The sequence below is a fragment of the Rhinolophus ferrumequinum genome, chromosome 4, assembly GCF_004115265.2.
Source record: "Rhinolophus ferrumequinum isolate MPI-CBG mRhiFer1 chromosome 4, mRhiFer1_v1.p, whole genome shotgun sequence".
NCBI lineage: Eukaryota > Metazoa > Chordata > Mammalia > Chiroptera > Rhinolophidae > Rhinolophus > Rhinolophus ferrumequinum.
In genome coordinates, this window is record NC_046287.1 from 90,160,445 (window position 1) to 90,285,262 (window position 124,818).

At 37.6% G+C, this 124,818-nt stretch overlaps 2 protein-coding genes across 3 annotated transcripts; both read left to right on the top strand.

Annotated features, from left to right (window-relative positions):
• The first annotated feature begins 18,315 nt into the window (after positions 1–18,315).
• Positions 18,316–85,662, top strand: HTR2A (5-hydroxytryptamine receptor 2A). Of its 2 annotated transcripts, XM_033103761.1 has the most exons (4): positions 18,316–18,714; positions 19,155–19,891; positions 22,850–23,050; positions 81,668–85,662. In XM_033103761.1, exons 2-4 carry the CDS (start codon positions 19,480–19,482, stop codon positions 82,465–82,467), a joined length of 1,413 nt encoding a protein of 470 aa, XP_032959652.1. In that variant the 5' UTR covers positions 18,316–18,714; positions 19,155–19,479; the 3' UTR covers positions 82,468–85,662. The 2 variants fall into 2 exon arrangements, with proteins under 2 accessions (XP_032959652.1, XP_032959653.1); XM_033103762.1 differs by having other exon boundaries at positions 18,316–19,891.
• A 16,611-nt stretch (positions 85,663–102,273) lies between these two features.
• On the top strand, positions 102,274–121,347 carry ESD (esterase D). Its single transcript, XM_033104801.1, has 9 exons — positions 102,274–102,417; positions 102,843–102,961; positions 103,530–103,618; positions 107,438–107,536; positions 109,020–109,144; positions 110,206–110,325; positions 111,805–111,903; positions 113,862–114,029; positions 121,105–121,347. The coding sequence occupies exons 1-9, from the start codon at positions 102,370–102,372 to the stop codon at positions 121,183–121,185; spliced, it is 948 nt and encodes a 315-aa protein (XP_032960692.1). The 5' UTR covers positions 102,274–102,369; the 3' UTR covers positions 121,186–121,347.
• The last annotated feature ends 3,471 nt before the right edge of the window (positions 121,348–124,818 follow it).

Below are 124,818 nucleotides of genomic sequence, written 5' to 3' on the forward strand. Positions count from 1 at the left end.
TGATAGTCAGGACTAGCATGTTTCCATTCAGAGCTTTATGAGATGTGGAGGGAACTGGCATATTGTTAGTTGTAGCACACTGACTGAACATCTACTGTGTATGGACCCTCTGGCTTCACTGCCCAGTTCTCATCTGGGTTCCAGACAGATGGCATTTACAGAAGATTGAGAGGAACAAAGGTTGAAAACGAAGACAAGTACGCAAAACTTAAAATCAGCCAGCATTAGTTACACAAAGAAGAGAAAAATGGGGACAATTTTTAAATTGTGTTTGAATCAAAATATCAAGGATTTAAGGGGGCAATAACAGAAGTACACTGTCAATAAATTCAAACCCAATAATCGACCTAATTGCTTGCTTATTTGTTTGATAACTGCTTTCTGAGGTAAAAATGATGTCTCCTTCACTGGCTTTATTTTGTTTTTAGAACAGGAATACAGTCAGGAAATAATCACTGTAACTTCTGATTACAATAATGAAAAATATGCCTGGAAATGAAAGCAAAAAGGTAGCATGGAAGAGGAAGGAGTGGTTTGGTGAATAAAGTTGTTTTTTATTCTAATCTTCCATTATGTTCCTTGGCCACTAGGGTCAATTGCAAATGGCTCTGAAAGTTATGAATCACGACTACCCCCAAAATAGATACTAACAAAATTCGAGGGCAGTTATACAACCATGAAAGATCAATATATTACATGACAGACTTCTGAATACCAAAATGGATGACTAAAGACAACAGTAAAATATAACTTTGCTCTTCACCTTTAAATCTTTAAAAATTTAATTTTCTGGCATCTTCTAAAAAGTGAACTGATGGCTTACAAAGATGGGATCAGGTCTGTGGCTAAGATATAATTTAAAAGGTCTGTTTACATGCCAAACATTTATATGCTATCAACTGGGGTAACAGAATTGGGAAATGAAAGTTTCTGATTTATTCTTAGAATTACTATAATGAAAACAATAGAAATAGAGGATTGTAAATGGTAGAAAAATTAGTTCTAATGCAGGGCTCAGCAGATTTTTTTTTTTTTATGTGAAGAGCCAGATAAATACTTTAGAATATATAGGCCAAATGATTTTTAGTCACAACTACTCAACTCTACCATTGTAGCATAAAAGAAGCCTTGAACAATACATACCGTGTTTCCCTGAAAATAAGACCTAGCCAGACAATCAGGTCTAATGCATCTTTTGGAGCAAAAATTAATATAAAACCTGGTATTATATTATTATATCATATCATATCATATCATATCATATCATATCATATCATATTATATTATACCAGGTCTTATATTAATTTTTGCTCCAAAAGACGCATTAGAGCTGATTGTCTGGTTAGGTCTTGTTTTCGGTGGAAACACAGTAAGTGAATGAGCATGGCTGTGTTCTAATAAAACTTTATTGAAAAAACAGGCAGCAAGCAGCATGTAGCTTAAGGGCCATGGTTTGATGACCCCAGCTCTAGAGAGTACCACTAAGACCAGATTCCTTTTGAGTGGAATACATCAAACAACCTTTTTGCTGAATTGGTCCATGAGAAAACATCAGTTCTCAATGCCCTGCCAAAAGCTTGAGCATTCATACCTCAGAAGAGACTGAGTTCTTCTTCAAGTTTCCTTACATTTAGAAAAGCCAGAAACCTTTTCTTCTTGATGTTTCAACATACACTTCTCTTGTTTTTGTAAGCTTGAAAGCATACTATCAAAGCCTTAAAATAAATGAAAGATAAAGCAAATAGAACTGGTAGGGGAAGAAAATTCCATCTATGTGACTGATACACAACAAAAAGATGTCCAATTCTAAAACTTGTAGTTAAGACAGTTTTGCCCCTTTGTCCTTTCAATGGCACAATAAAAATCTGTAAGAGTTAGAAACAAATGCAGGCTCCATCTTCAACAAAACTAGTAGCCAATGGCAACCTTGAACTACCATATATGGAAAGAGACTGCCAAATTCAGGGAAGGTGAAAGAGTGGTATGGAAAAATGCAAAGAAAGGATGCATGTGGTGACAGATCTCAGACTAAGCTAGCAGCATCCATTTTTCCAAGGGATGGAAAACTATGAGAAGAAAGACCAACAATCCCTGTTTTGTAACAAACAGAATGAAGTAGGCATACTGATGGCAGGAGCTTCCCTAATCCCATTTGGCATAGGGAAGGCAGGGATATGAGAAATCAGAAGCAGCCTATCAGTGAAGCAGGGTGACCAAAGAATACTTGCATCAATCACTGTCATGCAGTATCAACCTCTGCTGTCTAGGGAGAAGTAAAGATCAAAATTACACACACACACACACACACACACACACACACACACACACAAAATGTGGTCAGGAACTTGACCAAACCAGATGTAAATCACACTAGATCTATGGAGAAATTCTATAAGAAAAAAAAGTAATAAGAGAACAGAAAAAAGGACAAGTAGCCGACCAAAAATATTTCCCCCTGCCAAAAAATTTCCATGGAGAATATTAAAATTTTAACCAAACATATGGCATAAATGTAAAAGGTCTTAATAAAGCAAGCTCCTATATAAACAAGAGTTTGAAGCAGTGATTCTAAATCTCCAGTAGGATTAGCAGGGAAATCAGAAGGAAAAATAGCAGAAACTAACTTGTGGGGAAAAAAAAAGTAGTCAGAAATGTAGACCATATTGGGAAAAGAATAGACACTGCTGAAAAAACAGTAAGAGACAAGACAGACATTGAAAAAAGTGAATGAAATACAAACAAACCAGCATTAGAAAGCAAATGATAGCCATATAGAGAAATTTAGGCAATGACATTCATTGGGACACCAATTATGAGTAAGACAATCAAAATAATACAAAGGAATATTTAAAAGGATTCTTCCCAAGAGCCTTTGAAGAGAGCATAGCCTTGTTGACACCATGGTTTTGGATATCTGGCCTCCAGAACTGTGAGAGAATAAATTTGTTGTTTTAAATCACACGCACATACACATATACACACAAATGCACATACACACAATTTAAAGATACAATTCAAGAAAATTTTAAAGACAAGATGAATTTAATTACACCTTAAATGGGCACACCATATTCCAGGGAAACTGACTGGACAACCAACAGTAATATATATCCTGATAAATTTAGTAGACATCAAAAACTTATAACTAATGAGTAATAAAAAAGAGTCTTTTGAGCATCCACATGCTTAAAAAGGGGAAGAAATCTCACTGATCTCATACTTCATCTACAAAGCCATATTCAACCCCAAAAGATGGTAAGACAACATGTACAGTGTCCTCTTATTCACAGCAGCCAAGACTTGGACATGGAAGCAACCTAAATGTCCATTGGTAAATGAGTGGATAAAGAAAATGTGATGTATACATACAGTGGAATATTATTCAGCCTTAAAAACTAAGGAAATCCTGACATTTGCGACAATATGAATAGACCTAGAGGACATTGTGCTCAATGAAATAAGCCAGATACAGAAGGACAAATACAAGATGGTATCATTTATACAAGGAACCTAAAATAGTCAAACATAGAATCAGAGAGTAGAATGGTGGTATTCAGGAGCTCAGGGAGGGTGAAATGGGAGATATTAGTCAGATGGTACAAAGTTTCATTTATGCAAAATGAGTAAGTCCTAGAGATTGACTATATAGCATAGAGCCTATAGTTAAAAATACTGCATTGTATACTTTAAAATTTGTAGATCTTCTGTTTACTGTTCTTATCACACACAAAAAGAAATAATAAGGAGTGTAGGAGGCAACTTTTGAAGGTGATAAATGTGTTTATAACGTAGACTGTCATGATGGTTTCACAGATGTGTACTTATCTTCAAACTCATACATTAAATATGTACAGCTTTTTGTGTGTCAGTCATACCTGAATAAAGTGGTTAAAAACATACATGTACAGTATTCTCAGGAAAGAAAATGTGACACAAGAATCTTAAACTAAATGTTGTTCAAATATAAAGATAGAGAAATGTTTATGAACTTTTAAGTATTTGGGGAATACAGTTCCGTGAGACCTGTTTAAAGAAATCCCTAGAGAACAATGTTCAATCAACCAGGAGATAACTAGACAACTATGAAAAATAGATGTTGGTAAGCATTCATCCCAGAAACGTGTAGGACTAAACCTAGAACAGATGTGGGGATTAAGATCACAAAATAGGATTTAATGTTGTAAGACCCAAAAATGTTCAGAAATGATAGAATGAACAAAACTGGAAGGAAAAATAGGAAAGAAGTAAGGTGAGTATGCTGATTTTCTCTTTCTTTATAGATATTATTTAAAGCTGGTAAATTAAGTAGCAAATGTGTACATACTCTTAAGTCAGAGAAGCTGTAAAGACCTCGGTTACAAGCACAGCTCTGCACAAGTTGTGTGTGTGAAATTTTCACAGTGCATTAGTAGGTGAAGTCTTTTCTCCCAACACATTATAGCCTTTGACTTTTCTTTATGGCAAATGATCTAGAGAAAGGCACTTGATCTTTGTAGAGAAATTATATGGAAACAAGTTACTAAAACACAATTAAAATCAATACTGATGGAAATAGGAAAAGCAAAGAATCTCAAACTAAGGGATGAAAATATTCAAAGTGGAAGTCCAGGTTTTTAGTAACTACTAAGATTGTGGCTTCCAAAAATTGCTATATTTTTAGGTTATAAAAAATGAATAGAAAAATTTTATAAGCATCATAAATATTTATGTCCACAATATTTTCATTAGTAAAAATAAGAATTTTATTTGTTTTATAGTGAGACAAGTTTTTTTTAGAGTAACCAGCTGGTGGTTTGTAAGATATAAAAGTGTTAGAGCTGCCAATTTAAAGAACCCTGGGCTGGGTATGAGGAAAATATTAATAACTTGTTGGTGGGCATATAAATTAGCATAGTATTTTGGATAAATATTTGGTGATATCTTTGAAATTTAACACTCTCAATCCTAATACTGTTTATCCTGTTTGTTAAAAGAAGACTTGTTAAATGAATTATGGATATCCAGCAGTACAATTCTATTGCCTATATATTTTAAAATTATTTATATATACTTATAGTTTTAAAATATATACATTATATAAAGTACTGTCATCTATATATCATATGTATGCATATAAATATATATGCAAACACATTTGCATATGCAAAGAACATATCCAGGAGGATATGGGAAGTATGACTGGAAGGGACATCCTTTTCTATGCGATTTGATTTTTTCTATGCGATTTTTTTTTTTTTACAATATGCTTTTATCTTATGGCTAAAAATGAAATTAAAAACTAACAAGACATAGTGTCAACTTTTTATTTTATTTTATTAGACTCACAGAATCAAGCAATATCAGCATTGGAAGGGACCTAGAAGAACATCAAAACTAACTCATTGTATGAATGTGTCCCCTCTAAAAATCCCTGAAATGCAGTTTTCCAGTCTTTCCTTTGATCCCTCTATTCTGAGAATTCACAACCTCCTGAGTGCTTGTGGTTCTGGCAGAAAGATCCCTGGAACCAAGTCACCTAACATAGTCAGAGGAATGACTTGAAGGGCAGTGGCCACCACAGGAGGAAGAAGGAAGTATGAATGGAGAACTGTACCAACTACTGCAGAACACCAACGAAAAAGGGCACTTCCATGACAGATGGGAAACTTCTTGAGAAGGGCACGAATAGGCTTCAACACAGAGACTGTGTGGCAACAAGAAGCAACAGCAGTATTGGCTTAATCAGCTTCAATTCTCTCTCCACATTAGGTTAAAAACAGGACTGATCTGTGTGGTCTAAGACTCCAGAGTTCTTTGGAAATTTGAAGGGATGTGGGAATAGTAATGGGTTTCAAAGGGGAGATATTGGCCTTCGTGGTTTGAGGGCATAGAGGAGCTCAAACAATTTTTACAAATAAAATGTGGCCATCTTTTTTATTCCAAAAATATGGAGGGCTTAATGGGTATAATGGTATACGATATATCATGTTATCCAGGGCAACACGGTTGAGCATAATTTGAGATGGAATTTGGAACATAAACAGTAATTTTATCTCAATGCATAGTGTGGCCCCAAGAGAAACTAAATTGAATTAATGTTCTTATTCATTTCAGTAGTTTCTGGGACTCCACCTGAGATATTTTAAAAGGCCCTGAGGGACTTAACTACATGAATCATCAATATTAGGGACAATAATTTGGATTTTAAAAGTGGCCTTATGAAGGTGAAAACTGGACTTTTTTGATATACTGTTATACTCCTAAGGAAATCAATACTTCATATTCATATTGACTGATCTATAACTATTGAACGCATTGGAATACAGAGAAACCAAGTATTCTATCCTGTCAAAATTCAAGACTTCCTTTCTGTCTCAAAGCCCACTCCACAAAGGAGGGAGAGTTTCAATATGGGTCAAGACCAAAGACACAATTAGGCCACAGTGCTAAAAGATACAGCTTTCACTGAAAGGATAAAGAGGTTACATAATAGTCTGTCATATGAGTAGTGAGCTCTCTCATGTTTTGCTTTTTAGATGTGTGTATTTCCTCCTGTAGGCTGCTTTGCTCACAGTGCTAGTTTGGTAAAATTGGGCCAAAGGGTTTCTCTTTCTTAGAAAGTAACTCGACTGTCAGTCTCCCCAGTTCCCACTGCCCCACAGTGTTAAGTGGGAACCAGAGTGGGACACAGAGGAGAGGTCCAGTAGGCTGTTAGGCATAGATCTGATCAGGCTAACAGAACCCTCACAACCCGCATAACCCAGTCTGGTTCACTACATGTACTACTTAGGAATAAGAAGTAAATTTGCCTGGAATATTCCTTCAGTACATACCACTGACACCTAATAAGGTGACTGTGCCCACAGTTGGTGCTAGAACAAAATTTGGGATCCTGCCCCAATATCTTTCAGATCCAACCAACAAGCATCTGCAAAATTTTATCAGGGTAATTATGTGGGACTAGCAAAAGTATTTTGCCTCAAACAGTTCTGTGTTTTTCTTATAAGAACAAGGTTATCATCTTTCTTTATAATGAGGAGCTAAGTGATAACATATTCATTTCTCCCAAACCTAGGTCATGCCTGGTAGTAAATTAGATATGTCAGGAAACACACTTACACTTTTAGGTCACTGAACAACTGGAGTGCTATTTACCTCCAGAATAAGAATGTACCAAGTGGCCTACTCATGACATGAAATAGATGCCATGTCTGTTGAAGTACCTAAGTATAACTCAGGTGCCAGAACCAATCTGACTGAAAGAAAAAACATGAAAAATAGATAAGCTAAGTACTACCTTTCGTGGATAGTCATCATTTTACTAGTTTGGGCTAAACTCTTTATTAAGGAAAAGGGTCCCTTCCATATAATCCTAATGAAGCGATCGATCATGTTGCCCTAACCTCTCCCCACAGGGATGGGAAGGTGGCAGGAAGCAGATTGGCCAATTCAAGTACATTCCCCTAGCCACCATGATTGGTTCATGGATGGTCATGTGACGCACCTAGGTCCAATCAGGGTCTTACCTGCATGTGATAAAGGAATATCACAAAGGTAAATCTTGTTTCACAAACTGCAGTTATGGGAAATTGAAACTGCTAACAGCCGTCTTTCCCAGCTACATGAAGGAAGCTCTCTGCAGTAGAGAATCAGGTCAACCAAGAAGAAAGTTTTCAGAGACAGAAATAAAGTCTGCATCTTTTTAGCCACTAGATCCAGCCATGCCTGAAATACCAGGTCCATTCCTGGATTTGCCGATTACATGAGGATTTCCTTTGCTCCTTCTTTGACTTGGATTTCTGCCATTTGCCAATAATAATCCTGAACAATACAACTGCTTTTCCTAAAGAAAACAAGGTATTTTTAAAATCTCACCTTGAATTCAGTATATCCTGTTCATGGTTAGAACATAAGATCATTGCTGGCTCTCTGCCTATGACCTTTAATTATTTTAAATATTTTTAGACAATAATGTTTTATGTTTATAAACATAATGCTTACATGCTTCAGAAAATTTATAAAATCCAAAACAAACGTAAGTAAAAAATCACCACAGGCTCCTTGGTGCAGATGATTGCTTTGAATGTTTTAATGCATTTCCTTTTAGTTTAGGAACATATATACGTGCTTTTAAAATTTGAGTCATACTCTATTAGTGATCTTTTTATCCTGCTCTTCTTAACAACTTGAGTAATTTTCCACATAATGAAACACAAGTGTATGATTCATAAAAGTTTCATGGTATTTCATTTGCTCTCTCTCTTCCTTGAAATACTTTCCTCCTTTGGCTTCCAGGACACCACACTCTCTGCTTTTTTTTCTTCCTCACCACCCCTGCCCAAGTCTCCTTTGCTGGTTCTTCCGCATCTACCTTGCCTCTAAATGGTAAGGTACTTCCTGGATCCAGTCCTTGGACTGCTTCTTTCTCTTCTCAGATACTTGGGAAATCTCATCCTATCTCATGGCTTTCAATACCATCTATACACTGACAATATCCTAATTTGTACCTATAGCCTGGACCTCTCCATTCTACTCCAGACCCTTATACTCAGCTGCCTTATAGACACAGTTATTCATTTGTCATAAGAAAACTCAAGTTCAACAGCCCAAAATTGATATGATATTCATCCAAAACTTGCTCCTTCTGAAGCCCTCCCCTCTTGAGTTAAGGGTAACTCCATCTTTCCAGTTGCTCAGATCTAAAGTCTCAGAGTCATCCATGTCACCTCTCTTTCTCACAAGGCACATCCTGTTCTTATCCATCAGCAAGTTCTGTTGGTTCTACTTTCAAAAAGCACACAGAATCTGACCACTTCTCACAAACCCATTGCCACTGCCCTCGTCCAAGTCACCATCATCTATCACCTGAAACTTATGCTCTGCTTCCATACTGCCCCCTACCCACTCCTTACCCCATCTGTTCTCAATAAAGCAGCCAGCGTGAGCTATTTAATACATGTCAGAGCATGACATATTAATACTTCTACTCAAATCATCAGATGGCTTCCCATGCGACTTAGAGTAAATGCCATATCCTTCCTCTGGTCTGTGTGATGTCATCCACAGTCTGGACTCCCCGACCCCCACTCATGCTGCTCCAGCCACACTGACTTCCTTGTTGTTTCTCAAATACCCCAGTTAGGCCCACACCTCAAGGCCTTTGCATATGGAGAGAAACTTGCTGTCTTTTGTATCTAGAACAGCCTTTACTCATCCCACTATATCTAGATGGATCATTACACCTCTCCTACCTCAAGTCATTGATCAAACACTACCTTCCCACGCAGCCTTCCCTGACCACCTAATCTTACAGATCCTTTCCCCACGCTTTATTTTTCTCCGCAACCTGTGTCACTTGTATACCCTATAATTTATGTCCTTCCACCTCACACTTTCATAACTCTTCCCATCATCACCATCATGTTACTCTTATACATTTTAACACTTTCAGTGAAACTGCCTCTATTCAAAGTCAACAGCAAACTCATGTTGCCAAATCCAAAGGACTTTTTTGTACCTTCATCTTAATAGCCATTTCATTATTAGTAGACTTTTTCAGTTAGCCTCTTTCTTGAAACGCTTTCTTCTTTTGGATTCTATGACACCAGACTCTTCTAGTTGTCTTGCTACTTCTCAAAAGGATTTTTTTTTTTTTTACTGAGCGCTGCACCTCTTTCAAACCTTTTAAATTTAGAGTATAAATGTTGGCATGTTTGGCCCAGGTCCTCTGTTCTTGTCTATTATATCCTTTGCTTTTTAAAGTACTATGAATTGGTAGAATAATGTCTCCCAAAAAATGCCCAAGCCTGAATCCTCCAAAACTGCTTACAGTTTTAGAGGATTAAGTATGACTTTGCAGATGTGATTAAAGTTAAGGGTCTGACATGGAGATTGGCCTGGATTTTCTAGGTAGGCCGAATCTATTCTCATGAGTTCTTAAAAGTGGAGAAATTTTCCCACAGAGAGATGACAGCAGAAGAAGGACTCCACTTGTACTTTCTGGATTTGAAAATGGAGAAAGAGCCCACAAGCCAAGGAATACAGATGGCCTCCTAGGAGCTGGGAAGTAAAATTAGGTCTAAGCCCCCTAGACCCTCCAAGAACATAGTTCTGCCAACACTTTGGTCTTAGCCTAGTGTGAGCCATGTTAGATTTCTAACACAGAAATCTGTAAGATAATAAATTTGTGTTGTTCTAAGCCACTAAATTTATGGTAACTTGTTATGGCTGGAATAGAAAACTAACACATACAACTTTAAATACTACCTATATACGAGGTCTGCCACTAACTTTTTGCAATGATGTTGCTAAACTTTTTTGATATCAGAGGGATTATTCATTATGAATTTGTACCAAATGGACAGTTAACCAAGTTTACTATTTGGAAATGCTGAAAAGGCTGTGTGAAAAAGTTAGATGACCTGAACTTTTTGCCAAAAACTCATGGATCTTGCATCACAACAATGCACCAGCTTACACGGTACTGTCCATGAAGGAGTTTTTAGCCAGTCAATAAATAACTGTTTTGGAACACTCTCCCTACTCACCTGATCTGGCCCCCAATGACTTCTTTCTTTACCCGAAGATAAAGGAAATACTGAAAGGAAGACATTTTGATGATATTCAGGACATCAAGGGTAATACAATGAGAGCTCTGATGGCTATTCCAGAGAAAAAGTTCCAAAATTGCTTTGAAGAGTATACCAGGCGCTGGCGTCGGTGCATAGCGTCCCAGTGGGGAGTACTTCAAAGGTGACTGTAGTGATATTCAGCAATGAGGTATGTAACACTTTTTCTGGGATGAGTTCATGAACTTAATTGTCAGATCTTGTAGGCTTATGACTGCAAAATGTGTATGAGTTGCATTTAGAATAAAATCCAGACTATTTGTTGTGGCCCAGAAAACCTTACATGATGTGTGAGCACCTCTCAGTCCTCATTATCCATCTCACTGCCACTAACCCCACCCCTGTCAGGTAGTGCTCAGAATCTAGCCCTCCACCCTTGGTGGTCCAGCCTCAGGGCCTCCCCACATGCTACTGCTGCTATGAGAGATGACCCTCTAATCTCATCCTTCTGAGCTCAGCTCTAATGCTACCTCCACAAAAGACCCTCCCTAACTACACTATATAAAGCTGTCTTCAACCTCAATCCTCTCTATCACAATAAAACTTCCTTTATAGAACTTAAATGACATGTAAAAATATTTATTTTCTCTCCAAACTAAAATGCAAACCTCACAAAGGATTCTGAACATCGCCTGACAGCAACACATCTACCAGCTGCCTGCTTCTGAACCCAATGCAAAGGGTGCCAAAAATGTACACACATTTTAAGAAAGGAAAACTGTATTAAAATTGTTAATACTCAATATATACCAATAACAAAAGATAAATACAAGTTATGTTTGACTTCTGCAATTACAAGAGGTGCTCAAAGTGGTTACCATCCGTGTCCAGACACTTCTGATTACGGTGAACTGCTGCTTGAGCAACGTTGACCAAAGTGTCCACCTGTATACACCATGTTTCCCCGAAAATGAGACCTACCCCGCAAATAAGCCCCAGTGAATATAGCCAACCAGATGGACACATTTAGTATGTTATGACAAAGTTCCAGAAGAAGATGACATGACTGTATTTGAATAAATGTAGATTGTTGTACATGAAAAAAATAAGACATCCCCTGAAAATATGCCCTAATGTGTCATTTAGAGCAAAAATGAATATAAGACCCGGTCTTATTTTCGGAGAAATACAGTATAAGTCCCAGTCTTATTTTTGAGGAAACGTAGCATTACTTGGCACCCCCAGTATATTCTGTCTTGTCTCTTGATATAATGGAGGAACACCTCTACTTGTACCCTTGATCACTGCCTTCTCACCAAATCAATGACATCATTCCAGCAATTATCTCCCTGTTTTTTGCATTGTCAATTTCCCCCTTTCTACTGGATCATTCCTAGCAGCAAAAAAACATGTTATAGTTTATCTTATCTTGAAAAAACAGAACAAAACACTCTTTGCTTCTTATCATCCTTCAATTACCACTCCATTTCTCTCCTGTGTTATCTTCCCCCAAAATCTTCAAAGTAGTTCTCTATACTCATTGTCACTTCTTTCTCTCATCCCATTTTTTCTTGTACCTGCTTACTTGGGCTTTTACTTCGACAACTCCACTGGAACAGTTCCAATCAAGACTACTAAAGACTTTCATTTTGACAAATTTGATGGTCATTTGTTAGTTCTCATTATACTCAGCCGATCAGGAGTATTTGACCCAGTTGAGCACTCTCTCTCTTCCTTTTACTGTCTTTCTTCACCCAACTTCCATTGTCTGTACTCTTCCTTACTCACTGGGTGTTCCTTCTCAATCTGGTTGCCTGATTCCTCCACACCGTCCCGACCTCAAAATACTGGAGTAACGCAGGGCTCAGACCTCTTCCCTTCTCTGTCTCTAAATACCTTCAGCATGCCATTGACCACTAAGTTTATACCTCTTTCCTAAACCCTACACACATGCTTCCTATTCCAACTATTTCTTAAGCAAGTTAATTAAGTCAGGAACCTTGTCTATCTTCACAGTTATACCCAGCAATTAAAAAGAGTGCTTGGCATAGCACTCAATACTTATCTTTTAAATTTATGAATATTGTCAAACTAAACACCACTGTGAGATAACTGAAAAGATAGATGACAGTCATTAGCTCATTTCAAGTAGTTGTTTCTTTTGATACAAGCCAATGGGATAACAGAAGGCACTTCAAGACATTATTTTCCAAGCATGCAGTGGTCAGGTGGTCTCAGTCAGACCTGAGAATTGGAAGATCCAAAGACAGTGATGGATTACATATCATTCAGGAAATCTTCTCTGAAAATGTTCTCATAAAATTTAGATAGCAGAAATCTCAGCGACAGAGTCTTCAGAAAAAACTTGGTGTAAAAGAATTATATCTTGCCAATTAAGAGCAAAACCAGATACAATTAATTGAGTTGAGGTTAAGTTGGCACTGTCCTGAAAAGTTAAGAAGTCTAAAAGGACAGACAAAATAAGAATCTAGTCTATATTTCTTTGAACAAGAAATCAGTCAATCAATCAATAACTGATACCCCAAAAGCCCAGGGCATTTCATAGTTTCTGAGACTGTAAACCATATAAAAACAGTTTACTCACAGCAGCATGAATGAATCTCACAGAGAACAAAAGCAGCCAGACAAAAAATGAGTATATACTAGTGTTTCCATTTAAGTGAAAGTCAACTTTCAGAAGTGATGGAAATGGTAGCTATCTTTTGCATCGCTTGGATTCAGATCTTTTTTTTTTTTGGTTTCAGGTGTACAAAACAATGTAATAATTAAATGTTTATCATTTATATCCCCCACAAAGTGCTAACCCCCTCCCCCAATCTACTACCCCTCTGACATCACATACAGCCATTACATTTCCACTGTCTCTATTCCTAATGCTGTATTCCACTTCTTGTAACAATATATACATAGAGTGCAGCGATGAGGCATCTACATCATCCCTGAGGTGGTCTCTCTAATAAGACAAGTGTCCATCAGATACGCTAAAAAATATTTACAACATTATTGATTACATTCCCCAAATTGACTTCCGTATTCCCGTGGCAATCCTGTGGTTACCGATTGTGCTTTCTAATCCCTCACCTTCCCCTTTATTCCCACTCCCCCCATCTAGCAACCCTCAGTTTTTCCTCTCTGTCTCTGAGACTGTTTCTGATTAGTTTGTTCATTTATTCTTTTCTTTAGATTCCACAAATTAGTGAGATCATATGGTATTTGTCTTTCTCTGTCTGACTTATTTTACTTAGCGTAATGTTCTCTAGGTCCAACCATATTGTTGCAAATGGTAAGATTTCATTATTTATGGCTGTGTAATACTCCATTGTATAAATGTACCACAGTTTCTTAATCCAGTCATCTACCGATGGGCATTTCGGTTGTTTCCATGTCTTGGCTATTGTCTATAGTGCTGCAATAAGCATAGGGATGCATAAATTTTTTTGAATTAGAGTTTTGGATTTCTCCGGATAGATACCTAGGAGTGGAATTGCTGGATCATAAGGTAGTTCCATTTTCAGATGTTTGAGATACCTCTATACTGTTTTCCATAGTGGCTGCACCAATCTGCAATCCCACCAACAGTGCACAAATGTTCCCTTTTCTCCACTTCCTCACCAGTACTTGACGTTTGTTGATTTATTGATGATGGCCATTTTGACTGGGGTGAGGTGGTATCTCATTGTGGTTTTTATTTGCATTTCTCTAATGATTAGTGAAGTTGAGCATTAATGGTGGCTATCTTGATTTGGGTGATGGTTATACAGGTGTATATTTTTCAAAACTCAAACTATATACTAACAATCTTTATATTTTCAATTGAGTTATATTTTATTAAACAAATAAGTGTCCTGCAATGAGTATTCTGGGGGAGGCAAGAGAGTGGGAAAGATAAATATAAACAAATTTCTTCACTGCAGGATCTCTCCCAGCCTTTAATACCCTAACGTGCACAATAGATAGCTCTAAGAGAAGGCTGCAGGATGCAGTATGTTCCAGTTTTAGTTGTTCAAGAAACTTTTTTTTCCGTCACAGATAGTAACATCCATAAGGTACCAATTGTGCAGAAACCAATAACTTTAGCCTGGAAAAATTTCAAGCAAAAGCTATGAATACCACTGAAGCCATTAAAAAAAAAAAAAAAAAGTCAATGTCTAATTTTAAGCAATTGTTTTCTAGTTAATCACTCAGAATAAACTAGTTGCAGAATATACCCCTATAGAAGGTCCATTAAGTACTAGAGCAATTCTGCCCAAAATAATAAATTTCATTTTGGAGTTGCTGACTTAAAATTCCTCTGGCAGTAATTAGATACTAAAGCCAGTTGTCTTCTGAAGAGCTACGAGTTTAGGACAGGCCGCATTCATCAACATAGACATTACCTATCTTTCTGTTCTTTGTAAGATATGCAACTCATCCAGAGGTGGCATCAAGGCATTAAAACACAAGTTTAAAAATATAGGTCTTAGGATGCATTCCCCAGGAAGCTGACTCAGGGTCATGTTTGGGAGATTTATTGGGGAGAGCTCCAGATCAGTACCGTAGAGAACTCGGGAAGCAGGACTAGGCAGAACAAGCAGTTTAACTGGGATGATGTCACAACAAAGGCCGCAGCAGATCCCATGGGGCATTCTGGAACCCGGGTGGCCCTCCAGCCCTAAGGCAAGGGGGCCAGGCTCTTATATCCTCACAACAGACCCATTGTTCTATGCTGGCTGGCCTAGGGAAGAGGTGACCCCTATGTGCAAGGTGACCTCCTTAGCTGAAGATAATTTTCACAGGAAGAATCAGCTGAGAGCCATCAGCCACCAACACTTGCAGCTAAGGCGAGAATGGGTGCTTCAGTTCTGATGGAGATGCTGAGCTGCACACCACCACGTCTACTGCTGCAGCCAACATGTACCCCTTTCAGCAATCTCAAAAGGGATGCCTGACTTGCAAGAAACCATTCTTACCAAATCTAAATCGCATGCTATTGATAGACAAGCTCTGGTTCAGTATCAGTAGCCAAGAGCCTAGATTTTGCCCATATTGCTTTGACCATAACAAGTATTCATAAAACTGTAATAAAAATGGAAAATAATATTAGATGTTTACTGACAAAGTTATTTCACGATATAAACCATATACTAAGCAACTCATTGACTAGCTTTGTCGTGACTAGAAACCTAGCTGTTCCTCATGGAGAATAATGACCTGAGAATATCAGATTTCTCTAAGAACTATAACACAGCAATCTGTAAAAAAATATAACATCAAAAAGCTCTGGAGTAACTTTCCAAGACTGGAGTTTTTTTTTTTTTAATCACATTTCCTCTTGCTTTCTTTAATAAAATTAAATTAGTATCCCACTGGACAAAGTAATGAAAGAGGAGCTTGAGGTTCAAGATTTCTCACTGATTCTCCTTTTTAAAACTATGCTAACAATCAATGCATTTATTCCTTTAAAACACATCTACTGAGGACTTCTCATTAGGAGATGCCATGCTTGGTTTTGAAAGTATAGAGATGAATAAGAAGTTCATCATCTAACAAAGACAGATATGTACGGAGGTAATTATAAATCATCCATTCACTCATTCATTCAACAAATATATCAAAACACCAAGTATGTGCCCAACTATGAACAAGATAAACATAGTCTTTGTCTTTATGGGGCTTACATGCAATGTGAGGAGTGTTAAAATAGAAGATTGCAGAAGGTGCTATAGTGTTTGTCCACGCAGCGAAGGAGAGCTGCAGAAAGCTTAGTAACAATAAGCTTGACAGCAATAATAATAATAACAATTAATCTTTACTGAGTGCTTAAACTGTGCCAGTCACATATGTACATTTATTTAACTCTCAAATCAATCCTGAGGTAGGTATTATTGTTATTCCTTATTTGCAAATGAGGAAACTAAAGCACAGAGAGATTAGCTTCATCAAGGTCACACAGGTGGTTAGGTGGCAGGAGTGGGACTCACAGAGGACATAACTTTGGAACTGAGCCTTGAAAACTGAGTAGGCGTTTGCCAGATGGACAGAAAATGGGAGGTGGTGCGAGCATTCCATACACAGGGAACTGCAAGTACAGATCCTTAAAAATCATTAGAAACTTGCAAGTTCATCTGTATGTAGGCTGCTTGTGGGACTATAACAAGTGTCCAGGACAAAGAAGTGGGAGCAGTGGGGGATGGGCAAAGATCGGCATCATGTGCCCCACACGGGAGAGCCTCGGGAATGAAGGCACAAACTGATGGGAGTGCCTTTTGGTCTCTAATAATGTCAGCTAGAATATTAATAAGACTAAAAATGGCTAAGAGTAAGAGCATCCTACAAGCCTGACATTGGCTAATATTTACACGCATTATCTCATTTTAGCTTCGCCACAGTCTTATGAGGGAGGTACTCCGATTGTCCCGTTTTACAAGAAAGACTACTTGAGCCTTAAAGGAGGCAACTAGATTGTCCAGGATTCTACTGCGGATGAGTTTACAGAGCTGGGATTCAAAACTAAGGAATTATGACCCTGAAATCTGTGCTTCCAGCTTCCTTCTCTAAGGTACATGGTGATCGCCACCACCCTTCTCCTAGGAGGGGGGATGCAGAGGGGCAGGAGGATGGCAGAATGGCAGTGAAGGGGACGCTCACGCTCCAGCCCAGGCAACACAGGATGTAGCCTTTAACCAAAGAAGGGTGAGCTGTGGGCTGGAGGAGAGGCTACTTGAGAAACATGTATGCAGAGGTGACACTGGAGGCTAAGTAAGATCTGGCACTGAGAATGAAGGAAGAGACGTAGGTAGGCCACTTGTCTGAAGAGATGGTGATCCCGTTAACTAAGAGATTGGTTGGAGAGAAGCACTGAGAGGAGGGCAGGGCAATGGGTACATGAAAGAAGATGCTGAGGTCAAGATTGCCTGAGCTGCTGAAGGAAGGCCCAGTGGACAGCTGGATATCTCGGTCTGAAGCTGGGGGAAATAATCTGCTAAGAAGGTACAGATTTGGCCCCAAACATGTTGAAGGCATGAGAATAGCTGATTTTGTCTAGGGAGTATGTAAAGGGTAAGAAGAGAAGATAATGATGGACAGAAATTTAGAAAAACCCAACTATTCAGGAAAAAATCTACTTTCTCATCTATAAAAATAAGGAGCTACGGGTGTGTGTGTATACACATCCATCCACACACATATCTGCCTTGTTTAGAAACTGAGAAGGGGCTTTCTTACAAGGAAAGCAGGCTCTCCAGTGTCATCTCTAAACAACCAACTTACTCTCTTCTACATGTGAGGTTTTGAATTACTTCTCCATGGCATATTTCTGTTGAAGAAAATAAGCTATTTGAACAGTAGATGTATGTCATAATAAATTAAAATGGTACTAATAGTTTCAGAGTTATTGGCCAAGATCTGCTTGACCACACAGAGCTCAAGCCGCCAAGGTCAGTAATCCCACTTCAGGCATAAGAATGTGGGCTTTGGATGGAAGCGCCTCGTTTATAGAGGGCACTCTCCCAGGATATACCATTCTCTAGCCTTATTTTCGTGTTCTATCTTCACCCTAATAAATATCACCAGTGCAGCTTACCTGCCTTAGGAATTGTACAAAATGTGAATTCTCCAGTTTCTCTCTTTTAAAAACAAAGAGAAACTTCCCAGCGTTAACGTGTAGCAAAAAGGAAAAAAAAAAAAAAAACAGCCTATTCGATCCACCCTGCTGGCTGTTGCTACCTTGCAGTTTATGACACACAGATAGAGGGAGGTCTGACGACGTGAATGAGACAGCCTGAGAGCTAGCTAGTTCATTCCCGTGGAAACCACGCGACCCTCGGTGCAGGCTGCTCTTCCTACTTTGCTGTGAGATTTCTTTTGTGTGACTTTGAGAGGGGCTTGTGAATGATTCTAAATGTGTGCCTCGCTGAGGCAAGCCGCCCAGGGAGGGAGTGACCCAGCTGAGCGGGGGCAGAGAACGCCAAGGCGGGCTTCGCAGCACTGGAACTGGCTTGACCCTTACATGCAGTTTTTGAAGTCAGCAAAACAGAAATCAAATTACTATCATATTATGCTGGTGGAGGCTCAAGGAGAAGGGACTCTATACCAGCTTATTTATTATGAGAGATGCAACGAGTTACAGAACAGCAGTGTGTCTGATGTGAGGACCCTGAAGACAAATGTAAGTTCTCATCTTCTCATGCTATATTTTATTGCTGTGTAATTTTCTTTCTGGCTTGAAATCATGCTTGGCCAAAATGTAATCATTTCACAATGAGAATTTCTAGTGTGGAAAGTTGTTAATCTTTGCTTAAGACTTTTTTTTGTCCCCTTTTATTAACTAAGCAACATAATACAAGCTGAAATTCCCGGCAGCAGCTGTGGCAGTTCTGCCTAAGACTGAGAATTATAACCCAAAGTACATCCAATTACTCTGGGATTAACACTGAATGTATTTTTAATTGACTTTCTTAATGTAGAAGGCATACAGCCCTGCTGTTTTGGATTGCATGTTGTTTTAAGACGGCTGTGGCTAACCTAGTGTGATCCGCATAACCAACAGAATGAGACAGAGCTAAACGAGATTCCTGGTAGTTACAAAACTTTTCTGTTTTTGGCCAGGATCACATTTTTCTCCCCAAATGCTCAAAACTCTGAAACCTCTATGCTAAAAGTTCATTCTGCCTTTTTGACCTTGCTTTGGAACAAAAAAATGAAACCAAGCAGAAGACTCTACTAAAATTGTGAAGGAAGGAAATATAAAGAGCCACTGCAGTCCTTCAACTACTGTTGTAATAATGGGAGGAAAAAAAGCCAACCAAAGGAGCCCAGCAGGTACACCAGCTTCAGTGTGACGGAGTGTGGGGACATAAAGATGGATGGTGAGCAGAGCCTATTAACTTGTTAGTTTTTCTACACTTCATCTGTTATAAGTTCTGGCTGAGAAATGGATATTCTGTGTGAAGAAAATACTTCTTTGAGCTCAAGTACGAACTCCTTAATGCAACTAAATGATAACACAAGGCTCTACAATAACGATTTTAACTCTGGAGAAGCTAACACTTCCGATGCATTTAACTGGACAGTCGACTCAGAAAATCGAACCAACCTTTCCTGTGAGGGCTGCCTCTCACCACCATGCTTCTCCTTACTTCATCTCCAGGAAAAAAACTGGTCTGCTTTGTTGACAGCTGTAGTGATTATCCTAACCATTGCTGGAAATATACTCGTCATCATGGCAGTGTCCCTAGAGAAAAAGCTGCAGAACGCCACCAACTATTTCCTGATGTCACTTGCCATAGCCGATATGCTGCTGGGTTTCCTTGTCATGCCCGTGTCCATGTTAACCATCCTATATGGTGAGTGGCATTAGTTTCCCAACTATACCCACTGATGATACAGAGCATGTGCATGTCATTAGCAGATGAGCCAGGGCTCACGGGACCAAGTAAACACAAGGCTTTGCTGATAGACAAGGGTCTACCATGTAACTCTAGTTACTTCAACTTTACTCTTAAAATGAGGTTTCACATATATGAAAACAGGCAACCTATTATCTGTGATCACTGGAGAGTTTTGTGCTTTGAAACATGTACATTTTATGTAGAAATGATTATAAATGTCCCAATACAGTCATAAAGCAATAACTTATCTGTCATTCTGAATCCAGTTTATTTTCACTCCTTTATATTCACAAATATTACAGCCTTCAGGACAGAACACTTTTATCTCTGTCACACAGTTTTCAGCACTTCTAATGGAGTAGTAAAACCTTCCCAATTATCTTGGAGCATTTGCAGAGAGAACACTAATGGTGCAAGTGGGTTTAATGTTAAAATATGCAGAGTCCCCATTAGAATAAATGAATTACTCCAGTTTTAATTGTTCCCTGCCCAGAGAAGCAAATTTGGAAGTGGGCCTTTGAATTATACCCTCAACTCTTTAAAGATTCATATGCATAAAATCCTCCAGACTGGTGTGGAGGAGGGTGGAAAACAAATGGGAAGAAATTAATCTTGCTTTCTTCTCAACAGAGTTTGAAAGAGTCAATCCTCTCAGCAAGTCAGCAAACACTGGGGCGGTTTCAGCTGGGAGCAGAATGTGATATTCTTTCCAAATTATGAGTAATACGGCCAGATTTCTCCAGAGAGAGAGAGAGAGAGAGAGAGAGAGAGAGAGAGAGAGAGAGAATATGACTATTGAGACTGCTGACACAGACACATCAGCAATCACCCAGAGCTAGAAACAGGTTAGGAGGAGCACGGTCATTAAAAAGGGATTTTCTGGCCAAGACTTAGGGGCTAAAACAATAATCAATCCCGCCCTGAGGAGTGGGAAGGAGGGAGTGAGCAATGGAGAACAGGTGCCAGTTCACACAGAGTCCATAATGCTCATTGCAAAACCAGCCCGTCCCCACACCCCCACACTTGACCACTCAAATGTCACACCCAGATGATTTCATTAAATTGGCCTGTCATTTCCCAGACATTCTGGAGAGGTCCTCGCTTCCTATATCCCTACCCTGCTCAAATGCAAACTCCAGAGGTGGGGGATGACTTTCACAGTGCGGGTCTGGAAACTAAAACCGCGGAGAGAGGCTAGGGAAGACTCCGAGCGGCAGGTGGCCGGGCAGGCATCCGCCAGTTGGGTTAGGAAGCTCGGACTGCCCGGGCGCCTCAGGCTCCGGGTACAAACGCACCCCCTGGCGGCGGCTGGCCGCTCGCGCGCAGCCGGTTCCTGACCCGAGTGAGCCCCTCCCTGGACTGGTCCTCCCAGACTCCGCAGGGTGAGGAAATGCCCCCTCCTTATCCCCACTGCGGAAACCCAGACTAAGGCCTGCGGCTGCCTCCTTCCAAAAAAAAACGCCTCTAAGAGCCAACATCAGTTCCGACCAGGCAGAGCATGGCTTCCGCCCAGGCGCTGCTAAGGAAAAGGCTCTAGTTTTAGCACAAGCTCTTTGCAAACAATAAGAGTGAAAGGCACTAAGTTAGGCTTGTATCCTGCAACCTTTTTATTTTCTTAAATATCAATGGTGGCATTTTGGTAGCGTATATTTGCAAATGGAGAGTTTGTTCAGCTTTATGGGTCTGGAATATTGTGAAGAAAAGGTGGTCTTTATAATTTTCCTTCTCACACGCACACAGATCTAACACCATTGCTTCTACTGCTATCAAAACTAATTAAAGTTTATATAACCATTTGATCCCCTCAAAAGAAAAACAAAAACAGGACACTTTGCTTTTGTCCATAAGGCATGTCCCACCTTCCTAATATAGCAAGTGACCTCTTTCAGGGGTTCTCCCAGTGGAATCACCTGGAGAGCTTCAAAACACTCACTGTGGGAGACCCACTTCCGCCCACCCTCCTGGCCATCAGGACTTCTGCAAAGCTCTCCACATGATTCTAATGTGGAAGCCAGGAAGTGAGAACCACTACCCTAAACAGCAGTTGCCAAAGTGGGGTCCCAGCAGCATTAGCACCGCCTGGGAACTTGTTAGAAATGCAAATTCTCCTGCCCCACTGCAGATTGACAGAATCAGAACCCCAGAGGTGCAGTCCAGCAGCCCCATTTTAAGAAGCATCCAGGAAGATTCTGCTGCTCACTAAAGTATGAGAACCCCCGCCCCGAAATAATTCTCAGAACAAGAGCACCATGCTTTTCCTCACCATTGTCTTCACTTTTCCCCCACATACACCCCAAATTTGAGTTTAACCCCTAAAGCATTATTAGGTAATTATTTTTCACTTTTACAGGTAAAGACATATTTCCAATCTGGATTTTTAATCATTTATACATTCACACCAATCGCATTAATTGAGAGACTACTAAATGCCATCGCAGGGTAAGACTGAGCAGTTACAGTAATGACTAAGGGATGGGCCTAATAACTCAGGGAACCTACAATGTGTGAGTTATGTGAATAAGTAATGACAGCACACTGTGAGGTGCTTCAGTGAGGAGCCCAAAATACATCAGACCTTATGATCTAAGTAATTAAAAAAAAAAAGAAAAGAAAAAGTAGGTTTTATTAGGCAGAACAGAGTGAGAGAAACCCTAAAGAGAACCTGAGTTTAGGCCAACACACTGACATAAGCCCAGCCAAAAGAAAATTTCAAACCTGTGTTCATCAGCCAGTGAAATCTTATTGGACTAAACCACAGTTGCTATCAGACTTTTGAATTATTGAAAAATATCGTATATTGCCCTGTGCCACCACTGTACCTTTCCCCAGGGTGGAAACTGTTGCATCAGGGTATAATCCACACGCCAGAGGCAACACAAGGCCATGTACTAACACTAAACTTCTGCATCGTAGGTTACCGGTGGCCTCTGCCTAGCAAGCTCTGCGCAGTCTGGATTTACTTGGACGTGCTCTTCTCCACGGCCTCCATCATGCACCTCTGTGCCATCTCACTGGACCGCTATGTCGCCATCCAGAACCCCATCCATCACAGCCGCTTCAACTCCAGAACAAAGGCATTTCTGAAAATAATTGCTGTTTGGACCATATCAGTAGGTAAGTGGGAACAATATTTCAGGGTCCCATTTGAAATGACAGTTCATGCCTTCCAAGGAGAGTTGCTCTCTTTTGTTGCACTGAAACCTGAAATCCTAAATCTATTGTTTAGCTTATTGCAAGATATGTTACAATATAGTAATTATCAGATTTGCTTTAGGGGAAAAAAATCCATTCATGTCACTGGCTGACAACATAAATTTGTAGTGCTTTGCACGGGCAAGAGTGCATACACCAATAGAGTCAAAATCAACAATAACTGTACCATAGGCACCTCCAAAAACTTTTCCCCCGTTTACACTTTCAAATTCACTACTCTGAATATTGAGTTTCCCAGAGATGTCAATGTTTACAATCACTGGACTTGTGGTCGATATAAGAATACAGAGCCCTGTACTGGAGAATACAAAACTTCTGGGAGCTAGAAAAGGTACCAGGCCCTATCACTCAGAGGGAGAAAGTGAGGACAGAGGAAGGTGTCAGGACTTGCTCATGGAGCAAGGCATTGTAGGCCACCCAGCGCCTCTGCAGCTCCTCTGCAGCTCTTGCTCCATTCACGACACCACACACCAGAGGATTTCAAGCTGCTTTGCTTAAGTTGATTACATACATTCACCTGTAGCCTGTATTGATCTTCTGTCACACACCTAAGAGTCAGGAAAGCCCAGGTAATAGAAGCGAAAGGGACAGCTTCCAGGCAGCTAAGTCAATTGCGCTTGTCACCTCAGAAGGTTTAGTCTGTAACCAAAAATTCCCTGGGATTTGTTTTAAAGATGCACAGCTTTGTAGGCAGAAACACTGCACCTGCTTATGGCCACAGGGGTGTCAGTATCTACTACTCTGAGAGATTACGGGATTTGATGACAGGCTTGACATCGAGTGAGTCTACCCACAGCTTTGTAATAAAAATGCAAATTAGTAATAGCAAATACAATATAATATTTTGGGTTTCAGTTCCTATTGTTTGCCTTGCTGCTTAAGATGTAATCTGCAGAATAGGTAGCTCCATTCTATAGGTAAGGAAATTGGGGTTCAGAAAGGGCAATGACCTGTGCAAGACCCACCTTAGTACAGCAAAAGACTTTGATTATGATGGGAACACTCACAAATTACATTTGTGTGATTTTCAACATTTTGAAAAATCTTATCTGTTTTCCATTTTAAACTTCACATTACAGTCTGAGAGAGACAAAAGATCTTGTTGTACTTATCTGTTGGGTGAAGGAAGCAGACAAAGGATTTGTGCCTTGTTGGGTCGACTCCAATTAGCAGAGCTAGAATTCTAAGCTTCCAGCACCAAGCCCTGCTCTTACTTACTTCTGAATGCACCTTCTTTCTTAGGAAATAGTTTTTGCTCCCCCAAATGCTTGTGGTTTCTGGGCCTGTGCAATCTTGGACTCATTCTACTAGGAGCAAGAGAATAAAGGAATAATGATTCTCAATCCCGGCTGCATATAAGAACCCCTGCAGAGCGTAACAGGTCCACAGTAGTGCTTGGTGTTCCTAAGGTACAGCGAGGGTTGAGGACCACGGAGATAGACTGGCAAAGAGGGAGCTGCAATTGGTTTCAGAATTCCCATTTGATTCTTTTTATAGATTCCAGTTTTCTGAAATAATTTTCCATGTTTTCATCTATTATATATATGGATATATGAGTTACCCGGGGATTGCTATTTTCTGGAGTCTTTTTCCTCTTGGTTCTGTCAGTTAGTATGCCTGGTCATTTTTTCTTTTTGCAATTGAATACTGAACACTGTAAAAAAAATTGTGGGTACTGTGTTGGTGTTCTCTTTCTTTAGAGAAAGTCCTTTCACTTTAGCAGGTAGTTAGAATAGGTCTCCTTAATCTGGTCAGGGACTGAGTTTATTTTAGGCTGATTTTGTAAACACTGATCTGTTTTTTAGGTTATTCTTATGCCCAAGGTATATTCCCTTCACGACCTAAGGTGAAAGCCTGGGGTACTCCCCATTTTGAAGAGTTCAGAACTCCAATTTTTGTCTCCCCAGCACTGTAAGTCTGCTGCTAACTCTTTACTCAGCCTCTCAGTCTGTCCATCTAAAAAAATGGTGAATGCCTTGAAGTGAAAGGCAGCTCACACTATCACCATACTTATTTGTTCTTCCCTTCACTCCAGAAACTTAATTCCTGGAATCCTGACTGCTTTGTTAGCCCTAATCCCCTGAGACAAAGTTTTGGGCCTTGAATCTGCTTTATTTGACACTGATATTACCATATCTCCTCCTCTTGGTTTGAATCTCTCCAGTGGATCTTTCCTAGTCTCTTCATTTTTAAATACCTTTGTTCCTTTGTTTTTATGTACATTTTCACCAGTAACTTACAGATGGATTTTTTTAAAGCAAAATCTGGCAGTCTTTGCCTTTGATCATGAAATTCGGCCTGTCTGCGTTACTGTGACAATGGATATAAACTGTTTTATTCCTCTCATCTTATTTTAGGTTCACCATATATTTCTCTTTTTCCCTCCATTTCATATGTGCTGACTTATACAGTGCCTTCTTCACTGCCTTCACCACATCCCAATTAGTTTGAATTTTTACTTGGCTTTTCCATTCCTTTCATGATTATAGTCCTATCCTGAATAGCCATCATTACATTGATGTCTATTAATATATCTAAAATAAATAATAAATAATAATATATCTAAAATAAATAAAATTATTTATTTATTGTTTGATTTCCCCCTTCACCATGAGTCCCAATTCATAGGTTTTAGGTTTTTCCATAATTTGAAAATAATCTGGTGGTGCAATTAATCTTTTTAAATTAAAAAAAATGCAGAACTCATAAAGAAACATATAGACATAGCTGACTATCTGAGAAATTGTAAGTTTTATATGGATAAAATCAATATAAGCAAAGTCAAAAGAAAAATATTTCAGTGTATATGAATAACAAGCCGATGACTTATCTCCTTAACATTCAAAGAACACCTACATTTTGATAAAAAAATGAAAAGACAACAATGCAATAGGGAAATAAAAAAACTATATGAACTGGCAATTCACAGAAACATAACTTGAAAACAGACAATAAAGATTATGAAAAAACATTCAGCCTCTTTAAGTCATGGAAATATAATTTAAAACAATAATGCAATATCATTTCTTACCCATTGGATTGGCAAAATTAAAATGAGTGAAAAAACCCAGTGTGGTTTGGGATGTAAGTTGTTTGTTCTTGGACAATCTGGCAAAACTTATTAAAATTTAATCTACCAGTCCCACTTGAGAAAACCTGTTCTACAGAAAAATAAAATTACATGTAAGAATCTCTAATACAGCAATTTTGGGGAATATCAGAAAAGTGGAAAGGTTGAGTTATGGTTGGATATATTGTTTTTATCTAAATTACCAAATATTTTGCAGCTCTTAAAAATATTGCCTTGGGGGTATTTGATATTCAACTGGAAGAATGTACATGACGCTAAGTGCAAAAATCAAGTTTTGGGGTGGTATGCATGGTCTGAGCCCATTCTGGTAAAATAATAATACTAATAATATATGGAGATAAATATGTATTAGCACTGATAAACTGTTGAAAGACTTCACAGTTGTCAAGAAAGTGAAATTCGGAAGAATGGCAGGATGATTTTATTTCCCCTTACATACTTCTGTATAGTTTTGTCACAAACATGATGACGATGATGATGATAAAGTATATTGGATGATCAAGAATGAAACAGTTACACCTACATGGTAGGAAAGAAGGCTTCATGGAGGAGGTGGCTGACCTTCAAAGTTTGCTAGAACACAACAAGTGGCCTACCTTGGTAACCACATCATAGAATACTCAAGTTTCCTTGCACTAGTTATTTCTGAAATTTGCTCCTACTAATACTGCTACTAGCTTGGTCACTTTACTTTTGTCAAGGCTTCCATCTAATTCTGAGGAAAATGAATATAATTACAAATCAGTTGCATTTTCTATTTGTGAGCTTTTCTGAGTAAAGAGGTAATGACAGAAAAGACTGAAACATTAAATTAAGAATGATCCCAAGATTCTCTGTGGATTTCATTTTCCCTTCATCAACCCAATTCCTATGATCAGAGGTAACCGTGACTTTATTACAATACATAAAGTGAGCAAACGCTTCCTCACGATGATTGCCTTGTTAAGGCCATATGAGAAAAGAACATAGAAGCTACTGATTCCCCAACCATCTTTAGCAGGTGAAGATATAGATCAGATTAAAAAAGTGAAGATGACTGTTTTCACATTGTCATAGTTTGACAGGCAAGCAAAGACACCAATTTAAATTTTCTTGCACTTATTTCATTTCAGAAATATATTTGCAGCTCATGGGGTAATTTTGAAGTATCATGGGTCTAAATAGAAAGATTTTTTTCCCCTCAAGGATAAGCATGACCACATATTTTCATATAATACCGTGTTTCCCCAAAAATAAGATCTAGCTGGACCATCAGCTCTAATGCTGATGGCCCGGCTACGTAAGATCCGGTATTTATTATATTATATTATATTATATTATATTATATTATATTATATTATATTATATTATATTGTATTGTATTATATTATACCTGGTCTTATATTATATTAAAATAAGACCCAGTCTTATATTAATTTTTGCTCCAAAAAACTCATTAGAGCTGATGGTCCGGCTAGGTCTTATTTTGGGGGAAACACGGTAAAAGAAAAGAAAGGCAAGCTGTGTCACATTTATTTGGGGTCTTTGCCTTCCCACACTGTGACAACGGAGCATAAATCCTAAACTAAATGCTTAAGTCACTGGGTCCAACCTCTGGCCTTCAGTGAAGTCAAAACTCACCTTCTTACTTAGACAAGGTAGATATATAAAGCTTTGGGGAACAGTGAAAATGATGTATCTCACTGTCGTTTTAGTTTGTAGTTTTTTATATAGAACTTTGAGTATCTTTTCATGCTTATAAGCAAATTTATATTCTGTTTTCTGTTGCTGTTGCTCAGAGTTTTTGCTGTAGAATTTGATGGTTATAAGCAAAATGTCTGGAGTTCCTAGTCCTTTCCCTTGCAAGCTGTGTGACCTTGGACAAGTTACTTAACCTCTCTGCACCTTAGGATCCTGATGAATAAATGATGATAGTAATAGTAACTACTACATGAGGTTGTTTTAGTGATTAATTGACTAAATATAGTGTTAGTGTCATAAGTGTTATAAGTTTACATTATTTGAACTCTTTTTCTGTAAAGTTCTTGGTTTTTTTCCTAACATAAATTAAGGGGATTAGCTTTTTTTCTGTGTTTTCACACTTTGTCTATGCATTCCCAATGTGTTACTTGTCACTTGATATTGCTCATGGTGGCTTTTTCCACATAGAGTTTCATTTTTATAATATCTTTATAAATATCCTTTCTCCTATACTGCTTCTGAATTTTGAATCATTACTAAAATTGCCTTTCCCACTGCAAAGTTATAAAGGAATTCTACCACATTTTCTTCCATGACTTTTATGGTTTTGTTTTATATGTTTAAGTCTTTAAACCAGTTGGAATTTAATCTGTGATTTAATTTATTTTTTTCTACACAGCTCCTTATACCAATACTATTTATTTCTCCATTTTGTTTGATATGCCACCTTTATTATATACTGAGTTCCCATATATACCCAGGCTTATTTTTGCACTTTTTCTATTCTATTGATCAGTCTAGTCATTCACCTATAGCATACTTTCAATTAAGGATATATAATTATGGCTTTTATTATCTCAGATCTATCTCTTAGTATTCCCTCATTGTTCTTTATTTTCACAATTTGACTATTTTCATTTGCTTCTTTTTGAATTTTAGAAACTCAGCTTCTATCTAGTTCCAGGAAAAAAAATAATTACTTTTTTTAATTGGAATTGCATGTAATTTTCTAAATCAACTTTTTAGACTTTTTGGCTGGTATACCCGTGTACTTGTTTTGACCCGTTTTCCCCTTTTGTAAGTAGCCTCAAATTCAGTATGGAATGAAGTGAATATATATAAACAAATATAACTACTGAAAATTTTAACACTTAAGGTAAAAAAATCTCATGCGCAGTTAGGTCCATGAGGAATGATAGTTAAATATATATGTTTAATTTTTCTATCCTCCCGTATCGTCTAAAAAAAAAATTGCTTTGAAAAATACAAAATAGATGAGCTGAATAAAATGGGCTCAGAACCAGATGATGTTGAAATGGCCCTTCTGCTGAGGCACAGTCCCAGTTCCACTGCCTGAAACAAAGATCCAAGGAGGCTACTTGGGACTCTCTCCTCTGGAACCGCACAGTTTATGGCCACCTCCCTTACAGCCTAAGAAGTGGGTTTCAGAGACTCATTAAGCAACCAGGAGAGGAAGGAACTGGGTTACGCGTTCTCTGTCCCACTGCCTGGAGGTCACATTGCAGTTAAGCACCGAGAGGACACAGAAGGAACCTTATGAAGATTGAGTCCAACTCGCCATTCCCTCAGTTTCTCTATCTTCGTGTTTTCTATCCTGGGTGAAATGAAATGTCCTCCCCTCTCTTATCATTCTTTTTGCCCTGCCACACTGTGTTGTCATACCCAGAGGTCCAGGAGGTAGCGTCCCCGCCTGCAGGGAAGTAGGAGGTTGTTCAGCAGGGAGGCTCACAGCCACATGGAGAGAGTCTTCTGTCCTTCTCGAGGGTATTGCAGCACCAGAGAGCTGCCAGGTGGCCAGCCATGCTGTCACTGCCCTGAAACAAAGGCTCTGCAGGGCCACTACTCACTCCGCCCACCTCCTTCTCTCATCCTTTGACTAAGCAATCCTTTTCCTTTCTGCTCACAGGTGCAGGAGAATAATTTAGGGACATCTCCCCTCCCTGACCAGCTTTTCTTATACTTAGGAACATAACAACACAGAAAGGCTATGCTCTTAGAGGACATGTCCTTGGTTGTTCTTCAGGATGCTCGCCAATGGGTATGAGGCTGTTTAATGGCCCCAGAAGCTCAGAGCCTGCCAGAGTGACAGCTGACTTCTCTCTGCATGGCAGACTCTAGCCATAGCTATGGGACAACATGCTCAATAAAACAGCAGTTAGGAACATACACTCTCCATGGCCACTGGACACTGGTTGGGAAAAATTAAGAAATGATCCAGTCATAAAGAAGAAATGCTCTGTCCTTTGTCAGTCTGTTGATCTGGCCTGCCTCATGGACTGTTTCCTTGCTCTTTGGCTCATCATTCTTTTAAGCAGGAGAAGGGAGTGGAAGAGGGATAGGACTCGAACACTTGTTTGCTTCTGGCCATTTAAAGCAGAGGACTAGCATCCATATACTTCCCCCTCCTGCCCACCTCCTGCCCTTGGGCTGTGCCAGGAAACTGCATGCTGTGGAGGCTTCCCTTTTCTCCAAATCTATCTATCCATTCCAGGCCAGGAGATAGGAAATTTCACTAAGTCAGGAGCTGTGGCAGATCATCTGATCAATTTGTTATCGCCAGCACCCCTAATGTCTTTGTACCTGCTCCTTCCTTGGCTTATCAAAAGCCCAACCCTGGGTCATTCTGACCACGAGCCTTTACTATCATCGCACTCATGTCACCAAGAGCTGCTGGAGGAAGTCGCACACAGTGTGTATTGGACGGCACCGCATATCTGGTTTCCAGCCTCTCCTGGTCTGTCCTCTTTGCTGTCAATCCTTTCGTTTGTCATTAGTGGATTTTTTCAAATCTTTTTCCTCCGTGAGTCTCCTCTTCAACCTCAGATTGCCATTCTCTAAGAAGATGACCTTATCCCCTTCTCTAACAAAAGGGCATCAAGCGCGATCCCCCTTTTTTTTTTTCTACTTCTACTTTCCATTTCCACTTTCAATGTCCAATTTCCAAGAATACCCATGTTCTTCTCTACTTCCCCACTTTTTCCTAAACAATCTTCCTTGACTCCTCCCCATCCATCTCTTTCCAGTTTATGTTAATTCCCCCTAAATTGTCTAAGTTTGTTTGCTCCATTTTATTACTTCTCGTTCAGGCCTCAGAGCACCACCTGGCTCTGACCTCCCTCCATTTTACTGTTCTTCTCAAGGTCACCAAAACCTCCCTGATTTCCAGTCAAATCCAAAAGACTTAATTTCTATTTTAATAATACATTCAGGTAATACATGAATACATTCTCCATGTGAGAGAGTCAAACAGCTCAGATAATAGAAATACAAAGTGAAGTTGCCCTTCATCCATCCCTCCCTCTCCAGACCAGCACCCCATCACTGTGCTAACCTTGAACCTCCCTGTTACTGGTCAACGTAGAGCATAAGCACAAGAGGAAGAAGTATTGCCAAGCAAAGCTCCCTCAGATTTCGTCCCTTTGAGAATGCCCCTCAATCCTCCTCTGTTTGTATATCCTTTGACTCTGTGTTTGCATTTCAAGCTGTTCCCTCCAAACCCTACTGACGTATGCTGCAGTTTCTTTCTTACATTTGTTTTGGCCTTTTCTTCAAGTTCTGTTTCTCTCTAAACCAGGTCCCATCTCTTGTCTGTCTTCCAAAGATTCCTCCATCATTTGTGATATACTACTGAGATGAAACCCTTTTTCTTTTCATGGATTGTTAATTTATTCTGACCAATGTGTTTTATCTTTTTTAATCATTAAATAGAATTTTAGGAGTAAGGTAGTACAGATACATGTGCTTGGATACTATCTTGATCCACTAAAGAAATTATATGTATATATGTGTGTGTATATATATTTCTCGCGCCTTATTATCCTTTTATGCATTTATGTTTAATTCTGTAGCTTGATCTCTCCTCTTAAAACTTGTCACCACGCTTGGCTCCTTCCCTCCCTCTCTGATTCTTTCTCTGTTGCTTTTGCAGTCTCCTTTTCCTTCAAATGGTAGTATTTTATTCTTTAAACGGTGGTATTCATCGGAGATCTAGTCTCCATCTTCTCACTTTTTGTTCTCCCTGTTTTGGCTGAGTTATTTCCGTTTCCATGGATTCAGCTATTAGGAGAACATGGTGAACTGACCAGTCTATAGTCTGGCCCACAGTGTTTCCCCAGCGCTTCAGACGCCTACATCGTACTAGCTGATGGACACTTCTAGCCAGAAGTCCCCCAGGAAACTCAGTCTTATCAGATCAGAAACTGTCCTCATTGTCTGCCGTTTCTCCTCCTGAAATCTCTAGCTTAGAGTACGGCATTAATATCTACTCAGTCACTAGACACCCAGGATTGAGTCCTCCGTTTCCTCACCTCCACATCAAAGCACTTGACTAGTCCTCTGGTTTTCACTTGCTCGCTATTTCATAAATCACTCTTTCCTTTCCATCCCACCCTCACCGTCTCTCTCCTGTGCTACTGTAAACATTGCCCTGTCTGCAGGCCTTTTGTTGTCATTCTCCACCTTGTCACTGAAGTCACCCATATCGCATACAGGTTTAACTAAATCACTGTTCTGTGGGAAACCCTTACATCACTTTGCTGCCAGTACATTACAGATCCCTAAAGGAGAGCTAAGGCCCCTATAAATATGATCCCTGCCCACACCTCTATTTCATCTCCTACCATACTTTGCCTCACATTTTATTCTTCAGCTACAATAAGTTGCCTATAATTCTTGTCATTTCACCTTTGTTTTTGCATCTTCTGCTTCAAATGCCTTCTTATCTCTTTACCAGGCTAATTTCTACTTTTTAAAATGATTTTTTTTAAATTTTCAATTATAGTTGACATTCAATATTATCTTAAGTTCAGGTGTACAACATAGTGATTATACATTTATACAACTTAAGACGTGATCTCTCCGATAAAACTAGTCCCATCTGACACCATATACAGTTATTACAATATTATTGACTATATTCCTTACAGTATACTTTACATCCCTGTGACTATTTTGTAACTACCAATTTATACTTCTTAATCCCTTCTACTTTTTCACCCTGCTCCTAAGCCCTCTCCCATCTGACAACTATCAAAATGTTCTCTGTATGTATGAGTTTGTTTTTGTTTTGTTTATGTGTTTATTTTGTTCTTTAGATTCTACATATAAGTGAAATCATATGGCATTTGCCTTTCTCTGTCCGACTCACTTCACTCAGCACAATACCCTTTAAGTCCATCTATGCTGTTGCAAATGGCAAGATTTCATTCTTTTTTTATAGCTGAGTAATATTTTTTTGTATATGTCTACTACCTCTGCTTTATCCATTCTGGGACACCCAGGTTGCCTTCATACCTTGACCATTGTAAATAATGCCGCAATGAACATATGGATGCAAACATCCTCTCGAAATAACATTTTAGGTTTCTTTGGATAAATATCCAGATGTGGGATTGGTAGGTCCTTCTTTGTCTCTTGTTATAGATTTTGTTTTAAAGTTAGTTTGTCTTATATAAGTATTGCTCCCCCAGCTTTTTTTATTTTCCGTTTCCATTTTCATGAAATATCTTTTTCCATCCCTTTACTTTCAGTCTGTATGTATCTTTTGATCTGAAGTAAGTCTCTTGTAGGCAGCATACGTAAGAGTATCTTTTTCTTATCCATTCAGCCAAATTATGTTTTTTGATTGGAGTATTTAGTCCATTTACTCTTAAAGTAATTGGTGATAGATATGTAGAAATTGTCATTTTATTATTCGTATGTATATCTTTTCTTTCTTTTTTTTTTTTCATCTTAAAGAAGTCCCTCTAGCATTCCTTGGAATACTGGTTTGGTGATGATAAACTGCTTTAGCTTTTTCCTGTCTGGGAAGCTCTTTATCATTTAGAATCAAAGGATAGATAATTTCTGCTTTTCTTTTGGCATCACCTCCTCCAGGTAGCCTTCTTTACTTCTCCCTTCTCTCCAAGAATTTGGTACTTGCCCTCCTTTGGTTCTTCCATAACCCTTCCATATATTATCTTTTCACATATTGTGTCATCTGTTTATTCCTCCACTAGATCATGAGTTCCCAGAGAACAAGAAATGAAAAGCAAAACGAAAAAGTTATAGTTCATCTTGAGCCCAAATCATTTAATAGATAATGCCTATCCAGGAATGCATGCATACAAAAATTAATTCTAGAGTTTGACACTGAAAACACCTTTAAGAAATTTTTATTTTCTTGTGTACTTGGTTTCAAAAACCTACTTTTAGATAGTCTTTCATATAAGTGTGGGGAAAACAAACATTTATATAAAAATAAACTAGTTTTATTTTTCTACTTTAGACCAAAATGTTATAGCTATGATAAATGCCTAATTCATAGCATCTATAAGAAGGAGATGTTGGTGCATTTTCCCCCCACCAGCTGGTGAGCTTTGGTTTGGAATTTTAAGACTTATTTGTAAAATATATGAGAATTGTCTTCCTCTAAGACAGGTTCTTTCGTGTCAGAATCTACATAGCATCTCAGGGTAGTTTCCAACTAAATTGGCTTTTTAAAAATAGTTATAAGAAGGGGTGTAATGTATCTCCTGGATTGTTCATGGATCACATGGGCAGGATCCTACCATTGCAGCTAGTTGTCAATGGGGTCACCACATTCTACAGTCCAGGCATCAACTTTGCAAGTTCAGATTTCTATTTTTCCCCCTTATCCAGGGATGATCATACTGTGAGAAGTTGACTTACAGGAGTCAAATTCCAATAAACTGACTTATTTGATATGTAGGTAATATATACCCATTTCCCTGCATCCATTCACCTACAAGAGATATTCCTTCCTGATAAAGCAATCCTCTCAGGAGGCCATAGAAATAGCAACATGAAGCTAGTTCTGTGAGGGACACAGGGAGGCACACAGTGAGGATTGAATGAAGGTACAAGCAATTTAGCAGAGGATTTGATGCACACATTTTCAAATTTTTCTTAACATAAATTAAAATATAAGTGTACAGCAAAAAGCTCCCAGTCTAATGGAGAAAGACTAGCTATAACAGAAAACAGTATCTGCCATTATAATAACAATGCAAAGAACTTAGCAGAGTTGGGGATGAGGGAAGGTTTTATGAAGAGGGAGATGTTTGAGTTGAGCTTTGAAAGATGAGCAGAAGTTGGGAAAATAGAGATTGGGAGAGAATTTTCCTAGAAGAGAGAATAATAGGGGATAAAGACATTATGATATAGCTTGATAAACAAATGATTTATCAAGTACTTTAAAGGATATTTTCATAACTGATGAATGACCCTTTTCCAGTCTAAGGATTTTTGTCTCTCAATAAGCAAGACCAGTTGTCTAGAATAAGAACATCTTTCCCTGGACAGTATTGAAATGATGCTGAAGATTTCTCAGCTCTCAGACTCTTTTTCAACATTTCGTCTCAGTTATCAAAATAGCCTCTTACACATAATATTGCAGTTCTAAGATTAGTACTCACTTACATTGGTCATGTTATAGATGCTGCTGACTTAGCGAGGCACCCTGAAATCTTGGATGAACAGAGATACATTTTTATCAGAAACGTTTTCAAACCTTTCTTCTAGAGAAGTCAATTCTATACGATTACTGCAGATGAACAATTTCATCCATTTTATGATAATCCTTCTTGGTTTTAACTCCAGAAGGTGGTATTTTCTGACCTTGCCCTGAATTCTGGACCCTTGTTTGGTTGAGGGTGACAACGTTTTGTTTTAGCAACAAGGAGTCAAGAAACATGAAGTATACCAGCACTTTCAAATACCTTCCTAAATTTAGTTTCTAATCTGTCCTCCTAGTTCTCATTTTTTAAATTAAGACTTGATTTCTGGTGTTGGGATTGTTGGAGTGTGAAAGTAGATAGAACCTTCTTGCTCAATTCCTATTAGAATGTGTCCATAAGAAGCTTATGTTAACAGTTATTAATGCTTGCCATTTAAAACATCACCAAAAATGTGAATTAATTTGTCTCCTACATTTCCCAACTTTCCACAGAATGGATTGATCATGACTCCTTTTCATGTTCCTATTCAACTCCCAAATGAACCATTGTAAAGATTTATATAAGTGACCACATTTACAGGCTACACTCAAAGGGTTAAACTTGACTGAGTTAATTCCCACTGTTCATTTTATTCAAGGAAACCACCCAGTTTATATATTTGCTATCAGAACTTCAGAAGCCACCCAGTTGATATAGAAACCAAAGGCCTGTCCAATCAAGGGTGCTCTTTACTTCTCTAATATAGCAGTTAACCCATCTGTTAGGTAAGGGCTGTTACTTATTAAAATGTTGTTCAAGCCTGTCTGGAAGAAAGTTGATCCTCATTTATTGTGTTTGGCACACTGGTTATTGTTTCTATTTCCATTTTAGTCACTAGCTCCTGATGTACTACAAACCACATACCTGTGTTTTCTCTACTTAAAGGACAAGAATAGTTTCCTTTTATGTTTCCCAGCTACCCGAACTCCCCAGCACCTTTCTGTACACATCCACCAGCATTTTATCTTGGCTCCAACCATTCTATTCAGGCATAATAATTCTTCTTAGATGTATGTTGAGCCATTATGTGCTGGATGCTCATGATGCGAAGACACCACCCTTTCTATCATTCTATCTGTTTTAATAGACATGCTCCCTAGATATATTTGAAGACAGTATCCCTGTTGATTAACTTGTCTCCTTTGACCATCAATTAAAGAGTCTGACCCATATTGGAGAAAAAAACTGTATGTGTGTTTAACCATATATGGGAGCTCAATTATGCTAGTTGATTGATTGAATGAATAAAATGAACGGATGAGAAAAGAAAGGGGACAGGAAGAAAAAGAGGGATAAAGAAATAAAGGGAGGGAGAGAAACAGAGTTTTCTGAGAGGCTCTAGTAGTTTCCTCATCCCCTCTACCCCATGGCAAGTCATCTTTAAAGTAATACATCTACCTGTGCTCACTTTTTTGCATATGGGACCTCACTTGGCAAAGTACAGCAAATGAAAGTTTAGATAAACATCTCTATAGTAGCTTTTCCAGTATTTTCACAGATTTAATGTCTGTTTCCATAGAAACATGTATGATAAGGTTAGTCATAGACAGAAGCTAAGAATAAGAGACATATACCATGAAAAATTCACATTCTAACTTCAGGCAAAAGCTAAAAGTCACACTTCTGCCTTTTTCATAACTTGGTGCTTTCAACTCACCAGGAGAGAGTCTTATTAATTCAGGCAAGAAATATTTTCATTATATTAATGAGGTTTCATTTTTGACTGTTTACATTTCTCATAAAAGTGAAAGCAATTACAGGAACGGTGTTATCAGAACGTTCCTCAGGGGATGGAGAACTTAGTTCTGGCTGCGGCCTCCAGAACTCCCACGACCAGCCCTTCCTTCAGGGAACTGTCTTAGCCAGCCCTGGCTCAGCTGCCTGCTTTAAGGTATTTCCTTCATGTTTGGCTAAACCATTTGTAATAGTGTTAAAGACAAGTAAATGAAAGACTCAGAGAATGAGACTGAACTGTGAAAGTGAAATATTTCTCTAATCACCCATAATAACAACTATGCTCAGACCAGTTTCTGAAACAATGTGAAACAGACATAAAAATAATGACCTATAACTGAAGACCATTTCACCATTGGACAAGAACCTACTTTGTTTCTGTAAAGGATGACTTTTCTATAAGGAAACAGTGGAAGTGCATTAGAATTACTGGGAAATGTATATTCCTAGGGACCATTCCCAGAGAATCTGGTTGAGTAGGAATTGGGGGGAATCCCAGGAAATGGTATGCTCCAAGAATCACTGCCTGAACTATCACTTTAGAATTCCGATAGATTTTTAATGTATATTCTCATGGATGCTTTTTTAAAATTTCAGATTTGTACATTGCACACACACTTACTATGTTCCCCCGAAAATGAGACCTAGCCAGACCATCAGGTCTAATGTGTCTTTTGGAGCAAAAATTAATATAAGACCCGGTCTTATTTTACTATAATATAAGACCGGGTCTGATATGATATGATATGATATGACATGATATATGACATGACATAACATAACATAATATAATATAATACCAGGGATAATAAAATAAAATATTATAATATAATGTAATATAATATAATATAATATACCAGGTGCTACATTAATTTTTGCTCCAAAAGACGCATTAGAGCTGATGGTCCGGCTAGGTCTTATTTTCGGGGAAACACGGTATTTGCAAGGAACCACGTAAACACTTCCCCGGGCAGTACACAGAGCTGTCAAACCATGCGATAGGGCATACCAGATATTTCACCTCTTGAGGGCAGGGTGGGACCTTGTCTTATTTGTCTCTCAGTTCCTCCCCACTAGCACAGAAGGCACCCAATAAACGCTTGCAAAATTGACCAGTAATGAGCCCAAACTGATTTCTTCAAGCAGGTGCAATGGTCTTGATTCTTCGTAATTTCTTCTCACATTATCTTTGATGTAAAATCAAAATTTAAGAGTAATTTTCATTCCAAATTTGTCAAGGTACTAACTCACCTTCCCACATCTCAAAGAGCACCATGATATTTTAAAGATAATCATTAACACATTACCAAATTTACAAGGAAAAATAAAACATACCACTAACGTCATTTCCCTGGACTCTTTTGAAGTAGTTTAGAAAAATCATAAGTCTTAGGTGAGATTTATCTAGAATTAAATTACATTTTAATAATCCTTTACAGCTCTCTGTGATTCCATTTTCTACTGTTAGGTCTCAGTACCCAAAATTTTCAGCAAACCTCTGAACAAAGATGCTTTTGTTCTGGTAGCAAGGGATTCCATTTCTATGTCTCCGTTTGACCTTCAATATCAGGCTCAAAACAAGTTGGGTGTCGAAATACAAAAAAGGGTACTGAAACCTCTTACTGACCTGACCAAAACACGTGGAGGGTTTCCTAACACTTTGCAATTATTTTGAAATAGGGTTAGGTCTTGTGTGAAGAAAGTAAATCACAGACCCTATAGAAAAAGCAATGCTAAATAGTCTATTTTCAGAATGATTTGCTTGTTTCTGTTTCTATAATGATTGAATGCAGGGCAGATAACTGATTATTTAGCAACCCAATCAATGACTCAGCAGCCTGAAATAACACAACAATAGAATTAAACTGGGGAGACCCAATGGACCAGGAGTCCTCTTTTAATCCAGATCCGCTCCAAGAAAAATTGAGTAGATAGAAATCAAAAAGAAGGCAGGCATTTTTTGATTGATTTCTTCTGTTGTTCTTTTCGTTTGTTTGTTTGAGGTCAAAATTGACCTGTTTAGTTTATGGGCTTGTCACAGATTTTTCACTAAAGCAAGAATAAGAAATCTGAGTCAGGTTGCGTTCATAGTTCTTTTGGAAGCTTTTTCCACATTAAGCTTCTTTCATGTACTAAAGTCCTATTACTGATAAGTTGAAATAATTCTCACAATGTAAAATATCCTAAAAGTTGAGAGGGAGAAGAGAAGGGATGATGGGTTTAGTTCATTTAGTATAAATTAACGCAATACATTTACAACATTTTGAATTATGTCTTTGCCCCGGAAGATGAGCAGGATATTAAGACCTAGGCAACGTGGGCTGTCTGGCTTTTCACAGCATGTGAGCTGTGTAGTCAGTTTCTTTACTTGTAAAACGAGGCGATTGGACTACCAAATTCCTAAGCTAATTGCCAACTGCATGGTCCTGTAGATATTTAACTTGAACCGTGATGTCTTGGTATTAAATGAGGATATTTAGAGAGGTGACAAGCAAAACACAATTGGAATTTAATTTATCTTTAAACAACTGCTTTAGTTCTACTGTCGTTAATTTTAGCCTAATTTAGACATAAGTCTCCAGAATAAAGTTGAATTGATACAGCTCCAGGATAAAGGGACTCTACCTCAAATCTCCAAAGTTACTTTGCACAATAGGTAATTACTAATAGAGATGCAAGGTATTGAGCCAACCAATATTTTTCATTTTTCCTTTTTTAAAAAAATTGAATAAAACAACAGCATTAGAAATATTTTGATCCTAAAGCTGTTTCCTTTTTTATGTTTTGTCCACCACATACAATGTATTTCAGCAGAGATAATATCATTCCTGCTCTTGTATATTTCGATACTTTCATATAACCTTGTAGTAACATGAGGAGCTTGGACTACCTAATTCCTAAACTAATTGTCAGTTTCCATTTTTCCATATGGGCTTCATAATTACGATTTAATGGCTGCAAGTTATTCCCTTGTGTTGGTATAATGCAATAATCTATTAGTCATTCTCCCAATTCTGTTTCTAGTTTTGATCAATAAAGTAGTATATTCAAAACAGTAATTTGGAATTTGATATGATTCATTCTATTCTATTCCTACAGCAGTCTATTTTTGTCCTTTTAGTTTCTTTTGCCTATAACTATCTCAGATATATTTACTTTGGTCCCAATAATATCTTCACTTTTCTCTGTTTAAAAATACTTTTATTTGACCAATTTAGAAGTTGCATTTTTTTAAAAATCACAAATAAAGACATATGCTTTTAAAATTTTTTGTTGTGGTAAAACAACAAAGTTTCCATTTTAACTATTTTTAAGTATATAATTCAGTGGTATTACATTTACAGTCTTGTGCAACCATCACCATTATCTATTTCTAAACTTATCACTCCAAACAGAAATTCTAACCATTAAGGAATGACTCAGTTTCCTCGAACCCCAGCCTTGTTAACCTCTAATTTACTCTGTCTATGAATTTGTCCATTCTAGATGTTTTATGTAAATGGAATTATATGTGTCCTTTTGTGTCTGGCTTACTTCACTTAGCGTGTTTTCAAAGTTCATCTATAGTATAGCATGTACCAAAACTGCATTTCTTTTCATAACTAAATAATAGACTGTTGTATGTACATTTTGTTTATTGATTTGTCTGCTGATTGACACTTGGGTCGTTTCCATCTTTTGACTGCTGTGAATAAGGCTTCAATGAACATTGGCTTACAAAGATTTGTTCCAGTCCCATTTTCAGTTCTTTTATTTACCTAGGAGTGGAATCGCTAGGTCAGGTGGCAATTCTATGTTTAGCTTTTTGAGGAACTGCCAAACTGTTTTTCACAGGGACTGTACCACTTTACATTCCCATCAGCAATGTATGAGGGTTCCATTTCTCATCAGCAAAGCTTGCTAGTTTCTGGTTTTTATTACAGCCATCCTAGCCGGTGTGAAGTAGTATCTCACTGTGGCTTTGATTTGCATTTCCCTAATAAGTAAAGATGTTTCCTGTGTTAATTGGCCTTCATATATCTTTTTTGAAAAAATATCTATTCAAATCCTTTGCCCATTATTTAATTGGGATTTTTGCTGTTGTTGTTGCATTTTAGGAGTTCTTTATATATTCTGGATATTAAAACTTTCAGATATGAAAAAACTTTGCAAATATTTTCTCCCATTGTACAGGTTGTAATTTTACTTTTCTTGAAAATGTCCTTTGATGCACAAAAGTTTAATTTTGGTGAAGTCCAATTTATCTGTTTTTTGTTGCTGTTGTCGTTGCTGGTGCTTTTGGTATCATATCTACTGCAATCCCTTTTTATTCCTTTAATCCAGTTTTCTTTTTTACTTCCTTTGGATTCCTTAAAGTTACTTTATCATGACGACATATTATTGAACAATCTGGGAATAAAAAGTAAAGATTTGCAAAAAGTTGTTTTCCTAAATTTCTTACTTAAAAATATTTAATAAGTATTGATTTTTTTTCCATGTGGCAATGTTAACATAGCCATGAATGACTTTTTTCCATCTTTATAAATGGTACTATTTTAGTAGCTAGTCGATGTAGGTACAGTTTAAAAAGCACTTGGATGATGTAAGGATGAGTAGCCACTCTAGACTTGCTTGGGGAAGTGCCTGAAAATAATGAAAATGTTGTATAAAGGATAAGATAGGAACTCAATTAAATATAGGGAATTTAAGATCTCCCTATGAGTAGGTTCTCTCAAATAATTAGGTATAATAATTATACATCTTTAAGGGTGCTAATTCTCTCATTGAGGTAGCCAGTTGAGTTGGGGTTTGCTTTTGGTCACACATTTGATTCCTCCAAATACATGAATAGTTTTTTGTTCTCGGCAATGTTTTCCCCCTCAAAAAGACCTGGTACAAATGTTAAATCTCAACACCAACGTGTCAAAGCTTTGTCTCCATTTCATCCACCAGCCTTCAGTAATTTCATTCAGCTTGATTCTCTGACCCAGCTCTGACAGCTTCACACATATAAGAGTGCTAAACTTTCAGATTATTCAAATGTTCTGTGCTTCCTGAAGTCTGATCTCTCTAGGGAAAAGACATCCCCATAGCTTGAGAGAGATGAAAAGAAACAGTGTTTGAAAACAGAAACAGAATTTCCATTGATAGTCTGTAATTGATAGTCACAAATTTGTGATCTAGATTTCCAATTGCCTAAGGAGACCAGCTACTTACGGACTGACCATCCCTTTGCAGCAGTGTTGGGACAATTGATGAAATATCCTTTTCATTTTCTACTTTATAATCTAGGTATTTTGTACCTCAATCATGACCAAAAAAAAAGTTGAAGTTTAGATTTCAGAAAAATCTTCAATAACTTGTTCATAAGGTTTATCACCATTTAAAAAATTTCTTTATTCTCCTGTTCTAACAAAATCTGTAATTCATTCAAATACCAGATGCGAAGACTGAAGGGTGGGTCTTAGATTTGACTTCACTTGCAAAGCTTACAAGTGAGCCGGCCCCTGTTTCATGGACACTGGCAGATGACATGGGCATCTCGCATCAGACACTCCCTCCAATAACGATAGTCAGAATATCATCATTTTCCTGCATTGGTTGCCTGAGCCCTAATTCCCACAAGGTGATGCCACAGGGCCCTGTAACAACTACACACACAGTGGACTGCATTACAGGAAAGGAATCTGAGTTCGACAAACCCGAATCCTTTAGGATGAGCAGTAAGCAACCTGCCCTCTGCCCCTGATGGAGGCACTCTATCTACCATCCAAGGCTGTTCAATCTTCAAACATCCTTGAAGAAATACTCTGGAGGAACAACAACTCAGAGTTCCATGGAGAATGGTCTCCTCCCAGTTTTATATTATAGTACACTGCACACTCACATATGTACAATGCTCTGTTATGATGTTGATATAAATTCATAAATGGTAAGTCATGGGACAAGACAGGTTCAAATGAAAATGGCCCCTTCCCTGAGACTAAGCATTTCTCAGGTTGTTGGGGTTAGCCTTCACTTTCCAGGATAAAGGTCTGTTGGAACCAGCTTGGAGATATGAAGTAGGCAGAAAGTATTTTAGATACAACAAATGTAATACGTGCCAGATACTTTATGCCGACTCTATGCCTGGCATTGAGTAAGCATTTTAAGAGTAGCTGTTGCCATTGTTCTCAGTTCCGGGCCAGGGTCAGCTAGTTTTCATGTTCCTGTGTCTCTTTCTGTGTTTCTGGACTCCAACCTATGCTACTTGGAAAACTTTTCTCCAGACGGCACATGCTCTATTGCTTCGTTTCCTTCCAGCCTTTGCTCAAATGTTTCTTTCTTAGTGAGACCTACCCCCACCCCTCAGAAGTTATCACTTGCTCTTCCATCTACTCCCCATCAATTTCACCCAACTTTTTCTCCTTAGCTTATTTTATTTATTACCTTTTATTATGTAAAGTATTCACTTATGTTTGATCTTCAGCTTCCCCCACTGAAATGTAAGTTCCATGAGGATAGTGGTTTGTAGTCTAGTGCACTGATGAATCTCCAGCCCCAAACATAAGGCCGAGCCCATAGTTGGTGCTCAGTAAATCTGTTAAATGAGAGAACTAAGACTCAAAGAGACGAAGTGTCTAGTCAGGATTCCATAACTAACAAGGCAGGATTGGGATTCTAACTTGGGTCTTCTGGCTTCAAGTCCATTACTAACGGTGGCAACATTCCCTTTTCTCCACCTTTCCCTCTCCTAAGGTCTCAAAGCAGGTCTAGGCTAGCTCTGCCTAGGAGTTGAGAGGCCTCGGGAAGAGGAAGGAGGCAGAAAAGGGAGGAACTGTGAGACCAAGATGAGGCCGAAGGATGGGTCAGCTTTTTAGGTAAGCAGGTCAGGGAGCATATCACCTGATCCAAGCATATCTGTTTGAGCCAGACTCACAGAGATGCATTTCTCTGAACCCTATAAATGTGAATTATCAGAAGTCTAATCTCTCCAAGTCAGGGCTGCCCATAATAATAAATACTTTATAGAGAATATTAATCTATAAAACAATTTAGAAAACTCTCACAAATAAATCCTCTTAGGATTCCTAGGATGTGGGCAAGATAATGTTAGTAGAACTTGAAAATAATGAAGTGTGTGAGAGAAAGACAGGAAAAAGTCCTCATGAGATGGCTGAAGAGAGCCCAAAAAAGCTCACTTGGTTCTAAACATCCAAATGTTACTGCTAATAACTTTCAGGCGCACTTCAAGTCCCGTGTCTGTATGTCTTCCATTCAGTGATAAATGCGATTAGCATCCCACACATCAGATGTGTGTGTGTGTGTGTGTGTGTGTGTGTGTGTGTGTACATATAGACACTCTAAGTAAATGATCCTAAAATCTTTCTCCCTTGAATCAAATAGTCCTGAGCCATCCATAAAGTAGCCACTAGACGTGTATATTGCTATTTAAAGTTTAAACCAATTAAAATAAAAATTAAATGCAATGCCTCGGTCACACTACCATATTTTCAGTGCTCAATAGATGCATTTGACTGGCGGCTCCCACAGAGGACAGCACAAATACAGGACACTTCCATCATCAAAGAAAGTTCCATGGGACAGCACCACTCTAGGTGTGCCCCATGTGATACAGGACTGGTTTCAGCCTGCATCTCAGCCGGGTGGAGCCAGAATTATATTGGATGGCAGTCGATCGGCAGTCCTGGTGCTAAAACTTAAACCTAATATTTCTTCTCCACTTCTTTTCTCTTAGTAAATTTTGTGCCATTGCTTCATCTTGTCCTATTTTTGAAGGCCATGCGGTGTTTTATTTTTTTTCATGTCATACACTCACTGACCTTGAGTCCCCAACAGCTGAGCCTTTCCTTTCCCTATTTCCCCACTGGCAGTCCTTTTACTCAGCTAGCTGACAGTTCCTGGCCACATGAAATTTAGGACAATCCATCTTTCTGTTATATCACTCTTTGAGCTATCGTAAAATTAATCGTCTATATCTAATCAAAGTTACAAATCATTATTAACTATAATTAGAAAAGGATGAGGAAGGGTGACAAAATATGTTCTAGAAGAAACTGGCTGTATTTGGAGGTAGGAGAACTAGGGTTTGACACTGACGGCTTACCCACAGGCGTCGCCTAATTCTCAAAATGTCTCCTTTATTGTGTTTGTAAAAGTATTCACATCTGCTGCAGTTTTGGGGGAATATTTTAAGAGCATGAAATATACCTATATAATCAATTTGGGATCTTGTTGGAAAATTAGTTCAAAAGAAATTCTCCCAACCCAGAAAACCTTCCCATAAAGGTAGTGGAGAAAGAAAAGTTTTATTACCGAATAAGCACCAAATCAGAATGGGCTGCACATCACAGACAATTTGCTAAGAGACTGCAAAGACAGAAGGAAACCCCACACTTTTATGTAACCAAGCAGATAGAACTGTTGCCTACATAGTCTCAAGATAAATAAGAACTAATCTTTATGTCACAGGGTTTAACAGCACCATGTGTCACATAGTTCATCCTAGATTCACCTGGTAATTGGGATGACCATCGGTGTTAGCTAATGGGGTTTACACACAAAAAAAATAAACTTCTCTCATCTTTATCACAGGAGGTAGTTTTGCAACATGGAGACACCCGTCAAAGTTAGGCTCCTGCCCTCCCAGAGAACCTGGGAAATGAGGGTGCTATCTCCCTGAATGATTACATTTCAAAGACATTCCTAATTGTAAGACTAGCAAGAGGCTCTTAAAAATCTTTGCTTACTTTTTGTGTTACTGAAAATGGTGCATGTAACAATGATATTCACTTACCAATGTCTATCATAATTTAAGAAAAGTAAGCTCCCCATACCATTTCATTAAAAATTTGATTCTGCTACTTGATAAAATTCACATTCAAGAAATAGTCATACAAGGAGCAGTCAGCTGTGGTCCACGTAATCTGTATATTTCATTCTCATAAAATGCCTTAATGTTAATCAAGTGGTCCAAACAGGGCCAAGGTTTTTAATACTCATTAAATATAGATAGCTATTAACCCAGTTAATTTGTAGTCAAATACTTAAATGTTTAAACCACCACAGGTTTGACTTTAGTATTCAGTAGAATTCAGAGACATGAGATCTGTAAGTAAAGATCTTTTAAAAACATTTCAATGGCCTCTGATTGCCCCTGAGATGACTTTAGAAAGCTACCCTTATTCCACTTGCTCCTTAGCTCCCTTAAGGCCTATCTAAACTTTCCCCAGTTACCAGGCTTTCATTTGCTTCAGGGTTTAAATACTGTATCATTTCCTACTCCATTCACCCTTCACTTCATTTCCTACTCTTCCTTCAGGCTTTGGCTCCAAGTTTTGTAAGGTGGTGTATTTTACCACTGGAGCTATTACCAATTAGAGGACACTCTTAGAGTTAAATGATCCAACATATGTTGTAAGTTGTCTGAGGAAGAGTTCGTTTAATAGAAGTCACTAACAAACTGTATCTCCTAATCAAGGGTCAGCCAATTTATATTTTCCCATTTCTCTTTCCTATTTCTGGGGTTTCTCATTTTGGAGCCCTGTGTTTCTGAAAGCCATCTTTGATCTATCCCAGAAGTATTGTGAATTCTACAATACTTCTTTCCCAGCAAATTTTCCTTATTCAGTTTATATTTTATTAAACTTGATGGTAAAATAGTTTGTCTTCCCTAATAGTACATAAATTTGCATAGAACGTATCTGACACAGTACTTACCTCTGCACTCTTGTTTGGATTATGGTACCTACCACAGAGGAGGCATTTAATGTTGAACTAAATAAAGATCTTCAACACAGGAAAAAAAGCAAAATTAAAGGAACTACTTGCTGTGAGTTTATGTCCCCTAATGTGTGATATGCTTAAAGTAATTGGTTTAAAACTACATATGCATTGCCTATATGCTATTGTTTTAAGTACCCTTACAGAAGATAGTCATTTGTTTCATTGTAATTGAGTCAAATCTGGTAAGGGACTGACTTACTCATGATCTGGTTTTCTATTTTGTATGCTTGGACAGAGGTCATTTTGGAGTCCACAGCTAATTTCCTGTGTAAGAAACTAGCAGGATCCTGGACCATTGACCCAGAAATGAAACTAAGAACAGGAAACAGCAAGACAGAATCTATTTTTTTTAATAAAGGATGTTGTCCCCATATCTATCCAATATTCATCATTATTTTGGACTCTTTGGAAGTATGTAAAGGCATAAAAAACTGAAATTGACATCAGTTAGGGAATTAGTGACCTGGGAAGTTTTGGCAATAGAGATCATGTACCCCAAAAAAGGAACCACCTCTTCAAAACTGTAGAACAGGCAAAAATGGGCTCTTCAACCTCTGATAAGTGCCATTTTTCCCTCTTCCAAGTGCTGATTTCTCCAAAATCATCAATTCCACCTGCTTTAGTCTCCAAAGGACTTTTACTGGGGGTAGGTTTTAGCTGATAAGAGCTAACGGGTTCTAAGTTCTTATATTTCCATAAATGTGTGTATTTTAAGCAGAGAGTGACAGAAAGATCAAGATGCTTGACAGATACAAAGAAATGAATCTGTGATGGAAAAATTTCAGGAGTGGGAGAGAATTGGAGAAAAGGACTTGCCAAAGTCTCCCAAACTATATCATAGAAGCAAATGTACTGCTTTGCCCACAGCTGATTCTGTTAGAATGTGGTGGGGAGGAGCTATGTTGTATTTTTTGTTGCTGGGTCATGTGTCTAGAGGTACTGGAAATTTAATAATGGTTTTGGGGATAAGGAAAGGAAAAATTTTATAAGCTAAAAGTATGTCAGTGAAAAGGAAGCTGCTTAGGAGAAAAAAAAAATTACTTCCTTTGTATGTCAGCCAAAATTTCAGAAATGCCAGCACTCAATAGGATTTCATCTTATCCTCCTTTTCTTGCTTCTAAGCTTTTCTCCTCCATTTCATTCTGAACCTGGTTGCTTTCTTCATTTTATTATTTCAGTTTACTTTTCTACCAGCTATTATAAAACAACTTGGACGTTACATGAGGATAAATTCATATTTTCCCATTTAGTTAGCTTCCCATTCTTACCTACAATAAAAACATCTGGTGAGTCCAATTTTAAGTAATCAACCTTATCATTACAATAACTGAAAGATATATATCTGAATACAAGATAGCAGAGTAGATAAATGCTCTGCTTGCTTCCTCCTGTGACCACATTAAAATTATAACTAAATTATAGAACAATCAATCTGGAGAACCATCTGAAGTCTAGCTGAACAGAAATTTTATAACCAAGGATATAAAGAAGCCATATTGAGGCTGGAAGGAGGGGCCAGCCCGACACTTGGTGAGGCGGTTGAGAATCTGGAGGGATATCTTGGCCATGGAGGTTTCCTTGGGAGAAGTGAGGGACCCCAGCCTCGCACTGGGCTCCCTAGCCCACAGTACCAGTGTCAGGAAGAGGAGCCTGCACAACATCTGGCTGTGAAAAACAGTGGGGATACCATTGTTTGGGTGAGACAGAAGGCTGCAGGAAACCCAGATGTCCTTCTAAGGGCCCGCACATGGATGCACTCATTCTCAGCCTGGATTCCAAAGGAGGGACAGTGACTTGGGAGGCATCAGAGCTATAAAGGGAGAGACTGAGTTGTGTGGTTTCAGGATGAGGCCTGGAGGGACAGTTGTCATTTTACTCATGTAGAATCCTCTTCCCATGCAGCTGGCAGGTAGGTACCATCTTTCCTGTGTTGAGCCCTCCCCCACATGGCCAAATCTGAAACTGCATTGGCCTGGTGAACTCCTGTCACTTCACCCTGGTGACACCCTGGAGCCCAGCTCCACCCAACTCATGCATTTTCCCAGCGATCAGCCAGCCACACCTGCATGTACTTTTTCTTGGATAACTCTCAAGGGTTGGAGGGCCCCAGACAGCTTACAGCTGGCCTCAGTGTGCTCTGAGACTTTTGCTGCATACCTCCAGGCTCAGGACTGGAACCAAACCAAACTCTACAGTAACCTGGTAAAAACCACAAGTCTCACCCTTGTGACTCCCTGTGACCCCGCCTCACACAATTCACTCACTGCAAGAGACTCTGTCAGTAGCTGAGCGTTATGGGAGCAAGCAGATTGCAGCAGGTCTCAGAGAGCCCTGGGCTTTTTATGGAACAACCCCAGGCCCAGCATTGCTAGGATACATTCTCAGTTCTCCGTGTGGCTTCTTCCACACATATCCAGGTAGAGCACAGGCAGCAACCAACTGTAGATCACTTTATAGTTACTACCTGATAGTCCCCAGCCAGTCACAGGCAATGGGTGACCTGAGCCTGCACTGGAGCCACTCCCAAGAGTAACCAGAACCAACATACCTGAAGATCAGCTTCAGACCACAGCAGAGCACCACCCAATTAACCCCACAAGTGGCAAACACAAAGAGTAGTCTCAATGGACACCAGAACCCACTGGGGCAAATCCCATTCTGTGGGGTAGGTTCCTTGCACAGCAGCCCATAAACTGTGGACATGGGCAAACCCCAGAGCCAGTCAGCCTGAGGGTAAACCACACCCTGACATGTCACACACTGACATGTTAATAGCAATCAAGGCTCAACTATAATAGGAGGGCACACACACTCACACAAGGGACACTCCTGGAGCACCTGGCAAGGCGACTGTGCCACAGGGCCCCACAAGGCACCTACTACATAAGGCCACCTGGCCAAGACTGAGAGACATAGCAGTTCTACCTAATACATAGAAACAAATACAGGGAGGGAGCCAAAATGAGGAAACAAAGAAATATGACCTAAATTAAAGAATAGGAGAAAATTAATACTTTAAGAGACCTCTGGGACAACATCAAGTGTAACAATATTCACATAATAGGGGTACCAGAAGGAGATGAGCAAAAACAAGGGACTAAGAACCTATTTGAATAAATAATGACTGAAAACTTACTAACCTCATGAAGGAAATAGACATACAAGGCCAGAAAGTATAGAGAGTCCCAAGTCCAAAGAGGCAAACAAGACACATCGTAAGTAAAATACCAAAGGTTAAAGACCAAGAGAGAATCCTAAAAGCAGCAAGAGAAAGAGAACTAGTTACTTGCAGGGGAGCTCCCATATAATTGTCAGCTGATTTTTCAACAGAAACTTTGCAAACCAGAAGGGATTAGCACAAAATAATCAGTGATGGAAAGCAAGGACCTACAACCTAGACTACTCTACCCAGCAAGGCTATCATTTAGAATTAAAAGAGGGATAAAGAACATCCCATACACAAAAATCAACTAAAGGAGTTCATCACCACCAAGTCAGTATTACATGAAATGTTTAAGAAGAAGAAGGAAAAAAAGAACACAAATAGGGATAGTAAAATGGCAATAACTATGTATCTATAAATAATCGCTTTAAATGAAGTGGCTTAAATGCTCCAATAAGAACACATGGGGTAGCTAAATGGATAAGAAAACAAGATCCACACAAGAGACCAACTTAAGTTGAAAGACACACACTAACTGAAAGTAAAGGGATGGTAAAAGACATTTCATTTGAATTGAAATGAAAAAAATCTGGGGGAACTATATTGATATCAGACAAAATAGGTTTGAAAACAAAAGTTATAATAAGAGGAAGAAAAAGGGACATTACATTATAATGGGATCAATCCAACAAGAGGATATAACCCTTGAAAACATTTATGCACCCAACATAGGAGCACCTAATTATATATAGCAGATATTGACTGGCAAAAATGGAGAGATTGACAGTAATACAATCATAGAAGGGACTTTAACACCCCATTGACACCAATGGACAGATCTTCCAGACAGAAAATCAACACAGAAACAGCAGCCTTAAATGATACACGAGACCAGATGAATTTAATTGATATTTTTATAGCACTTCACCCTAAAGCAGCAGAACGTACATTCTTTTCAAGTGCATATGGAACATTTTTCCAAGATAGACTTTATGTTAGGCTACAAAACAAGTCTCAATAAGTTCAAGAAGACTGAAATCATATCAAGCATTTTCTCTGAAAGCAAGGTATGAAACTAGAAATCAATTAACAAGAAAAAAAGTGAAAAACACAAAAACACATAAAGGCTAAATAACATGCTACAAAATAATGAATGGGCCACCATGACATCAAGGAAGAAATAAAAATATACCTTGAGAAAAATGAAAATAAAAACACAATAACCCCAAATCTATGGGACATAGTTAAAGTAGTCCTAAGAGGGAAAGTCATAGCATTACAGATCTACCTCAAAAAATATGAAAAATCTCAAATAAACAATCTAACCTTACATCTGAAGGGACTAGAAAAAGAACAGCAAACAAAGCCCAAAGTGAGTAGAAATAATAAAGATCAGAGTGGAAATAAATGAAAGAGATTCTAAAAAAATAATATGAAAAATCAATGGAACCAAGAGCTAGTTCTTTCAAAAGATAAACAAAATTGATAAACCTTTATCCAGACTTATCAAGAAAAAAAGAGAGAGGACCCAAATAAATAAAATCAGAACTAAAAGAGGAGAAGTGACAACCAAACTACAGAAACACAAAGGATTATAAAAAATATATTACAAACAATTATATGCCAACAAATTGGACAATCTTGAAGAAATGGATAAATTCTTAGAAACATACAATCTTCCAAGACTTAAATCAAGAAAAAAACAGAAAATCTGACCAGACCAATTACTACTAACAAAATTGAATCAATAATCAAAAAACTCCCAACCAACAAAATTCCTGGACCGGATGGCTTCACCGGTGAATTTTACCAAACATTCAAGGAAGAATTAACACTGATCCTTCTCAAACTATTCCAAAAAATTCAAGAGTAGGGAAAGCTCCCATCCTCATTTTATGAGGTCACCATTGCTGATTACAAAAGCAAACAAAGACATTACAAAGGAAAGAAGAGTATAGGCTGATATGCCTGATGAATATAGATGTAAAAATCCTCAACAAAATATTAGCAAACCAAATTCAATTACAAGCAAAAGATCATACACCATGATCAAGTGGGATTTATTCCTGGGATGCAAGGTTGGTTCAATATGCATAAGTGAATTAACATGATACACCACTTAAACAAAATGAAAGATAAAAATCATATGATCGGATCAACAAATGTAGAAAAAGCATTTGATGAAATGCAGCATACATATATGATAAAAACTCTTAACAAAGTGGGAATAGAGGGAACATACTTCAACATAATAAAGGCCATATATAACAAACCCACAGCTAACATACTCAACGGGGAAAAGCTGAAAGTGTTCTTATGATCAGGAACAGGATGGGGATGCCCACTTTCACTGCCTTTATTCAAAATAGTAATTTTACTAACAATTGTCACCCCAATAAATTTAAAAAAATAATAATAAACCCCCCCCCAAAAAAAAATAGTATCGGAAGTCCTAGCTACAGCAATGAGACAAAGAAATGAAATAAAAGGCATCCAAATTGGAAATGAAGAAGTAAAACTGTCATTATTTGTAGAGGACATGATATCATAGAGAACCCCAAATATTCCATCAAAAAAAATTAGAAGTGATAAATGAATTCAGTAAAGTAGCAGGGTACAAAATTAATATTCAGAAATCAGTTGCATTTTTTTTAACTTTTTTTTTTTTAAGATTTTTATTGGTGAAGGGGAACAGGACTTTATTGGGGAACAGTGTGTACTTCCAGGACTTTTTTTTTTTCCCCAAGTCAAGTTGTTGTCCTTTCAATCCTAATTGTGGAGTGTGCCGTTCAGCTTCAAGTTGTTGTCCTTTCAGTCTTAGTTATGGAGGGCGCAGCTCAGCTCCAGGTCCAGTTGCTGTTGCTAGTTGCAGGGGGCTCAGCCCACCATCCCTTGCGGGACTCAAGGAATCAAACTGGCAACCTTGTGGTTGAGAGCCCGCGCTCCAACCAACTGAGCCATCTGGGTGCTCAGGGGCAGCTCAGCTCAAAGTGCCGTGTTCAATCTTAGTTACAGGGGGCAGAGCCCACCATCACTTGTGGGACTCAAGGAATAAAACTGGCAGTCTTGTGGTTGAAAGCCCACTGGTCCATGTGGGACTCGAACCGACAGCCTTTGTAGTTAGGAGCATGGAGCTCCAACCGCCTGAGCCACCGGGCTGGCCCAGTTGCATTTTTATACACCATAACAAACTTTCAGAAAGAGAAATTAAGAAAACAATCCCATTTAGAATGCATAAAAAAAATACCTAGGAATAAATTTAACCAAGGAAGTAAAAGACCTGTACTCAGAAAACTGTAAGACAGTGAAAAAAGAAATTGAAGAAGGTACAAATAAATGGAAGCATGTACTGTGCTCACGAATAGGAAGAATTAACAATGTTAAAATGTCTATACTTCCCAAAGCACTCTACAGATTAAATGTAACCTCTATCAAAATAACAATGGCATTTTTCACAGAAGTAGAACAAATAATCTTAAAATTTATATGGAACCAAAGACCCCAAATAACCACAGCGATCTTGAGAACAAACAACAAAATTGGCAGTATTATGCTACCTGTTATCAAAAGATACTATAAGTCTATAGTAATCAAAACAGCATAGTATTGGCATAAAAACAGACACATATATCACTGGAACAGAATGCAGAGGCCCAGAGATAAATCCATGCCTGTATGGTCATTTAATCTATGACAAAGAAGGCAAGAACATACAGTAGGGTAGAGGCAGTCTATTCAATAAATTGTGTGGGAAAAACTGGACAGATATATGCAAAAAAAGAAAATGGACCACCTTCTTAACCCATATACAAGAATAAACCCAAAATGGAATAAAGACTTAAATGTAAGAGCCAAAACCATAAAACTCCTAGAAGAAAACATAGTCAGTAAACTCTCAGACATACCCTTAATATTTTTACTGATGTATCTCCTCAGGCAAGTGAAACAAAAGAAAAAATAAACAAATGGGACTACATCAAACTAAACAGTTTTTGCACAACAAAGGAAGCCAACAACAAAACAAAAAGACAGCCTACTGAATGGGAGAATTTTTTCGCCAATGATACATCTGATAAGGGCTTAATATCCAAAATTTATGAAGAACTCATACATCTCAATACCATACAACTCAAAAACATAAACAATCCAATTATAAAAAAATGGTCAGAGGACCTGAATAGACCTTTCTCCAAAGAGGACTTATACTTGGCCAAGAGACCTGTGAACAGATGCTCAGCATCACTAATCATCAGAGAAATGCAAATTAGAACCACAATGATATATCACCTCACACCTTTCAGGATGGCTATCATCAAGAAATCAACAAGTGTTATCAAGGATGGGGTAGAAAAGTGACCCCTCATACACTGTTGGTGGGATTGCAAATTGGTGCAGCCACTGTGGAAAATGGTTTGGAGATTTCTCAAAAAATTAAAAATAGAACTACCTTATGACCCAGCTATTCAACTTCTGAGTATTTATTCAAAGATCCAAAACACTAATTTGAAAAGACATATGCACCCCTATGTTCATTGCAGCACTATTTACAGTAGCCAAGATATGGAAGCAACTCAAGGGCCCATAAATAGATAAACGAAGAGGAAATATATATATATATATATATATATATATATATATATATATATAAATATTACTTGGCCATAAAAAAGAATGCAATCTTACCATTTGTGACAAGATGGGTGGACCTGGAGGGTATTATGCTAAGTGAAATTTGTCAGACTGAGAAAGACAAATACCACATGTTCTCACTTACATGTGGATCTAAAGAACAAAATAAATGAACAAACAAAACAGAAACAGACTCATAGATACAGAGAACAAACTGATGGTTGCCAGTGGGAAGGAGGTTGGGGAGCTGGGTGAACAATGTGAAGGGATTAGTAAGTAGAAATTGGTAGTCACAAAATGGTCATGGGGATGTAAAGTACAGCATAGAGAGTATAACCAATAATGTTGCAACTACTATGAGTAGTGAGTGCCAACTGGTTACTAGACTAATCAGAGGGATCACTGCATAAATTATATAAATGTCTAACCATTGTGCTGTACACCTGAAATTTATATGAAATAATATTGAATGTCAACTGTAACTGAAAAAAAATTTAATGAGATGTATATCTAAATATGCTTTCATTTAGAAATTACTCCTGGGAGTTATTCATTTTTCATCAAGCTCCCTATGCTTTTCATTACCTCCTTGCTCACCTTCTCCCTGTGGTCAAACTGCCTGAGTAAGCAGCTCTATTTCACTCCAGTCTCCTGCTCTGTAAATGGAAAATCACTGGCGAGTATTAATGGTAACCCATCAGACTTCATTATTTCAGTAATGGAACCTGTCAAGGTCAGCCACTGATGGTTGTTAATGACCACTTTGTTGATAAATAAACAAAGAGGGTAAGTACAACAATATTTATTTTACGCAAATAAAGTGTTTGGATAAGAATTCATTCTGTCCAATTGGAATCCAATTAAGCGAACGTCTGGAGGAAGGCTCATTCAGGATTTCTCCGCTTAAGAACATGGTCACAGAATCAACATAGTTTATGTCTGACTTCTTTCAGTAAATCTCTCCTCTCTCTTTGAAAGAAATCAAACTGTCTTTCATCCAAAAGAAAATAACAGTGATTGTTCTACAGTCCTTCTTTGCCACAGACCTCCCTGTTTCAGACGCCAACACAAACCCACACACACAGACCCACCCATTTACCATATCTGACACTATGGTTTTGCTTTAACTTGTTTATGTTACCATTGGGGATCTCCTCTTAGATTAATCTCATTATTAGGGAGGTTTTCATGTATTCTACAGCAACATAAAGTAGATTCTGGCCTCAGATTGGAAGTTTAGCCAGGGGTGACAGTCAATTCACAAACCTGTACAACACAGACACCAACCAAGGACCTTATACTATAGTGTGCGAGAAAGACAAATATGTAAACAAACAAAAATATCATTTGAAGCTGATGGAAGAACTATGAATGAACAGGAATGTGCCAGGATAGTGATAGTGGGAACTATTTAGAGAAGGTCTTCAGGGAAAGCTGTTCTGACCATTTTATTTCCGCTGAAATTTGAAAAATGAGAAGACATGAGCCCTCTAGTAACATTTCAGGCCTTGGACGAATTATTAGAATGCTTAATATGCAGAGATCTGTGTCTGATTTTGGAAAAAAGAAATATGCCCAGCAAATAATAAGTTATAGTAGTTTTGTCTTTTCCCCCTACATGTTGAGTGTTACTGTCCGTTTAGAAAATAGAAAGTCATTTTGCAGAGTGCAATAATTCCTGAGCCTTAATATTGATAGAAATGTATAAAATGACATCACCACAAATTCTTTACTGCTAATGAAAATAATGAAAATTGCCATTTCTTGTAGTAAAAACAAATTCCCATCTTTTAGTAACTCATTACTGCTTTAGTAAAATGAAAAACCAAGGTTTATCACCTATCTGTCCTGTGTTTTTCCTAGCTACTTCTAGCCAGCACCCACTTGGTGTTGCCCATTTTATCAGGTGGCCTGCCATCAGTCAGGACAGAACCCTGAGTACCAGTCTTTCCATCTTCCTTGTCTCTCTGAGTCTACAGTTTTGTCTATCATTTCTGCCATAATATTGCTTCACTTCATTCCTTCATCTCTATTCCCTCTGCCTCAGCCTTAACTTGTGACTTTATCTTTTGACAGGAATATTCTCTTAACTGGTCTGACTTAATCCCATTTCCAGTTCACACTCATGCTAGTGCCCAGTCTTATTTCTAAAGCACGAATATGATCAGGTCTGTCCCCTGCCTAGAATCTTATCAGCTTCTTCCTAGGTCCTTATGCATAAAACATGCGATACAAGGCCCATTAAGAATTATCCCCTGCCCTCTTACTCCATCTTAAGCCCTCTCCACTACCGTGTTTCCCTGAAAATAAGACCAAGTCTTATATTAAGGTTTGCTCCAAAAGACGCATTAGGGTTCATGTTCAGGGGATGTCATCCTGAAAAAACGTACTAGGACTTATTTTCCGGTTAGGTCTTATTTTCGGGGAACATAGTACCTACAGTTCCTCACTGCATTCTGGTCTCTTTCACCAACATGCTCCCTCTTTCTGAAGCATCTTCCTCCTTTTCCTCACCTGACCACTACTAGTCATCCTTCAAGACTCAGCTCAGTACTCACTTCTTCCTGGAGTCCTCCCCCCCACAGCTGTCTGAGGGGCTCATCCTGGAGGACTCCCTAGCTCCTTTCTTGTCCAGACTCACGTATCTGTTTACAAGAACCTCCATTTGGATATGCTCCAAGTATCTCCAAATGAATATGTCCCAAATGGACTCATTACCTTCTCCCTAAAAACTTGTTCCTCATTCCTTGAGTTATCAATTTCCATAAAGGGTATGACTCTACAAAGCTAAAAGACTTCAGCCTTCATTTTTTTCCCTTGAACCCACACCCAATCTCTAAGTTCTGCCAGTTCCATCTCTTAGTGTCTTATGAATCCCCCCACTTTTCTCCATCCCCCCTGCCACTCATGTCTGTCACTTCTCACTTTGTTTATTGTACCAGCCTCTTTACTGGTTTAGTTCCCTTTTAATCCATTTTCCATACTGCCTGGCCACTCATCTGATCATTTTCGTTCTCTGCCCAAAATTATTTCATGGCTGCCCGTTGCCCTCAGAATAAAGTAAGAACTTCTCCAAATGGCTCAGAAGGCCATTCAGGATGTGGCCCTTGCATATCCTCTCCAGGCTCATCTCTCCTGAGGACCCTTAGCCGATATCGAATTACTTTCAGTTCTTACTATATGCTATGCTTTCTAGCCTCTAGGTAACTTATCCAACTTGTCTGTATAAACCCTTCTTATTTTTGAGGTCTTAGCTATGTTCACTTTCTACAGAAAGCTTTCTTGATCTGTCCCCAAATCCAAGTCAAGTGTCCTGCATAATGCTCCTCACAGGACCCTGAAACTGCCGCCATCCTAGAATTTATTTCCATGACTATTAGTACCTCCTACCGAACTGTTAATTCCATGATACCAGGGACTGTGGTTGACGTGGCCAAGGTTGTATCGTCGGTGCTTAGCATCATGCCTGACAGCTAGCAGACATTCAAAAATTATTTGCTGAATGAATGAAAAAATAATTACATATCTTTAGATAATGATACCCTTTAACCTCAGTTACAAGTATTTAATAAGAAACTGTGATCCCAGGATGAAAATACCTTGAGAGTGTATATATATATATAAGAATCACCATATTAGATTATGCTAGGGCCCCCTTCTCTTTAGTATTTTGTCACTAAGAGTTGAAGAAGCCTCTTGGGGAGGACAAGCTGATCTCCCTTTTCACAAACTTGGATACATGGGTATATCCACAACCCGCATCCATTTAAAAGACCCATATCCCATAAAGTAGAGGGATAATCAAGCTGCACATCCATTTAGAAGACTCATATTCCTATTCAAAACCCTGCTGCATTTTTACCTCTTGAGTTTTGTAAGCTGATATCATAGTGAATGAAGTAACATTTCCTTACATCTCTACTTCCTACCTGTCTTGGTTGGGAAGAAGAGGTTAAGTAATAAGGTTTATTGAAAAATTCACTGGAAAGATAGAAAGTTGTACCTAGGTATTTACATTTATTTCAAGTCTTTTCTAAATTGCATATTAGTTTGATTATAAAGCCATGAGGGATTAATGTGTTATTTTATTTTAATGAAGAACGTTTATAGAGAAAAGCTATTCAAATTAATTGGGTACTCTTACAACAGGGGTAAAATAGTATTGGCAGGGACTCAAATGCCTAAATCCTGTTCTTAACCCACTGTCTAAAGCACTGTCAGTTCTCCAAGAGAAACGTGTAACCAGAGATGAAGCAGGTCAAAGGATATTCTACCCCTTTTGTCCTAAATATACATCACATCTTTAATCTTATCTTCTTGGATGCCAAGAAATACACCAGCAAGGAAGAAGGTCTAAGTACAAGACTCTAGGTTGCCAAAGGAAAAACCATTTGCTCAGGGCTGTTTAAGACTTTGGGTAACTCTCACTTTTGTAGACCCCACCCACATTATATCTTACATATTTAATGTGGCATATTAATATATAACAATCAGAGCTGATCTAGCTCGTTGACATAATGTTGCATTTTATAGATATTTAAGTTAAATGTTTATATTGAGGTTGCATGTTTGTATTTTGGATCATTTTTCCCCAGATCTTTGAATTTCTATAGGCCTTGCAGAACTCCACCTGCCCACTCCATCTCAGTCCTTCATAGGCAGAGAAAGTTTTGGGGTTGTGGCCCCAATTACATTTTACCTACCTACATGGAACAGAGCATAACAATCCCAAAAGCATAAGGGAAAGCCAAAGAAAAAGGTGGCCAGATATCTCCCTCTTGAGAGCATCTTCCTACTCCAGACAAAGAAGAAGTAGAAATTGAGACACAACTGCACACCCACCCTAATGAGATTGACTTTTATAACTCTCACACAGGGCCCCACCCACTAGAAAAATGTTAGGTTGGATCACTCGGGTGAAACTGCCCTTTCTGAAGGTCAAAATGGTTGCAGATCAGTCTTTCACATGTTTCAACCAATAATTCAGTGAGTGTCCTTGAATTTGACCAATCCATAGCCATCTCTTCTCCTGGGAGGCAGAGTAATGGAATGGGGGTGTATTAGTTTCCTAGGGCTGCCATAACCAAATACCACAAACTGGGTGACTCAAACAACAAAAATTTAGTGACTCGATTCTGGAGGGTAGAAGTCCAAATAAAGGCATTAGCATGGTTGCTTCCTTCTGAGGGCTGTGAGGGAGAATGTCTCCCAGGCGTCTCCTAGCTTCTGGTGATTTGCTATCAACTTTTGCAAGCCTTGCTTTATCAATGTATCACCTGATCTCTACGTTCACAAAGCATTATCCCTGAGTGCTTATCTGTCTCTGTGTCCTAATTTCCCCCTTTTATAAGGTCACCTGTGCTACTGGATTAGAGCTGACCCTAAGACCTTATTTTAACTTGGTGGTCTACAAAGACCCTATTTCCATAAAGGTCACATTCCCAGGTACTGCAAACGTCAACTTGTTTGGTGGAACACTCTTCAGCCCATATGGCATGGGGGTAGGGAGGACTCTATGATCTCCTGGCCGGGGGTGCTAACCTGTTGCTGCCTTAAGTGTTATCAAATGTTAATTATATTATCACACCACTGTGCCTCGGCATCTCTGCTGACTTCTGTTCTTAGTCATTGTAGATCTTAAAATCCCAGGGCAACATTTCAGCCTGGAAAAAGTTGAAGTCAGAGCCAGACCTGGAAGAGTGGTATTTTATTCTAATATAAGCTCAAAAATAACTATTTAGACATCTTGACACTAAAAGTCAGTTCCGGCAGCTTCCACCTCGAGCCACTCCAAAACTGAAATAAACTAAATTGCATAAGCCCTATTATATACCTCTCCTGTAGCAGAAGAGAGAAGAAATCTAATATACTACCAACTAAATTCTAACCAAGTCTCATAAGCAATCCTAACAGAGAAGGGAGCACTGAAGTATGGCTCACTGAGGAATATCTAAGCCTGTGGGATTTGTAACACTGCTGGATAGATGAGTCTTTTATCCTTATATAGCTGATCTTCCTGTCAGGTAATGCTGCTGTCCTATTCATCAAGGACTTCCTCCTTTATCATTTTCCTGAATTTCCTTAAAACTAGCTAACTCATTAGGTGTTTGACTGTGAATTTTGTTTCCTAACGTCTTTTAAAAGTATAAATTGCTTCCATATTCTCAGAAAATTAATATTCAAGAGAAATGAAACTATGAAGCTATGATTCTACTAGGACACACACACACACACACACACACACACACACCCCATGACATAGCCTTTGTACATCCAGGTTCAGTGGCCCCAAATTGTTTTTGTGTTACAGAGTATTGGGGGATTACCTCTCCTAAAAAATATTTACATAGTCTTACATAGAACATAAAGTTTTGCTTTTATTTTCAGAGCATTTCTGCCCCACACCCTACCTCCCAAATCATCTAAAGGTGGAAGAATGTTCAATATTAGCACAAGGGACACTAATCAGCTGGAACCCATGAAAAAGAATAAGCCTTGTAAGAAACAGTGGAGGAAATTGTAGTTCTTTAAAAATGTTACTGGAATGTTGTTAATGTAAAAATGTTAAATTAAAAAAAAAAAACAAAAAACCTGGGAGATGCCCGTTAAAGACTTACAATAGATAAGTACTCAACGTTAAGCTCCTGAACAGCAGGTCCCATACACATCTCATTTATTTTTGTATCTCTCTTTTGGGAAGTCATGACTGGCTTTCCCATGATTAGCATTGAAATGGCCCAAAATGTGAAATTTATACGCAAACACAGAAAGAAGGAGGCTTGCAGTCATATTTCACGGGTAGAGCACAGCGTGGATCTGAGGAGCCACACCTGGTGATTCAGGATCAGGAACCACGTCTGAGTGATGGGACCAGCAGGTTTTCTGAAGTGAGATAGTTTAGCCCCTTGAGCCTGCATACCTGACAGCTCAACTGCTGAGGCCACAGAACAGAGAAGCACACAGCCTGTGCAGCCAGACTGACTGCATCTCAAAATCCTAGCTCCATATTTACTGTGTGCCCTTAGGCAAGTTGTTTAACGTCTCTATGTCTCAAGTTTTTCATTAGCAAATGGAAATAGTAATAGTACCTACTTCACGGGGTACTATTGCCATGAGGATTAAGTGAGCTAATTTGTATAAAGCACTTAGGACAGTGCTTGGAACCTAAGAAACATCATAGAATATTTGCTACTATTATTGTTTCGCTACTGTTATTATCACCACTACCATCACTACTTCATGTCCTTGAGGAAGTATGAGGTTGTAAAGATAAAAGATCATGATTAACTGTAAGATATTAGAGAAAAGGTAGTATCTATAGAAAGTCCTCATATTTAATAGTTTTACCTTCCTCATCTACACAGCCCTAATTTGTCACAATTTTCAGTCTCCCAAATGGCCTATATTTGGGCAAACTCTTGCCTTTACCCCTATAACCAAGGTAATGAGGAAGTCTATTATTTAGTTATAATTGTTTTCTTCTTTTTCTGTCCCAGAGGCCTCTGATTTTGCCTGTTCATTTATTCCACAAATCTTTATTTAGTGTTTAATATTTAAATACTGTGTGCCAGGCACTATCTTAGGAAAAGACCCTTTTTTTATGGAGCTCACATTCCTGGAAAGAAACAGACAACAAAAAAAGCAAATAAACAAACAGAACAACAAAAAATGTTCATATAGTGACAAATGCTATGGAGAAAGCAAATCAGAGAAATGTGCTATGAAATGACTAAGGCAGAGTGCTGATGGAGTTATTAGAAGTTGTCAGGAAGGGCCTCACTGAAGAGAGGGCATTAAAATTATTATTCAGCATCAGCTGAATAATAAGAAGGAGTCAGGCACAGGTGCGTCAGTGGGAAGAGCCAGACCTAAGGCCCTAAGGTAGAAACCAATTTATGGGGTTGAGGGTCAGAAAGAAGCCAATGCACCTCACACAATTCATTAAGAAGGAATGAGTGACAGGAGATGAGGTAGGCGGGGCCGGATCATGGAGGGCCTTGTAACCAAGGTAAGGGGTTTGGACATTATTCTAAGCGCACTGGGGGATCTCTGAAGGGCTTGAGGTGAGGGTACATAGGTAAGAGTGGAAACGATGAGATCAGTGAGGAAGCTCTTGCTGTAATGCAGGCAGGCGTCTTAATGTCTTGGAGTATAGAGATGGCGGTGACGAAAGGAAGAGGTAGACAGATTTGGACATAAAATATATTTGGGAGGTAGAATTAATAGAACGTTTGTCAGTTTTTTTGCAAGGGGAGGATGATGGAAAGAATGACTCCTCAGTTTTGGAGCTGTGCACCTGAGTAGATTGTAGTGACATTCAATAGGATGGGGGATGTGGGCAAAAGGGGGGGGGTGCAACCCAGAGTTCTGCTGTGGCCCTGTGAGGTTAGGGACGCCTATTAGAGACACAGCCTGGTGGAGAGGCCAAGTAGGCAGCTAGATATTGTGGATTTCTTATTAAAGAGTGCTTTGTGACCTTCAATAGGATTCTTTCATTGAAGAGCTCTGTGGGTAAAAGCGAATTCTATGGATGGCAATGCACAGCTCAGGCTGGAAGTTGTGTTTGGTTTCCATTTCCTGTCTCCTTTTTCCTTTCCTTCTCCCATGTATAAGAGTTCACATTATAATGTTCATGTGCATCCACAGGCTCTTCACAAGTAAACACTCTTCCTCCTTAAAACCCCAATAAATATCAGTTATAAAATGAAAGCAAAGAAAAAGCTAACTAAACACTCTGATGTAAAGCACCAGGGATCATGAGGCCAAGGCCCTAACAAAAGTAAGGTGCAGAAGCCAATAAATCAGTCCTGGGGGAATACTAGCTTATTCCTTTTCTAATTGTAAGGAGCAAATTACGGAATCAGAGTTTTCTTCACCTGTACAATGGGGATAATAATTCCTGCCTTACAGGTGCCATGTGAAGATGAAATTTTCTGACGTCTGTGAAGACCAACACAGTGTCTGACACATGGTGGACACCTGTAAATACAGCTTTTTTCCCTCACTCATTTACCTATCATTGTAAATGGGCACAAAGCATTTAATATCTCTCTACTTTGATTCATCGACTATAAAAGGAATATGCTTTACTAGATGACAATTAAGCTCTATTTTAGCTCTTTCAAAAATAAGAAATTAGGGGCCGGCCCGGTGGCTCAGGCAGTTGGAGCTCCATGCTCCTAACTCCGAAGGCTGCCAGTTCGATTTCCTCATGGGCCAGTGGACTCTCAACCACAAGGTTGACGGTTCAACTCCCACAAGGGATAGTGGGTTGCACCCCTGCAACTAAGATTGAACACAGCACCTTGAGCTGAGCTGCCTCCCAGATGGCTTAGTTGGTTGGGGCACAGGCTCTCAGCCACAAGGTTGTCAGTTCGATTCCTCGAGTCCCGTAAGGGATGGTAGGCAGCGCCCCCTGCAACTAGCAATGGCAACTGGACCTGGAGCTGAGCTGCGCCCTCCACAACTAAGACTGAAAGGACAACAATTTGACTTGGAAAAAAGTCCTGGAAGTACACACTGTTCCCCAAAAAAGTCCTGTTCCCCTTCCTCAATACAAAAAAATGTCAATAGATTAGATATTAAAAGAATAGGCTTTTTAAAAAATAATAATAATAAATTATTCTCTTGAGAACAACATTCTTGCTTAAAGCAAGAGCTCTTTAACCTGGTATCAGTGCATCTTTCTGTAAACTAAGGTCATACATAGACTGGGGAAGACAGGGCATTCAGAAGCAGAAAATAGACCAGAGGATATCTCTTTAATATTGTGATGTCTCTCCAGTGTTGTACCCCCAGATCACTAAAATTTCAGGATATGAACAACTTTGTAGAAGATGGAATAAATGAAGTCTCACTGAATAGCAACTTTAGTTTCACTCACTGCAAATACAGTCTGAAAGAAATCAAACCCCAGAGCTCTTTATTTCAGGCTTCCCTAAATTGGATGGGAAGTTTGGAGGTCTGCTCCAACCAGATTGACGGGCGATGAGAGAGATAGAAGATGAACTGTAAAGAAGTTTCTAGAATCCTAGCAGCTCAAGAGGGAGTGGCTCATACAAGAGGGAAATACAGATGTTCAGTTGAGTTTTGAAAAAGGAGTGGCTATTTAGGGACTTCCTGTGTCCCCCTCCTCCAGAGACACTATCAGAACAAGAGACTATCCATCTATGTGACAAAAGCACTGATCTGCGTCCACGTGAAGTACATCTGAAACCAAGCTGAGAAAGACCATTCTTGATCATAGGACTTATGAATCAAACCAAAAATGTATTTGAGCTTTATGGGAGAAATAGTATCAGTAGCCCTAAGAGCAAGGCCAAGATGAGAAGCCCATAAGAGATACGAATAAAGAACCCCAAAGAAAATTTATTTAAAGTTTCAAACCTGTGCCAAGCTAATTGAATAATGAAAATTTAGTCTAGCCCACAGATATGCTTTGTTTGGCTTGCACAATGTGTACATTTTCTGAAACTTATTGTCCTTAAACACTGTCCAGTTTCCCAAGCACCACGCTCCCTATCTTTTACCCCACCACATAACTCAGTTAATATTATTACTACACTGGCCTCATAAGCATTTGAGTTCACAGCTATTGATATGTAATTTCCAGATTGACTCATTTTTAAATATTAAATACTTGAACATACGCTGACTGCAGGGATGACAGAAAAAGACATTTACAGGAAAAAGAGGAAAATAGAGCCAGAAATTCTGGTATTGCCATCTTTGGAAGAGGTATCTCCCCAGCCCAACACGATTACAACAGCTCCAAATAATGCCATACACAGGTCAAGTGAAATGCGTGCCTGCCATATTCGTGGCTGCCTGTCTCTTTCACTTAGCCTTTCTATATTTGGGGAAATTCCCAAGAGACAGAGTTCAAATTCCCAGCCTTCCTTATAGCTAGAACATTGGCTCATAGCCTAGGTTCCACCAAAAAGCAGTACCCTGGCAAACTGTGATGTGGAAAAGAATAAAGTGAACAAAGAAGAAGTGCCAGCACCTCTGTTTTTGCCAGCATGGAGGTGGCTGAGACATCAGACTTCCGGAGGTTGCATAATCGAGTCCCTGGCATAGTAGTGGTATAGGTATAGCAAGAGCTTCTATTGTTCCCTCTGATGCTGAGTGGACAAGAAAAACAGCAAAAGTTTCCTCATCTGACCAAGTCTGCAATACAATTTTACTCCAGGAAATTTAGCCTGGAGCCCAACCCTCTCAAAAATTCTTTAAACTACTCAGTGTCGTTTTACTAAACTCATTTTCTTCTGCTAAATCAACTTGAATCAGCTTCTATTGCTTACAACCAAAGAACTCTGACTGATAAAACAAGCAATGGCAGATCCATGTTTAAGAACCTCTCATTGGGGCTGCCTTGGGAGAAAGCCATTCACACTGATTTCCATGAACCCCAACACCTGTGAAAGAAGCCCGATTTCATAAGGCCATTCTTGTTCCCACAGAGGAAGTGCGCAGTAGAAATCTCTCTTTTATCCTTGCTCTGTGAATCCTAAAGTGTACTTTCTAAAGCAATATCACATTGCACACCCATTATTCGTACTCCCAGCAGTAGGCTTAAGGGTTACCATCCACTGAAGAGTTCATTAAATTTTCAACATTTGCTACTTAGTTATGGGAAATAACAGAGCTGAGGAGTTCATTATCGGCCATTTTGGGAGACGGTTTTGCTCTGCAAGGCCCCTGTGTTGACTGATAAACTGATTCCATATTAACAGACATCTGCACAAAGGAGGCCAGCAAGGCACTGATTTTTAAGCTAAGCTATACGGATGACAGCATGCTGGTTTTCATTTCTGTTAGAGCCAAACAAGGCATGTAGCAGGTTTCAGCTACAGCAAGGATTTTTAGACAAAATGAAAAACTCAGCACTTTAAGGAAGGCTGTCAAACATTCTTCTCTATGATTTCTGTCTGCTAGACAATACTCCAGTTAACCTTTGAACAACGCAGGTTTGAACTAGAAGAGTCCACTTGTGTGCAGATTTTTTTCAATTGACCTGCTCAATTCAACTGACCCACGCAGTTCAAGCCCACATTGTTCTAAAGCTCAACTGGTGATTGGGAACCCACGTATGTGGAGGTCCCTCTTAAGTTATACATGAATTTTCAATTGCAGAGGGGCTGTTCATGGGTCACCTGTGTATTTCCTATCAACAATATAGCAATTCTCATTTATATTTCTCAAGGTAATCTTTTAAAGGGGATTCTATTAAATAATCCCCATTTTATAAGGAAAAAAGTTCAGAGGGATTGAGTGGCTTGCTTAAAGTCATAGGAGGTTTTCTGACTCCAAGCTGATGGCTTTTTCTCCTATGTCAGTAGCTTTCAAAGTGTGTTCTGAGATCTCTAGGATGCTTTCAAAAACTCCAGGAGGTCAATACAAGTTTCATAATAATAATAATATCCAAAGGAAATTAAATTATTGTCTTAGATATTTGCATCCCCATGATCACTGCAGCATTATTCACAATAGCTAAGACAAGGAAACAACCTAAGTGTCCATTGATGAATGAATAAAAAAGATATGATTTTTATATATATACACAAAGCATAAAAAAAAGAAGGAAAACCTGCCTTTTGTGACAACAAGGAGAGACCTCATGGAGGGCATTATGCTGGGTGAAATAAGTCAGACAGAGAAAGACAATGTTTATTGTATGATCTCACTTATATGTGGAATCTATAAACATTAAACTCGTACAAACAGAGTAGAAAGATGGTTACCAGGGGCTGAGGCGGGGGGAAAGGGGGAAATGTTGGTCACAGGGTACAAACTTTCAGTTATAAGATGAGTAAGTTCCAGGGATCTAAAGTGACTTATAGTTGACGATACTGTATTATATTCTTGAAAGTTACCGTGAGTGTAGAGCTATTAACGTTCTCACCACAACAGCAACACCAAAATGGTAATGATGTGAGGTGAAAGAGATGTTAACTAACCTTATTGTACTAAATATTTTGCAATATATGTGTATCAATATCACCTTGTATACCTTAAACTCACACAATGTCATATGTCAATCTTATCTCAATAAAGCTGAGGGAAAAAGATGTTTCCCCTTTTCCCTTTCATCCTTTAATGAGGGTACGGTAGAGTTTTCTAGAGGATATGTGGTGGGTGACATAACAACAGACTGAAGCAGAAACATATATGAGAACCTAGCTGTCGTCTATTAAGGCAGACATAAAAGAGATTTTCAAAACTATAAAACAGTGCCACTCTTCTCACTATATATATTAATATGTAATGGGCTTATTAGTTTTATTTTTAAATGAATTGATAAATTATTATGTTTGTGTTCAGTTTTTATTTCTAATACAACAAATATTTATAGATATAACCCACAAAAACAAAAATTCTTTAGAGTCCTCTATGATTTTTAAATGTGTCTTGAGACCAAAACCTTTGAGAACTGCTATCCTGCAGTATAGTTGTCTGAAAAAAAAAAAAATCCAGGGTGAATACAGATTTACCTTGATTGTATTAGTCTTCACTAATACAACAGTTTGATGCCAGTGCTGAACTTAGTTTTTCTGCTTTCATCTCTGTACTCGCTTCCTCCCTAGTCTTATTTTGGATTGATGAGTTCATGAATGGCATCAAAAAGTCTTGAATTTTAAAGTAGTGACTATAGACTAAGCACCTGCTTCCTCTTGAATTCCTAAAGTACCTGGTTCACTGTATGTTCAGTTAATATTTGACCAATGGACGAATGACTACAACTGATCGCTATCGCAGAGAGAGGACCCGCTGCTTCATGCCTCTGAGAAGCAGCATGCGTGCTTGCGCCTGTGTTCCCAGCTGCAGGCCAAACACAGCAGAGCTCAGTTGCAGCAAGGCCAGGTGCACTATGACCCCAGATGTACCTGACTCCTTGGCCCTGACCCTGTTCATATGCTAGTCACTCACGAGGCCCAGTTCAGCAACCTCGTCTCTTGCAAAACTCTTTCCCGGAGAGAGTAACTCACAATAAGCATCACATTCTGACAGCAGGTAGGAGTGTTTATCCATGGTAACCTATTTTGCCTCTTGATCTCATTCTATCCTGCACTGCTGTCTTACTGGATCACATGTGTATATTTTGTTTTCCCTACAAAATCTTAGGCTTCGTGAAGTTTCTCGAAGGTCTTTTGCAGGACCCACAGAGTCTAGTATTGTGCTTAGTAATTTAGAATCAAGTTCATCTTAAACATTTAACAAAATAGTTCTGACACATTGCCTCACTGTTTTCTCATCAAAGCCCTATACGTAGATTACGGAAGGCCTCTTTTAATTATCTCCACCTTACAGTGGGAGGCTTTAAAATAAAGGAGGATAAGGGTTGACAGACTTAGGACCCAAGCCCTATTCTGGGCTTTCCCCACTGAATCATGCTCTAGTTTCCTAATACATACTTGATTAATTTACTTGAAAATGAACTTTCAGAAAAATAACAGCCTAAGATCCAGATTATGAGTCAGAACAGACAGGAATAAACCCAGGTCTCCTGATTCTCGCTCAGGCACCGCATGTTGCGGTGATCTTTACCCTTGCGATGTTAGCTGTTAAGGTGGTCAGCTCATGTACTGGTCAATCCTGTGTATAGTTCTCTCAGAAGAAGATAAAATTAGGTATCACATAAATCTCTGCTTTCCCTCTTCTGCCCTGTGTGGCTGATTGGCAGCTTCATTTACTGTGTTTTCCCGCAAAAATGAAGGGAAACATTATGAAATAATTCCGTAAATCCATCTTGTATCTAGAAAATTCATTGTAATTCACATTTAGTATAACTTCCTATCATTTTTTTTTCTCCTTCACATTCATTTACTCAGCAATCCCACAAGCCTTTGCTAAGCCCCTAGTATGAGCAGAGCTGCATTAGATGCTGGAGTAGCTTACACTAAGTAAAGGAAAAGAGACCACTGTCTTTGATGAGGTTATAACCTCATGGGTGAAATGACACTTCTAAAAAATAATTTATGGTATTAGAAGTGTGAATTAGCTCAGCAGAAAGTATTTATGGAGGTGGTGAAGGAATATAAAGTAAGGAAAAGAGTTATTACAGAGAGAGAAATAATTTGGGTAAGGCTTCAAACAGGGGATGTCTTGAAAGAAAGAGGTTATGGATAAGTCATAAAAGAAATGTAGGATACGGGTTGGGAACATAATCACCATCTGCAACCCACAAACCACTCTCCAACAATCATACAGTCAAAGGAAAAGCAGTGTGCGTCCTATGCAAATGTTGCTACAAGACAGGTTGCCTTGCTCCCCCCAAGGTCCCTGCTACACAGAAATTCTGGAGCTGCCACTGATTGGTAAAGCCATTTGGGGCAGGAGATGGCATCAGAACAAGTCTGGGGCAAAACGGAGACATGAGTCCACACCTCTCAGTTACTATTTCTAGTGCATCTTCCCCCTGGTGCTCAGAGCTTTCAGGAACAACCCAACATGCCAGAGACACTACATCTCTCTCTGACCTGCATCCCTGAGATATTCTCTGTATCTTCTCTCCTTTGACAACCTTCCTTTCTAAGGCCTACGCTCTCACGGGTCTCCCCTACTTACATTTCTGTGCTGCTGCAAATTGAGCTAGGATTAATAGTTAATCCTCTGAGATGTTATAGGTGCACAAACTGGGACCTCTCACTCTGCCAGTGGGATACTGCTATGTACCCAGCAAGCCACTGGGAAAAGACACGTGCCCGAGCATGCAGATCTTGGGAGTTTCTCAGATCACACTATGTGATTAGCTAAAAAATCAAGCTACATGTATACATTCTGAATAGTTCAAGGCATAACATAAAGAAGAGAGAGAACACTGCATGACTATGTCAAAAATTGAGAAAGTTGAATAATTACACGAAGACCAGATCACAAAGACTTTGTAGGGAGGGCTCAGTAGTTGGTAATGCTTCAAGCATTAGGGACACTGTAGTGCTTCATGATGTAACATGATTTATGTGACAACATTAGGAAGCTGTGTAGAAGAGAGGCTGGAGGAAGGAGAACTGACTATCTGGAGGCCTGGATTATGTGGGCACCTGCTGCAAGCTTATTTTCCAGACACCATAACTGTTTCTATCTACACACACCTTCTAGGCCAGTCTCTGAAATGAGATGTCACATGTAAGTTTCATTCTTTAACCTTTCAGCAAGAATGACTCTAAAATCTGCTCCCTTTGAAACAAATGGGAGAAATTATATAATATTTTAAAGATGAGGTTGAATAATGTGGAGCAGAGATTAATTATTTTGCAAATAAACCTTTGCTCATGAGCATGTTGCTAAATATACAGTCTAGGAAAGAACACTTTTCCATTGTTGGTGGATAGTGTAATTCCTATTTAAAAAGAAAGGGGCAATGAATGACAAGTTGAATTGAAGAATTTGAAAAGTTGCTGTATTACTTATGACTCCAACAGCAAAATGAGGCTCTGATAACTTTTTCAAATTCCATCATAGCATTCATATTCTATTTGGTTTTGTAATGTATTGTCAGGGGAAGAGGTGGTAGATAGAAGTCAATCTGCCCTGGAATGAGAGACGTGGATGGGCTTCCAGATGTGGTAGTGATGGCTGACAATCCACATCCAACAAGCCAGAATTCTCTTTATCTTTCAGTTTAAGATTATTGTATAAAACAACACAACTTCTGGGCTACAAAACAGAAAGGAAAGGAAGTACTGAGGGTCAGACGAGCAATTCTTTCCTTTCTTTCCTAGGAAGAAATGGACGGGGCAATTAGGCCACCAGCTCAGGCAGTGCACAACTGCTTACACTTCATGGAGACTAAGCATTTGTTTGCTTTCAAAAAATAATGTTATGTTTTTCAATTACAGCTGACATATAATGTTAGTTTCCAGTTTACAACATGGTGATTAGATATTTATATAACTTACAAAGTGATCACCCCAATAAATCTAGTACCCATCTGACACCATACATAGTTATTACAATATTATTGCTATATTTCTTAATGCTATACTTCCTATCCCCATGACTTTTTCTTTTCTATTTATAACCATATATTTTTAAATTTTCTTCTAAGTATCATATATTGCCTGGGACAGCACACAAGGTTTAAAACATTTTTTGGAAATTTAGCCATAACAATCAAAGAACACAAACAAGGATTTGTGGTTTAACACAATAATCCCACTCATTTTTTTTTTTCCAGATAATTCATGCCCAAATTGGGGGAGGAATGGAGTGCAAGATTTTTTCCCTTTCCATCAGTTCTCTACTTTGCTTTGCTGTGGGAAGTTATCCAGAGCCTGTGGGAACATTAATAGATTTATTTAATTAAAACAAAAGGCAGAGCTGTAAAACTTTACTTGATTTAGTTTTATTTCAACATAAACCCACTTTTACTACACTTTTAGCCCTATACATCCCAGGTTCTCAACACTGACTGTATATTAGGATCACCATGTGTTCTTTTGTTTTAATAATAATGTCCATGTGGGGGCTAGGCATTGGTGTTGTTAAAGTATTAATATCAGGGAGATCCAAGATGGCAGAGGAGATAAACACTGTGCCTGCATCCTTCCATGACCACATTATAATTACAATTAAATTATAGAACAATCATCCTGGAGAACCATCTGACATCTAGCCGAACAGAAGTCCTATGACTAAAAATATAGAAAAGCCATGTTGAGACTGATAGGAGGGGTGGAGATGCAGAACAGGCCCCAAACTTCCAAGTGGTGGTTGAGATTCAGGAGTGACATCTCGGCTGCTGAAGTTCCCCCTGGAGGAGCGAGGGACCCCAGCCCCCCACACCCAGCTCCCATCCCGGAGTATTGGTACCAGAAAGAGGAGCTCCCACAACATCTGACTGTGAAAAAAAATGGGGATTCTGACCATCCAGGTGGGAGGGAAGGCTTCGCGAAACCCAAACGTCCTCTTAAACAGCCCGCGCACAGACTCACTAGCTCTATGCACTCACCTTGGGCTCCGGGCGGAGGGATTGTGACTCGGGAGGCCTCAGAGACATAGGGGGAATACAGATTGAGGTGTGCGGCTCCAGGGGGAGGACTGGAGGACAGTCAGCATTTTCCCTGTGTGACGTCCTTCTCGTATGCAGCTGGCAGGCAGGCACCATCTTTCCTGTGTTGAACCTGGACCAAATCTGAATCTGATTGGCCTGATGAGCTGCAGAAGCTCCATCCTGCTGACTCAGGGGACCCCGCCCAACCCAAATTGCCCAATGCTAGCGCCACTTTCTCCACAAGCAGCCAGCCTCACCTGCGTTGCATTTCATCTTGGAAAATGATTGGAGTGTAGCAGACCCCTGGCAGGCAGTGCCTGGCCTTGGTGTGCTCTGAGACTTTGGATGAGCACTAGGCTCAGCACTGGCACCAAACCAGAATTTACAGTAACCTGGTGACCACAACTCTTCCCGTTCTAGTGACTCCCTGAAACCCTGTCTCACCCAACTTGCATACCACAGGTTTTATCAGTGGCTGAACTTTAAGGGAGCCAACAGGTGGCAGAAGGCCTTGGGGTGTTCTGGCTTTTTGCGGAAATACCCCAGGCCTGGTACTGGTGGCAGACATCCTCTATTCATACTGTTGCCTATCCCATGTGCCTCCAGGTTTAGCACAGGCACCGAACAACCATGAATCTCTTTGTAGCTCCTACCAGGTATTCCCTGAAAGTCATAGGCAGTAGGTGACCTGGGTCTGCACTGGAGCCCCTTCCAATAGGTCCCACAACCAACATACTTGGAGGTGGTTTCAGACCATAGCAGAATACCACCCAATTAGCCCCACAAGTGGCACACACAAAGGGTGGTTTCTACAGGCACAAGAGCCCACTGGACCAAATCCCAAGCCGTGGGGTAAGCAGCCCCTGCACAGCAGCCCATAAGCTGTGGACACGGCCAAACCCCACAGCCAGTCAGCATAAGGGACAATCCCATTCACTGATGTGCTAATAGCAATCAAGGTTCAACAATAACAGGAGGACACACACATCCCACACAAGGGACACTCCTGCAGCACATGGCTCAGATGTCCAGGGAGACTGTGCCTCTGGGCCCCACAGGACATCTACTACATAAGGCCAGCCAGCTGAGAATGACAGACACAGCAGATCAACCTAACACATAGAAACAAACGCAGAGATGCAGCCAAAATTAGGAAACAAAGAAATGCATCCTAAATGAAAGAATGGGTGAAAAATCCTGAAAAAAAAAACGAAACTAAATGGAGGTAAGCAACCTACCAGATACAGGGTTCAAAACAATGGTTATAAGGATGCTCAAGGAAATTAGTGAGAACTTCAACAAAGAGGTAGCAAACATAAAAAAGGACATAGAAATCTTAAAAATAAGCAGTCAGAAGTGAGGAATACAATAACTGATATGAAGAATGCACTAGAAGGAATCAACAGTAGAATAGATAAAGCAGAGAATTGAATTAGCAATTTGGAAGACAAGATAGCAGAAAACACTCAATCAGAACAACAAAAGGAAAAAAGAATCCAAAAAAATGAAGATGGTTTAAGAGACCTCTGGGACAACATCAAGCATAACAACTTTCTCATTATAGGTGTACCAAAAGGAGAAGAAAGAAAGCAAGGGATTAAGAACCTATTTGAAGAAATAATGACTGAAAACTTTCCTAACCTCATGAAGGAAATAGATATACAAGCCCAGGGGGCGCAGAGAGTCCCAAACAAGATGAACCCAAAGAGGCCCATACCAAGATACATCATAATTAAAAAGCCAGCATTTAAAGACAAAGAGAGAATCTTAAAAGCAACAAGAGAAAAGCACTTAATTACCTATAAGGGAGTTTCCATAAGGCTGTCAGCTGATTTCTCAACAGAAACTTTGCTGGTCAGAAGGGATTGGCACAAAATATTCAATGTGATGAACAGTTAGAATCTACAACCAAGATTACTGTACCTAGCAAAGCAATCATTTAGAACGAAAGGACAAATAAAGAGCTTCTCAGACAAGAAAAAGCTAAAGGAGTTCATCACCACCAAACCAGTATTACAAGGAATATTATAAGGTCTACTTTAAGATGGAAAATAAATAAATAAATTATGAATAATAAAATGGCAATAGCTACATATGTATCTATCAGCAATAATTTTCAATGTAAATGGATTAAATGTTCCAAATAAAAGTCATAGGGTGGCTGAATGGTTAAGAAAACAAAAACCTTACATGTGCTGCCTACAAGAGACTCACTTCGGATTGAAAGAAACACACAGACAGAAAGTAAAGGGATAGAAAAAGGTATTTCATGAAAAATGGAAGCAAACAAACAAACAAAAAGCTGGAATACTTATACCAGACAAAATGGACTTTAAAACAAAGGTTATAAGAAGAGAATAAAGGACCCATAATCTCATGTCAGGGTACTTATCTGAAGAAACCCAAAATGCTACTTCGAGGGGACATATGCATCCATATGTTCATTGCAGCATTGTTTACAATGGCCAAGATGTGGAGGTAGCCTTGGTTTCCAACAGTGGATGAATGGATAAAGAAGAGGTGGTACATACATGCATGGAATATTGCTCAGTCATGGACAAAATGGGTTTTACCATCTGTTGCAGCATGGATGGACCTGCAGGGTGTTGTGCTGAGGGGAGTATATCAGATACATAAAGACAGATGCAATGTGATTTCACTTATATGTGGAATCTAATAATGAAATTAATGGGAAAAAAACAGAAACAAACTCATAGATACAGAGATCATTTTGATGGTTGCCTGACTGGAGGGGGCGGTTAGCTGTGTGGGTGAAAAAAGGGGAAGAGATTAAGAAGTACAAATTGGTTGTTTAAAAGTAATTATGGGGATATAGGGTATAGCATAAGGAATATTGTCAATAACGTTGTAATAACTATGTATGGTGTCAGATGGGTACTGGATTTGTTGGGGTAATAGATGGGAGGGATTGGGAGGCAGGGTAAAAAAGGTGAAGGGATTAAGAAGTATAAATTGGTACTTACAAAATACTCATGGGGATGTAATGTAAAGCATAGGGAATATAGTCAGTGATATGGTAATAACTATATATGGTGCTAGATGGGTACTAGACTAGTCAGGAGGAATACTTCTTTTACTATATAAATGTCTAACCACCATAGTGTACACCTGAAATTAATGTAAAATAATGTTGAATGTCAACTGTAATTAAACATTTTTTTTAAAGGGGAAAAGGTGAGGAGGAATAAGAGGTCCAAATTTCCAGGCGTAAAACAAATAAGTCATGGGGATGTAATGTACAGCATAGGGAATATAGTCAATAATATTGTGATAGCGTGATATGGTGTCAGATGTTTGTTGGGCTTATCATGGTGATCATTTCTTTAGGTATGTAAATGTTGAACAACTGTGGTGTACCCCTGAAACTAATATAATATTGTATGTTAGCTATATTTTCAATAAAAATATTTTAAAAAGGAAATAAAGTACTAATATCAAAACCTCTGGGAATGGAGACCAACCAATACAATTTTTCAAAACTCCCTGGACAATTCTAATATGCAGCCAAAGTTGAGAATAACCGCTATATAAAAAAGAAAAGAGGTGTGGATTGTAAAGATTTTAGTTTTTAAATATCTGTCTGCCCTCAAAAAACAATGTCTCACTAGAGGAAATTTAGACTTTGAGGTTAAATAATGAAAAAAGAAAGAAAACATCAAGGTATAGAGAATCACCAGAAAATGTGTGTGTGTGTTCTGTGCCAAGGGCATTGATACAATTCAGTGGTTATTACCCACCCTGAGAGCAGAAACTTTTCTGGTGATCTGATGAAAGCTCTAGCTCCTTCCAAAACAATGCACAGATATGCAAATTTTGCAGATTTTAGGATTATCTCATTCTGCCTATAGCTAGTGTTAGGACATCTGATATAGTCATAGACTTTTATAACTACCCTAAAATGAACAAATAAGCACGTAAGAAAATCAGCCATAAGAATCAAGACTGAGTCTTGATTTTGCCTCTAAATTGCTATGCGATTCTAAATAAATCATTTACGGTTGCTAGGCCTCAATTTTTCTATAAAGTGAAATTTTTATCTGCCCATAGGGCAGTGTGGGTAATATTTTTACAATTCTGTAAAAAAAAGAAAAATCAATTGAGAGGAAATGAATATATGTAAAAGTACTTTGAAAATGTATGATTTATTATTTAGAGATATTCAGAATTAATCTAAGAAGAAACATACAATACTTTAGGTAACTGACATGCTTATGTAGCTCTCATTTTTATATACATCTGCCTTGTCAGCAAACCATAGATTATAAGGAATTTAGCAACACTTGAGTTTTACAGTCTATACTAGAAGGATGGTGAGTCCCAGCTCCAGTTGCCCTATATATTCAATCGCCCTCTCCCTGTAGAATGATGATTCTCCTGCACTTTTCACTCATGGCACTTTCTGTCTAACTGCTAGTAAACCTATTCTTATAACTTGAAAAAAAATCAGCATGAGTTAAAATGCAAAGGAAAGGTAGTAGTTCCAGAAGAAATGAAACCTAGGAACCAAAATTCACTCTTTTTCACAAGAGCCCTGAAATATTTGGTTTTTTTCCCCTGCACCTTTTATAAGACCCAAGGCCCTGGAGATTCCCGCAGTCGTGTTCCCTACCAGAGGATCACTACCTAGTAAAGCAACCTTCTTCCTTCCCAAGGAAACAGTCTCAGAAGTACCTGCAGTCCCAAGATATTAAAGTGTAAAAACCTAAGATTAAGAATAAAGTTCATCTTTCACAGCAAGTGCTTCAGAATTACCCAGACTGCAGGCAGATGTTAACCAGGGGTGTAATCTTTATGTGCAAATAAGCAGGGCTACCCTAAAAGAAAGACAGCAGCCAAAGCCTGTGTATTCCTGGTGTCAGTGTTTCCCATTCATTTCATTGTCTGAGTTGTAATGAAAAGAAATAAAAATGTGCGTGGAAGGCCCAATAGGGACATTGAATTTTGATTGCTGTTTACCACTCCCCAGAAAAATACATTAAACAAAATGCAGAGTCACATAATTCAAGCTACTTTCTGTCTGTTCATAAAGAAAAATGCTTTATGTGCAGAAATTTCAAGTGAGAGAAGATGTCAGGTCTCCAAAAGCAGCTATTATCAAACAAAACAGCCAGAAAATTAATGCCCTGGAGATGGCTGTGCCTGCAACCTTGGATGTCAGCCAGCAGCATCATCTCTCTTGGTAGGAGCGTTTTTGAACTGCTTATTGTACCCACAAAGCCTGTCTAAGTGTTTTAGTTTTTTGACGTAAAAGCCTTTCCCCGCTTTTATAGAGTATTGCTTTAACTGTTAAGTTATTCTTTCCATAAGCCCTTGCTGACCCCTACGAGTGAGGCACTGAAAAAAAAAAATGATGTATGAGAGTATTTGGGATATTTTTGTTATATGTAAAGAGGAACGGACCATTTAAAGACCTAATCAGTCGATTCTCCCGACTCCAAATCTAGGTCCCCCTTCTAGACAGCCTGCCTGTGTCCTCTTGCCACATCCACTTGGAAGTGGTTTTCATCCAAGGCAGCTAAGATGGGGACATCTCTACTTCAGTGGCATGACTCCATCAGCTCTTTCTGTCCCTGACCACAGAAGCTGAGCCTTTCTGGAAGGGTGTGTGTGTGTGTGTGTGTGTGTGTGTGTGTTTGTGTGTGTTCATTCTCCCCAAACAAGAACACTCATCTGAATTCCAAATGATTGAATAATTTGGTGTTTTAGGTAATCCCATATTCTCATTAACTGAGAATTTCCACTTATATAAATCATCAGGTCACAAGCAAATAGGGCAAAAGGCTCTCAAGGTGGTGACTCCCTTTGTATGAATCAGGAAGGTGCACACCCAAGATTTTAATAACAAAATAATACACCTTGTGTGGAGAGTTGATATTTTGTTTATGTGTATCATGACTAATAGTAATGGCTGTAATTCATCACATTAGAAAAGCCGTCAACAGTTCCAGCTGTACAAAATTAAAATTAATTGCGTCCCTTTGTCACCCTGGCAGAAGCTAATAATTACGTCATTATTAACTATATAGGCAATTACCAAAATGCTTTTTAACTTCTTTTGGTTTAAGAAGACCTATTACGTATTAAAGTCTAGCACATATAGTGAACAAAATAGAACAAAATTAGGGAAAGAAATCCTAATGTACTCAATCTGAATAATTCTGCGGATTAAGCTACTCTTATGTTTATTTACTATTGGGAGAACATCGACTCTGGACTAAGCACCATACTAGGTGCTCTGCATATTTGATTCATTTTATCCTCACCACATCCATGGAGGCATGTTGGTGCAAGCCTCAGATGATAGATGAGGTACTGAGGCCCACAGGGATGAAGTAGGCAGCCCAGGAGCACAGAATCAGGGCCAAGATGCAAATCCAGGTCTGTCTTACTCCAAAGCATCTGTTCTGATCAATGAGCAACTACAATGTCAAACAGACTTTGTAGATGCGTACAGGAAACACCTTTCACAGATATGTGTTCCAACACTTGGAAAACAAAACACTCTTCTTAGAAAACATGTCTTCACGATCAAGAGTTTTGTGAAGGCTAAACAAAACTGGTGTCTATCAAGAGTCTCAGAGGATATTCCTCTTGGAGCCATAGTTATTCCCTCTCTTCTTGGCCCATAAAATGTTCAGGCTAGGGACAGAGTGGGATGAAGAAAATGAAGAATCATTAACTACACTAAGTGCCCTTAAGAATAGTTCTGATGTCATTTATCTCCACCTTCCAAGAATACTGGGATGGCCTTACACAGACGAGTGACAAATACTGTCAATTAAATCTGTGAAGATAATGGAAAAGGTTACTGAGAAAAATCTGTGTTAAGCTTTACTTTAACTCAAGCTAATGTCCCCTCCTGGCAAGCACAGCCACTGTGAGGTGATGTGCGGTTAGAATAGTCAGGTCTATGGTTGGATGGAGCTGAGCTCTGAGTATGCACGTTGGAGATCCTCAAAGGCAGTTTTTCCAAGAGTCAAGCAACCAGTAGGCCCCAACTCTGGAATGAACCCAGGGTTTTGGCTGGACTATGATCACTTATTAGACTCTAAAGGGTTGTCAGAAGGCCTGTTACAGTTCTAAGGAAGCCGAAAACCTGGGCAGGAATTAAAAAGAAATTTTGTTCTTTCTCCCAGGGTGACCCTGCGGTATCTACCCTTTCACAAAGAAAGCAACCTTATACTAAGTTACACAGAGTATTTGATTCATCTTTCCTCTTCTTCCTCATCACCCGGATTCTTCTTCTGTGGCAATCACACGATTGCTTTGGCCTTCCCCAGGCATCTCCCACTCCTCGCAAACTGCACAACGGTGGTGATGGCCAGTTGACTCTCCCTTATGTAAGGTCCCTTAGCACGATTATTTACCCTGCTCCCTCTTCTGCCTAAGTCCTGTGACTGTAGGAGCTTTACAGGTTCCCCAAATTTGAGTGACAGAGCAATGTACCATGAGCTTATGTTTCTATATATTGCCTCATCCTGTACCTAATGCTTGCATTTGTTAATAAAAGTCTGTGGTTGCTTAATATTTTGTACTTTACCCTTATGAATGTTCTACTACTAAAAATAGACAATGACCTTTATGGGACAATTGGAAATTTGAAGACTGACTCTATAGTTAATTATATTACGGAAATATTAAATTTCTGTTCAGGAGTGAGAATGGTATTATGACAGTATTTGTTTTTTTAAAGAGCGTATAGCATATATAATGATATAGTTAATATATAATGTAATTATAGGTAATATGTAATAATACCTATAATTTACAATAAAATTTTTAGAGATTGAATTATATAATGTCTGGGAGGGCTGCCGCAGGTAAGGCTGTGAGTAAAACAGAATTGTCATTGAGTTGACCATTGTTGAAGCTGGGTAATGGGTTCATTGTGCTATGTTTTGTTTTTCCATATATTAGAATTTTTCCATAATAAAAAGCTTTTAAAAAGGAATCAAAATTGGTTAAAGTCACTTTTAATCCACATTAGAAAATCATATTTTTCAAAAATACTTTAAAATATGTGCAATTTTTATGATTTAATGTTACATGGAATAAATAGGAAGACCTAAAATGGCACATAAAATACTGCATAGTCATATATATGCACATAAATGGAAGAAGAAATGACACAAAAGGTAAATTATGGTTGCCCCTGGCTAGCAAGAATACATATTATTTTTCTTTATTCATTGTTATCTTTTTGAATTTTTCAAATTTTCTATAAGGAAAGTGTATTATGTTTATAATTTTATAAAGTGTGTAGGTGTGTAGTGTGTGTGTGTGTGTGTATGTGTGTATCTAAAATAAACAGCATCATATTGTTAATAGTGATTATGTCTGGGTAGTGGCATTATTGATCCTTTCTATTCCTGTTTCTTTGTCTCTGTATTTTCTTCAATTCATAAGTATAATTTATAATCAGAAAAAATATAGCATGAAAAATTAAAGCTAGATTTATTGTACTTTTTAAGTAAAGGATTATATTGATCAATATAACATACATGTATAAGGAACTATATATTTTATTACATATAGTTAATATATATTACATATTAGTATATATTATAATTAATATATAACTATATATTACAACTAAATATTATAACTTCCTATTATAGTATATATATATATATATAATGTGTTATAAGTACATAATAACTATATAATATTTGTAAGTAAATCCAAGAGAATTTTAAATTCTCCTTGAAAGTATATGGTAAGCTTTTAAACAGTGTTGATATAAAGTAAGTCCAAGACAATTTTAAGTCCAAAGGAATTTTTAAATTGTCATTGAAAGTATATGTTAAGCTTTTAAACAGTGTTGATATAAAATCCTTTGCATGACCACGACTATGTAGCAATGTTCTTGCCTTCATGTATTCAATTCCTTAATAATCATGTTTCATTTTCTATCCAACTCCAGGTATATCCATGCCAATACCAGTCTTTGGACTACAGGATGATTCCAAGGTCTTCAAGGCAGGGAGTTGCTTACTGGCGGATGATAACTTTGTCCTGATTGGCTCTTTCGTGTCATTTTTCATTCCCTTAACCATCATGGTGATCACCTACTTTCTCACTATCAAGTCACTCCAGAAAGAAGCTACTTTGTGTGTGAATGATCTTGGCACACGGGCTAAATTAGCTTCTTTCAGCTTCCTCCCTCAGAGTTCCCTGTCTTCAGAAAAGCTCTTCCAGCGGTCGATCCACAGGGAGCCAGGGTCCTACGGCAGGAGGACTATGCAGTCCATCAGCAACGAGCAAAAAGCTTGCAAGGTGCTGGGCATCGTCTTCTTTCTGTTTGTGGTGATGTGGTGCCCCTTCTTCATCACGAACATAATGGCCGTCATCTGCAAGGAGTCCTGCAACGAGGAGGTCATCGGGGCCCTGCTCAATGTGTTTGTTTGGATCGGTTACCTCTCCTCAGCAGTCAACCCACTCGTGTACACACTGTTCAACAAGACCTATAGATCAGCCTTTTCACGGTATATTCAGTGTCAGTACAAGGAAAATAAAAAACCATTACAGTTAATTTTAGTGAACACTATCCCAGCCTTGGCTTACAAGTCTAGTCAACTCCAAAAGGGACAAAAAAAGAATTCAAAGAAAGATGCCAAGACGACAGATAACGACTGCACTATGGTTGCTCTAGGAAAACGAAATTCAGAAGACGCTCCCACAGACAGTATCAACAGAGAGAATGAAAAGGTTAGCTGTGTGTGATAGACTAGTTGCCATGGCAACCACGGAGGGCACACTGAGCAAGTTTTCACCTATCTGGAGAAAAAAGAAAAGATAATAGAGAGACTGGCAAAAACTAGGCCAGTCTAGTGCAACCAACAATAATATCTAGATGCCTCCTTTTATTCCATCAGTGAAAAGCAGGGTTAAATGCCACAACATGTGCACTTCAAAAATGTTCTGACAGCATTTCAGCTGTGAGCTTTATGATACTCATTTTTAACATTGTAAATGATGTCTTTAAAATAATTAGCTTTTATTGTATAATTATAATGAGGCCATAAATAAATCTAAATTAAACTCTATTTTCCAGTGGAAACCTTGCTACTATGTTGTTAATTGATGGCATGACATGGTTACCTACTGCTGTAAATAAAACTAGCTATAAATAGTGAAAAATTGGTTAAATATAGTGGCCTCTTAAAGAAAAATTATCTTTAAAACTTATGTATTTTGAACAACAGAAAAAGACACTAAGTACAGTGTTATGAAGTCAGTATTGCTAAGATAATTAATGAATTACTTGACAATTTTTTCATTCCTGCTTTTTCATTGATGCCATTTTAAAACAGTCACAAAGTTGCTGGCATTTGCTGCAGTTCAAGTTAATTCTTCTCAGAAGTGAAAAAGATTTTCAATGTTATTTCCTAACTATTGCTGCGTTCTCTTCTACTACCTGTGCTTTAGTTTGAATTTCCAGTGCGGTCTTGTTTAGTGTTTGTTCTACTAGCTACACTTTCAAAAGGATAATTTAACATCACCAAATACATTTCTAGAAATTGCTTCTCCTAAACAGCACCACGGAGGCGTTTGGTACCTTGCTCTTACGACTGCATCATGCATGCGCTCCTTTCAGCAGTAAGCGGTATTAATGTAATTGTGTCAGGATTGAGGAATAAACTCAGGTGTTTGGCTACTGACAGCAATAGAGTCTTAGGACTTCTCTGTAAAATGCAGGTGACTTTCCTGTGGGTACCCATCAGGTAAATTGATGCTTTCAGAGCAATCAATGTATATTATTTACTAAAATTGTTCTTCTCTGGTTACAACCATCTACTGAGTATATACTATCTGTGAGGAAATGTCCTGGGTACTAAGGATATAAAAATATATAAAATAAGATCCCCACCTTTAAAGAAAAATGACCTAATTGGGATGGTCCTTGTCAAAAATATTGACAGACATTTTTTGACAATCAATTCAATTACTCCTTTCTTACCTGGTTTGGTAACTGGTTTGTTTCAACTCTGAGAGTAAGTTTTCTCAACAAGTTTCCTGATTGGTTGCCAATTAATACCAACCAAACCCAGGAAGGAGAAAATATCATTTGAGGTCAAAATTTGCAATTAGTTTAGAAATACACACTTCAACCTGGACCCAACCTATGATTACCAAAATTTTCAGCAAAATTTTTGTTCCACTTCCCTAAAATCTAATTCATTTATTACCCTCTGACACTGCGCTCCCTAATTAAAAAAAAAAAAAAAAAGGCAGTAATATAGTACTTTGTAGAAAAGATTGCCAAAGAAAGAGATTAACAGCAGTTAATTCACCTTGATAAATGATATTATTCTAGGTTAAACTGCACATTCTTATCGGAATAGATGTTAGATATGTGATTACGATACTAAAGCATTTCTATTGAATGAGAAATCGTTTTTTTGCTCTAAGCCATTTGAAAAAAATACAGACTTGAAAACTGAAGAATGTGAGAGGCGCCACTGTGTAATTTGGAAATGCATCAGGGCTATCCTAATTACATCCCTATAGATATATTTAAAAGTGTTTATTTCAAAGCTAGAATTTATAGTGAGCCGCTAGTATCAAGGCTGAATTTGATCTGAACTACTTTAATGATTATACCACATTAACTGATAAAAATACAAATGTTAAAAAGTCTCTGCTCTGACGTATTTTGCCTTAGTTTATAACTCTACACATCTCATTATATATTAGAGAAAAGATTGCAGATTCCACCCATGTACTCAATCTGGATCAGAATGAACATAAATGCTGCCTGACAGATATCTTTTGACTACATATATATTACAAATGTGTATGTTTTTTTCTCCATAAGTATCTATTCAAGTGTATATTATAGACAAACATGCATCTGTATATATGTACAGACATGTTCCCATGCACTTTATTCGATATTTATATATTTATATGGAGGAAAAGCAAGAGTCATTTATGAAAACACTCAGTATACACACGTGTGCATGTTGCATCATATCGATTTAAATGTGAATTCATGTTTTAATGTTTCTATGACCTTCCATTGCTGTCAAAGCAGATTAAAATGTAACAGATCAATTCTTTAAATAAACTGGAAGTTGACCAAATTTTATGGGAAGACTTTAACACAATTCGATGAGGGTTGTGAAAACAATGGTCCTTATATATAGCTGATTGATCTTAAATAAAATGGTACTGTCAGGCCCTTTGTTTATCTGGGAACTTTCTGACTACTAAGCCTTTCTAAAAATACCCCTTACCCCAGTGAAAACTTGAATGTTTATGGATCTGTACTTACTCAGTCCTAGTAAATACTATTAAAATAGAGTGACCAACCTTACTCCACTTTAAGTTGGGCAATAGATTCTTCTATATTTAAAGAAAGGAATTAAATGCTATAATTAGTGAAAACTCTCAATTTAAAACGCACTTAATCTCTTGGCCACAGCGCCATCTCATGGTCATTTTTTAAAGTGGCCAAATGGAACTAAGTTACTGTACTGCTTTTGGCAAAGGGTGCTTCTCCCATTTGTGCATCAATGAAACATATTTATAAAGTGTTAAATTATTCTGTGCCATATGTAACAAAAAAGTGAAGACTATTTTATGTAATGATTTTAATCAAGGCTATTCTAAAATATTTCAAGAGAAGATGAATAATTGTAAATAAAGTATAGTAAAAAATAAATGCAGTCCATAGCTGTGTCTATTACAGAGAGTTGCCCCAAACTTTCCAGGCCGTGAACTCCAGGTATCATCGAGCTTCTCTGAGAGCAAAAGCCTCTGGAGCTCATTCACAGAGCTAGGACCCACCTGGTTGAGTTAGATTTATGGTCATGATCCAGTTTCCAGTTATCTGCAGTAGACAAAAGCTCCATGTTTGATCGCTATGTCTGGTTCCACATAGCCTAGGAACACAGACAACCAGCTGCTGCTGTACCCCCAACACATGTACCCACAACACACAGGTACCTGCAGATACATTTATACAGGTGTACCCCAAGACATGCATGGTGCATTCACACACATACACACACACACTTTCACAGGAGTCAGTTGTAGGAATTAAACTAAATCAAGGAGACACTGTATCCTTGAATAAACTGGAAAATTGCCCTTATTCATCATTTCACCTTTAAATGTAAGAAAATTCTATGAAATACGGAAGGTATCCTTTCCAGGTGTGCATAGCTCCATGTCCTGAGTACCTATCATGTCCAGGCACTGAGCTGACTGCTTTGCTTGCACCTGATAGAATCCTCACAACAAACCTATAAGATAGGTATTATTATTTCCTCTTTTTCAGAGATGAACAAACTGATTTTCAGAGCAGTCAGTAACATGCCCAAGGTCACACAGTTGGCAAGGAAAATGGCATATTTAAGCCTGGGTCATCTGACTTGGGAGCATAAACGATTTCCTCTCCTCAATCCAGGACAAAAGAAAGAACACTGGATTCAGAACCAAAAGATGCAAATTCCCATCTTAGCCTCCCTGTTCATTGGTTATATAAACTTGGACAAGTCACTTAATAACTCTGTGCCTCAATTTCATTGTCTCTAAAATGGAAGTACCAGTACCTGTCCTGGCCAACTGACAAAGTCACTTAAGTGAGTTCATGGCTATGGCTGTGCTTGATAACCTGTAAAACATTCTGTAGTGTTATAAATGTGTTGTTATTAAAACAAACAAACAAACACACACACACAAAAAAAAAAAAACCTCAAAGCACCTACATGTTATTAACCATCAGAGCAAATTCTAGACAAAATTATGAGATAGGCAATATTATTATCCAACAACTTCTACTATTCTCTTTGTGAATGTTTCTCATTTTTAAAAACTTTTCTGCTTTGCTTTGTCCTCACCATGAGGTAGAATTCCCTTTGTTGGTACTTTTTTTTCCTGCTTCCATCAAAACTTACTGATTTTATGTCCCATTCCCTCAGATTTCTCCCTCTGTTGGAGCACTAATAAGTAATTCAAGGTGATAAACCATTGTCTATCACTGAGATCCCTGTATCTGTGCACCATGATGAATCCAAATGGCAGAAACCAAAAGCAAACATTTTAGGCATGAAGGAGACAAATGAGAAAAAAAATTGGGCACAAGAAATGTTCTCCGGGTATGGTTCAAATGACCCACAGAAAAACAGTCAGTACCTTCAGACATTATATAATTTATAAAAGTTTTAGAACTTAACCTGGAATTGTAATCTACAAATATAATGATGGTTTTTGAAAGAAGTATCTGTGGCTTTTAACATTTCATTCTAAACTGAGAACAATAATATTACTAAGCCGTTTCTCAAGTTTTAGAGTCAATGGATATTTGCCCTAGTAAATATGCAGTAAGACAAAACTTCTTTGTTAACTTTTTGTTGTTATTTTTGCAGGTGGTTTGCAAAGACAAATGGTTTCCTTATTTTCTCTTAATGGTGTACACACCAATCTTAGATCTGTTCTTTCTTTTTGCTATTTAACACCAGTATGTCCACCTGAGCCAACACATTATGGGAAGTTTTCATGTTCAGTTGGAACCTCAGGATTTGCTGTGATCTCATTGCAGAAGAAGACTGAGACAGAAACCCAAGTCTCATCTGCTGCTACTGTCTTACCTTGGACAAGTCAAAGCCTCTTCTCCCTCAAGTGTAGAATAAAGGATTTAAAGTCAGTGACCTTTGTATGGAGTCTCTTCTAGGTCTGTGCTTATCTGAGTGCTAGGAAGTCCACTCAAGCCTTTGATGAACTAAGACAGATGCATGTGGAAAGAATATTCTGTAACTCACACTGTCACATTCTCTTAAATTCTTGAGATTGATTTCAAATAAATGACAGCTCTAACTTTTATATGGAAATCTTATGAGAAAAATTAAATTGTTCATGACCTAAGGAATTTCTAAGATAAGAGACCAAGAACAGATTTCAAAATAAATGGTTCCTACTATGGCATTTTTCTCACAGTTAGCCTGTCTTCTGCACAGTTTAGCTGCTACGAGATATGGGGTTGCTCTTTTGCACAGCCCCCAATGCTCTCACTATTATTTGAGTTCAAGTCCCTTGAAGGATTAGAACTTAAAGGCCCAAATAGATTTAGAACTCATGGTACAGAGAAGATCTCTTATTAAAGATATTTGTTGAAAGTAAGCCAAGGTCATTTAAGTTTTATTTATAATTTAAATTCTGAGATCTTAAGAGTGTTTATTCTGGCTTCTAGAGAACAGTACAATATGTACTTCCTGTCCTACATTTATTTCAAATACTGCAAGGACATAGTATGGCATTATTCAGACCTTGTCTTAGTTGGGGTGACTCCAAGTGCAGAACTGAAACATAAACCTGGGTGCAAGTTGTTTATGTGGGAAGTGATCCCAGCAAGCACATAGAATTAGGGAAGAAGTAAAAGTCTATTTAAAGGTATGGTATCAAGTGCACTGCAGACAATTAGCACTCCATTCCACTAGTCGTAGTAGTTGGCTTGGAACTCTTCACCACATACGCAGCTAAAATCAAGGTTGAGATCTTGCATGAATGTTTTATCCTACTGGTGATTAATCATGGTCTCAAGAATCAATATGCCTCCTCAATAGAAAGTGGTATTACTATGGTTAGTAACAATTTTTAAATGAACATAGATTCGTATTATACAATCACATCTGAACTTATTCCTGAGACCCTATGACTGGCACACAGATTTCATATAGAATCAAACTCAGAAGCATTTAAGCATTTAAACTCATTTTAAGAACTCAAAAGCAGGTTGCAGGTAATTCCTTTGAACTTGTCTAAGGCAGTTATAGCAGTCATTATTGTTCCTACAGGAACTGCAGAAGACCTAAAAAAGGATCCTACGGTCCTGATATGTAAATGATAAATTCTCTGTATGAGTGCTACTTATTGAGCCCAATTCTCTGTATGAATTCTATTTATTTAGTTTAAGTGATAGATCTAAACCAGGGGTGTCCAAACTTTTTTCAACGTTCTTTTACCACGGGCCGTATGCGGTAAAATACACAAACAGCCGGGCCACTCACTCGAGGTGAAGTACGTATTGCCTCACTTGGTTTATTTAAGAAAACTAAATATATTTTTGGAATTTGCTGCAGGCCAATTAACAATGGATTGCAGACCGCAGTTGGCCCGCGGGCCGCAGTTTTGAGACCCCTGATCTAAACTATTGAAATTGAATGAACAAAAAGAAATATACTCAGTAAATTTAAGAGCTACAGGAGTTTGACAGCATCTAGTTCAGGCTCCTCATTTAGCAGAAGTAACGAAGAGCTAGAAAAGTTAGAGAAATTATCCAGGGTCACCTGGCCTAGCAGCATCAGAGCCAGCAATGGGATTCAGGTGTCGTACTCCCTAATCTCAACTTTTCTCCTTTTATACGAAAAATGGATCTAAAAAGGTGTATGGTCCATATAATTATTTAGTCATATAACCAAAAATATATTCAAATCAGGTTGAGACCAGTGCTGCAAACTCATTTATTCTCTCAACAGGTTTGTTAGTGAAAGTCTATTATGTGTATGTGATACGTAAAACATCATTAAGTGTGAGAAGTCTGGTAATAGAATTCGTTTAAAAAATAATAAAAATAAGATATTTGACGGGAAATTATCCAGTCCTCGTTATAAAATTCATGTTTATTTTGTTGAGCCCACTGGCTTTGTCCCAAGTTATCATAATTAATATGTGGATAATTTAGCGCACTTACCCAATGACGCCCTGTGAGAGACTATATCTGACACACACCCCAGAGGCGGCAATGCTGCCACCCTGATGTTGATGTTCCAGCCAGTGTAGACCCTAGTGGAAAGCAGATTCATGTAGGTGATTGGAAAAAGTGTTAAGAATGTATAATTTGGGAATTAGTTTCAAAGGGAACAAATGAAAATTAGATAGCATGTTCAATATCACTGGCTCCACACTCCACTATTAAAGTTTTCCATTCTACAACCCAGGGGTCACAATGGGGATATGTGAAAATGAATATCCAATAATGGAAATTAAGTCAACATAGATAAGCAAATCAAGAAGAATTTTTAAAAAGAAGGAACAAGAAAATTAAAAAGAAATAAATTAATGATTAAAATTAAAACTAATTTGCTTAGCATGTTCACATTTAATAATTCGTCTATATCTGTAAGTAATTTTTAAAAATGAGATGGTGGGGTATTTTTCTGAATTATCAGAAAAACTAAAAATGTTAGTTATTCATGAGAGATTGATTATGACAGATTTATGACAATTTAACATTTTCAAGACAAGAAGAGTGATTTGCATGAAAATTTCATACCATATTCATCCTTGAAATGTAATCACCAGAGACCTTGACTATGATTAATTCACTCTGTACTTGTCTACAGTAGAATGTGGAAGCTATGACTCACATTTGGTCCTCTATTCATCCACTAGTCTAGTAGCCCATCAGGACGCCTCAAAAAATTAAATATTGTCAATCTTAGAATTATAATCATAATCATGATGTAATATCAAGTAATCTCACTTTATATTAAGCATAATACATAAAATATTGAAGCTGTGGGTACATTTGTGTAATCTGCTTTGAGGAATTTGATTTAATAACTTTGAAAGACATATTATTTCTCCCTTGGAGAATAATATTTATTTGAATTCAGTAACAGCTTATGTTGCTAATGGCTTTGAGTGGTCCTACTTGGTTCTAAGAATTCAGTCAAAGTAAACTTAGCCACTTGTAGGTAGATGATAATGTGTTTATAAAGCTAAATTAGCAGTTTGACATTTTTTATTTTTTGAAACAGTGAAATTACACCCAGAACCATTTAATCTAGTACCTTCCCTATTTTGAGAGAGAAAGCAGAAGGAATGTAACAGGAAGATGCTGATGTCAATATTTGTTTACATTCCAACAACTATTCTGTGCTAAGGGCTTTCACATGTGTAATCAAGATAATATCTATTTATGTCTCATGGAGAAATAATAGAGAAAACTGAGTCTCAGAGGGAAACATGCCCAATTTCACCAAACTAAGGAGTAGAATCAGAATGCAGGTGCAGATTTGCATGACTATTCAACTTCTACTATTTCCTGTTTCTACTATGTCAAAAATCAGGAAATATTTTTTAAATAAATGGCCAAATATTATATATTTGGGGTTTTGTGAACCATACAATCTGTCACAACCATTAACTCTGCTGTTATAGTATGAAAGCAGCCATAGACAATCAGCAAATGAGAGGATGTGGCTGCCTTCCAGTAAAATTGTATTTACAAAAACAGGCTGTAGACCAGATTCGGCCCATAGTGCATAATTAACCAATCTCTAGACTACACCATCCAACAAGAACAATAACAATAATTACAACAAATACACCAACTACAACATGTACGACTACTACCATCACAACCATTTAGTTGAGCCCTTATTGAATGCCAAGTATTGTGTTAGGTTCTTTAATACATCATTTCATTTCATTTCTACAATAGCAACACTACAGGCTTCCCACTATTACCATCTCCCTTTTGTATATAAGGAAACCAGAGATTAAGTGACTTGCCCGAGTTCACACATAGCAAGTGATAGAGCTGGGTTTTAAATCAACATCCATATTGTCAGCTATTTGTGCTGTTTCTTCCCTCACCCAGAAATGCAAGAGCACAACTCCATCATGTCTGCATCATGTCTGAGACTGCCTTGCCTAAGGTAAACTGAATTACGAAGCTCAACAGAGCTCTGAACTTGTGAAGATACAATTTCTCCTAAAGTCCCTAACTTGTAAATTAGACTTTTCTGAATAAGCAGAATTTCAACCCATATGTATAGCTCACGTCAACATGATCCATTCTCTCTATAAAGGATTATTTCTGATCTTATAAGATACAGTCATGACATATTGATTGTTCTCTCTTCTCTCGGCTCATCTTCTGCCCAATGAATGTATCTACCATCCTTTTAAATGAAGAGGAAAATACATAAACTCTATGTCCTTCATATCACTAGAATTATGGTCAAAAATAAATTTTTGATATATCCTTTCTACTTCTTGCACTAATGAATAAAAGAATAAATTTGGGCTGAGAAAAATATACACTATTGAAAATGAGTGTTAGACAGGCTGATTAGTTGGAAAATCTCCCTCAAGTTGCTTCGGAGATGACGGAGTTTATTGTCAGGATGCACGTGGGAATGAGGAAGCAGGAATCACTGACATCAAATAAGCCTCACAGAAGCCCAGAAGGAAAAACACAATCCGCCTCATACTAAATCTAAGGCTGCCTGAGTTTACACAGACAGAGGTTCCTCCAATTTCTTAGAAAGGTCATGGACTTAGAAGCTACATAGACATTACTTGAAATTCTATCTCTACTATTTACTGGCTGTACGAAAAAATTAATTTAACCTCTGTGAGCCTCATCTGTTAAACGGTGATAAAAATATCTTACGGAGTTGTAAGCATTAGTGATACATCCTTGAACAGGATTTGGCCTATTATAGGCCATGTAATGACTATTAACATTACTGGCTAGAGAGCAAAGAAGTAACTCTGCTTGTTGGGAAGACCCACCTGCCTATCTCCCACAAAATGAAGGCAAAAGGACCTCTAGAGCTAACAAGCCATGGACGTAAATGATACATGCGATCTGGCAAGCCTCTCAGACTAATCTATTCCCATCTTGTTTTTCCCATTGTCTTTCTACAACAAAGTGAGTTATCAAGGGGGAAAAAATCAACTATTGTTTGGGACTCTTTTACCAGTATGGACTTAAAAGGGACGCATCTCCTTTCCTTACTTCCACCCGACTCTAAAGGTCTGAGGGCGCCTTTTCACGACGGAGCTGGTAAACACTGGGGTTGTGTCCCATCAGAAGCAGAGAAGATGGGGACTAATGCTTTAAACTGCAGCTGGGGGTGATGGCCTGTGCCAAGGTTTCCCTGAGACTCAGAAAAGTACAAGGGTGAACACTTCTGTAAATGACTAAGATCTGCCCTCTGCCTGACCAGGACCCTGGGAGTTAGTAAAGCCTCTGTCAGGTTGCAATGAATGGTAGAGAACAAAAACCCAGATGCCTTAATAAAGGAACTCCAGGCCTGATGCTGGTTGGAGAGGAGTGAGCTTCCCAGCCCCCCTTCTACTACACAGCTGTACACACGAGCATTTCAAAGTTTCTGGACTATAACCTTTGGATTCTCATAAAGTAAGGAATGGGCCCACTGGAAACAGTGACCTCAATGGACTTTTCACCAAGCTTTGGGGTGGAAAGGGGAAATCAGGCCCCGATTTATTTATACTTAGAAAAATTGGTGATTTTTTTTAAGTGTCATTGTACAGAATCATATTAAACAGGAAGAATGAGGCAAAGTTACATTTTCTTTTCAAATCTGTCCTTTGACGCTATAGGAGACTCTCAGTCCTGCCTGCCCACGCAGAAGGTGGCCTCATTCTGTTCCAGGTAAACCATCCCTAAGCAGAATGATCCTTTCCTCACAGAGGAATTCCTATACCACTGGCTGACAGTATTTTGACATCACTTGGCCAGCAACCTCAGCTCTCCGGAGCAGAGCTAAAAAAAAGTGTGAAAAGAGCTTCTCAGCAGCCAAAATAATTTTCATCAAGGTCACAGACAAAACTCTGCCCTCTAGTCTATAGAAAATGCCCTCAAACCCTGAAGCAGACTCAGTCTATTGGTGTAATAACAAATATTATGTCACCCACAACTTTTATAAACTTGAAGTCCCATGTACCTCGGGCTTATTGTGAAAATAATAGGATCAGGGGATGAGGTGTTGTTAAATTCCGTTGTCTGGTTTCTTGTTACAAAATAGACTAGAAACAGAAGATTGAAAAATAGGGAGGAAAATAGGATCTGAAGAACAGATTAGATACGTGATCACCATTGTCAAGGGGTATGCAGAAAAACTACAAAGCAGGTAGTGGAAGAAAATCACCTTAGAAACTGTTTAGTTTCCTTTCTGGTTACAAATTCCACATGCTTTAAAGGCCCCTTAAATAATAGTGCTCAGTCTTCAGAGTACCCAGAATGTTGATTGAAAGTGCAGATTCCAGAGCTCCCTTCTGGAATTCTCTTTGGAGCTGTCTAGAGTTGGTGTCAGGAATATGAAGTTTTTTAAAAGATCCTGGGAGTTTCTTCAATAGTTAGTCCTTAGGCCACTTTTCAGGAAATATTGACCTGAAAGTGTCACTGCACCCCAGTTATTCATTCCTTCAACTAACATTTATTTAAAATATACTCAGGTACTGAGTTGGATGCTGGGAATACAAAGATGAGGGAGGCCCTCAGGAAGACCACAGCCTACTTGGAAATACAGACAGGTTAATAAAATCTACAATAGTGTCATCAATAGGCACATACCGGGAGTGCCAAAAAAATGTATACAAGTGGACACTTACGTCAACATTGCTCAAGCAGTAGTTCGCCATAATCAAAAGTGTCTGGACACTGACGGTAACCACTTTGAGCACCTCCTGTAATTGCAGAACTCAAACATGACTTGTATTCATCTTTTGTTATCGGTATATAATTAGTATTACAATTTTAATACAGTTTTCCTTTCTTACAATGTGTATACATTTTTTTTCGGCATCCTCTGTATTTATATATATATAGACTAGCCACATTGACAATACAAAGAAAAGAGTGATAAACTCTACTTCAGCAGGGCTGAGAAGCTTTCACCGATGAGATGTTTGACTTGCATTCTTAATCAGTATGAATTCACTAAGCTAAATAAGAGAAGGGGCATTTTAATAACAGAGATGAGACCAGGCATGGGAAAAGTAAGGACGTTCAGTGCACTGTTAAGTCTTACATTGAGAAGAAAGGAGGAAGAGAGGAACAGCAAAAGATGAGGTGAAACTGTACAGGTAGGGGCCAAATCAAAGAGAACCCTAAATTGGAAACTTTCATGTTAGGAATCTCTCAGGTGAGCAGTGGGGAGCCATGGATGGACTTAGCAAGATAACTTGTTTTAAAATTTGCACGTTTGATCACTGGAGCTCACTATTGAAGGCAAAGTTGTTGAAGGTAAAAGTGTCAATAATTGGAACTGTACAGGCCAGAGCCTTATCTAAAGCAGTGGTAGCAAGGGTGAAGAAGTATAAAATGTTGAAATTGTTCACTAATATAAAGGATGAATTGGAGATGGGAGAACTGTAGCATCAAGCCCTCTGAAGACTAATACACAACAGGCTTGCGATCTTTTAACCTCAATTCCGAAATCCTTTATCCTCAATTCCAAAGCCAAAAAAGCTCTGAACACTAAAAAATAGTTCTTACTAACTGATTTGCTGGCAAAATCTGACTTACCCTAAAGTCTTCTGTGGCAAAACTTCCCCCAAACTGACAAGAGACTATGTATAATTTTTAGTTATCCCACTTAGTATGACTATTTTATGTTTCACTGACAAAATATTAAAGTATATGATTCCTGGAAGCTGTTCTAGATCTTGCTGTCAATGTTATGGAATGTATGGTTTAGGGTCCAGATTATCTTTATAAAACCAGAACAATCTGAATTCACAGACACATAACAGCAGAGAAAAGAGCAGATCAACAAGATTTAGCAATGAGCACAGTGAAGAGGAAGAAATCCTGTTTCTGGCTTAGGTTTAGGACAATAAAAAGACTATCACTATCCAGAATGGGGAAGAAGGAGCCAAAAGATTAAGGAACATTCTATAGGAGTTTAGGACTTTTCCAGTTCAAATTATTCATTTCCTTAAACTAGTGTTTAAATGGGTAAATTATACATATGTAGAAATCCATGTGTCTGGAACATCTCAAACCTCTTCAAAAATAGGTAAGTGAGAACAAAAACAATGCTTGATATCACTGTAGTACTTCAGACCTTACAGAGCACTTTCCTAGAATTATTGTGCTTAGTCTCTGAACAACCCCACGGCATTTTTGTTTGCATGTGCTCATAGTTAGCTAAATCTTAACTTCAAAAAAAAGTATACCGTTTGTTTTTTACATTTGTTATGTTTCAAAATATATATTCAATATCAGAAAAGCCTCTATGTGCAGGGAAAGTCTTGATATTCTGGGGAAAAGCGTCTTAGAGTCACATATGGTCTCATTAGGTGTATCCCCACACTAATGTGAAAATGTTAAGCTCTATACTGAATTCATCAAATAATACAGCATTATGGGACTGCTGTATAAAATAAAGAAAACGGAAATTTGCACTTCTTTTCCTTCAAGAATTCTAACAATGTGATCATTATTTTCTTGTCAATCAGTAAATTTTTCTCCCTTCTATAAAATGCACCTCAATCTACAATTGTACATCTATTAATCTCAACTGCATTTATATCTCAATCTCCTGAGTCAAAACAAGTTTCATTGTTTCATTCTTGATTGCATTTTTCTTTATAATCTTCTATTGATCAGATGGTTCTATGACACTTTGCAGTGTCCTTGCCTACGGTAGATGCTAAATATTTGTCTCAATTAACTTATATCTCTGACAAAGCTCATGTTCAATTGCATACATGTTGACAAAATAAAGACAAAAGTGCTTTGGCAAAGGTGTCAGTCAACTGTAACTTTTTAAAAAGTTATGCAAGGAATATAAGACTACATTTTTCTTATATAGTCTTATATATAGCCATACTCCAAAACAGCAGGGAAGCCAGTGTAGCTGGACAGAACCAGAAGACAAGTTCAGAGAGATAAGAGCTAAGGCAGATTACATAGGAATTTCCAGGCCCCAAAAGGACTGCATGAAACAGGAAATCATTGGACACTGTAGTACTTTAGACCTTACAGAGCACTTTCTAAAGAATTCTTGTGCTTAGTTTCCTAGAATTATTGTGTCTTATATAGTCTTATATATAGCCATAGTCTTATATATAGTCTAAAGTTTCAAATACACAGCCTCACACAGCAAAATGGAAAGGCCCGTTTTACAGCTGTTTAGGCTTTCCTACTTCACACCACTGAAAACAGTTTGGTGTAAGACATTCCATCCTGTATACTCCAGTTGTTCAAAGGGAGAATTCAATTATGGTTCCTTTTAGATTCTCTTCTCCTCTCTTCTCTTCTCTTCTCTTCTCTTCTCTTCTCTTCTCTTCTCTTCTCTTCTCCCCTCCCGTCCCTTCCCCTCCCTTTTCCTCCCCTCCCTCCCCTCATCTCTCTAGCTCTCTCTCTCAATATATAATTTTAATTATTAATAAAAAGTGAAAAGGAAAAATATATAGTTCCTATCAATTCTAAGCAACTTGCAAAGTTGGATATTTTGTCTTAGTTGTGAAACTCAGTTTGAAGAAAAGGTTCAGTGATTTATATTTTTAAATACTAGAAAGTAAAAAAAAAAAAAGAAACTTTTTTGTTTCAATGCTCAGAATAAAAACATTGTTTTGGTTAGGTAAACATTATCTTCAGTCTGAGTTCCAATTGATCCACAGGTCCACAGGTTCAGTGTACAAGTTAGTTTATTACGGCCAAATGGGCCTGGGCCACAGGACTGATTCTGGCGGATAATCTTGTGTACATATTTATAATATCAGGTCCCATAGAGGTTATTTCACCAATTAGTCCTTCCAGCGGGATGAGTCACAAAATTTGCAGCGTCCAGTACAAATGAAAATATGGGGCCAATGTTCAAAAATTATTAACAATATGGCACAGGAAAGATTAAACTACGCAGAGAATTAAACCAAATGCAGGTCCTTCTGAGCTAGGAACCCTGTTCTGCTGTACAGGTTGCACCACCATGAAATTAACCCTGCCTTTCCGATATTAAAATCTGCCAGTACAGCAGTTGGTTAAAAAAATTTTTTTTAAGCTTTTTGTAATTAGATTAATTTTCTCAACAGGCAAAGCACACTCACAATCAGTTTGGTTAAATCAAGCAAAAGGTCAAGGGAATATCTGTTGCAAGTCCTGAACTAGCAACTACTATTCAATTCAACTAACTTTCATTGAGAGAAGGGAGAAAAGAGTACATTGGTGAAGCTCCTATGTCTCTGGAGATTTAAAAACTGGACCTTGTTCTAACCCCAGCTAGTGAATGATTAGCAAGTGGGGAACTGGAAAGATTTAGGGGTGGGGAGGAGGCTTGGAATTACGTCCTGGTTTCTAAACAACTTATTTCAAAGAGGTTCGAAGAAATTTTGTCAACGAGTTAAGTTGGTCCTTGGCCTTTTCCTGCTGCCTCGGGAAAGAGGTTAACGCCAACAAGGCTGGCGGATCTTTGACGAATGGAATCCCGCGAGAGGCAGGAGGAGTAGCCTCCTCCTTGGGGCCGCGGAGAAAAGCTAGCTGGAGGGGGTGGGGACAGCGGCGGCAGAGCCGACGGGGCGGGGCCGTGGAAGGGCGGGGCCGAGGAGAAGGGCCTCAGGGTGAGGACCTGCAGTGGGCGGACCCGATGGAGGGCGGATTCCAGAGTGGGCGGCACCCGCAGCCATGTTGAGGCCCCGCCTTTCAGTTTCCTCGGCTTCTTCTCTTCTCTCCGCCTCCGCAGCCACACCAGGTAAGTGGGTCTGCGCAGAGGCCCGGGTGGCCTGGGCCTGTCTGGGTCTCGGCTGCGTCGGCGACACAGCGGGGCCTGGTGGGGCGGACGGCGAGTCCCTTAGGCGGGAGCGTGCAGACTGTTTCCTCGGGCCCGACACGCAACCGAGCCGTGGCGGGAGGCCGAGGGCTTGGGCGCCGGAGCGAGGAGCTTGTCCGGAGGCCCAGCGCCTCGGCCCAAATTCCTTTTCTTTCACTGAGCTTCCAAAACTGTGTAACCCGGGGCGCTCGGGGGTGTCGCAACCTGAGGGGAAGCTGCCGGTTTATCCCGTGGCTGCTACATTTCCATAGATTTTTTCCATTTTCACAAAGACTTCCCGCCCTTACACGAGACCAGCAGCGCGTGAAGTAAATGTATACACTGTACCCAGTTTACTGAGTAACAAGCCACAAAGCGTTAGTAGTTAGAGGTGCTTGGTTCAGGAGGCAGAGACCGGCGGGCCACCCTGGGCTGGGTCCGCGTCAGGGCGACGACTCAGGCCTGGTCACCCGAGGGTGCAGGTCAGGAGCACGCACCACGGGGTGCCGGGGGCCCCGCATCGCCTGACGCACTTGCAAACTCCTGGGGTCATTTCTGATGGCGTCATCAGGGAGATGGCATTGGAGCAGACTTTGAAGGAGGTTATTCGAAGATACCGAGAATGATGATAGCTAACATTTGTGTTCACATAGCCAGCAGTGTTCTAAGCAGCACGTGAATTAACTCATTTAGTCCCGGGAACGGCCCTATGAAATTGATCGAGGCATACAAAATTACACAGCCTACCCAAAGTCATTACATTAGATATTAGGTTGGTGCAAAAGTAATTGCGGTTTTTGCAATTATTTTTAACCTTTTAAACCACAATTACTTTTGTAACAACCTAATAGTAGGTGGTGAAGCCATAATTTGAACCTAGAGAGGCTGGCTCCAGAACCTGCTGTAAAACCATTATACCATTGAATAAAGCCACCCATAGAAACATCCAGGCTATACTAGGATTATGCATAATTGAGTTTGACTAAAAGTAAAAAAATAGGAAGTGAGGCCATAAAAGTAGTGTGGGACTATTGAAGACAATTTTAAGAGCCAAGTTAAGGTGTTTGGAGTTCATGGATGTTACATTTATTCCCCAGGCTAAATAAAAATTCATATATGGGCAAGCCCGGTGAATTTTTATGATGGAAAAGAGAATGTGCTTAGTACACAGTTAAAATGTGATGGACGTATGTATGGACGTAGTGAAGCTTTTCTCATCTGGTAGTTAATGTGAACAAGCTAACCATGTTTTTTTTAAATTGACAGAATCTACTTAATACTACTGAACTATACACTTAAAAATGATTAAGACAGTGAATTTTATGTTGTGTTTTTTAATCACAATTTTAAAAAATTAATTAAACTGACTAACAATTTCATGTCGGTCATGTTTGGCCTAAAGATGTGACATGTATGTATCCACTGAGCAGTCAGTTAAATGGATTAAAGCCCCAGGCTTCCATACAAGGTTGATTGTAGTGAGGCATACATGAAGGAAACACAGTAAGAGGCTGTTTTAATTTCTTGGGTATAATTAGGATGGTGACAGTGGGCATTCAAAGAAGGGGTAACTTTAAGACCATAGATTGGGCAAGACAAGCATGGATAAAAAGAAAAGGAAAGAAAAACAATGTTTTGAAGGTGGGAGATAAAAGCTTAATTTCAGATTGTTGAGTTTTACTAGCCAGTGGCATATCTTAGTAGAAGGGTCCAGGAAGAAATTTAAATTCTGGCACTAATGCTTGAGAATGATTGGGTCTAGAGATGCAGATTTAGATAGATTCTTTCACCCAGAAAGTGTAGTTGAAACTTAGGGAATGGGAATTAGGGAAATGTGTGTAAAGAGAAAAGGGCCATGGGAAGAGAAAGGAAGAGAAAAACTCAGACCCTGAGTGTTCTCTGAGGAGAGTATTTGAACAAAGGATTGGTCAGCAGTACCATAATCCCGTGATGTTGAGAAAACTTGTGTAGGTTATTAAGAGGCAGTGAAGTGGGACACACTGAAAATGAAGAAATGGAACAAAGTCCAAGGATTCCAAGAGAACGGGCGCAAAAACACTAGTAGAGAGATATGTAGAAAACTTTTGAGAATCATGGGAAGCAGGAAAGAATGGGTGAAAATGCAAAGAACACAGATTTCTGGAAGTGGATGACATTTAGCTTCAGTAACTAAAGGGAAGAAAAGTAATATTTGACAATATGGCCTTTTGGGAGAATGCATGCTTTGTGAATAAAGACCATTTCCTATAGTTTTTCACCTGATGGTTTGCATGTACAGTGCACTGAGAGAACCTTTCTTCTTTAAAGAATATTGATATTCATTTTATTGAACTTTCTAGGAAAATTGTGTAACTCCCACTGGTACTATGAAATTGTTTTTTGTTTTTGTTTTGGGTTTTTCTTGGGAGGGGGGTTGTTTTAGTTTTTAGTATTCTACCTTACCCTGTCACTCTATTTCTCCCACACAATCTGTTCTAAAACGTAAATGAAACATCTGTAAGACAAATGACACTTAGTATATACTATGTAAATTTTTACTTATTTGTTTGTTTGTGTTGGTCACTTGAGCATCATTCATAAGCCCAGTTTCTCAAAAGTTCTTCCTTCCTAGCCAGTCAACCCAGGAATCCTTAAGTTCTTATCTCTTCCCTCTGTTTCTCTCTCTGCATAACAAGTTAGACCCACAACTCTTGATCAGACAGATCTAGGCTTTTTATCTTTCTCTACTTTTCTAGTCCTTACTCCTGTTTTCTTCACTCTCAGGAGTTGACTACATCTCATACTTCCAAAAGACACTTTAAAACTTTAATTCATTCTGGTAGTTTAAAAAACAGTATTTTAACTTTGTTTTGTCTGGCCAAATAGGAAGTATTTGATTTTGAATTTTAATAAAAGAACATTCAAAGAGCAGAGGAAATAGAGTTTACTAAAATAGATGAATAACAAAGTATAGAATAATAGAGATAAAGAACAAGCTAATTTTTAAAACTTTCACATTATTGTTAGTAAGAAGCTAAAAAATTAATTGTTCATTAATTGAACAAATAATTATTGGTACCGCTTATGTACTAGATACAGGCTTAGTGTACCATGTTTTGGGAAAGCAGACAGTCCCTACTAGGTTTAAGAAAATAGGATTTCCTTGTAGCATAATTAAGCAAATAAATTTTATTCCTTGGTCTCGTGTATATATGTTAAAATTATACATCTATCGTGTTAGTTCATTATTTAAGATAGGATTATGAACAAGAATAGCTGAAGTTAATATTCAGTAATTAATAACATCTAGTGAGCAGTTTGTTTAAGAATTTATCTTTTATGATTAAAAGCATAAACCTGTGGATAGAAGGTGATTTCTTTGTGTGTAACTGTAGTACCTAAGTCCTGTAAAATTAGTCAGTCTTAGAATGTCTCAAAGTAAAAGTATTTAAAGACCCTCTAGGGAGGCAGGAGAGCATAGCAGCAAAGAATAACGGCTCTGACATCAGATTTTCTGGTTCAAATTCCAGCTTTCCAATGGAAAGCAATGTATTTGTACTTATTGATGAGATTAAAGATAGGATTGAAACATCTTACTTAGAATTTTGCAGACATTTCCAAAATTAGCGGTGATTGTTATATACCTTTGAGGAGTAATCCTAACACTGTATTTGATCAGCATATAGTAGAATATTTTACTGAGAGGACTAGCAGAGTGGTAATACCTATTCTTAGTATTTGAGGGTTTTTTTTATTTAGTGTGTACGGCTTACTTATTTATATTACGGAGGGGAAGGAAATCCTTCCTTGAGAGATACAAATCGAAATTGGTCTGGTTCCTCTTTGCTCAATAGGCACTTATGATAAAGATGGTTTTCCAATTCTTTTTGTATTTATTATTAAAAATTTATAATAAGTGGTATTTTAACATTTAAGTTTTAAATTATTTATGAAAATTTAAAAGATTTGTTGGAGAGAAAAGAATTCCCAAATTTCAAAATTTCCTGATGACAAGCTGCGCTTTTAATTGCACGTAGAACAGGCTTATGTTTAACTTGTTGGTTTGTTTTAAAAGGAAAAACATGGATCTAACAGTTGTGCGTCACTTTCTCAGAAAAATTCTCATAGGATGAATAATTTGATCTGGTTTAGCATAAAGAAAAGTGCCTATCACACTGTAAGTGTTCAATAAATGTTACCTGTTATTATTATCAAAATCGTTATTGTTACATCACTTTCCTCCCACTTTAAAATCAACCATAATCAGCCATACCAATTTTTTGACTCCCTTGTTACAGTTAACAGGTAAGCTATTAACAATCCTTAATCTTCAAAGCTAATGTAATCAATTAGGAACTTATTTATATTCTGCCTCTTTCTAAAAAGAATTTGACAGTCCACACACATACACACACACACACACACACAAACTTGTTAGTAAATTGGTAATGACATACTAAAGTTTTTTAAAGTAACAAATGAAAATGTGTGTATGAAAGTTGGTTTCTTTATGTTATTTATCTGAGAAAATTAGCATGTGAAGAAAAATTCTAGGTGAGAAACAGTTTACCCGAAAACAGTTTTTTTTTTCAAATTTTTCAGGAACTAATTCTCTACAAATTAAAGAGATTAATCTTCACTAATAGGAAAAAAATGGCGTTGAAACAGATTTCCAGCAACAAGTGCTTTGGGGGATTGCAGAAAGTTTTTGAACATGACAGGTAACTACAGAAAGATGCCATTTTACATATCTCTGGTTTTGCTTCCATCTGTTTGATTCTTTAAATAAACCCATGAAAGATCATTGTTGCATGAATTACTTTTTACATAGAAAAAATACCTGTTTTTTATCAAAATTAGTTAGCCACAATATTAGTGATTTTAATAAAATTTTAGTGATAAAGAGCAAATTAAGGATGTGGTGGTACATTTCAATGGTCATGAGCAAACATGTTATTTAAAATCTTTAGAATTCAATTTTTATAAAATTTCATACGTCTTTTTAAAGACAGAAAGTTTTTCTTTTAATAATATTAGTACTACATTGAGGATATTACATTTATTCTTTTATTCTGCCCAAAATGACTGTTTTGTACACAGCATAGGCTCAAGTTGGTTAATAGATCACTATGCTGAGTTGGCCCCATTCTTTCTTTAAGGTCTAAGGTATATTCCTTCAATGTTGGTGGAATCACTTAATTTGGATATTAAATCACTTATTTTGTTTCTGTCTTTACTAATGAGGAGCATTGATTTATATTGTTGTTGTTGTGACTGTTAAAATTATAGCGTTGAACTGAAATGCAAAATGAAATTTGCTATCTACTTACCACCAAAGGCAGAAACTGAAAAATGCCCTGCACTATATTGGCTGTCTGGTAAGTGTTATGCATTTGAGTTTTATAAAGGAGTTTATTTTTCTTTTTAACTGGTTTATCGTACTCTTTCATCTTGACTTACTGGTGTGCTTTCTAAACCATTTATTAAAGACTTTAGGAGCCTGTCATAGTCTACTCTTATTTATCCTGAGAATATTTTTAGACCTACTGAATTACATTTATTTCACTTCTTTTTCAACTAGACCAAGTCATTTACCAGAGAATGTAAAGTTCTAGACTCAGTGCAAGAGCTTAGAAAAGTTATTTACCTAGTTTGTATCTACCCAAGCATTGCTTGTAGAAATTTTACCACTCAGAATAATGTTAGGTAAAACCAGGACACCCGTGATACACTAATTTGAAACTACAGATAAGTAGCTTTTTATAGTATTGTCTGGAATATTTTAATTGGACTCCAGTGATCTTTTCTGGTTACAATCTAGAAAATCAGAAATAACAGTAATGCTTCTTAATCAGTGGTAAACATTAAAGACTATAGAATGGATGGTGAGAGAGTAAGGTTTTGCCATTAGTGGTTTTTGAACCTCTGTGCTAACTTTTCTTTCACAAGATGTTGGCACTTCATCTTTGGAAGCAAATATTACAAGGAGAGACTCATAGAAACCAAATTATGTCATAGAGTGCTATCTTTTATTTTTTTAGAGTGCTATCTTTGTTTCCTTAAAATTACTTCTTAACAAATTGATTTTAAAAATCCCCCCTTACATATGTTTCATCAAGGATAAGCCCCTAAATACCAGTCTTTAAAAATGAGAATAGATGCTTCATTTTAAAAGGTAAAAATGAAGTGCCATTCTGATTTTAACTCAACAACCCATTTCTGTGATTGAAAAATAGTAAACCAATTTTGCTAGGAGAGCATTGGGTATTGCCAAAAGCAGCAATAATAAAATTACACAATTATTGTTTTAGAAATATAGTATTATATAGCTAAAGATGATCTTAGAAATTATGTGAACTATTTTATAGGCCCAGAGAAGTTACGTATTACCCAAGATCATATAACAGGGTGAACAAGTCTTCTGACCAGGGTATTGTGTAATTAATAGGTGATACACTAATAAGACCCTAAATTCTTAATCAAAATTGAAATCTGTCAAGAAATATCATTGAGCTGTATAAGTGTAACAAAACAGAATGTTTATTTCCATCAAATGACAGCACAGTTTCCTTACAGAGAAACCGAAGAACATATAGACCTTGGAAACTAAGGCTTGATTTTCTGAAAAAAGATAAGATTGACTAGTACATTTGAGAAATAATGACAAAAGAATTTTAGAAGGTTTACTTCCCAGGAAGTTGAAGGATATCAATGAAGAAAGATTATATCAATTGTTAAATTTCTAAAATTAATAAATTAGCTGAAATCAAAACGTTCAAACTGAAATTCTAGAAGATGGTCCATCTGCAGTGGTTTGTATCTTTCCCAAGTCAGGGCAATCATCAAAACAACCCTTTATTAGCTGTGTACTCAAGAGAATTGGAAAGATGGCCACATGAAAACTTGCACACAAATGTTCATATATCATACATTATTTATAGTAGCAAAAAAAAACGGAAAAAGACCAAAGGTTCATCAGTTGATGAAATGATAAATAAAATGTGGTATATCCATATAATGGAATGTTATTCAATAACAAAAAGTAATGAAGTCCTCATAGATGCTACATACAACATACATGAACCTTGAGAACTTTATGCTAAGTAAAAAAAGCCATTCACAAAAGACTGTTAAATTCCATTTATATGAAATACCCATAATAGGCAAATCTATAAAGACAGAAAGTAGACTAGTGGTTGCCTGGTGCTAAGGAGAGAGGATGAGGAGAAAATGGAGAGTGACCGCTAATGAGTATGGGGTTCCTTGTGGGGGTAATGAAAATATCCTAAAATTACATAGTGGTGATGGTTGCATAACTATAAATATACTAACAGTCACTGAGCTTATAAACTTTAAATGGGTGAATTGTATGGCATCTGAATTATAACTAAATAAAGTTGTTTCAAAAAAGACAACTCTCCATATAAAGTAAGTGGAGTTGATCAAGTAGCTATTAATTAGTAACCATCTCCATACTCTTGAGAATAATCCTACTGGTAGAATTATCTTCATTTCTGAGTCTACAATTCAGTCCCTACTACCTTCATCGAGGAATTTATGTTAAAAAAAATTTTTTTTTCTCTGGCCTCTAAAACAGATTTGTGCAAGTTACTGTGTACTGTGTCCCAGACACAATTCAAGGCTCTTTCTATGTTACCACATTTAATCCTCATAGCTACCCTATAAGGTAAAAATAGGCAATATTCCCATTTTTCAAGTGAAAGGACTGAGGCTCAGAGTATTTGAGTCACTTGCCTAATTTTGTTTGGCTAATAAGTAACTGAGGGACATTTAGAAACAGATCCTGTCTGAAATCCAAAACCCATGATGTCTACCATATTACCCTGCCTCCTTTGAACACATTTATGTTAAGGTCAGCAAAATTGCTAACGTTTTATTAGTACTTGGGGCAGTTCTCCACTACGATATGGCTCTAGTATCTCTGGAAGATGTATTGGGAAGGAACATGGTGGTAAACAAGGACCTTGTTCTCTTGCCATGACTAGGGAAAGTATGTATGTCCTAACTGTTAACTAGAAACTCTCATAATATTATCCAATGATACTTATAAGGTTTTATATCTTATAATTATTTATTAATTTAATCTTTATTGGGCAATCATTTTATAAGTCTCTGTGCTAGCTATTAGGGGATACATAGAAACTATAAAAGTGTTCTGTAGTTAACTCTTTCGCTGCGTTAATTGATTTCAAGTTTATTTTTTTTCAAAATGTGTCAGAAATCCACAAAAAAAAAATCCACAAAAAGTTGATATTTTGACTATTTTATGCGTAAACAATTTGAGCTGCTTTGTATATAAATGACATTTTTGTGTATAAAAATTTTGGATATATTCATTCGGATATAAACGAACATCGCAGCAAAAGGGTTAATTCATATTGCATCAAGTGTGTCTATAAGCTTTGACATTGCTAATTATCAGGTGTAGTGGGATATTTATCGTTGACCACTGGAAAAGGGCTGTTAGTTTAGGTGCTGTTCAGCTCAGGCATCTAGTGCCAGTTCATTCTTGGCCATTCTTACATCATTATAGTATTAGATTCCTATAATATGAGAATTAAGTCATCTTTCTTATCACATAACTGGAAAGCATAGAGGTAGGAAAAGTGGCAGAAACAGTTGTAAAAACTAGAGCTAAAACTCAATTTAAGGATGGTGTCTGATGACCTTTACTCTCTTCTTAGTGCATGGAGGAATACAAAGATGATTAGGGTGAATTTTGTTGCTGTGAACTACTTGTATATAAAAATATTAACTTATTTGTATTACGATGACTATGATATTATCTCACTTGCTGTGAATATTTATGTTTTGATTCATGAATAGTAACATGTTTAATTAAAACCACTGGAGTTGTTGTAACATTTGTTTTATGTTCCATATTGCTATTCCACAAGCTTGAAAAATTCTGAATTCCCAAACATATCTGGTCCTAAGGATTTTAGTAATTGAATCTTTAATGAGTGACTTTCAAAGGACAGCTATAGGAGCATTTAACCTAAGACAGATCTTAGATTAATACTGTTATAAATTTTATGAGAAAGGGAACTTCAGTGTCTTCTTCAGAATTCTAGAGATTTTTGATAATACCAAGTGAGATTATTTTCCTGTAGTATAAAAATATTATAGTTTATAAACCATTTGCAATATAGAATAACAATATTTTTGATCTTCAGGTTTAACTTGCACAGAACAGAATTTTATATCAAAATCTGGTTATCATCAGGCTGCCTCAGAACACGGCCTTGTTGTCATTGCTCCAGATACGAGTCCTCGTAAGTATTCTTGTTCCAGAAAGCCTTTGTAAAAATATAAATCTTTAAGACTAAGTTATAAGTGGAATAATGTATACATTATAAAATTCATTTCTTATTTTTACTATTATCTCTATTAATCTTTCAAGTGACATCATGACTCTAAAATACTATGTTATATACATTTTCCTGTGAATTTTACTCCTGACATCACTCTTATGAGAGGGAATAGTTTTGCTATTCCCATTTTACAGGTTGAGACACTTCACAACAGAGATTGAACAAATCAATTAATATGTCATATTGGCACTAGTGTCAAAATAACGTACAATGCATAGGAAATTATTTTTTCTATTCCATAGGTCACATGATAATTAGGTATTTTCTCATCTCTGTTAGTCACCAAATAATCATATAGTTAAACAAATATTTGTTTTAATATAAATGATTAGAATGTTTACATTAGAGAAATGAGAATATCAAACATTGGAGAACTTAATCCATCAGATCGTTAAAACTAGTTTTGTGACCCTAAAAGTGTCAGGAAATGGAATTTGAATGGCAGCTAAAGCTATCTGAAAGTTAAATTGCTGGCCTTAAAGTGCATTTCCTTTCACAAGCCATATTACACAAAAGCAAGACATGTCTTGCTAGAGATGTAATAAAAAATTTAATTCAAAATAGCATCAAAAATATAAAATGTCTAGGAATAAACTTTAAAAATGATTTATTTTTAAAAATCATAAAATTTGCTAAAGATCCTAAATGAAGACTTTAATAAATGTAAAAATATCATATTCCTGGATGTATAGACTGAATGTTATGAAGAGGTGGTTTCCCTCAAATTACTCTACATATTAGTGTAATTCTGTTTAACATCCCATTGGTTGGCTTTTTAACTACATGCAAGTAAATAAAATAAAACCTAATAAATTAAAAAAGAATACAAGGAAATCCCGTGAGGGATGGGTAAATAGGGGAAACATGATGGAATAATTTTAAAGTACACAAGGAGACACTTCCAGTTCATGGTAGTGAATTGAGCACAAGCGTTTGTCTCCCTTCCCTTATAAGACCACAGGGATAAGGAGAGATATGGAAGTGTTGGTTATGGGGGGGATGGTCATCAGAGAAGGAATCTCAACGCATTTCTGAAAGGTAAAAAGAGAATATAAGCCCTTTGACAGGTAAAACAAAGTGAAGAAGTGTATGTTCAGAATATATATAGGAGGGAACTTCATCAATAGAACGCCAGTGCGCCTTACTTTGACAGTGAATACCCCAGCCTGAAAGGGCATGCCCTCTCTCACCTCATTGGCTAGAACTAGTCACGTGAGCCCACTCAAGAGGGCCGGGAAGTATGTGCCCCAAAAGGCAGAAGAGAGCCCAAATATTTGGTGAACAGCTTTAACGCAAGTGAACTTTGAGATTCATTTAAAAATATGTTATTAAACATGGGCCACTATGATAGAGTAGATGAAACCACAAAATTTTTTATTGATAGGTGGCTGCAACATTAAAGGAGAAGATGAGAGCTGGGACTTCGGCACTGGTGCTGGGTTTTATGTGAATGCCACTGAAGAACCTTGGAAAACTAACTACAGAATGTACTCTTATGTAACGGAGGAGGTAATTTATGTTGTAATTATTAATTGATGACTGCCAAAAGCTTGATTTTTGATAGAAAGTCTTTCTCGTCCTGAGAATTTTAAACCAGGGTATGGTATTGTTGAATCTTCTTGACACATATTTATTAATTATCTTAGTGAAAATGCCAAAATTCACTAGTATTATAATCCTATTTTCTGCCATTTTAATTAATACTAAGTGCAGTTTTAGAGTTTAATAATTATATTGATACCTGTATGCACTGCCCAGGTTATGCAAAGAAAATAATTGATGAAAAACTTTTTATTTCTCTGGCAGCTGGTTCATTCAGACATATTTTATAATGAGTAATCAAGGCTTACAAAATATAAGTGGTAAAGCATTACTTTTATTAATATTTGTGTGCAGTTTATGCATTTTTCTAAATTTCATATGATTTTAATTAATACTATGTACCATATCATAAAAACTCAGAAACAATAATATAAAAGTTTAGACACCCATAATTCTGTCACCTCCAACAACTATGTTTTGGTATATTCCAGGTTTTTTTGTATAACTCATTTTAATATAATTGTAAAACTTTTTTTATCTTGTTCCTTTTTTCATGGTAAAAATAAATATTTTCCAGTATTCTAATCTATTTATAAAAATTTTAATAGTTACACAATATTCTGTCATATACCATAATTTACTTTTTCCTAATGTAGAATACTTGTGTTTTTACATATTTTTTTTACCATACTAAATATTATTGTGTTGATTTTCTTTGTGTATAATTCTTTCCCCTTAAGGACTTTTCCCTTACACTAGATTCCAATAAGTGAAATTACTAGATCAAGAGTTTAGGACATTTAAAGTTCTTTCTGCATCTTCTTAAAGTTGCTTCATGAGGAAGATGTACCATATATTCTCCAGTGATATATAATTACCATTGTTTACCTGAATGTTTTTTTTTAATCTTTACTGGTTCATGCCATTGTAAGACTGATTTGGAAGTTTTGATTGTGTAATTTTGTATAACTCTGAAAAAGTCTAAACTTTCTCTCATATCTTTTGTCACATTATTATATTTTCTCTAGCTTCCCCAACTCATAAATGCCAATTTTCCAGTGGACCCCCAAAGGATGTCTATTTTTGGCCACTCCATGGGAGGCCATGGAGCTCTGATTTGTGCTTTAAAGAATCCTGGAAAATACAAAGTAAGATTACTTAAGCTTCTAGTGACAAGTATCTCTCTTGGATAATATAATATTAGGAACTTTCAAAGATTAAAATTAGGATATTGTTGTAGTATTGGGGCTACTTTTTTCTAGAAGTCTTGGGAATTTCAAGAGGTTGTAGGGGAGGAGTGTGAAATTTGATCACACAGTGTATGCTACAGAATCAGAAGGATAAGAATTCAATCACAGTGGTTTCTTGTTGGTCTATTAGAAGTATTGTAACTTGTGTCTTATATTTCATTGCTTCAATTCAAACTGTATGTTCCTAGGCATTTTTCTTTCCTAACGGTTATTCTTGATTAATGTTATTGTGACAGTATGTATCATTTACTTATATATTTACCAGGAATATCTTTGTAAAGTTGATTTTGATTTTCTGAGGGAGAAGATATTCATGATTTGTAAAAGTTTAAGAATTCTGTTCTTAATGCCTCTGATGATGATTAAAATGCAGCTTGATTGAAAAATATTACTCTCAGCCTTCCTACTCATTTATTTGAAGCTTTGAAGCTTTACTTTTTTTTTTTGTTTAAATGAGCCAAGTTGGAATAACCACTGTACGTTGAGTGTCATACTATGTAGAGCAGCATACAGGAAAGGAAATGTTGAAAAGGAAATGTTGAAGGCAGTGATCATCTTAAGATCACTTCTGTCTTTAAAATAACAAAGACCTCAGGATTTGTTTAATCCATTTCCTTCCCTTAGGAAGAACTTAGTTATTTGTGGTGTGCCACTGAGAAATGAAAATATTTCTCATAGCAGTTTCTTGGTATGGCACCAAATATTTTCCTTTTGGTAAGCTTTATTATAAATTTGAATTAATTCATGGCATGATAGTGGGTTTTTTAAATAAGGGCTTTATTTTCCCCTTTTCTGTGTATAAAGGTAATCAATTTATTGTGTTTGAGGGAGAAAATCAAATTTAGTTGAATTTTGTTGTCCTTTAAAACAGCTAGTAGACATTGATAAAACCTAACATTGATAAACACTCTGAAACTGAGAAATTCCATCTCTGCACCTTATCCAGTGACAACATTGCACAGAACACAATATTATATTGTATTTTTAAAAAGGAGAGAAATAATGTGTCTTAAATTTAATAACCTGTTCAGGAAGGTAGGCATGAACTGTTTTATATTACTACACCTTAATTTTATGTGGAAAATAGGAGTAGAAACTGAATATAAACTTCCATTTGTGCCTTACTTATTAAAAATGAAATGTATTGCTTTGCATTATTTTAACACCTGTAGTTTATTAGCTCTCTTAACACAAAAGATTTGGTGTTATGGAGACACCTACAATCTAGGTGCATAATATAGCAAAAGGAAAATTGTTCATAGGGGTTTTCATGGCAAGTTGCAAATAACTTTTGAGTTTTTAAGGAAGTTGCAAATATCTGTTCATATTTGATTTAGCAACATATAACTTGTTTTTAAATTTCTTTTGTTTCTGAAGTCTGTCTCAGCATTTGCTCCAATTTGCAATCCAGTGCTCTGTCCTTGGGGCACAAAGGCCTTTAGTGGATATTTGGGAACAGATCAAAGTAAATGGAAGGTAGGTGATAGATGGCTGTCTCAATACTCGTTCTGAAGTTTCCAAATTTGTTTTAAAAGCTGTGTACTGCAGACTGTATATTCCCAGCCCCGTCATAAATCCAGAGTTAAAAACACTTAACAAAAGTATAAACATGTAACAAAAACCCTACTTTCTGGTTGTATTCAATTATGGCAGATATTCTGAGGCTACATTTTTTCCTGCTAATGAGCGATTTATCTTTATTTCTAAATTAATATTCTATATTATCATTTTCAAAAATACCACATACTATTACTAAATTTAGATTTGCCTTTTATTAACTATTTGCTCAATTGTACAATGGGAACCATGAGACCTAGCTTTTAATTATTTTGTATATCTCTAGCATCTCTCAGATTTGAATTTTAAATTCTAGATTTGTCTTTAAAAATAGATACTTTGTAATGTACATTTATGACAATATTCCCAACAGAGAGATTGCTTTTTCTAGCATAGGAGCAGATGCTTCAAAATGAAAATAAAAATGGCTCTTTCTCCTGAAACTCATTTTACTCTTGTGTAGACATGGGCCATTTGCAAACTCCATTAAGAGTTTCAATATTTTATAAATGAACTCATCACCATGTTCATGTTAATAAGTAGAAAATACTCGAGGGGGAAAATGTCTTATAGTTGTGTGTCATTTACACATGAACCCCTATTTTAAGATTGGTCATTGAAATTCTAACACATTGGAGGGTTAATTCTTTACTCTCTAGATTAGAATTTTGTTTTGTTTAGGCTTAGATTTGTATTATATATATTGGAAGAGTGCTGAAAAGATTAATTTAGGTACTTTGAGAACTGACAGTGTACATGCATCAGTGTTTTGAGTCCTCGCCACGTGTACAGTCTGTTCAGAGTTTGAGATCTTATGTCACGAAGGTGACGACCCTTCCCTATCCACAGGGTGCTTATGGTCTAATAGAAGAGGTGGGGGAAAGACCCAAGTGATTGGGAGAAGGAGGGCAGAGGCACAGAAAACCTATAAAGAAATCTAAGTATATAATTTTTCTCCATTGGCAGTAAATTTTATTATCTTAATTATGCTGTGTGTAGACTATTATTTAATTTACTGTTGCTATAAGGAGGCCATGCAGAATTATGAAATCATAGAACTTAGAACTAGTTGGACTTAATAGGTCCCTTTCCACTCTCTCTCCTTTTAATATTAAAGAAAGTAAGTCTTAAAAAGCATGATATTTTAGAAGGAGAAATATTTTGGGTTTTTTTCTTGTTCAATGCATAAAAATTGTGGTTAATAAATAGATACAAATAATCAATATTTAAAGGTGGATGGTAAAATAGAAAATTGTAATGTGATAACTGCTCAGATAGTAAATTTGAGGAGTTGTTAATATGATTCAGATTATCCAAATCAAGTCTTCCTGAAAGCTCATGGAGATAGCAGATATTTTGTGCTATTCAATAGGAAAAGATAGAGCTGAGTGTATTTATGTCTGGGATTAGAGCTAAAAAGAGACAAAGAAATTGACTATTTATTTGAAATAGGGAATATTTGGAAATAGAAAAAGATAATGGAATTAGAAGAAATAGTCAATTTGTGGAGGAATTTACAGAGAAAAGAGTTATGGGTTTTTATTTTTGGACTTGAGAGACGAATAAGAACTTTAAAGGTTTAGGAGAAAAAAGGATATACTATGAAGAATGCTTGAGATACAGGATTCTTACCACTGGTCGTGGACTGCTTGAAAGTAGGGAAGAGGCTACTAGCATTTGGAAATAGAGTTCTGAAAACCTTGTAAATAAAAACCAGGGAAGTCAGATTTTAAACCAACTTAAAAGCTTATTTCCAATTTAATCAGCCTTAGAGCTTAAGTGACTTTAAATTTCTGTTTGGTTCTAGTATAGTATATTCTGAAGAACATCCTCTCGACACTTTTAAATTTATTTTTCAATATTTCTCTTTTTTATAGGCTTATGATGCTACTCATCTTGTGAAGTCCTATTCAGGTTCTCAACTGGACATACTAATTGATCAAGGAAAAGATGACCAGTTTCTTTCAGATGGACAGTTACTACCTGATAACTTCATAGCTGCCTGTACAGAAAAAAAAACCCCTGTTGTTTTTAGATTACAAGAGGCAAGTATAAGGAAACCTTAGCTTGTTTTAAATAACTAATAAAAAGCAAAATTCCAAGTATGTTTTCAATCTTATTTTAGAATGTGAAATGCTACCTCAGTAAGATATTTTTTAATTATAATAAGACAAAGTTAAAGCCTTCCTATTAAGTTAGTGATATCCAAGACCAAATTCCACAGAAGTAGAAAAGGTTTTGGCAATGAAAAGTATTTGCAGTTTTCTGTCCCATTGTAAAAACATTAAGTAACAAGAAGTTTAATGCTTGAATAGTACTTAATCTTCAACATTACTAACATATTTCTTTACACATGCAGTTATTGTTGCAGTAAAATAAAAAGGACAAGCTTCTACCTTACTCTATGCACACATCTTAACCTCAGAAGCTGTGTGCTGTTTGTGTCACACACACATGCACTTTATATTGTCTGAGTTAGCTGCTAATCTATTTGTTGTACGGTTTGGTATTTCTAGTTGTTTAAGAATAATTATTGGTTTGCAAATTTTTCTTGACTGAAATACTTTTGACTGTTGAGTACTCACCTAATAACTGTGCTAATACAGTTTTAATTAAAGAAATTCTGCTTTTATTTTTTTTTAAATATTTCTTCATAAGCTTTGGAACATAATATAAACAAAATTTTTACTTCGGGATGAAAAGTAAACACTGAAAATTATACGTAGTTCTGATTTTTAAAAACATTTTTATTCAAGTTGAAGGGTAATGTGTCAGGCACATTGATCTAAAACACATGATTATAATGATAAATGTTTGAATAAATCTCGATCAATGTGTATGTCATGTGGTACATTAATGTTTTCACAATTAGCTTATTTGTCCTTAGGAGAAATCATTCCTATTCTGTCCATCTGTTTTACTTTATTTTCAGTTTTTAAAATTATAAATTTTAAGTTTTTTTAAGTGTACAGTTAAGTGTTATTAATTATTAAATACATTTATACTCATAATGTTGTACAGCCATCTCTACCATCCATCTCTATTTATAACTTTTTATCTTCTGAAATTGAAACTCTGTACCCATTTCCTTTCCCTCTAGCCCTTGGCAACCACCATTCTACTTTCTGTCTCAGATTTTGACTACTCTGAGTATCTCATAGGAGTGGAATCACACAGTATTTGTCTCTTTGTGTCTGACTTATTTCATGTAGCATAATGTTCTCAAGATGAATCCAGGTTGTGGGATGTGTCAGAATTTCCTGCCGTTTTAAGGCTGAATAAAATTCCATTGTCTGTATATACCACACTGTGTTTATCTATTCATCTGTCAGTGGACACTTAGGTTGCTTCCACATTTAGCAGTTGTAAATAATGCTGCTAATAAACATGGGTGTACAAATATCTCTTCAAGTCTTTCAATTCTTTTGGCTATATACCCAGAAGTGGAATTGCTGGATCATATAATAATTCTATTTTTAATTTTTTGAGGAATCTACATTCTGTTTTCCATAGCAGCTGTACCATTTTATATTTCCACCAACAGTGCCTAAGTCCAATTTTTCCACATCCTTGCTAACACTTATTTTCTTTATGCTTTTCTCTTTCTTTTTTTTCTTTTTTTGTAGTGGCCGTCTTAATGAATGTGAGGTGGTATCTCATTGTGATTTTGATTTGTATATCCGTAATGATTAGTGATGTTGAGCATCTTTTCATATGCTATTGGCCATTTGTATATCTTTGGAGAAACACCTATTCAAGTCCTTTGCCCATTTTCAAATTGGGTTGCTTTTTGTTGTTGAATTCTACAAGTTCTTTGTATATTCTGGATATTAATACTTTGTCAGGTATATGATTTGAAAATATTTTTCTCCCATTCTGTGGGTTGACTTTTTACTCTGTTGCTATTATCTTCGAGGCATAAAATTTTTTATTGTTTATGAAGTCCGATTTGACTATTTTTTACTTTTGTTGCCTGTGCCTTTGGTGTCATATCCAAGAAATCATTACCAGGTCCTATGTCATGGAGCTTTTGTTGTATGTTTTCTTCTAAGCTTTATAGCTTTAGGACTTACATTTAGGTCTTTGATCCATTTTGAGTTAATTTTTGTATATGGTGTTAGGTAAGGATCCAACTTGATTCTTTTGCATGTGGATATATAGTTTTCCACATACAGAAGATCTAGTTATCTTTTGAAAAGACTGTCCTTTCGCCATTGAATGGTCTAGGCACTCTTGTCAAAAGTCATATGAGCATACATGCAAAGGTTTATTCCTGGGCTCTCTATTTCATTGGTCTAGATGTTTGTCTTTATACCAGTACCACATTGTTTTTATTATAGCAGTTTTGTAGTAAGATTTGAAATCAGGAAACATGAGTTTTCCAGCTTTGTTATTCTTTTTCAAGATTGTTTTGGCTATTCGGGGTCCCTTCAGATTCCATATGAACTTTAGGATGAGTTTTCCATTCTGAAAAAAATATATTATTGGAATTTTGATATGGATTGCATTGAATCTGTAGATTGCTTTGGGTAGTATTGACATCTTAACACTATTAAGTCTTCTAATCTGTGAACATGGGATGTGTTTCTATTTTTTTGTGTCTTCTTTCATTTCTTTAAGCAATGTTTTGTAGTTTTCACTGAATAAGTCTTTTACCTCTTTGGCTAAGTTAATTCCTAAGTATTTTATTCTTTTTGATACTATTATGAATGTTTTCATAATTTCCTTTTCAAATTACTCATTGTTGGTGCATAGAAATGCAACTGATTCTGTGTGTGTGTGTGTGTGTGTGTGTGTGTGTGTACTTTGTATCCTGCCATTTTGCTGAATTCATTTATTATCTCTAACAGCTTATTGGAATATTTAGGGTTTTCTACAATTAAGATTATATCATCTGTAAACAGATAATTTTACCTTTTCCTTTGTAATTTGGATGCCTTTTATTTCTTTCTCTTGCCTAATTGCTCTGGCTAGAACTTCCAGTACTATAGTGGGCATCCATGTCTAGTTTCTGGTCTTAGAGGAAAATCTCAGTATTTCACCATTAAGTATGACAGTTGCTGTGAGTTTTCATATATGACTCCTGTACACATGTTTTACAGATGAGGAGAGGCTCAGAAAAGTAACCTATTTATCAGAGGTCACACAGCTAACTTATGATGGAACTAGAACTGGAAACAAGGTCATTTGACTACAAATGTCATCAGTATAACCATTCCCAAGCAAGGTGAAGCAGTGGTCCTGAGGAGCAAAGGGGTGAAATTAGAGCTAGCACAGGAGAAATGTGCATAACCTGCTATCTGTCTAACTTATGCAGCAGATCTTAGCAATCTCTCTGTTTTTTGAATCTTCTTGATATTTTGAACAGGTAAACTATTTTTTATATTGTATGTATATATCATGTGGGAAAATATGTCAAAAACCAATACCTTATATATACCTTGTTGTCTCTGAATATCCATCCTTAAGTAATGGAATTTTTCAGATTGATTTAAACATTTATCATCAGAATTACATGTTTTAGATCAATAACCAACCTTGAGAAATCCAAATACCAATTTGATTATAAACACAGCAATGTGTTTAAGTATATTAACTATAGCTATAAGTGACGTAACAAACCATGCTTTTTATCAAATGACTAACTTTTAGGCACTAGTGATATTGGATGCCTCTTCTGCTGCCCCCAAGATTGCCAGGAAATTCTGTTGTTACTACATTAAAGTTTCAGCCTGCTAACAAAGACTGAAAAATCTTTGGAGTTTGTTATAAAAACAGCATAGTGTTAGGACACTGATGAAATTCTTGGAGGGAAACAATAAATTAACATATTTATTTTTAAAATGTTTATATCCCAGGCAACTAAAAAACATAGTTGGCTATACTTAATAAAGAGTCAAGACAAAGAAAGCATTCAGTTCTTCTAAAAAAAAAGTGAGAAAGTGTTGAAATCGCCAGTCACAGTGTTTAGCTCAAGCATATTTTCTGTTCACTTTCTTCCCCACAAGGGTAGGTTGAGAGTGAACTACACAACCTGAAGCTGAAATAGATAGGTTTAGGTTTGCTGTAATCAAATGCGCAACTGAATGGACGTGCCTTGGCAGTGGCTCCTTTCAGATTTTTCAGGCTACCTTGCATTGTCTTCAGATTACCTCAGATTTAAGAGTCTTAGCATCTGCTTTATCATTTGATTATAAGTATAGTATAACTGTACTTCTTGATGAAATGGGAGCTGTGAAGCATTAAATTAGCTGAAAATAATAGAGAGTATATATATTCTCTAAGGAAGAAGAAGGAAAATTCTCTAAGGAGGAAGAAAGAAAATTATTACAATCGTGTATGGTTTATCCAATTTAATCCCTTTATCTCTTTTTAATGGTGTGAAATGCTCACAGTCTGTATTGTACTCTATCAACTGTCAAAAAAATTAGGAGGGAAGGGTAGTGCATAGGGATATTTATTTGGTTGTTAACTTATATTGTTTTGCCTTTTCTGTTTTGGCTTCAGCAATTCTAAATTGAAAAAGCACAGGCAGCAGAATTCTGATAGCCAGCATACAAAGATCAAACCTTAGTATGAAGAAGAAAGGTCTAGTATGTCTTATTTTCAGTTACTGAAGTTACATAGTGAGGAAAAAAAATTCATTGACCTAATGAAAACTTCCAGAAAGAACATCAAAGCAAGGCTATAATTCCTTCTCAAGTCTCCAGCCCTATTTTGAAGATTCAGAGATTGTTTCAGCCTCTGCACCTGCCTGTTAGAGAAGAGTAATAACATGACACAGACTTTCAGAAATGCAGGGATCTCTCACTCATGTCTGTACCCCATGCTTAGCACAGTTGTCTCTCAGGAAGTGCTTGTTAAATAAACAAATGAATATCTCTCAACAATCTTCTTCTTTGTACTGTGATGAGACTTACCCAAGGATTCATATCTGAGCTTTTCAAATTGGGTCTGGAAAATATGTAGGCAAACACTGCGTCTTAGAATAAATGTTCATTATAGCTGCTGGAGCACTGCTGCTTTTTATACTCTTAAGAGAGTTTTATTATGAGAGTTTTTCCATTCAAAGTGTGAAGTAAAAGAGGAACGTAAGGCCCTTTCAAGTGTCACTAAATATATCAGTGACAAGCTGCTTGACATACCAACTCAAAGATTATATAATGAAAGGAGGCACTTTCATTTTTTATTGATAAATATAACTTGAAACTAGTCAAGAGTGGCATAATTAGCTCTAATTATATAAGCATCTTCTATCTACCAGGACATCAGTAGTTCAAATATGTTCTCTTGCGTTTATGTTGACATTTAAAAAAAAAACTTGGTCCTTTATGACAGGCATTTTCCATTTTCTCATAAAGGTGAATCTTCTATTAAATATCATTTTGGAAGTTAAAGGACATTTGCTTTGTATTTTACATGAAATACATTATTATCTTGCAGTACACCCTTGAGAGCTCAAAATTGTCACTGTTTACCCTAAGATTTCTCTAATAATAAATAACAAAAATGGTGACTACCCACTATGTGCCTGAAACTACCCACTGAATACAGTGCTGAATACAGTGAAACTATATATAAAAATGCAGCATACTCAGTCACATTAGGGTTTTGTTACAAAGTGTTTTCAGCTATCTGTTTGCTTGCAACTGTGCCTATGTTCAGTCAGATCCATTTTTTCATCTGTGAAAAATGACAGGTGCTGCTATATGGTACTGTATTTCACAGTTTTTTTTGGCCTGAAACTCATGGGCCTGTTTAACCTTGTAGTAATTCTAGAATTACATGGGTAGAAAGTGCTTTACTTCAAGTTTCTTTCTTTATATAAGACGCTGTCCTTTAGCTCTAAATTTAACTTATTAACTGGGACTTGTCTAATCATTGAGAAATGTGAAACCAAATTAATTCCAAGGCTCACCCTGAATTTTGACAACACTTATCATATTCACTTCCTTGGTTTGGCCACAGAAAATAGAAGACAGATTGCTTTTAAGTTACTTTAAACTAGACTTTAAACTAGAACTCTTTGTTAGCTGCTGTTCCCAATATATACATTGCATACTGATTCATCAAAACCTTAGGGATCTACCTTCTTCCCTGAAACCCAGGTGATATTTTTATTAGGTCTATTTTTGTTTCTTAAGGGCTTAGAAAAATTCCCATTTTCTTCCATCAGAGACAATTTACTAAATTAAGTTAAAAAAGTTAAAAATCTTTCTTAGACTTTTATCTCTTTCAGTTTATTTGATTTTGTATTTTGATTGTGTTTTGAGGGTGGGGGGCTGTCCCCAAAGTTATCTGGTGTTTAACACCCTTGATCTTTTTTCTTTGAAAGCTACCTCTTATCTTGTACTCAGGTGACAGGCGGAGGAAGGATTGCCTCGCTATTTACCTATATCAGGTGGTTTCAATTGGCCAGATAAGTTGGTAACTGTTTCAACTCAGCTGCTTGGCACATTACATTTTCTGTCTGTTTCATGGTAGTTTTCAAGAGTTTACTAACTTTTTACCCAGTTTGGTTTATTGCTAAAGGATGTTTGAGTTTCATGAATTATTCCTTTTTCCTTAAATAGAAACATGTTGTGCTTGTACTGTGTAGGAAGTGGAATTCTTAACGTGATTTATGATGGCTCTGTTTGACTTCCCAAACAACAATAGAGCGTTTGGGTATTTTCATGTTATTTCTCTATATTGTGTATGTATGCTTATTTTGTACTTTAACATTCCCTCACTGATGTTGATGTGTTTCGTATGTGAGTTGAAACTTCTGTCCATGTTTCTAAGCTCTAAATTCTGATTTTTTTTAAGTCCTTGTTGATAGGATCACATGTTTACTCAGTACATTTAATGTTGTTTCCTCTCTGTGCATATAAATGGCAGCATCTAGAAACTAGGCTGTGCAGAATGTTTAATTTTTCTTCATATTTTTATTGCTCTTTATTATTCAGTGAAAATGTTGAAGAATAGTATAAGCTTGATGCTGATTATAAACTTTCCTCATGTTGTAATATTTTGACTATTTACAAGTAAATTAAATGACGAGAGATATATTTAATGTCCCTAATATTAACGTTTCTGAATGGTAGACAAATGTGTTATCATCTCTATTTTGTCTTCTAGGGTTATGATCATAGCTACTACTTCATTGCAACCTTTATTACTGATCACATCAGACATCATGCAAAATACCTGAATGCATGAAAAACCTCAGAAAAGAGACTCTCTTCAAGATTATAAAAATTGTAATAAACAGAAATGCAGGGAAAAAAGATTTCAAGAAAAGATTTCATTACTGTATTTTGTAATGCTAAAAATGCTTCACTCTGTAGTTAAATCACCTTTTGAATAAATATATGAAACCTGCTTCTGATAAATTATTTTACCAACGTTCACATGGGAAGTCTCTAATACTTTACAGCTTTTTTGAGGTCATTTGGAAATTATTGTATTGACGTCACAGAATATGAATGTAATCCCAATTCAAATAAGAATGCTAACTCTGGAACAGAGGATTCAAAGGTACTTTAGCCTGACCTCGTCACCTTTCCAGACTTTAAGCCTCTGAGGCATGGACTGTCTTCCTCAGATTCATTTTTATATCTCCAGTGTCTAGCAACTGCTTGGCTTCTAGTAGACATTTAATAACTATTTGTTAGCTGTTGAATAATGAAGTAGGCTTAGAAAAGTTAAGTGCTTCCCCATCATTACACAGTTATTGGTGGAACAGCTAAGATTAGAAGCTAAATTTCCTCAACCCAATCCAGTTATATTTCTTTTCTTATCTTTTGAGCCAAATAGAGCTGTGGACATTGGTTTTGGGATATCTCTCAAGAGACAATTAAATAAGATTGAAATTGAAAATAGCCAGTAAAGAAAGTTGTTTCATGTGTTACTGTGAACACAGATTTTTCCCTTAGTTACATGTAGACATGTATCTTGGTGAGCTCACAAAGAAATCAGTCTCTTTGTAATACCATATTGTGTTACTTTAAGAACTTAATGGACAAACTTGAAACATGATAGATGAAGTCGGGTTGTTTTAAAATAAATGTTTTTCTGTTAAAAGCACAAAATTCATACATTTTCAGCATTCAATAAGAATGCATATTACATGTAGAGAGATCCAAGATGCAGAGTAGATAAACACTGCTTGCCTCATCCCATGAACACATGCAAAATTGTTCTAAACTATAGAACAAGTAACTGGGAGAACTATGTGATGTCTGTGTGAATAGAACTTTTATAACTAAGGAAATAACAATGAAGCCACATTGAGACTGGTAGTGGGGCGGAGATGTGGAACTGGCCAACCCCAAACCTTTGTGTGGCGGTTAAGAACCAGGAGGGATATCTCTGCCGCAAAGCTTCCCCAGAGGAGTAAGGAACCCCAGCCCCCAACACCAGGCTCCCCAGCCTGGAGCACTGGTGCTGGGAAGAAAAGCCCCCACAGCATCTACTTGTGATAAACAGTGAGGATTCCAACCATCCAGGTGGGATGGAAGGCTGCGGGAAACCCAAACGTCCTCTTAAACGGCCCACACACAGACTCGCGCTTGCAGGCACTTACCTTGGGCTCTGGCAGAGGAATGGTGACTCAGGAGGCGTTCGAGACATGGGGGGCAGATTTACGTGTGTGGCTTTAGCAGGAGGACTGGAGGACAAGTCAGCGTTTTCCCTGTGTAAGGAAGGTCCTTCTGGGCAGATGGCAGGCAGGCGCCATCTTTCCTGTGTTAAGCCCACCCCCACACTGCTAAAGCTGAATCTGATAGGCCTGGTGAGCTCTGCTCGCTCCACCCTGCTGACTCACTAGGACCACTCCCACCCAACTCCTTCAATGCCAGAGGCACTTCGCCTAAGAGAAGACAGCTCCTCCTGCAATGCACTCTTTCTTGGAAAACCATCAGCATCTGACAGACCCCAGGAGAGCAGAGACTGGCCTTGGTGTGCTCTGAGACTTGCTGAGTCACTCCAGGCTCAGCACTGGCACCAAACCAGAATTTACATTAACCTGGTGACCACAACTCTTCCCACTTTAGTGACTCCCTGTGACCCTGCCTCGTCCAACTCATGTACTGCACGAGGCTTAATCAGTAACTGAAACTTAAGGGAGTTGGCACGTGGCAGCAGGCCTTGGGGTGTCATGGCATTTTGCAGAGCTACCCCAGGCCTGGTACTGGTGGCAGACCTCCTTGGTTCGCAGCGTGGCGTCTCCCACATGCCTCCAGGGTTAACACAGGCAGCAAAGAACCACGAATCACTGTAGCTCCTACCAGGTAGTACCTGCCCAGTTACAGGCAGTGGTTGACCTGGGCCTACACTGGAGCCCCTCTCAAGAGGCCCAGGAACCAACATACTTGTAGATTGGCTTCAGACCACAGCAGAGCACCACCAAATTAGCCCCCAAAGCGGCACACACAAAGGGTAGTCTCAGCAGGCATCAGATCCCATGAGGGCGAATCTCACTTGGTGGGGTAATCACAGCCGCCCGTAAGCTGTGGATGTGGCCAAATTCCACAGCCAATTGCCTGAGGGTCAGTGCCACCCATTGATGTGCCAATAGTAACCAAAGCTCTACTATGACAGGAGGCCACACACAATCCACACAAGGGACACTCCTGGAGCACCACCAAACTAGTATTACAAGGAATGTTAGAGGGACTTAAGACAGAAAAAAAAAAATCACAATTATGAATAACAAAATGACAATAGCCACATATCTATCAACAATTTCAGTGTAAATGGATTCTTCACCCCAGTCAAAATGGCCGTCATCAATAAATCAACAAACAAGTGCTGGCGAGGATGCGGAGAAAAGGGAACGCTTGTGCACTGTTGGTGGGATTGCAGATTGGTGCAGCCACTATGGAAAACAGTATGGAGGTATCTCAAACATCTGAAAATGGAACTACCTTATGATCCAGCAATACCACTCCTAGGTATCTATCCGGAGAAATCCAAAACTCTAATTCAAAAAACTTTATGCACTCCTATGCTTATTGCAGCACTATACACAATAGCCAAGACATGGAAATAACCGAAATGCCATCGGTAGATGATTGGATTAAGAAACTATGGTATATTTATACAATGGAGTATTACGCAACCATAAAGAAAGAAATCTTACCATTTGCAACATCGTGGATGGACCTAGAGAACATTATGTTAAGTGAAATAAGTCAGACAGAGAAAGACAAATACCATATGATCTCACTTATATGTGGAATCTAAAGAAAAGAATAAGTGAATGAACTAATCAAAAACAGTTTCAGAGACACAGAGGGAAAACTGAGGGTTGCTAGATGGGAGGGGGGTGAGGATAAAGGGGAAGGTGAGGGGATTAGAAAGCACAGTCAGTAACCACAAGATGGCCACGGGATCACAAAAGTTAATTTGGGGAATGTAATCAATAATGTTGTAAAGATTTTGTAGGATATCCGATGGACACTTGTCTCGTTAAGGAGACCACCTCAGGGAAGATGTAGATGCCTGATCACTGCACTGTACACCTGAAGCTGAACAATAATGAATGTCAACTACAATATATATATATTTACAAGAAGTGGAGTACAGCATTAGGAATAGAGACAGTGAAAATGTAATGGCTGTGTGCGATGTCAGAGGGATAGTGGATGCAGGGAGGGGAGTTGACACAGTGTGAGGGATATAAATGATAAATGTCTAACTAGTACATTGTTTTGTGCACCTGAAACTAATAAAATAAAAACAATTTCAGTGTAAATAGATTAAACACTCCACTCAAAAGACATAGGAAGGCTGAATGGATAAGACAATAAAACCCTTACATAGGCTGCCTACAAGAGTTTCACTTCAGAT

Coding starts and splice junctions, on each gene's coding strand:
- ESD (XM_033104801.1), top strand. CDS start 102,370: ATGAATAATTTGATCTGGTTTAGCATAAAGAAAAGTGCCTATCACACT. Junction 103,619..107,437: donor TGCACTATATTGGCTGTCTG/GTAAGTGTTATG, acceptor TTTGATCTTCAG/GTTTAACTTGCACAGAACAG. Junction 107,537..109,019: donor TGCTCCAGATACGAGTCCTC/GTAAGTATTCTT, acceptor TTTTATTGATAG/GTGGCTGCAACATTAAAGGA.
- HTR2A (XM_033103762.1), top strand. CDS start 19,480: ATGGATATTCTGTGTGAAGAAAATACTTCTTTGAGCTCAAGTACGAAC. Junction 19,892..22,849: donor CATGTTAACCATCCTATATG/GTGAGTGGCATT, acceptor TCTGCATCGTAG/GTTACCGGTGGCCTCTGCCT. Junction 23,051..81,667: donor TGTTTGGACCATATCAGTAG/GTAAGTGGGAAC, acceptor ATCCAACTCCAG/GTATATCCATGCCAATACCA.